Source organism: Mastacembelus armatus, chromosome 3 (assembly GCF_900324485.2).
Source record: "Mastacembelus armatus chromosome 3, fMasArm1.2, whole genome shotgun sequence".
Classification (NCBI taxonomy): Eukaryota; Metazoa; Chordata; class Actinopteri; order Synbranchiformes; family Mastacembelidae; genus Mastacembelus; species Mastacembelus armatus.
The window spans coordinates 9,000,794-9,144,972 of record NC_046635.1 but is presented as its reverse complement, the minus strand read 5'-3'; the positions used below and the strand labels follow the sequence as shown (position 1 = coordinate 9,144,972).

General features: G+C 39.6%; 4 protein-coding genes across 10 annotated transcripts in view; all 4 read left to right on the top strand.

Annotated features, from left to right (window-relative positions):
- The window catches only part of tjp1a (tight junction protein 1a), a 46,703-nt gene extending 2,231 nt beyond the window's left edge, over nucleotides 1-44,472 (top strand). Inside the window, exons 2-30 of one of the 6 annotated variants that reach the window (XM_026319714.2) lie at nucleotides 15,879-15,935; nucleotides 16,993-17,117; nucleotides 17,334-17,436; nucleotides 17,557-17,890; nucleotides 18,033-18,136; nucleotides 18,872-19,040; nucleotides 19,248-19,380; nucleotides 22,537-22,676; nucleotides 23,250-23,355; nucleotides 23,648-23,798; nucleotides 25,648-25,756; nucleotides 25,856-26,075; nucleotides 27,222-27,406; nucleotides 27,729-27,824; nucleotides 28,851-28,877; nucleotides 30,744-30,826; nucleotides 31,840-32,050; nucleotides 33,011-33,111; nucleotides 33,198-33,548; nucleotides 34,486-34,737; nucleotides 35,917-36,741; nucleotides 36,852-36,934; nucleotides 37,087-37,263; nucleotides 37,423-37,529; nucleotides 38,166-38,419; nucleotides 38,758-38,912; nucleotides 38,993-39,213; nucleotides 39,722-39,865; nucleotides 42,705-44,472. In XM_026319714.2, the coding sequence (XP_026175499.1) occupies nucleotides 15,879-15,935; nucleotides 16,993-17,117; nucleotides 17,334-17,436; nucleotides 17,557-17,890; nucleotides 18,033-18,136; nucleotides 18,872-19,040; nucleotides 19,248-19,380; nucleotides 22,537-22,676; nucleotides 23,250-23,355; nucleotides 23,648-23,798; nucleotides 25,648-25,756; nucleotides 25,856-26,075; nucleotides 27,222-27,406; nucleotides 27,729-27,824; nucleotides 28,851-28,877; nucleotides 30,744-30,826; nucleotides 31,840-32,050; nucleotides 33,011-33,111; nucleotides 33,198-33,548; nucleotides 34,486-34,737; nucleotides 35,917-36,741; nucleotides 36,852-36,934; nucleotides 37,087-37,263; nucleotides 37,423-37,529; nucleotides 38,166-38,419; nucleotides 38,758-38,912; nucleotides 38,993-39,213; nucleotides 39,722-39,865; nucleotides 42,705-42,799 (5,118 nt within the window). In that variant the 3' untranslated portion in view covers nucleotides 42,800-44,472. The remainder of the gene's footprint in view (nucleotides 1-15,878; nucleotides 15,936-16,992; nucleotides 17,118-17,333; nucleotides 17,437-17,556; nucleotides 17,891-18,032; nucleotides 18,137-18,871; nucleotides 19,041-19,247; nucleotides 19,381-22,536; nucleotides 22,677-23,249; nucleotides 23,356-23,647; nucleotides 23,799-25,647; nucleotides 25,757-25,855; nucleotides 26,076-27,221; nucleotides 27,407-27,728; nucleotides 27,825-28,850; nucleotides 28,878-30,743; nucleotides 30,827-31,839; nucleotides 32,051-33,010; nucleotides 33,112-33,197; nucleotides 33,549-34,485; nucleotides 34,738-35,916; nucleotides 36,742-36,851; nucleotides 36,935-37,086; nucleotides 37,264-37,422; nucleotides 37,530-38,165; nucleotides 38,420-38,757; nucleotides 38,913-38,992; nucleotides 39,214-39,721; nucleotides 39,866-42,704) is intronic. The other 5 variants (XM_026319718.2, XM_026319717.2, XM_026319716.2 and 2 more) reach the window with 5 other exon arrangements.
- A 2,056-nt stretch (nucleotides 44,473-46,528) lies between these two features.
- On the top strand, nucleotides 46,529-120,429 carry fam189a1 (family with sequence similarity 189 member A1). The gene is made up of 12 exons (XM_026320278.1): nucleotides 46,529-46,777; nucleotides 81,301-81,357; nucleotides 104,051-104,161; nucleotides 107,785-107,949; nucleotides 113,540-113,647; nucleotides 115,243-115,403; nucleotides 116,686-116,821; nucleotides 117,943-118,021; nucleotides 118,122-118,904; nucleotides 119,007-119,078; nucleotides 119,504-119,826; nucleotides 120,175-120,429. The coding sequence occupies exons 1-12, from the start codon at nucleotides 46,529-46,531 to the stop codon at nucleotides 120,376-120,378; spliced, it is 2,448 nt and encodes an 815-aa protein (XP_026176063.1). The 3' UTR covers nucleotides 120,379-120,429.
- Nucleotides 120,430-122,155: 1,726 nt separating this feature from the next.
- On the top strand, nucleotides 122,156-132,194 carry golm2 (golgi membrane protein 2). Of its 2 annotated transcripts, XM_026320403.1 has the most exons (10): nucleotides 122,156-123,205; nucleotides 125,967-126,021; nucleotides 126,177-126,279; nucleotides 126,609-126,699; nucleotides 126,916-127,039; nucleotides 127,307-127,390; nucleotides 127,663-127,941; nucleotides 128,399-128,536; nucleotides 129,898-130,065; nucleotides 131,190-132,194. In XM_026320403.1, exons 1-10 carry the CDS (start codon nucleotides 122,879-122,881, stop codon nucleotides 131,264-131,266), a joined length of 1,446 nt encoding a protein of 481 aa, XP_026176188.1. In that variant the 5' UTR covers nucleotides 122,156-122,878; the 3' UTR covers nucleotides 131,267-132,194. The 2 variants fall into 2 exon arrangements, with proteins under 2 accessions (XP_026176188.1, XP_026176189.1); XM_026320404.2 differs by lacking the exon at nucleotides 129,898-130,065 and having other exon boundaries at nucleotides 122,158-123,205.
- Nucleotides 132,195-132,458: 264 nt separating this feature from the next.
- ctdspl2b (CTD (carboxy-terminal domain, RNA polymerase II, polypeptide A) small phosphatase like 2b) lies at nucleotides 132,459-143,425 on the top strand. Its single transcript, XM_026320402.1, has 13 exons — nucleotides 132,459-132,640; nucleotides 135,779-135,969; nucleotides 136,804-136,942; nucleotides 137,055-137,204; nucleotides 137,555-137,803; nucleotides 137,963-138,059; nucleotides 138,351-138,462; nucleotides 138,997-139,083; nucleotides 139,334-139,396; nucleotides 139,478-139,557; nucleotides 139,788-139,914; nucleotides 140,046-140,141; nucleotides 140,274-143,425. Exons 2-13 carry the CDS (start codon nucleotides 135,802-135,804, stop codon nucleotides 140,337-140,339), a joined length of 1,434 nt encoding a protein of 477 aa, XP_026176187.1. The 5' UTR covers nucleotides 132,459-132,640; nucleotides 135,779-135,801; the 3' UTR covers nucleotides 140,340-143,425.
- The last annotated feature ends 754 nt before the right edge of the window (nucleotides 143,426-144,179 follow it).

Genomic DNA, 144,179 nt, shown 5'->3' with positions numbered 1-144,179 from the left:
CCCACTCTATATCAGTTATAGCTAACCTTTCACACACACATGTTTTTAAGTATTAAAACAGAAGTTCCTCCAAGTTAATCTGTGTTCAATGGCTCATATCACTCAGTATTTTCATAGTGGCTCTCTTTAATAATTTTTCCTGAAAAGCAGAAACATGATGCAATGATTTTCGGAGCAATCCTACTATTGTTAGGGTTACGCAGTAATTCTTTATTATACTTTATTGCATACCAGTAGACTTATAATGTAATGATGAAATTGTATGTTATCATTAAAATTAATTTCTGCTCAAATTAATAACCTCAAGAATAATAAAAACCTATTAACAAAATACTATAAAGATGTTTTAAAAAGAAGCATTAATGAGTACTGTGTTAACATTAAATAACTACAGTACATGTGAGGTTTTCATGGGATATATTATTAAATAAAGAAATATTCTGAAATGTTTCAATATTGGTAGAAAGTCGTTTACATTTTACTTTTGTATTTCTTTGTTGCCCAGCCAAATAAAGCCTAGTAAAGCTGTGACTCCTTAATCACACAAGACACAGAAACTTCTGCGTAGGGGTGACTGCTCTGATTAGCAGCAGTGCAAAGATAGTAAACACATTAAGCATCAAACTCTTTCCGCTGTGTTAGCCTTTTCTGCAGATCATTACTGAATATCCTTATTTATAGCCTCACCTGAGAAACTGGTACAATAAACTGCCATAAAACTAGTGGTAGTAGGTATGTAACATGTAAAGCTACAGTTAATGATAAACTGTAATAAAATGTTGTGGCTCTGTCTTACACAGCAACAATTATGGGTGTGTTGATGTCATGTTTTAGAGGTCAGTAATGCTGTTGTTGCACAATGCTATGTACTAATAGTGTCATTAGGTTAGTATGATGTTTCAGTATTTAGCAATCACTCAGTTGTGGAAACAATTAAGGTGGAATGATGGAAAGCACATTGACTACCCTGAGCTTTGTTAAAGATACCTTTTAGTTTAAGGACACCCAAATATCCATTAACATTAATTACTGTTTAGAGGAGGATGTGTTTCTGTGAATTTAAAAAGGGAAATATCTTTCTCTTTGGTGCTGAAGTTCCTGCCATGACACCGGTAAGAGAGGAAAGGGCTGTTACTGGTTCCAAAGTTATGTGAAAACTAGCCTGGTACCAAATCTATCTGAAAATCACATTATTACACCGAAGAGTTGAAGTCTTTTTCACTAGAGTAAATTCTGTTCTCATTCTTGTTTGGCCTTCAGCCATTCTCACATACTTTGTTAAAAAAGAAATGTAATTTAGAACACTGATGGTCCCTCTAGCCTTTAGACGTTTGTTTAGAGAGGACAGACTGAAATAAGTGGAAAACACATTATAACAGAGCAGTTTGTATTAATTAGAGTTGCACAGCAGGCTCTATTTTGCTTTGATGATTACACATCTCCATTTACATCACTGAAGGAGGGAAATGTAATTAGAGGGCCGAGTGGTCGGGAGAGGAAGAGAGTCCTGGTGGTGTGTTTGTGTGTCCTCAGTTTCCTGCCGTTTTTGGAGACTCAGGGCTGAGGTGACAAGAAATGAGCAGAGGATGGAGCAACTAATGTCTGGTGTCTGTGACAAGTAGTTTCACCAGGAGTTTATAAAGCATTTATCCAAAATTCTGTTGACACGCTTTTAACAGGGGCAGATGACAACATTGACATGACATGGACACTCACAGATCATGCTGCTGTGTGAATGCAGAATGTGAATGCAAATTCTTGTGTGCAGTGGTATTAAATAGAAGAGAAAGGACTGAACGATATAAAGGCTGGGGTCAATATCCAAAAATGTCACAGGGAAGTCATTTTGAGAAAATCCTATGTTCGAGGGCAATGGCTGTCAAGGTACACAGCATCTGCTGTCCATTATTATAAAGGATGAGTTGAGAACCATAAAAGACACAGTCAGTGTCCACATGCAGCCTCAGTCTAGAAAGAAACCAAGATGTAAAACACACTGATACATGTAGCACATAAGCTCTCTCACTTAGACCTGCTGACATATAGGCCCTTGGTTCAGAGTCCTCCCAGCCCTTAAGGAGGGCAGGTATGATTATCTCCTTTACAATATAAGATGCCTGCTACTAGCTGGGGGCTTGATGGTTAAACTGGGCTTTAGTATTTTTGGTTGGTTTGGCTCCGTCTGTGACCTGCCTGAGTCTGAACACAAGTATGTGTTCATGAAACACATACCGAGTAAGTTTAGGTAAGATCATGGCCAGATAACACTAATTTAATACACTTGACTGCTAAAGGTTTCACTTGAAAAAGAGAAATAGGTGTGTGCTGAGAAAGGATATCTCAGCTGCTTATCCACTCATCTTGGGAGAGAAAGCCAGGGCAGAGACACAGCAGGAGGCAGGCAGATAGCAAAGACAGAAAAAGAAGGAAAACAGAAAATGTCTTCTGAGAGAGGAGGTGATGTGGGGAGGGGTTATTAAAGAGGTAAAATGGTGACAGGAAGAAGTGGGAGGTGGCGATGCACTGACTATAATCATAATCACATGGCAGATCATGATCACCTTATGAGCCCACTGCAGTAGCATTAGGTAGCTTTGTGGGACCAGTTGAAAAACAAGAATTAAAAAAAGAAAAAAAAAAAACACGTGATTTGAAACTTTTAAAATAAGCAGCTAGGAGGAGAGTTACTGTATCACACAGGGATATGGAACTGTGGCAGAAAGGCCATACAGCGTCAATAGTTCGGAGGTCTAAAACTGGATAAGTGTCACTGCAATATCCGCTGGAAAAGTGACCTGTGCCAAGGAAAGCAGGAAACACAGCAATCCTTTTCCACCAGTTGAAAAGCCACTATTTGCCCTTCAGATAATCCTATGTCACAAATGAGTGAGCTGTTAAGGCTCAACTCAATAACTTGTTTACACCTTGACATCAGTCCTCGTAGCCTGGTGGATGATCTTTAGAGAAAACCTGTTCCTAGCCTTAATACCTGTTCCCTCTCTCTGAGTGTGTGTTCAACACAGGTCAGAACACTGTGAGCTGCTGCAGAGCATTGTTAAAGCCAGAAGCAGTGTCCCAGACTATAATATAATAATATTTATTGTTTTGCTCATGTGTTCATTTTTGCACTTCTACCAGTGTTTGACAGGGTGCTTAAAACTGAGCCTTTTCAATAATTGGAACAGCCCAGTTGTCACATTTTTCCTATTCATGTATTTACCTTGAGTGAGTCAGTTTTTTATATACTTTTATTTATTTATGTGGCTCACATAATTAAGTACCTTTGCCAGTACAACTGTGCAATATGTTTAGCAAAACATGTTGATCTTTTGTGTGATGTGTTGCTGTTGTGAAAACACAATGGCAACACATTATGGCCATAACAAACTTAATGAGACTAACCAAAACAAATTGTGTGTCCTTCACAGGTAACATACACACACACACACACATACATATAGAATGTGTGTCCTTATAAATGCTATGTATATATTGACATACATTATCTATATTGATATGCATTCATTAATAATCATCAATATTGATTTATGTTAAAAAAAAAACAAAAAAAAAAAAAAACCTTTTGGCCATATCTCTCAGCCCTGTCTTGTCCCTTATCAAACAGCCAGCTTAGCAAAGATGTGCCACTCCAAGCTAGCTCTGCAACCTTTCTAGCACGGCACGGCAGGTCTCTGCAGGGATTTATCATTCCCACTACAGACATAAGGGATTTGACACAGGGTGTTTTGTCTGTGTGAAACAGAGAGACGGTGAAGAGAGGAGAAGCAGAGAGGGACAAGAGAGTGTGAATATGGCAGCTGTGGCTCAGCTGGTTAGGGAAAGGAGGAAGAGGCTGGAACAGATTCATCCCAAGGCTTGTTGCCCTACATGCCTACGCACACAGACGCCACTGTGTGTTCATTTGCTTATCTTCCACGGTTTTGGGAGTCTGTCTGGGTCTCACTGTCTTTCTGTCTGGGAAACCGAGTCATCAGCCTGTGGGAGACAATGTCTTTACTAGCAATATTTAGGTGTGTAAATTTCCCAGATGTCAGACTAAGGGAATCTATATTGCCTGTTTTAGAGACACTTGTGATGATGGAAATTATAATGAGCAAAATGTTTCTTTTGTTTTACACTACATTTTGGCAAAATTATTTTGTTCTCTAACATTTAGAACTGTCCCTCTGCCCATTAAATGTTTTGTTTATCTGTGTGCGCACAAAAGTGAACATGTGGTAAGTGTGACATGCTTAGACGTTAAGCATTTCACTCCCTACACTCTGGTATTGACTAGATTTCTCACCATCCATCGTCATCATTGACCATTTGTGTGTGTTCTCTGTAAACAACTTTGTGGTCATCCTCACGCCCTGTTCCTGCTAATTTGGTGTGCCTGTGTTACAATCATTTCCTCTGTTTTAGTGTAAAAGAAAAGTTCATTGCATTATCCTGTGCAGGACATGATCTTTTTCTAATGTCCTGAAATTTTAAACCTGTAATATTTAGCTTTGTGCTATTAGTGTTCCAAGATGTAAGAGCTTTTCTCTTTCACATAGTCTAGAACAGGGGTCTCAAACTCCTGTCCTCAAGTGCCTGTCCTGCTTCTTTTCCAACTATCCCTGCCCTTGTAGCGTCTGATTGGCTGAACACATCTGTTACAGATAATCTGCAGTGGACAGTTAGAAAACAAGCAGGACAGTGGCCCTTGAGGACTGGAATTTGAGACCCCTGGTCTAGAAAATGCAACATAGAACATCAAACATAGTAGTGCTGTCAAAAAAGGTTCACTCATACAGATATGTATTCCTGTAGTCTTATTCTTTCCTGTTTCTTCTTTCTATAGTGTGGATTAGGGAAGTCCCTGGGATCTGCTCTGAGCCTCCAATGGTGCTGAGACAGGCGTTTTTAAAGTAGCATATTGGCCATGAAAAGCCAAATGTCTGTGCATTGCTGTGTGTGTTTGCTCCACATACATCAGCTGTCAAAATGTCCTGTGCATGTCTTTAGTACTCACACAGTATTTCAAGCAAGTTGCAAGCTGGTGAGCTGCCAAATGCACAAAATAAACATGAGCTAGATGTTTTAGTTACTGATATGACAATAGGGAAACACTGTCTTTTTTCAGATATCAAATATAGGAAGTGATATAAAGGAAGCTTCTATTCTGATTTTATCTTCTTAATGTTGATACATTCAGCTATCAGTCCTTTTTGGAATTGCTTTATATTAAATCTGAACTGCGTATCTGACATAAACAAAACCCTGACATGGTTTTTATTAATCTTTGGATAAGTGATAAAAGAGCGTGATTTTAAAAAACAAAAAACAAAAAAAAAAACCAGGATAATTGTGTTTCCATCATTCCTGTTAGGAAGCTACCACTGCCAGCCTTACTCAAGCAAAGTAACAAGATTATAAGGTTTCATTACAGATTTGCCTCATTTATTCTTTGCACATTGCAATCAGTTCGTTTGGTGCACTGGGGTGGAAGGCTTCCTCTCTAGTAAGGGTGCTAAGGAGTCTTTTTTTTTTTTTTTTAAGATGTCATTAGAAGTCATTTATGTGTTATCTTTCACTGCTAGTACATCTCATTAAAGAATGCATGTACCCCCTCTATCTCTCATCCCATGGGGAAATGGTAATTGTGTTGCCAGTTAAGCGGTGGGAAAATAGCTGTTTCAACAGTAACTCATTAATTCACTATAGATTCTGCCTCACAACATGCCTATTGTAGAAAAATCCTCACAAGCTTGGGAATGCCGTTGAGTAGGCCTGGCCTCTTGTTTTATGGCACCATGTGACTCTGCAGACTGAGTTGTGGCGCTGAGTTTTGTAGTTTGAAACATGTTGTGCAATTTAAAATTTGAAAGGCATTATAATTTGCGTCATTCTGAAATGTTCCAGTTGCTTGCTCCAAGTTTTGTTTAAACATCCAAATGCTGCTCTTATCATAATCATTGTAGTTTCTCCATAGCACATGACACTCTAGAGTTGTCCATGCTGGAAATATCTATGGAAACCATGATTTACAAACTCTGGGAATGCCAATGTTTTGGTTTCTCAATATTCACAAACTCACACTGTTATAACCCTCAAAACTCTGTTCTGCTTGGCTTGTGACCTTTAACAAGCTGCTATCCTTGCTTGTATGTTGCAATGAGAGGTTTGGATTTCCATGGGGAGGTTCATGCAAATGCGTGCCACACCAGGTGTTTCTGTTACATCCATCAGGATAAAGTTCTGCAGAGGTGTAGATGTTTGGGATTGAAATGCCAAACTAAAATTCTACTTGTTGTTTGCCAGAAATGATTAGACAATTATTTGAAGATTAGGACTTTGGTTGCTGAAGCATGTTTCTTCTTTGTATTTGGCGCTGTAATAAAATTATATTCTGACCTCTTTATCATGTTATATCCAGGTGCTGGTGAAAAACAGTGACTTTTTGTTTTTAAAGATAAAACCCTAGTTGTCTAAAATATTCAAGTTTTAAAAACTTGACTCTTTAAATATTTGAAAAACATTTTCTGGTCTTAGATGGACCATTGTTTAAAATTCTTTTAAATTTACTTTGTTTTAATGTAAATGTAGCTTTTATGGGACAGTATGACCTAAAATAAGATTTTAAAAAAGTACTTTTGTTTCTGAATGTCTTGTCTAAGCATCTGCTTAGATGTCTGTAGTTGTGTCTGCAGTTTAATGGACTGGAGTTAGGAAAAAAAGTCAGTAAGCAATCGTGTTTGCTCATTTATCCAGATCAAAGTGTCACCTCCTGTAACAAAATGTATCACAACACAGGGCAATTATACTTCTCACAAACTAAATAAACATGATTGTAATCATTGTTTTTATTGTTACCAAACTAAAAATCTTTTACAGTCACTTGATACTGTATTGTGGTTTCCTGACATCATGTCACATTATGTTATTACATTTCGTTCACTGGTTGTGTTGGCCTTGAGAAAATGCAGGAGACAAAATGAAACATAGAAGGAGATTGAGTAGAAAGATCCTGAGTGTGAGCCAAGGAAAACGTACAGGAATTTGTTTGGAATGAGAGGCAGAGTTGGCCGTTGTTTGCTTATCTGCACATTCCTGGGTGGGGTAGGGTGGGAATACTGATACTTGTGTATGTGGTGATTGGCTGAATCCAAATGTTCCAGTGCTGGATCTGGTTATCGTTCTCAATGCCTTTGCTTACAGCTTGTTTCCACAGACACAAAGGTGTGTGGTGTGTGTTCGTGTGTGTTTTTGTATGCATATAACCAGAACCTGTAAAAACAAGTTTATCACCTTTATCACCCTTACAGCACTCTGTACTTTGCCCTATATCTACTCTAATTCAGTTCACATATGAAAAAATCAATGGTATCAGTAAATGCTGATAACAGTGGCTGTTAAATGTTTGGGTCAATTCTTTACCCATGAAGCAATTTTCTCCCACAACTTTTGAGTCAACAAAGACATCAACCTGACCCTTTTTAAGGTATTGAATTTGACTTCATTATTGTTAATTATTATTAACTGATGGAAGAAAATGTTTGTTGCACATAATAAAGGGTCACAGTAAGTAAAGTAAGACAGTCATGCCTTAAATAGACTCAGCAATTTTCTAACCGATTTCTTGTGAGGATTGACCCTCACATCCCAAATATTTGAAATTTTGACCTTTTGAAATGCATAGCTTGAATTAAACGTACGGAAATAATCATAGTCAGAATCCCACCAGAAGTTAGTGCTCTCCTCTGTGACCTCAACACTCATTCTGTCTCTCCAGGCAGTGAACAGTTATGGTTGAGCTAGGATGACTTTGCTGCTGGATACATTGCATATGAGATGCTAGCCCACCATAACTGTGTGCCTGGGTCAGTGAATAGATGTGAACAGCCCACTGCACATCAACACTGTGGAGCTGCACTGTGGTCAGTGCCTCCACCTCATCCAGAGGCTTCAGTTTTGCCCGTGCTCTATTTAACTAGATTTACATTGCTTTCATATTTCATATTTATTGAATTAAGCATATAAATTGGATATAGACATTAAACATTATATTAGAAGCTACCACAATTAACACTATAGTCACTTATGTACAGTGTTTGCTGCTTGTCATGTATTTAACCAACATGCTCATGAGTCAGTATTATTCAAAAGATAACTCCTGTAATCATATTTGATCTTATTCATTAGAGGTGCATGTAATGTTTTGTAACTTCCTGTAAAAGAGATTTTCTGTCTCAATGAGGCTTATCTGTAGCAACATGACTCTCTCCAGTGGAGAATAACTCTCATTTTAAGTTTTATAAATATTAAGCATAATACATAAAACCGTTGTGAGCAGTTTAGCAGCTATATATTTAGGATATAGTGATTTCTTTTTTGTATCTCTCAGTACTGGTTCTATAACCCACACTTGAGAATATCTGTCATATACCAAAACCATACCAGCAGCCTTTTTTCCTTTTACAAATTAAAAACATGTGTACCTCACTGGGTGTAACTGCTTTGGATCAGCAGTTTTTGCAATCAGCAAGATTTTGACTCACAAAATATCTTCACAGTCAGCTGTACTGGTGTTATATTTTATGGCAGGGGTAAAAATCTGAAGTTGTCAGTGGCAGATTTTTACCACAGCCTAAACCACAGTTTCGACTAGCTCTCTTCAGATGGGTAATCTCTCCATAAAGTGACAAAACATAGATGGGCTAATCATCTGTGAGTTGGCAGGTTGCAACCATATTAAGACAGTGTGTTTATGAATCTTCCCTGCTACTTCAGTATTACCTTCATCTGTCTGTCAAAGTGACCTGCGATGGACTCGCGACCTGTCCAGGGCGCACCCCTGCTTTTCTCCTGATGAGAGCTGGGATAGGATCCAGCAGATCCCTGTGACCCTAAATAAGGTATAACCCTCAGAACTCTGTGCTGCTGCAATAGATGGATGAATGGATGTCTCTACAGTATGCCGTAAGATGCTTGCTTCAGTTCTGCAGCCAAGCATCCATATATCATTCGTCCATTCTTTTATCCATCTCATCCTGTCTGCTTTCATGAGACAGCAGCAGCAGACTTCAGAGGGAAGCAAGGCTCAGATTAACGTTTTAATCCAAAAGCCTGGATTATAGGTTTTGTATTTTATTCCTACCCTCTCTATGCTAGCAGTGGCTCTGTGTCAGATAGTTTTCAGTCAGAGGTGTGTGTGTGAGTGTGTGTGTGTTGAGGACAGTCCTGATAAAGGGGTTTTTAATGGAGCTGTTTGACAGAGGAGAGCTGCTGTTTGAAACTAATTAACTCAAGCATATTCGAGCATGTCAGCACAACAGTACATCATTGCTGACTGAGGTTCTGCATCATCGTCGTCGTCATCTGCCTATTGGCTACTTGCCCTCATCTGCACAACCATGTGTGTGCACACATTTCCAGCTGTCTCCCCTCCCATCACAGTCACAACCTGCCCTAAAAATGGCTACTGCTGAATTCATGTGTTTGAAGGTGACAGCAGTTATTTTTCTGGTCTTGCTGTCATACATGTATTGTACATGTTAATCTAACAGGATGTAAAAGCTTCCATGGTGACTTCCATGCATTTGCACGTGTTCACTGTTGTGTCATTTCCTTCCAGAAAAAGCCTGTGTATACTGTATTTGTCTAATTATGTGCTGCTCGAGGTTACTACTGCCTCACTCTTTCCTTTGGGTCCATTAAAAAGGGAGATATCATTACCATGGATGCAATTGCCCCAGCAATGGGGGAGCTGTAGGAACAGGGTGGTGTTTCTCTGGGAGCTGCCAGTCTAAAGTTGGGCCTACAATGTGTCTTATCTTCTGTTCTTCTTTTCTTATCCATGTGTCTGTAGGTCTGCAAAGCATGCAGCCACACCAGGTGTTTCTGTTGCAGTGTTTTGATCCCACCAATACTCTAGCAGTATTCTAACTGCGTGTATTTGTGTAAGGAAGGAATGGGTTTTTCCCCCTCTCTTTTACCCTCGTAAAAAGCTGTATCTGGATGATGTTGCCCATGTATCTGTGTTTACAGGAGTGCCTAATGGACATGAAGAAAAAACAAAGACCAACTAGTAACAACTATGTGATCTTGGTGTATCTGAATCAAAACAGTGAGATAAACAGCCTTCATAATTTTTTTTTTTTTTTTTTTTTGCACTCCTGGACTTTAATGCAGTGACCATTTGGTCTATACCACCCTCTCCATAGATAGTAAGACTTTTTTTTTTTTTTTTGAGTTGGCGGTTGTAAGATAAGGTGAGTTATACTAGGAGGAATTTTCAGTAATGTGCACATGGAGCTTGCTGGAAGCTGAAGCTATTTCCTGCAAACAGGAAGTAGAGTGTTTTCCTGTGGGTGCTGTGGTTGCTCTTGCTTACATCCTGCCTTGGGCTATCAGAAAAGAGCAGGCACACTGACCTAAAGCTTGTTAGAATTTTACCTCATGCTTGTTGTCATCTAGACAATCACTGGGGTATAGCTTAGTATTTATATCGCAGAATAGCCTGATGTGAATAATGAATTGTTCTCACTCTGTGGCAGAAATGTCAGTCATTTAGTTCTTCAGCCTTTTCTTTCAACTTTTTTCTTTATTCCTCCCACATTTTTCTCCTATTCATTTTCCTTAAAAAGTAGATCTTAGGTCTTGTTTGATACACCCACTGTATGAAACATTCCTGTGGTTCACATGAAGGGAAGTTAGATGAAGGAAGGTCATGAGTAATGTATTACTGGACAATGGTTTCATTGGTGAAGCATCGTTTTGTGCTTCTTCTGAACCTGCTATATGTACTCATTGGGGGGGAACTAGCGATAAATATGACCCAGGTCAGCATGTTTGTGGCTGTTTCTGGTTGAATGACACTATTTCTCAAAAGTCCAATGATGCTCATCAGCTGAATCCCCCCCCCCCTTTAATGGATCAACTTACTGTGTACACATGTTGGTGTAGTGTGTGCTCAATTTCTATAAATGTGAACATGTTTGAAGACGGTAAAGAGAGACATTTATTGAAAATTTGCATGCTTGCCCTATTTATTGTAATATTCTACAGCAGATTAATATTATCTCACAGCAAACTTTTCCACACAGTTCAGCAGTATGCCCCAAAAAACTGCATTTGTCTCTACTTTTAAAGGGCTTGAGCAGAATATATTCCTCAGTACTGAACTGTGTGTTATGGAGGGCCTGTCAGGGCCAAGCCAGGCTGGCTGCTGCATGAACAAAGGGGCCCTGTAGTGCTAGATCATGGCTTGTGTGTGTGTGTGTGTGTGTGTGTGTGTGTGTGTGTGTGTGTGTGTGTGTGTGTGTGTGTGTGTGTGTGTGCGTGCGCGCGCGCGCGTGCGCGCGTGGACGGACGGACGGACTGACAAGTACATGTGTGTGTTTTGATGGTTGCTCTTTGTTTCCCAGCCCTGGGCCTTGCTGGCTAGAGCTCAAGTCTGACTAACATGGATGTATAAATACACTAGGCTGCAGTCAGTTTGTGTAACATCAAGCACACCATTGTTTCACACAACTCTGTGACTCTAGAGATAAACCTCATCCTTTGTTCCCATCAGTGATTTTATTATTGTTTTATTCCAAAAAATGAGACACACTTGTGTTTGTGTTTGTCTTGGCTGTATGTGTTCTGTGATCTTTGCTTTTGTATGGTCTAAAATGTTCCTGTAACAAAATACACCAGATAACCAAATTGGCTTTTGACATTGAGCCATATCTGGTGAAATCTTTTCCATGTGGAAATTCCTCCCTGCAGGTTTTATTTTAGGACAGATCACTTTGGGCTCCTTCATTTATATTGCATATTAATTATTTGCTGTTATTCACAAGGTGAAAGTAAGCAGTTTGTTATTCTTCTGATGTCTCTTAATCAGCCCTTGTGTTGGCATGATCGTCTGTCTTCTCTCCTTATATTTCACACTCAATCAACCAGCCTGTTTATCATCACTTCACATTGCAGTGATTAATTACTATAATAATCTCATCTGAGAGATACAGCTATAGTCCCAGTAGAGTAACTTTTCTAATCAGCCTAAGAGACTGATATGTTCCTGTCTTGCCTTTCAGTTTATAATAAATAGCCTGCTATAAAATGAATGAATGAATATTTGACCTTATGCAGTATTTACACATTTCCATACACTTTGGCACAACAGAAGACACTAATGTGTACAGTATTATTATAATCCATTTAGTGTATTAAGCCCAAGTCAAGAAACAGTGTAAGCAATTAAATCTTTTTTTTTTTTCAGCTATTATAACATGATGGAAAGTACAGCTGGCACACTGCAAGCATGCATCAAGATACGATAAACTGTATTAGTCCCCAAAGGGAAATTCAAGTTTTATCGGACATTAAATTATTCTTCTTTCATACAGCGCGCAAATGTTTTATAGAAATCTAATTGACATCAGACTATTAGTGTACAAGTCTCCTGTCTTGTTGATGACTTACATAGTTGACCAATTGCCTCTGAAGGCGTAATCATGCCTACACCCTTATGGCTAATACACCCTCCCTGTACTGTAAACCTCCCAAGCTTTACTAGGGAGTACAGTGAGAGTGTATTAGCCATAAGGGGGTGTACAGGGAGGCTGTGTGAGGCCTTTCAGTGGGCTGAGGCATGGTGGTGCAAAAAGTGTTCTACACAGAAGGTTTACAGGTCTCTTCTTTTGGGTTGCTTCTGAATATATGGTTATGGTTATCAACACTTTGTGTATGTAGGATGAAAACAGGTCCTTCAATGTGTCATCTGGTGCAGTTTTAGGTACATTGCTCACATTTGCACCTCCCTCTCCCTGTCAGACAGTGGAACCCACAGTTCAAGGACAAGGCCACCTGCTTGCCTGACTAACCTGGTCTCATGACCCCAGCATGCTGCGGTTTCTCATGGTGTAGCCCCTCTCTCTCTGCCTGGACTGTTGGGCAGATGAATGGATGGATGAATATATTACAAAACACTTTAGGAGTGTATATCTTTGGAAATTTTAGGGGGTTGTGGTTAAATGGGTCAGATCCCTTCACACAATAGTAGCATTTCTGTGGAAGTCATAGGGGCAGACAGTGGAGGAAAATAGAGAGGGGGGACACCCAAGCCCTTTGTGACAGTTATGGACATAAATAACATCCTCATGGAGCTGCCATGGAAATTAGGGTCAAAGGGTTAACTGTGTATTCTACAGGCCAACTGAACAATGTCATACAGTTCAGTGGAGAAAAGGGAAGATTGAAGCACAAACCCAGATCAGGAAACCTACAGTAAATGAAGCCAGGGTAGTGTTTACATGGCCATTTGCTCATTTGCCTGTTCAGCTTTACACATTTTTGCCTTGAAACATCACTTATAATAAAAATATGTATTTGAGTGTGTGGTCATCTTGTCTTCTACTTGGCAGGTATCTTTCTAATGACCTACACCATCTCCCCTTTCATACACTGCACTTAAATGAACTGTAATTCCCTGTAGGTTACCTGTTACTAGGTAGATATTTAAATATTGTAACACCATATTTGTATTGTTTGGTCTGAACTCCAAGAACAGATTACATACAGCCAAATTTTTCTTACTTCAGATATTATAGCTCAGATAAGTAATGGTTTTTAGTTCAGCTGTGCAAAATATTGAATTTTATGTTGCATCGCAACAGGTCGATCTCAATGATGAAAGCTGGCCATATTTTATTTGATATGGACAGGTCTTCACTGCCAATCACACAACAGAAATATAAGACTGAGTAGCTAGGCACAAGTTTTGCATGTGTTTACGGTTATCACCCACTTTGTTCTAACATCTCAGTCCATCACTGTTTTGACAGAAAGCAGGAACAGCCGGTGATAATGAAAATAGTGCTGCGCCGAACCAATCATGTAGCTGAAGAGAGTTAGAGCACGTCAGTTAGGTTGACGCACAGAGCGTGGAGGACCAGCCAGCAGCAGCTCACATGCTAATGTTTGGGCTGCTATCGCTGTGTAAGCCAGTACGTCAGGCAGGAGTGGGACCTGATTAAAGAGATGAACAGAACAGAAAATGTTGATGACAAGTCCACTGTCAGTGTTAATGATGAGAACACCCAAACAGACACAGCCCAAGGCTCAAAAGATGAGAGCATTGTTGAGCGAAATCTTATCTTAACATGTCATTTAGGAGTAAAAAGGAACCTTTAAGCTTGACTGAAATAGTGCTTTGGTTTATATTGTGATGTATATCGGATGAGTAAACATGAATGATCCACAGATATTATTGAAAGTACTGTAAATTCATTGTTAATATTATGGACTATTTAGATTTAATATTTATCTTTCATGCTTCATATGTGGCCACATCTTTTTCTCAACAGCCATGCAGTGCAGACCACCAGTAAATTGTATATTTTGAGTATGGGAAGGTGATGACGGTAATAACAGTGATGATGTTGAAGATGATGGGTGCGATGACTTCGGGATTAGGTGATGATTAAGGGGTGAACGAATGAGATTATTACAATGATAGGGTGGACAGATAACTTGGTGTGTTATTTTAAAGGGTTGATTATAGAAGGTGTAGCAAATAAGCACCCTGCCACATGTAGTAGTGTTTGTCTTTTCCCTCTCCTGCAACAATAGGCTGTACGCAGCACTGTGCCACAGACAGCTGTACCGTCACTCCCTGCAGGCAGACAGACTGGACAGCACAGCAGTGTTGCTTCATCAACTGGAGGAAAGCTGTAATTTAAAGATGGGGACAAAAGTGCTCTGGGAATAAAAATAATTGTGGTCTAAGACATAAATTGAAGAGTGTCTCTTTGACCTAATAATAGTAACTTTGTCACCCATAGTTGACAAACATTAACCTCGCTTCATGTGGAGGAGCAATCAGTGGTAAATCAAAATGAACTACCGACATACATAAATGAACTAAAAACAACTATACTAAAAGATGAATATTTCATGAAGAGAAACTCGTATGATGTAAATGAATTAAAGAATGAGTGAAAGCAAAAAGTGCCCTCCTGGTATCAGGTTAATCCAGTGTGACTGTTCATAGGAGCAGCTAAATACCTTCCTTGCTTCGCCTCTTAAATGAATCAGCCTGAAATAATATAGGAATGTTTGCTCAGTTTTTACAGACTCAGTCAGCCCCTGCTGGCTGTTCACTCATGCTGCTGTCATTCATAATCTTTTTTTTTTTTTTTTTTAACACATAGACCTGTGTGACACCAGGACTTAGTCATGCAAATAAGCAAGACTCTACCTTGCTGCTAGCCAAAGGGCAACTCTGTTAACTGAAACTGAACTGGTTATGGAGTCATTAGATGTACATGTAGTTTTGAGACTGGCATGCTTATGTAAGCAGTGTTCAGATTGCAGAATTTCACAAGTGAATGACATTTTTTTTCAGTAATTCTTTGACACTGCATTAAGGCTGAGCAGGTTAAATGTGCCCTCATTGTGTCAGTACCTCACTTTCTTACAGGAACATTAAGTAAGAGTAAGAAAATATATATATAAATACACACACACATAACACATGCATAATGAAAAACCATATACTGTAAAGCCATTGTTTATTGGCTGAATTTTATCAAAAGAAAAAAATAAAACTTCTCTCATGTCATACAAATACATATCATGTATTTTAAAGAGCACTTACTATGTAGTTACTACATTAGTTTAAATGTGTAGTGTTAACTGATCATTTTTGTTAGTGGTTGTGCTGCATTTTACGGCATTACACTGCCGTGCATGTCTAGTATTCTGCTCCCTTGTGTATGCAAAAGGGATCTATACAATGCATTCTAGCAACCACTAACTACTGTACCATAAAGTTGATCTAAAACCTCTCCATCACCAATATCTAATGAAATGGATAATGACTCTTTCCCTCTTGTGCGTTACAGAGTGCAGCGATGGAGGAAACAGTCATATGGGAACAACATACAGTGACCCTTCAAAGGGTAAGAGCATACACCTTGTTAATTCACTCTCCCCTTCCTTCTCTTTAGTGTTTTTCTCTCTCTGCCTGTCTCTGCTATCCTAATCCTTTATGTCTTGTGTTCTCACTATTTCCACCCTGTTTCTCACTGTCCTCTGGCCATCCATCTCTCTTCTCACTCTGAACTGCGAGGGCCAGCTGTAGCAGCAGGATGTGTGGTAGTGAAACAATAGTCAAGGAACCCAGATGGCAGGAAACAAGGCTAAGGAAGAAAAAACTCAGCATCCACTTCCTTACTACTTCATTTTACTTCCTTCCTGTTGGCAACATGCTCTTCTCCTTAACACAGTTGCAGGAAAAGGGGGAGAGGATAGTTTTTGGTGCAATGTTCTTTTTGTCTTACGTATATCCACATCTATGTGGATATACGTAAGACAAAAAAAACCTCAAAAGCAGTTGAAAGGTTGGTGAATATCACTGTGTTCCCATCTGTGGTGTCACATAGTTAGCTTAACTATTAAAACAATTCAAAGCCAAATTCTCCTAGAGAGAGCTGATACGTTAATATACTCATTGTTTTATTCTATGCTAAATTTCTGAATGCGCTGTGCTTTGAGAGAGTAAATTAGTTGTTTGATGCTCTTGTGCCGTGGGATTTTGTAGAGCACCTGTCTAGACTGGCTTGCTCTAATCTAATTAGTAGCGGCTTTATAGAGGCTGAAGGAGCAGCCCAGTGTGCTCTGTGGTTCTTAGCCTTGTAGCTCTCCTGGGCTTGTGGTGGTAGATTAGCTGTTTAAAACACATGGCTTGCTGCCTCTGTGCTGGTTTTTCTGTTGGCAAAAGCACAGCAGTCCTCAAAACCTCCATGGAAACCTCTGGGAAAATTAGCAAAATAATTTGCAAACATGTAACTTTGTTGTTGTCTACAGTAAATGTCCCAGTGTTTGAAAGCCTTCCTTAACTTGCCCTAAACAAATTTCATTTTACAAGTCAAACATTTACAGCACACCCCTTCCCAAGTTTAATAAATGTGTAATTAATGCCATATTAGTCAGTCGTGTGTGTTTCTGTGTGTTTAGGCCCCAGGATTTGGGTTTGGCATTGCCATCTCTGGTGGGCGAGACAACCCTCATTTTCAGAGTGGAGAGACTTCTATTGTAATATCTGATGTGTTAAAAGGAGGTCCTGCAGAGGGGTTGCTACAGTAAGTGCATGACTATACTACTGTAATTTTCATTTGAGAACGGTGTTAAATCTTTTGCTGTAATGTTGAAATATAGCAATTTTTTTATTTTGGACCAGGCACTCTGACATTAGAATGAGTTAAAATAGGGTCCATTATATCTCCACATTTCATTTAATTCTATATGTTTCAAATGTCCTCTGTTTTAATTATTTATTTTTTGCCCTTTTTTTTCAGAGAAAATGATCGAGTGGTGATGGTCAATGCTGTCTCTATGGACAATGTGGAGCATGCCTATGCTGTGCAGCAACTTCGCAAAAGTGGAAAAAATGCAAAGATAGTAAGTTAAACACAGAATGTGTTTCTCAAGCCTGAATTAGCACCAAATACATTCAGTGATCTCTGACGTGACGAAATTGATTGTCCTCTTTAATATTCAAAACTTTGTCTTTTTTCCAAGACCATTCGTAGGAAAAGGAAAGTACAGATCCCTGTTTCCCGGGCAGGGGACAGGGAAACAATGTCAGAACGCGAGGAAGAGGACAGTGATGAAGAAGACGGCTATGAACACCACAGTGGTCGTGCTGGCCAAAGTGCCTATGGAGGAGCAAGCGGAGGCACAGGTACAGGCACTGGCAGGCGTCAAGATCGCGAGCTTGCTAGCAGCGGCAGGCGGGATCGTAGTGCTTCCCGGGAGAAGAGCGCCTCACCACGCTCTGATCGCCGATCACAAGCGTCACCTGCTCCACCCAGGCCTGCCAAAGTCACCCTTGTCAAGTCACGCAAAAATGAAGGTGGGTAACACAATGTTCAAGCATCTGAAAAGTTCACAGTGTATATTATCCAATTTACATAAAACTGAAGTTATTAAAAAATTCTGTAACAAATTATTATTATTTTTTTTTTATTGTATTGTGCTTATCACCTCTGAATCAGAATATGGATTGCGATTGGCCAGCCACATCTTTGTAAAGGACATTTCTCCAGAGAGTCTTGCTGCCAGGGATGGAAACATTCAGGAGGGAGATGTTGTACTGAAGGTGAGAGGAAAGACAGTGAGTGTTAAGTTGATAGAAAGCAATATTGATGAAATGATAAGAAGCCATGTCTGAGCTGCTTAAAGTGCCTCATACAGTGAGGTCATAGTTCATCAGTATGCAGGCTCATCAGTAGGAATGCCACACATGCATTATTCCTTTGAATTTTTGTCTGGTCAGTTTTTTAAGGGGGGAAAATCCCCATTTGTGTTAAAGAGATGCTTTCTAAATCTGCTTTGTTGTATCAGTTGTTCTGAAGAGAGAAATCTTCTAGTTGAACTTGAATTACTAATACTAAGAAAGGCAACTTTATTTATATAGCACATTTTAAAGGGCCTTACTGAGGCAAGAAAAACAATACCAAGCTTTAAAATAAGAATTACTAAACAGAATAAAATTAATTAAGACCAAGTAAAATTCAAAGATAACTTAAAGTCAGAAACACAGTTATAATGCAGTTACAGTGCAGTACTTAGAATGGCAATAGTTTTGACAATATTCTGTATATGTTACAAAGCAACTTATGTGTTTCTGGCTGGACCAAGTATTGCAAACCTGATTATATTACAGTTTGAACTTGAATGTTCCCGTCTCCACTCCCTATTAAAGGCTGTCCACAATTCCTCTTAGCCTTGTGAATGTTTTTAAAGTATGAATGCCATGAATTCTACAGAAATATCATTATGTGACGGTAACCCATTCATTTCTGGTACTGACCCTCTATCCTTCCTTTGGCAGATTAATGGCACAGTTACAGAGAACCTATCACTGATAGATGCAAAGAAGCTGATTGAGAGATCAAAGGGCAAGTTGAAGATGGTGGTGCAGAGAGATGAGCGAGCAACACTGCTCAACATTCCTGACCTTGATGACAGCATCCCATCAGCTAATAACTCTGACAGAGATGGTGAGACAACAGACAAGCCTTGCCTTGTTGAATGCGGTTAGCATTTGATTTGTGACTGTTTTTCTAAAAGACAAAGCTATAATTATTTATACTCTAAGAAAGTATAATTTCCATCATTTGACATATTTTTTACTTTCTCTTAATTTTAAAATGTGTTTTTTGTTACTGATTAAATGCTAATGCACAGATATTTAATTAAAATTACAGACATTTCAGAAATACATTCACTGACATCAGACCATTCAAATCGATCCCATGGGCGTGGTCGATCACGTTCACCTGACAGGCCGGAACCCTCGGACCATCTCCGTCACTCACCTCGGCAGTTTAGCAATGGCAGGTAAGCAAAATAGACATACACACACAATGGACTGCATATCTGATGATCAGTCACAGCTGTCACACATGCCACAGTCATGAAGCCCACTCCCATCACTCCAGCCCCATACGTCATTTTCACAACCACAGTTTAGTGAGCGCTGAGTAAGCACTTCACACCACAAATGCATAAATGCATAAACCAGCAGATAAAGACATAGCATGCATAAACCATCCAACTCCCTCTGGAGCCATCACTGAGTTTCAATAATGCCTGGCTTGAGGAGAAAATTTGGGATGCATCCATCCACTGATAGACTGTGACCTTGTTTTAATAGTGCTGTATACTAGAATCAGGCAATTCTAGTTGTATTAAGTATTTAACATGTTTTACCATTGTCATTATGTATATCAACTCATCATCTGTGCTTGGAATAGGATCCACATTTTACAGTACACGTTGAATGTGACATCATTTGCTAGTTATTATCTTCATATACTCATTTTTTGTAATGTCCATAGTGTCTCCTTGCCTTCCTCTATTCATGCCACCTGTAAGAGCTTCCAATTGAGTTATTTCTCTTGTAGTTTAGTAGTAGCGTAGGTTCTTCTAGCTGACAAACATAAAGATGTAAGGAGGAGATTTACAAATGACTTTATTTTCTCTCAGTTAGCGTAGAGCTTGGGCATTGTAAGCTCATTAAGCAACATACTGGTTATGGTTGAATGGGATAACATGACTGGCTCTTACAGACTGGAGTCCAGTTGATAAAATGAGAACAAACTTGAAAACACACCCATGCTAATTCTGTCATGCGCTACAATGAGAAAAGCCAGTACATGTATCTGCTGGTTTCTGCTGGTGGCATATTGCCCTTGCCCTTTCTTATTACTTATAGATTTTTACATCCAGTGGTGTAGTTGCAGGATACTACTGTAGTTCAGGTTTCTTCCACTGTAAGCAAATGCATCCATCTAATGGTAGGCCAGTGTGTCTTTGTTTTGAGCATGTTTTGTTATAATATTTATGCTTTCACATTTTTTGATCCATCTTTTAACTTCATGAACCTGATTACCTGTACCTGTCCAGAAATAAAATGACCAACTCCCTTTATTTTTGTACCATTGCTCACTTAGAATGAGTGTTAAAACTGGTAAGCACACAAGTTTTGTAAGAGGAGTTAAACATTTTCATGTAGCTGTGGTTTATGAAGTAACTAAGGAAATCATAGCCTCACTGTCACTAGAGTGTGATGTAAAGGAAAGTTTTACTATCTCCCAGTTTCGGAGGGGAGAAGGAATTTGACATACTTCCCACAGTGCTTTGTCCCAAACGACATGTTTAATAACCTAACCTGATTGGCTATAGGGCTTAATGGCATTCTTTTTCCTAGAACGCTGTTCCATGTTTCTGAATACAGCAAATACTCAAACACTCTTAATCCACATTGTCTCTCCGTGAGCTTGAGTATAGGTGGTGCATAGGCCAAAATTTTGTCTATCCAGGAATTAAACTCAGAATCTTCTTAATAAGCATCATGGTTCAACTTACAGATGCATTTGTGTAAGTCTCTCTTTTTTTTTTTTTTTCAGTTTTTGTTCATGATATGCTTAATTATTAGACAGATGGATTGCAATAATCTAGTAAGGGTAAGTGTTTGCTTTTTGGGCATGTTTGTTTTGTAAAAGGATAGTATATCCATTCAGTTGTGTAGATTCGGTTTTGTACTGTAAATATCTTAAAGTGTGTGGATGGGTATGACACTTTGGAGACCTAGACTTTTTCTGGTGTGGCAGTATTTATTTAATGCCTTTGCAGCCACATCTCTCCTGCTCTTTCACTTCTTTCTGTCTCCCACTTATACTTGCTCTCTTTTGTCTGTATCCATACTGTAAGAATGTGTAAGTGAGGGGATTGAACAGAGTCTTCTGTCAAATTGTGTTTGTCAGCATGAAGCCTTTTTTTAGCACCATTCTGCAGCAAGGCACAGCAGATTTAGGCCACAACACACTCTCTCTCACTCCACTCTCTGTCCCTTGTTCTTGCTCACTTTGTCTCCCCCCTCCCCATTCCCACACTTTTTCATTCATCTGTTACACACAAAAGCACATATACACCTTTTCTCTCTACCATTACAGTTCTGTTATTTATTTACGCTGTAGCTCTGATTTACCCGAAGCCTTCCATACGGGTCTCTGTGATGCTGATTCTGCTGATTGAACAGATCACATTCCTGTGTAAAATAAGTTGAAGTGTGAGCACCTGGACCTAGAAAACTGTTCTGTGGTGGAAAATACTGTAAATAGATTCAGCAACCACAGATGTCTTTGTGTGTGAGTAGATGTACACATACGGTCTTTGTATCATTGTTTACGGTGAGTCATTGTGTAAATATAGGTAACTTAACTACACTGTATATTTTCGCAACAAAGCAAAATGAGTAAATGGTCATGGGAGAAGTTGCTTAGTCTGAGCTAGTGGCGCAGCTTGCACCTTCACATTCTTCCTCAAAAGCTTCTGGATGCAGCTCAAGTACTGTGTCAGTATGCGGTCATGTGATCAGACTGGAATTCAGCCATTGTTTTAAGCAACAGAGCCCTTTCTAGTGTATTAAACAAAGTCTACTAGACTGTATCTTGTTTCTCTCTCTCTCTCTCACATACACACATGCAGTTTTACTTTGTTTATTTTATCCAGGTCAAACACGAACTAAGACTGAAAAGTATCTGAACTCAGGAGTTTTATGTTGTGAGATTTGAACTTATTCTTCTTTGCCCTGTATGTTTTTATTGGAAAGGTCCTATATGGTCAACGAAATCCATATTTTTATTATTTAAAGTCTTAAAAATTTGTTTTAAAAAAAACACATCCATCTTTTAATTGCACTATTTTCTGTCCATGTGCTCTTTCATACAATCCATTGTCCAAGTTGTTTCTTTTTGGGCTCATTTTAGTGTCTGTCTTTTTTTTGGCTAGAATTGCACAGAACAAAACTACATATGAAGAATACATGGGGTCATTTTTACACACACTAAAACCAGCAATGATGTTGCAGTCAATTCAGGCTGTAAATGAAAACAAAAAGTATTAAAATGTTATTGACTGATTTCATGTGGTTGTGGTTTATGATGTGACAGTACACTCATACTGAATTGCTCTGTGTCGTTTTTATTTTAGCCATCGAAGTCGAGATGAAGAACGCATATCAAAATCAGGGGCTTTGTCCACACCGGTCAAAAGCTCTGATGATGGTGTCTTGTCACAGGCAAGCGACCAGGCCAGCTCCAGAGATGACAAACTGTTACCTCCACTGCCTGGTACAGAACTTTCCAGCCACTATCTTTATGGATTACTGTAGTTTCTCATGTTTGTCTTAAGTTTCACTACATTTCATTTCATTCTCAGCCTCATAGCCAATAGTACAGGGATGTAGCATTTATGGTAGGACTTAAAGCTTAGCATACTGATATAGTTTGACACTCAAATGCTCTATCCTATAGAGCTGTATCTGTCTGCACCTCTATAGGATAGAGCATTTGGAGGGATGGAGGGCTCAGATAAATTTTTCTCTTTAAAAGCACCTAAATCCACATAGTTGCAGCTGTTGTTTGTTGTGTAATATCTGATCAGCACATCAATGTTAACGTTATTGTTATCTGCAGATTACATTTTCACAAATCCAAAACATCTGAGGAAAAAAGTGTGTTTAACATTCCAAACAAATCTGACATGGAGTAAAATTGATGCTTTCACTTTTACTTTTGGTTTCATTATTATTCAGCATTTGGATAACTATCTTTTATTGTACAAAATAATGAGTCTAATACAGTTTGTCATGCAGGTTAGGAATAAGCATTTATTACTGCTTGCTATGTTTGTATTTGTGGCAGAACCAAAGCCAGTTTATGCACAGCCTGGCCAGCCTGATGTGGACCTGCCTGTCAGCCCCTCTGATGCCCCTGTACCCAGTGCTGCTCATGATGACAGTATTTTCAGGTAAATTAATAAACATTGCAATACTGAGCACACATGCATTGTGCCATATGTTTTAGGTCAGTGTATTAATCATGTTGATACTACAAGTGAATGAGTGAAGAAAATGGGCCTACCTTCCATAGACTTAGGTCAGAAATGGTGGTCAGCTTTTGTTGTGGCTTTGCTGTTACACCAGATTCTACTTGCTTGAATAGCTGGCTGTGTTTTGTGTCTCTTAGAATGATTGTTTTTGAATCCATGATTTGCTGACATTTATGCTTAATTCTGTTTGTCTGCCTATGTTCTCCTGCAGGCCAAGTATGAAGCTGGTCAAGTTCAAGAAGGGAGAGAGTGTCGGTCTGCGGTTAGCAGGAGGGAACGATGTGGGAATTTTTGTGGCAGGAGTTTTGGAAGACAGTCCTGCAGCGAAGGAGGGACTGGAGGAGGGAGACCAGGTTCTCAGGGTATGCTGCTCTCTGTTGTACATCTGCTGTATTTCAAAAACCAAATTTAAGATGCCGAGTTCAAGATTCTACAGAAAGCAAACAGAAGTCTTGTTAATTAAGTAATAACAAGAATCACAGTTACTGTGTTTTACTGGAATAACCTAATATTCTGTCTACACTGTGTTTGCTTTAACAGGTTTTGAATGTGTTCATGTACCTGATGGGTTGAAAGGAAAGATCATTCATCAAGCCTTTTAAGTGAAAATAATTAAGCCAAAGTCTGGCGAAAACTTAATGTGAATTAAGTTGTTTCTTCTAGCGGACTATATAAAATTCTGAAACCACTGTCATTACCTGCAAGTGATGCTCTTCTTTCCTTGCACAGTCAGTCAAAAGAAACACAAATCTTCATGCTACATTGTCATTTATCAAATATGTTGCCCTTGTTTGAAGAAATGGATAGGCCAGAGGAGAAATCTGCTATTTTCAGGTTTTACAGTCACCTGGAATGTCTAAATGTGTTCTGATTTACCCATCTTAGTACCATGCTGATATAATGGCTGTGTACATATTGTCATCTCAATGCCTATACTAGTATTATGTAACTTCTAAGATTATTTTTTCTGTCATAGTTCATTCAAGCTTTTAGAATATTAACCATTACCATGTTTTTCCATGTCACATGTATAACTGTGGGAAGAACATCTGGTGTTATTGTCAAAATAGATGGGCCATAGCTGCCCACATTAACTTGGATAATCAGTGGTGAAACTATGCGATCACATGGAGACAATAGTTTTACTTCTGTGTAAAGAGATCTTGGGAATACAGTACAATGTATCTGTCAGCCTGTGAGTCATTCCCGGGCTCTGCCTTGTGTCAAAACTCCTCTTGTTTCCAATATGAAAACACAATAGAGGTCGTTCTTGCACTATGACCTGGGAACAGTTGAGTGTCTGTTTCACTGAATACTAGAGTAACATTGTTGATGGGATGATGAAAACCCTCTTGATGTCAGTGTTGGATCCATTCTGACATGTTTATACAACAGGCAAGGATTACGCCTGCCGTAACTGTGAAGCTCTGTTGTTGAACCCATGCGACAGAGTTTGGCCACACAAGTCTTTCCTTATCACATTAACATTTACAAACTGCATTAATCCGAAAACAAAAGCTTATCTCTTTCACTTAAGGAATATTTAGTGTCTTACAATTCTTCAAAGAGGTCTACGTCACACTGTAGATCTCTTTTTTGTGTGTCTGTGTGTGTTTGTCCCATTGTACAAACACATTTTTAGAGAGTTTGAGGATATTGTTTGATATCTTTAGGTGGTTTCCCTTTGGCCAGGGTTTGCTAACAGAGATAAAGATGTCAAGCCTTCCTGTTTCTGGGATGGATAAAGGTGTCTTTCTGAGGTTCAGTGACTCAGTCCATATGTTTCTGCTTCCCCTGCTGCCCCTCAAGCAGAGTCAATAAACAGCCTTTATTGTGTTTGGGACAGCAGCAGGAGATGACGAGGAGGCTGCTTGGTTGAAGAGGGAATACATCGCCCTGCTTCTGTTGGGGAACATCTTTTTCTTTGTTCTTCAGTGAAAAATGAAATGAGTAATTGCAGAAGTAGTTTTATTTGATTGTGTTTAGTTGAAGAAAATATAAAGTTGTTTAAAAGTAAAAGAATTAAAGGAGAGTGGCTTTCAAAAACTTTTTAAGGATTTATCAATTATTATAACAAGTTCTTAGGACTATAGTAGCATTTTATAATGTTAGAGTAAATGTTTATAATTTACTGTTTAGTGTGACAGTTGACTAGTCCTTCAGTTGCATAGTAAATGAATCCACTCTACCCTTTATGTTTGGCATCTGTAGGTGAACAATGTGGATTTTGCTAACATCATCCGGGAGGAGGCCGTGCTGTTTTTGCTGGATCTCCCAAAAGGAGAGGAACTTGTAATTCTGGCTCAGAAGAAAAAGGATGGTGAGTAATCTTAACTGTGAAGTACTAGTTCCTGGCATTTAAACCAGTATTTATGACAGGTTGCTATAATCACCTCTGTTATTTTCTGCTTCTATTCAGTGTATCGGAGAATAGTGGAATCAGATGTGGGTGACTCGTTCTACATTCGGACGCATTTCGAGTATGAAAAAGAGTCACCATATGGGTTGAGCTTTAACAAGGGCGAGGTGTTCCGTGTAGTGGACACTCTGTACAATGGCAAATTAGGCTCCTGGCTCGCCATCCGCATTGGCAAGAACCATCAGGAAGTGGAAAGGGGCATCATCCCAAACAAGAACAGGTGAAATATGTTTCATGTCACACCTTAAATACCTGTGTAGCTTGTTTTGGTACCTTATGAATTGGCAAGGGTGGTGTCAAAGTAATAGAACTATTGTGATTGATCAGTAAGGAAAATTTGGGGTGTAGGTAATTTATGTTTACGTAATTTTATTACTCTTTTTCCATATATCATGTTTTTATTGCCTGCAATTTTTGTGTAATAAATATATAGGGCTGTAAATAACAATAAAAACAATAATATAACTTGGATGTGTTTATCAAGCAGAGTATATTTAACACATCAACAAAGTATGTGAAGACTTTCTGAGGACTGTGTCTGAGAGGTGGTATAAAGTACACCATAATGTAGCCAAAAGTGCTGTTATCCAAGCCTTTCTCAACAGACTCCAGCAGGATTAACCCAGACTTCTCAGCATGCAATTTTACATTAACCATTGTAAAATATATCTGACCTCCCTCCCTTGACATCTAAACTAAATATAAAACCATTAAATTACCCTCAAACTTGAAGAATGTTTTTAAAAACACACATCAAAGTAAGCCCACTATTATTCAAAAACACCTGGGGCAAGTTCTTCTCCCTGTAGGTCTAAAAGCTCACTCATCTTACCCCTTACCTGTGTTTGTTTTCCAGTCTTTATATATAACTTTGACCTGTAGTGAGCTGATTACATTTGTAGGAAATAGACATTGCAAAAGATGGCCTTTTTCATAAATCCAAGGCTTGCAAATCTAATGGTGCATACTGTGTCAGTGTTTTATAAAGACAACTTCTGTACTGCAACATCTCAGCTTATTTAGTGTTATATGCTAGTATAAACATAACAATAACCTTTGTAGTTGTCTTATGAAGATAATTCAAACTTATTCAGTTTTTGTGTATATCAACATGCTGGCTACTAATACTAATACTTAACTATAAATGAGATTGTACTAGTCCTCAGTATTTTCAGTTGGCCCAAATATAATGGCTAATAGTCATATACAGTTCAGTACTATACAAGAGTGTTACAGTATTACTACCATGGCTTTTCTCACCAGACCAGTAGTAAGCTGAATGCAGAATACTAGAACTTATTGTCCCTGACTGTAGTTTTGACAGAAGTTCCTTTCATTTAGCTCACTCATACTGTTCTCTGTGCAGGGCTGAGCAGCTATCCAGCGTCCAGTACACTCTACCAAAGACACCAGGGGGTGACAGAGCAGACTTCTGGAGATTCCGGGGATTGCGAAGCTCAAAGAGGAATTTACGGAAGAGCAGGGAGGACCTGTCAGCCCAGCCAGTTCAGACAAAGTTCCCTGCCTATGAGAGGGTGGTGCTGAGGGAAGGTAAGATTACAGAGGGCAAGGCAGTTGATGCAACCATGTATAATACTTTTATACTTCAGTAGAAAACAGATTTCAACCTTAGAGATTAAGAAACACAAGTTTGTCCCTAGTGCTTGTGAAGTTAAGTGAACGTACCAATGGTTAGCCATAAGTTATGCTTTACAAAGAATGTGCATTTGTGCATTTATGAATGATATAATGTTATATAAACCTAAGATTTATTGATTGTAGTATGGCATATATCTGATCTAAGGCAGTATCATCTGTGTTGTATAATGCTGATCTTTGCTAATCTCCGTGACATGGTCTTGCTTTTGTACAGCTGGATTCTTAAGGCCTGTGGTTATCTTTGGGCCGATCGCAGACGTAGCCAGGGAGAAATTGGCCAGGGAGGAGCCAGACGTTTTCGAACTAGCTAGTAAGTAATCAAGTACCCATCTCTGTACTAATATTATGCCTTGTGTTGTATGCTGTTGTGTGTTAGATTGCTAGGGTACCAGACATTTAATTTACTCATGCAGCAGTCAGTATCCAGTAGATGTTAAACTTACTGTTGGATCAGTACCTTTTTGATGGCCACTACATTTTTAAAATCCAAATGTTGCTTTGCACATTGCTGAACAAACCTGCAGAGTCTGGAATTATAAGGTACAAGAAACATAAGGATGTGTAGAGATTATGCTTCTGGGATATTTTAAAGATATTTTTTAACTTCTCTTCATTTTGACTTGTTTAAGCCTGAAATATAACAGATTTTATTAAGTGTTTCAACTCAGAACAACTGTTACAAATTCTATAAAACATATCTATTTCAATATGTATTTGGTGATTATCATATCATGAGAGAATAGCACAGTAATGGGGGATGTATAAGTTCAACATGTAGTTACAAACTACTGAAGATTAGACTCAGTAAATATTGGTATTTTTTTTCCTTTAGTTTTACTGCTTGTGTAGTGCTTTTAACGTCCAGCAAATAGTCATGATTTATTGATACTAAGCCACTTAACATACATAAAATCATTTTTATATTGACTTTATTAATCCACTCCAGAGTCCTGTTACTATTGTAGTTTTTCATAGTTTAAGTAGTAGTTCAGTTAGGTCAGGTTGTATCTTTTTTTTTTTTTTCTCCCCCCCCCGTTCATTCGAAGCTTCTATCTTGCTGATTTCTTTTGTTAATCTTTCACTCTGCCATACTCAAGCAGAGCTGCATCCTCCTTTTCATTTCAGTTTTCATCTACTATCTTTAATGTGGTTTGTTAATGTGTGGTGTGCAATTATTTTAACACTCAGCACTGAATTTCAATTACATGCAAAAACACACACAAACACCAGTGCAACCACATAAACATTCAATACACACGTACACAAAGTGATTCCATTCCTTGATGTTTATTTGCATGACTATAGTGATGTTTGTGTAACTGTATTTTCTTTTCAGAAACACAGAAACAACAAGGAAGGGAAAGTATGTCATTTAGTGCAATTTTTGTTTGTTTTATTTGATTCAGTGAATGTCAGACAATCTTTAAACTAGTGTTTTGTGTTTAGCCGCTTATTCTGTAGATATTTAAAGAATAGCCATGGCCTTGTTAATGCATAAAGGGGAATAGCACTAGAGTGAAGCGTTGCATCACAGTAACAGTCCTCTGAAACTAAAGAAATGTAATATTATACTAACACACAGATAATGCTCCTCACAGTGAATTGGAGATGGTAGTAAACTGAGACATCATGAGACTTTTTGTGGGAAGAAATGCTACTGCTCAAACTGCACTTGATTCTAAACTGGCATAATTATCAATAAAAACCACATAATATTGAAAGAAATTTTTGTTACTTCAGAACAAATTACATTTTGCACATATGAAGCCACTTGAGAAAGATGTCAAGATTCTAAAACCAGTGTGTCTAATATGAACAATGACACTTGTCATTCTTTACTGTTTACACACTTTAATTCATTATAGAGCTGTGTGTCAGTGTGATATCTTCTGTAGTTACACTCAGCGGTATTCCCCTCCTAAATACAGGTTGCAGTATATAAAATGACAACACGAAGGCAGCATGTTAAACTGTGCAGCTTAATACGCATTGGAAACTAAGATTGGCGTTGTGCTCTAATAAACATAACAAATTAAACATTTTTACAGTGGAATGGAAAAGTTGCAAATGAGAAACTATATGTTTAATTGCTTGGCTAGGAATGTTAATTTGTATATCTTACCTTAAATTACACAACAGTACAAACCTGGTAGCACATTAAAGGTCCAAGCCCTACAAGTTTTTTTTTTTTTGTTTGTTTTTTTTGTTTGTTTTTTTTTTTTTATATATATAGAATAAGAATTTGTTATATACTGTTAATAGTTAACAGTTGGCAACGAAGAGAAGTAAGTGCAGGACCAAAATAATATATTATAGTAATCCATGAATTGTTGGCTCAAAGTTCAAACTACATTTCAGAATGAGTTTGCACTACAGCTGTGACATTTACCACAGCTTGGGTGTCAGATGTTATTCAGAGCTGTTAGTGGTGTGTTGTGTGTCTGCAGTAATTGAAGTACAAAGCCATAAGTGCCAAAATCTAATGGATAGACACAGATCTTTCAAATTTCAGAAAAGGGACATTACTGAATCACAACTCTTACTGTTTAAAATATTCTGCTGCACATGCTTGAACCTCTGCATGCATGGCTTTATTTATCTTTTTCAAATAAACTTCTTATTGTTTTTTTAGAGCTATGACCAGTGTTTGTAGAGTATGATCCTATTAGAAATGAAGTCTGGTCCCAGTTTAAGTCATTACTACTGAATATTCTTGTGAAATGACTGTTCACCTTCGAACCTTGTTTTACTAGGCAGGAAACCATCGCTTATCTTTGTTTGAATCATAAGCCCCTCTACACATCTTGGCTTAAATCCCTGAGGCTTACAATGACACTGTATTATTAATCCCAAATGACCCTCCTGCTCTTGTATGTGCATATTTCATGTCAGTGTTCCTAACATAACACATTTCCTGCACCTTCATTTGGTTACATGCAGTTGCACGTACACGTTCATTACACACTGAAATTCATTTCCCTAAACCTACCCAACATACTGTACCTAATGTCTTTTGCATGAATTTGCTGCTGTTTTCATTTTGTAGCTGTTTTCATTAACGTACATTTGTCCTCTCCTGTATGGAGATTACTGTTCTGTATATAACAGCTCTATTTATGGGAGTCGACAACTGCACGTAATAGGGATGTCTAATTAGGGCACATCCTATGTTTATTGTTGTTTATCACTTGTGTTGATGTGATACAGTAACTCTATTTGTCTTCTCTAGAGAGTGAACCCAGAGATGCAGGAACTGACCAGAAAAGCTCTGGCATCATTCGTCTGCACACCATTAAACAGATCATTGACCGAGTGAGTGAAAATAAATATACACACACTTCAATATAAAATTACAACGATGGAGATAAATAGTCTTCGACAAATTTGTTATGGTAATAAAAAGATTGCAGCAGGCCACAATAGAATGCACAGCTCACTGCTGCCCTCTGGTGTACTGCACATTTTAATACAGTCAAATGCCTGAACCTCAGCAAAGTCGAGAATTCAATGGTGTTGGCCAGACAGTGCTTGCTCTATTTTTAATAGCTTAGGGTGTATTCACACCTGTGGCTCATTTGCTTTGTTCCAAATCAGGGGGCTAAGATACATTGTTGCGTTTTTCTTTTGGGTCGTTTGTGTTCACAGGGTAACAGTCCCTAGCGGTCTAAAGTTGAAAAACAAATATCATGTGCGAACCAACTGTGCTCTCCTTGGTCAGAATTCTTACTTGGAAGGAGAAGGAGTTTACCCGGGAATCTATTCAGACCATTTCAGAAGGTGGCGGTAATGCACCATACGTTGTTAATAATAATAATAATAATGATAACAATAATAATAATAAGTTGTTTACCTGGGAAAAATAAACATAGGGCATCAGCAGCATATGTGGCTAGTTTGTTTGTTTGTGTTTATCTGGTTAATGTACCAGTGTTCGCTAAACAAGCAAAACAAAGAAGAAAAAAAAAAAAACTTTCTTTAGTTCTTCTATTTCTGCTTCTTTTGTTTTTGGTTGACGGTTGTCAACGTGGTGCATTACTGTTCTCTCTGTTGGAGTGTGAAGCACAGTTATGAGTCTGTTGTCCCATTTGCTACGTCGATTATGTTCATGTGGCGATCTCGCCCCGCTTGTTTTATTCCACATCCTAGCGCGATTGTTGTGTTCACATATGCCCAAACAAACCCATCTTTGGGGTTAAACACTCCCTGTTTCGGAACAACTGCTCAGGTATGAATACACCCTTAAACTTCAGTAGAGTAAATATTTGACATATGCAAAATAAACACATCAACAACACATTTCTGTCTTTGTTTTTTTGTGTATGAAGGACAAGCATGCAGTGCTGGACATCACCCCTAATGCAGTGGACCGTCTGAACTATGCTCAGTGGTATCCAATTGTTGTGTTCCTCAACCCCGACACCAAGCAGGGCGTCAAGAGCATGAGGACCCGCCTCTGCCCTGAGTCTAGGAAGAGTGCCCGGAAACTCTATGACCGAGCCCTCAAATTAAGGAAGAACAACCAACACCTCTTCACGAGTGAGTCCAGTATAAGCGGGGAGGAATAAACGGGTGTGAGTGATAGAGCTTTCACAGGGGTTGGTCACATGTCACAGACATCTGATGATTGAGTCTCAAGTGTTGAATATTGTGACTACGCTGCACTTGTAGTTACTGGCCTTGTTCTGTCAAACCTCTTACAAAAGCTTGTTCAGCACTGACCATCACACAAGAGCACCCACAGACTGCGTTTTCCAGCATGCACTCCTCCTGTTAATGGACGTAGTGTGCTTTAGGAGTATCTGTTGATATGGATATTTTACATGTCCTCCCAGCTCACATTTAGTTGTTGCCATGCACATACATTTTTCACAAAATCTTCTATATTTCAAAATTAGTCTCAAAATTCTCAAATTGGGATTGAAGCATTTGAACTGGGGGAAAAAAAACGGCATTGAAAAAGGTATTAACACTGAAAAAAAGTTTTTTTTTTTGTTTGTTTTTTTTTTTCTTCAAAGACCAAAGTTTTTTCTTTTTTAAGGGACAGTCATGATTTTCAGACACTATCAGGGTTTGTAAATGGCAAACTTTCACTTTTTTGTCACTATTTTGTCATTGAGGGGAGGGCTCTGAGGGGCAAGTGTTATTTTTCAGTGCTAAAGTTTAAAGTCAGTGTTCTAGCTCCATACATACAAACCTATTCTTAAGAACACTTCAGTCATATGTGTCCCTTTAGTATCAGTGCAGCTACTTTCACATTTCACATTCACATTTGAGCAGCATAGAACATTTTAATTGCAAGAGCAACTTAAGAGTTACTCACAGGGCCCTTGCAGACAGTCGTGTAAGAGTGGAAGGGGATTTATGGATTAGAGTGCATGTCTAAAATAAACATTTAATTATACTCTGATTGTACCTAATAATTATTACTATTGTTGCTACTAATTTGTTTGGAGAGATGTTTTTATTCTGTTTTTCCCTCCCTCTTTGTGTATTCAGCAACCATTAACTTGAACAGCATGAATGATGGTTGGTTTGGAGCACTGAAAGAGCTAATCCAGCAGCAGCAGAACCAGTTGGTGTGGGTTTCAGAGGGCAAGGTAATACACATACCCACGTAGACAGCCAACCAATCACATAGACTGAAATTCTGAAATCTTCTCTCACTTTGTTTGTTCTTTTTTAGGCTGATGGGGCAGCTGAGGATGACCTGGACATCCATGACGACCGTTTGTCCTACTTGTCAGCACCGGGCAGTGAATATTCCATGTATAGCACTGATAGCCGTCACACCTCCGACTATGAAGATACTGACACAGAGGGTGGAGCCTACACCGACCAGGAGCTGGACGAAACACTGAATGATGATGTGGGTCTACCCACAGAGCCTGCCATCACCCGCTCCTCTGAGCCTGTTCGTGAGGATCCGCCTGTCATCCAGGAGCCCCCAGGCTACGCTGGCTACTCACACACAGTGCAGCCAGACACCCTGAACCGCATCAACCCGGCTGGGTTCAAGGCACCAGCGCCACAGCAGGTAGCGTTTCTGAGAGCTGCACATCTTCCGTGTTGTCTGGAGGCCTGGATGTGCGTTAGAAAGGTTTTCGGGAGGCGCTAATGAAGGCTCTTTGTTTTTGCAGCTATTCTGTCTATTTACAGTATCAGTGGCAAAGTGAAAACCTTTGTGGTCAGATATTTATCACAATCTATAAATATTATATATATATATATATATATATACATATAGTATAATATATCATTGTTATTATATATTTATATATTAATTATACTTATTACGTCAATTGCCACTATGCGTTTATTGATGGATGTTTTTGAGTGGTTTTTTTTTTTTTTTTTTTTTTTTTTTTTTTTTTTTTTTTTTTTTTTTTGAAAAGGAGAAGAAAGGAGAAGAACTTGAAGTTTTACTGTTACTCTTGTACTCTGTATTACCAATCTGTCTTATCGGTGTAACGTTGCTGACATTGCTGGGAAAAGAAATGTCTGTACCAGTACTCACCTATGTGCACATCCTACTTTTGTCAATGATACAATGACAATGTGATGCCAGAAAGTATTACATGCATGCTGGAAATATCAGTGTTAATCTAGTGTAACTGTGACATGTAAGTATTCATAACTAATTGGCTGTTGTGATACCCAAATCTAAACATTTCATCCCATGATGTGAACATAAAAAGGGGAACAATTAAATGACTGTGTTGCAATGGTAGAATTAAAATCAAATTAGTATCCTATAATAATCAAAAGTTGTCCTGCTGCTAATTCCTAGCACTCACATGCAATCCGTTGCTACAGCTACTGTTAAATGTGGAAGTAGTGATTGGCTATTTGTCAGTGTAAGTACAAGTGAAGTGCAGGTTGTTGTAGAGGGGCTCTGAAGGTAGTAGAACTTTTTAGTACAGCGCTGTAGTGTCTCAGCGCATGTTATTAAACATTTCTGAACCACTTCACAGAAAGCAGAGGCCGCTGCCATCCCTAGCATCCCTCTGCAGCCTGAGCCCCTGGCTGACACAGTGCCCCCTGCTGTCGACGTTACTGTAAAAACTGTAGGGGGTCTGAGCCCTGACGAGGCTCCTGCAGCTCCCCACAGCCAGCCAAGCCCCAGTCCAGAGGTTGGCTCACTTAGGAGGCCGACCCCTGAGCTAGCCCCTCAGAGCATCACACCAGAACCTCTACAGTCGGGACTGGCCAGTTCCGAACCAAAGGTATCCATCCGACCGTCTCTGGACGCTCCGTGACCCGGCCCAGCTCAGCTCAGCCTGGTCTGGCCTCCTGTGCTGCTGCTGCTTCCTCTCTACCTACCTCCTACTGCCACGCTACTGTCTCTCTATCTCTCTCTCTCTCTTTCTCTCTCTCTGCTTCCACACTGCATGTCTGCTGACCCCAGTGCTGCCCAGAAGAGACAGAAATGTGTGGGTGGGTGTGTGTGTGTGTGGTGGGGGAATGTTAGTGTGAGCGTCAGAGAGAGTATGTATGTGCACGTGTGCACGAGTGTGAACAAATGCTGGTAAACAACAGTGGGCTTGGAGGTGAAGACTGCGCCTATTGTGCCTACACTGAGAAGAGCAGTGGAAACCCTGCAGCTCTCACTGTTGGTTATCCTCTTTGCATGGCTGCAACATGTTTGCCTCATTCTGTTAAATACTAGAAGTACATCTATTTGTGTTGTATTTATCAGTACAGATTCAGTGGATTCCTTGTAAAAGTAGCCATTCATTTTCCAACCATTTTGTTTGAAATGTGACCACGGCTGAGTAACAAAGCTAAACAAGAAATATTTTCAGCTGGATGGATAATTAATGGTTACTTCTTAAATATCAGGATTTTCAATATGTTTTTTGTACAATGTGTCTGTGCTTGTAATGTTTAATATTATGAATGTTGCCTCTATGATTGCATCAAGACAGTGGGTAACATTTCCTCTTGTGAATGCAGCAGTGCATATGTGTCTCGTCACAAAACCGCAAATTTTTTTTGTCACATTTTTTAGATTTTTGTAAATAAATAATTTACCTGTTCACTTTCACATTTTGTCAAGACAAGAAAAATGGATCCTGCTGTTTTGATGTATTTTTAACAAATTTAATTTCACTGTTTAATTTGAAGCTGCGATGGTTCTGTGGTGTTTTTAAGGTGCAATGCTATGTTGCGATTTCTTTTCTGATCTAAAACACTGTAATATCTGACCAGTAACCCCTCCCTCTCAGTTTCTCTATTTCAGGTCTTTCCCTTCTCATTTCCTCTTCTGCAATTCATTTGCAATTCAACTGACTTGTTTTAATATTCTCCTCATCCTTTAACTGATTTTATTGCATATATTTCTATATGCCATTGAATCCTGTGCATTGTTTTGACTTATGCTTGGTTTTTTATTTGTTTGGCAGATGTTTCAGAAGGATCCCTATGGCTCTGACAACACAGGGAGAGTCAGTCACAGCATGAAGCCTGTGACTTACAACCCTCAGCAGGGATATCACCCTGACCAACAGCCATACAGAGATTACGACCACCCACCCAGTCGGTATGATGTCAGCAGCAGTGGAGGTGGTTACCCAGAACCAAAGTATCGTAACTTTGACTCTATCCCACCCTACGACAACAGCGTGCCTCACTATGACCAGCAACAGTGGAACCCTTACAGCCAGCCTCTGCCTACTGCCAATTCCCAGGGCTACAATTCTCGTTTGCCATATGGTGAAGGCCCTGACTCCCAGTATACCCCTCCTGTCCGCTATGACGAACCCCCACCTCAGCAGGCATTTGATGGACGGCCTCGCTATGGTAAACCGACAGGCCCGGCGGCTGTCCGTTATGATGATTTTCCACCTCATGTTCCAGGGCCTGAGGTGCACTATGACCAGGATTCTCACCTGAGCACATACCCCACAGCTTCCCGCTCCCCAGACCCCGCTGCCCAGCGGCCTTCCTATAACCTAGGACCAGCAACGCAACAAAAAGGCTACAAACCTCAGCAGTATGACCCTATTCCTGTGAACTCTGAAACCAACCCCACACCTCCTCCCAAAGCAGAGGCCCCATCACCTTCCCCTGCTGATGCACCAAAACCTGCACCTTCCAGGGACGAGCAACAGGACGATGACCCTGCCATGAAGCCACAGTCAGTCCTGACGAGGGTCAAGATGTTTGAGAACAAACGCTCTGTGTCCATGGACAGAGCCAGAGACATAAATGATTCAACTGGGAACAGGGTAAATGTTTTAGCTTTGTAGATATTTATACTGTACACATGCAGTTTTAGTAGTTACTAGTGTAGTTAAACCACAGATTTCTTACTGAGATTTTGCTTTTGCTCATTTAGGCAGCTGATTTACCTTTGAAAGCAGGTGGAGTAATACCCAAAGCAAATTCTCTGAGCAACCTGGATCAAGAGAAGACCTATAGGTAAGCGTAGTGTTATTCTCACCATGGTTCTTTGGGGTAATACTGCAAAAAAACACTGTGTAATTAGATACTTTAATATTGACCAGCTTGATGAAACATCCTCATTGTCACCTTGTATTTTACCTTTTTTCTGTTTTGTCAAATCAACTCAGAGCCCCAGAGCCTCAGAAGCCACAGTCGAAGGCCGCTGATGATATTGTGCGCTCCAACCATTACGACCCAGATGAGGATGAGGACTACTACAGGAAACAGTTGTCTTACTTTGACAGGCTTCAAGCTGGCCCCAACAAACCCCAGCCTCAAGCACAAACAACCCACAACTACCCCAGGTGATGCCCACATCCATCCACAATTCCAAGCACACGGAATATAAGTTTTCATTTTTCATTTTGGGCTTTTCTATATTTGTGTCCTTGTCATTTCTACTGCGAAACTCAAAATGGTGTTTTTTTTTTTTTTTTTTTTTTTTTTTTTGTATTGTGATACAGGATGGAGTCAGTGGAGAAACCAAGCCCAGCAGAGAAAAAATATGAACCAGTTCCCCAAGTGACACCATCTCTACCACCAGCTACACTGCCCAAACCCTCCACTGAAGGTTACATTTTTTTCTCTCAAAGGAAAAAAAATTGTATTCAGGAACTTAAACATATGTGTATATGACATATTTCACTGCCAAATTCTCTGAAACACCTTTGGAGATGGCTTATGGTAGACACATTCAATTCACGGGCAACAGCTCTGGTGGACATTCGTGCAGTCAGCATGCCAGTTGTGCGCTCCCTCAAAACTTGTGACATCATATGGACATCACTGTGCTGTGTGATAAAACTGCACATTTTAGAATGGCCTTTTATTGTGGCCAGCAATAAGCCTAAGGCACACCTGAGCAATAATCATGCTGTCTAATCAGCATCTTGATATGCTACACCTGTGAGGTGGATGGATTATCTCGGCAAAGGAGAAGTGCTCACTAACAGATTTAGACAGATTTGTGAACAATATTTGAGAGACTTTGTTGTACATAGAAAAAGATCTTTGAGTTCAGCTCATGAAAAATGGGGGCAAAAACAAGTGTTGCGTTTATAATTTTGGACAGTGTATATATGAATCGTGTGTGTGTGTGTGTGTGTGTGTGTGTGTGTGTATATTATACTTAATACACACATGAACACAACAACTCAGAGACCCATGGTATAGACCTCTTTTGCTGATACTCATTGCTCTTCCACAGCCAAGCCTCCTGCCCGAGAGGACACTGTTCAGTCCAACTTCCTGCCTCATAAGAGTTTCCCTGAGAAGTCTCCAGTCAATGGCACTAGTGAACAGCCTCCAAAAACTAGCACTGGTGCTCCACCAGCAACCAACTACAACCGCTATGTGCCCAAGCCCTACACCACCTCTGCGAGGCCTTTTGCACGCATGTTCGATAGTCCAAAATTCAACCACAACCTTCTGCCCAATGACAAGTCTGAGATTGCGCCAAAGGTAGGCACCCTGTGGCCAATGATCGTTTTAACACAGTATACAATGCAAACAGTTGGACAGTGTTCAAACAAATAGATGACATAATTAAGGTAAATAATTAATGAGCCAGAAAATGAAAGAAGTCCAATTTGAAATGTAAATTATTCTATTCAGTAAGCTGTTGCTGGGAAAAAGTTCAGGTTCAGTAATGTACTGATCAATATCACAACCTGAGCTTCTGATTCATTCATGTAAGAGCAGCATATTGCCTTGTGAATAAGTCTATGTGATTGGCTAATTGTCTGTGTATATGTGAATTACTGCGTACAATTCTTGACCCCCCTGTGTGTTTGGAACAGGGTCGGACCTCCAGCCCAGTCAAGCCTCAGATACCTCCGCAGCCCCAGAATACCGACCATGACAGTGGCCTGGACACTTTCACACGCACTGTGGAGCACCACACCAAATACCAGCACAACAACATCAACGCCGTGCCCAAGGCCATCCCTGTGAGGTAGGGGACTCAGTCTCTCTAGAGATTAAATCAAAGGTATTCTGTTCAATGAGAGTGACAGTAAGGTTATCTGTCTCCAGCCCCACTGCCCTGGAGGATGATGACGAGGAAGATGAGGGCCACACAGTTGTTGCAACAGCTCGAGGTATCTTCAACAGTAACGGTGGTGTCCTGAGCTCCATTGAGACCGGCGTCAGTATAATTATCCCACAGGGTGCCATCCCCGATGGTGTGGAGCAGGAGATCTACTTCAAGGTCTGCCGAGACAACAGCATCCTGCCACCACTCGATAAGGAGAAAGGTAACTTATCAAAGATGGAGGCATGAAGACACCACCAAGTTCTCTTTATACATATCTGAATTTTTTTGGATATTTTATTTGGCTAGTAAAAATGTCTTTCTGTTTTGTTGGCATTGTAAGATATATGCTGGATCTAAAGTAGGATTGTGCAGATATTCTACAGTAGCAATGTATCAGATAACAGTATAAAAGCAGTTGCTTGTGATCAGTCTACACAGAATTATTAACTCCAAATGCGACAACTGACACTGCACTATATAGTCACTTTCCATTCCTCTTGTTACGTTTTATAACAGCTGGATCACCAGTGATCCCCTAACACCCAACCATATTGACTACTTTTCTAGCATAGATGCCTGCACAAGGAATCAAACCCCAAGCCTACAAGAACTGTAGAGAAATTGCATTTTAACAAGACCTGCTTGTGTGTGTTTATACTTTAATAATCTGAATAAATGAATAGCTAATATAATTGACTTATAACATTGTTCTGTGTTTGTGTTTACAGGAGAGACTCTGCTCAGCCCTCTGGTGATGTGTGGACCTCATGGCCTCAAGTTTTTGAAGCCTGTGGAGCTACGCTTACCTCACTGTGCGTCAATGACCCCTGATGGTTGGTCTTTTGCTCTAAAATCCTCCGACTCCTCGTCGGGTATGCTGTGCTCTCTCTGTTCTTCTGGGGTCATTTGGGCTGGCTGTGTGACTATTTGGGGATTGTGGGTCACTCTTTAATTTGATTTTACCCCTAGTTAGTTTCCCTTTTTATTCCAAAATCACCTCAAAATGTGATGATTTATGTATTACCACAATGCATGAGAATCAATCTAGGGGGAAAATCTGGCTTCTTCTGTAATTATGACCTTAGGTTGATTTATTTTCATCATTTATATTTGGTAACTCATCCACACAATCTCTCATTTGCTGTATCACTGGTTTTCTTTTTGTGGTCTTTATTCATTTCAAATGCTAAAATTTCAGTAGTTATCTCTTGGTTTGTCTCTTGAGTTACCTTAACAAGCTTCTCTTATTTCATTTAACATGCATGCACCAGATGCTTGGCTGTACCAACATCTAATTCGATCACATAGTATCACAGTGCATGCAGCTCTGCTAAAAGTGATTTTCTCACATAGCCGCCCAAATCCTGACCTGAAGAACAGCTTTTGTAGATCCTCTGGAAACTGGGACGCTGCCATAATCATGACTCCCTGTCATTATGATGCATAAAAATTCAAAGTTACTTGAAAAGACAAATTGGTACCAAGGAAAAGCGTAGACATTTATACTTAGTTTGCTACAGGTTTTTTTTAATTCATTTATCAGACTGGTCTCACTCACAGAAAAGAGAGTGTGATTAGTGATAATGGATCAGGGGGAAAAAAAATATGCAAACATAAACTGTTCACAGCATTTCTTGGCTTGAATACCTTTTGTGAGATCTGTATTTATATTAACATTGAGATTGATCTGCAGTATATTGAGGACAGAAATGAGATAAAGGAAGCTGCAGATTCTAGTAATGGAAATCAAGACAAACTGCTTGAAGTAAGTCACCATTTAATTCATAATATAACATAGCACACAAACTACCATTTATTAAAAAGCTTAGGCATGTACAGATATTGCAAGAAAGTAAAAGACCAGACCAGAATTGAAGAAGGTTAACTCACTTGGACTGTCTGTTTTTTATGTTACCCTTCTCATACCCTGACTTCAAACATAGGAGCAATTTTGGCAGTGGTGAGGATTATCTGCTAATTAGCCTCATTTTAAGGATGAGACGGGGGACTGAATGAGATGTCCACTCACTCTGTTGTCCTGCTGAATTGTGGGAGGATTAACAGGCTGCGTTGTAATCCTCTTATTTTAGAGCAAGGTCTTCCTCTTGCCTTCTCCCATCTTCTTCTGTGGTTTCCTTCTCACTTTGCTTCCTTGCTTCTCTTTTTTCCCTCCTATGCAACTCTCTGCATCTAACTGATTCTCCGCCATGTACAATTTGTTAATCTGTGCATCACTTTCCTAATTTCCAGGTTGAAATCAGAACCAACGTGCTACAGCTTAGTTTACACAGAACTGACTCCTGTTAAGAATTTGATTTGGAAAGAACATGAGACTGTTATTTTGCTCATATCTCCTGCTTTATGTGCACTACATGATGCCAGCAGCGTGATGCCAGCAGCTTTGCAATATTTCACTGGTCATCTTTTAGTGATGATGTCCCTAAAAACCTAAAAACCTAAACTATGCACCAGCAAAAGGCAAAAAAGAGACCATCACATTTACGATTCAAAAAAACTGGTTTAAAAAGTCAGTGACCTTGGAAATAATAGTTTAGCAACGTTCTTGATCTGTTTACTGGAATTTTTCAGGAATTTTCAGACACTTCTTATGGGCTTCACCAGCAGATGGAGCCAACTCACTAGTAAACTTTTTATCAGCTGAAAGCTTTCTCAAATTTACAGTGATTGCACATTGTGCTAAAAATCTTGGGTTAAACAATTTTCTTACACGTTATAGATAAAACAATTAGATAAAAGTTAATCATATAAAACTTTAGTTCCAGGGTACACACGGTTTCTTCTGGTCAAAATAACTAAATGTAAATGTTATTTAAACATCTCCACAGTGTACCTTTATCGTCTTTGTTATAATCATGTTCTGGGAAGAATTGGACTTAGCAACTTGCTGAGTCAGATTCTCCCCAAAATTTATTTCTGAAATATTCAAGATTGCTGAATCTGCTTTGAGAAATTTGAAGGCTGGTTGCATGAACATTTAATACACCTTTGGCTTAGTCTGCATTTATATAGGAATTTTTGCAGTTTGCTGGCAATGAGCTACCATGCACTGAGAACAATTTGGGCTTTGGTCTCTTCCTCGCTCGACCTCCCAAGTCACAGTCGCCCTAGTTCTGTAATAACACCCACCCACAACCAGCCAGGGAAATCAAACACGTAAGCCTAAAAAATGTGAGCCAAGTGGTCCACCTAATGAAGCCATGTGTGACAAAATTAAGACCTTTATCTTCTTTAGCAAAAAATCAGCAGCTAATGTCAATGAGTCGGCTGTCGCACATAAAGTCAGCCTGTACTGTATTGATGGGCTGCTGCCAAGCTGCCTGTGCTTACTCTGATGGATTACTGGAACTTTCCTCTTGGCACAGACCTGTATGTTTATAATTCCAATTACACTGAGACTTCATAGTGACTGATGTGTAATTTGTTGTCAACAAGGGGCCAGAGACATTCAATAAAAGCATGAAATTGCTTTTACTAGTCTCTTGCGTTATTGTGCTTGGATATAGGCCACAAACATGCAATAATCACTTAATGTAGCTTGCAGACAATAGATACAATCAAATTCTGCAGTCAGTGCTGTGGTATAAACAGGATTTTTCCATTCAATGGTGCATATGAATTGCACTGAGGCTTGAATTTTTCCATATAAAGCAGCTGTATCACTACCTGCCCCTCCGATCTGTCTCTCCCCAGGTGACCCAAAAAGCTGGCAGAACAAGTCTCTCCCTGGGGACCCCAACTACCTGGTGGGAGCCAACTGTGTTTCTGTGCTCATTGACCACTTTTAAGGACAGATCAGCAGGTGTGATGTTGCTGAGTGTGAAACCATGGTGGATGAAATGAAGAGTACAGACACACGTGTACACACACATACACACACACACACACACTCACTCACACTCTCCAAGCATACAAACACGCCACATTATGGAGAATGAAGAAGGCCCAGTAAGTGCAGTTTACTGCTCCCGTGGATGAAGACAAGAGAAGTTGGTTACAAGCTGTTCATTAATTTGCCCAATTCCAAGTTTTAATGTGAAATGAGACCATTGATGCAGACCCCATGCCACTGAGGATTGACACTATATATGGGGCAATGATTGATGTAATTTTTACATGAATATAGGTAGGTGGCTTTTGAGGCAGCGTACGTTTCAAAATCTGTGTCAGTATATGTGTGCTATATATGCCTACAGTATATATAGTAGTATAGAGATTTACTAAAAATTTACTCATGAAGTCAGTCGTGTTGTTTTTCAGTTTTGGTGACCAAATACAAGCCTTTCTGTATGTTTTTACACATTGAGGGAATTTTAATGAAGGTTTGAGACAGGCAGACGTACTATTAAACCAGAGATGGTGACATTTGCAAGTATCTGTTGAAGAAGTTGGCAAAACATGAGCTCGACATGAACCCAAGCAGCACACTCTTAAAGATGTTCTTCCTTTATTCTTCTTTTCTTCTACAGTAATACCTTGTAGCTTATTTCTTACAGAGTATCTCGTCTCTCCTTCCAACCTGAGGGAGATCTATGCATGTTCTTTACTCAGGTCCAGTAGCCTCCTCAGTTCCTTCCTTACATCTATTTCTCTCTCTCTCGCTCTCTTTCTTTCTCTCCTTTCTCTCTCTCTGTTTCTCTCTCTCTCACACACCCTCTCTCTCTCTCTCTCTTTCTCTCTGTGCACTTTTGCACTCACAAATAAGCAGTGATGCCTTAACTGCAGATTATTCACTTTTCATTAAAAAAATAAGTTATGATAAATTATGGTATGTCATTTGTTTTGCCATTTTTGAACCCACTGTATAAATGAACTTGGGTTTAGCACACAATAACAGTTGATAAAGGATAACGAAGGTATGCTCTTCTTTTATCAGCTATGCATTACTTAAAGACAACACAACCGAAAAGAAGTGGCTGTAAATAAAGCAAGTATATTGCCTTGTTTCTTTTGTTTGTAAATGAAATTTTTTTATCTTTCTTTTTTGTATAAAACTTAGAGAAAACATCTTTTAAAAAGTGGAAAAAAGTGAACATGGTTATCTTTGTATTCTGGATATACCCTCGAGCCTTGGAACTTATAACCTAAAAATAAGACATCACACCTTTTCTACCAGTATATTCGCACTATGTTACAGTCACAAACTGGTCTTTTATGGGTATTTGAGGATCAGGAAAGAACTTGGGCTAAAATCCATTTAGAACATGTTCTTTTAAAAGGGTGTGCTCTCCAAGTGTCCCCCTCACTTGCTTGTGATACTGGATGCTGTGTTGTGTGCCCTTAAATGTATTTTTGTACTAATAGACAAAATATTATGTATGGCACACCAGTACCATTTTATTTTTAGATATAACACAGCTTTAATTGGGTATTAGCTCTTCACGTGTGGCTGACTTTTTTTCTCCTCTGCAACACAATTTTAAGTATACCAGTGCATTAATAAATAAAGTCATTTTTAAAGTAAAAACTGTATATGGACTTCTTGTTTACCTTTATTGATTTAATCTTTTTCCAAAAGTCCAAAGCTGTACCTGATTGGTTTTTTTTTGTTTTTTTTTTTTTGTTTCTACAAAATTCTTTAATACCTTTGCTTTCTGTTATGATCGATTTTTTTTTTTTTTTGTAGGGTAGAAAAAAGATTTTCATCAGTCAATCACGTTTTTTCTTGACTAAACAGAATTGATTTGTCTGTTAAGGGTGAGAAAATGGTGAAAGAAAGACTAAAGGCATCTTAACATTGCTTGTGTCGCTTGACTGATAGTCCACAGTGAAACAACACAAGAACAGTGACTTCTCAGAATTTAATCAGTTCATTGTGTTTTTGCTTCAGCCCTACTTGAGCCTTTACGCTGTATGTCATCTCATTAATCAAACATCAGAGCACTAGGCGGCGCAGGTGAGCTCTGGATAAATCAGCACAGTGTCAGTTGTATTTTAATGTGACTTTGTCAGTACTGTTCCCCACAGAGAAGTCAAAATGATACTTTTTGGTTTGGGGGATTTTTTATTTTTTTATTTTTTAAACCTCTTCAGGCCTTAAAAAAACCCTAAAAATAGGGACCACTAAACCCAGAGACAAGGGGAAAAAATTCTAATTTGTATAACACCCATGACAGATTTGATGTACAAGCAGAACTTGACTGATTTTTTTTTTTTTTTTTTTTTTTTTTTAATGGATCACAAGACAGAAAGGTTAGGAACCACTGGGATAGACAAAACACTAATGCAACCTCAGCCCTGTCAGGACATTTTCTAATGATCACTCATTGTTTAATAACGTGCAGCCCAGACACTCCAATTTACTGGTGCTCCTTAGGGGAACCCTCAGCAGCTGTGCTGCATTTTCTACCTGCCAGCACCTCTACCTAGAGCCTGCATGACGAAGGCCAGATGGTACAAAGCCAGTGTTCAATGTCAATGCAGCCGTGGTGCTGCGTGTGCAGGAGGCTGCGGCTGGAGTTGAGTCTAATCCATAGTCACCATCGACAAAAAAAGAAGAAAAAAAAATCCAATTTCTGTATCAGGAATCCAGATTACGTGGTGGAAATATGGACTGTGGCCCTTGACGCATCCAAAATGCGCACACTTTCCTTTTTTTTTTCAAGGAATGAATTTAATTTCTTAGAGGTGCTTAAGATGATCTTCGCCTGAGCTCACCACGTTTTCATCCACCATTACATCACCAGCAGTGGTAACAAATCACACGCTGTTTTTTTTCTCTTTTTTGTGGATGGTGCTTGATAGTAAAGAGCCCTCCTCCCCTTTTTCATCGTCATAGTAAAACAGACTCCATGCAGCTCGTCGCCATATAGACGCGCGGGGTGGCACATCTCCAGTGCGCAGTGTGCATCTCCTGCCCAGGCTGTTACATTTGCTGCCGTCTGTGAAAACCGCGGCTCACGCAGAAGAAGCGCTGCTCGGGCTCACGGCTGCGGATATTCAAACAGCAGAAACCCGCAAAATCCCGCACAGTTTCAACTCTTTGAACGCGGGGGTCCCCGTCGATTATTCACGCCTCCTATCCGGGCTTCATCTCTCGCTTTGAGTTGTTCGGGCAAACCTGCAGAGGCGAACATGACAGCATGACAATGGTGCAAAGCTGGTTGACAACAGGACGACGTGTTTGTGGTTTGCCCCTTTTTGCGTTGTGACTTTTGAGGGATGTGCTTTCTTTTTTTTTTTTTGTTTGCCAGATCACTCACTTATTTTGTATATTTCAACTTGAACATATTGGCACTTCGTGTGTGTTATGGTAAATATCCGGCGCCTTTTCCAGTGCGCTCTTTTCTCACCTTTCTCCTCACATCCGCCGCAGCGCGTCTCTAATTGGAGCCACTTCGAGCATCTTAATTGATGGAAATCAGCTTCCTCCGGCACTGACCGCGACTTACAGCGTTTACCAACGCGCTGCAGGCGGAAACACAGCGACTCTGCTGTTGTTGGATGATATTGTCGCCCTCCTGGTGCAGCTGCATTCGCCGTTCGCCCGGTCGGTCGTAGCCAAGCTGTCGGTGACGATGCCGTTGAACGCGCTGCCCCGCGGAGGCAGCAGCGGCATCGGTGGCCCAGGGTCTCTGAGCCCAGCGTCGCTGTCCCGCAGCCTGTCCCGGCTGAGGGAGTACCGGACCCGGACGAGGATCATGCTGGCTCTGGGGGTGTCTCAGATGGTCCTGGGGAGTCTCATCCTGGCCGTGAGCTTCGCGGCTCTGGCTCTCACCACATCACCCAGAGTCCGCCACTCGTGTCCTTTCTGGGCAGGTTTCTCTGTGAGTACACAACTACTACACGATACCTCTGTTTGCTTTGGTCCAACAAACACCATGCACTTTTCCTTCTTCTTCTTCTGAACACCTGATGTATTAACCTGACCCTGTGAAACTAACAGCATGGAAACGTGACAGGAATAATATTTATTTTTTGGATAGTTTAGGGTCAGCAAATGAATTTCTGTCACCTCTCACTGGATGTCTGGTATATTGACTAGGAGAGTAAAGTGTTTATGAACAGCTGCACATGGTCACAGAAACATTAAAACCTGCTTTAGTTATTTGATTTTATTATAATTTTTTGAGTTTGCAGAAACCTCCATTTTTATTCCCAGGTACAGAGCTGAACTGATGTGTCATTGCCAAGAAAAAAGGAAAAGATGTTTTTGAATGAATGTTTGTGGACAAATAGCTGGTCCTGTCCTGATGCAACACACACACACACACACACACACACACATATTAAATACTACCCAGTGCTCCCTCTTCTGTGCAGTGGAATCTGTTGGGGGAGACCTGTCGGTGAAATGTTGTGCTTTTCTACATGTGGACCTTTCATGGTGGTTCCTGTAAATATTTATGAATGCACATTTTCTTGGTTTCCTGCCAAAGACCCGGAGCAGGACTGGTCCATTAATTATAGAGGCAGTGGGGTAGAGTGCAGGGGTGAGGGGAGGTCTGTGGTCCAAGGGCCATCTGTGTGTGTGTGTGGGTGTGGGTGTGGGTTTGTGTGTGTGAATAAGAGAGGACATGTGTCATTGCCCGCCTGTGTGCAAGTTACAGGGGAATAGTACGTGACTACAGGGGTCAGAGGGCAAAGGTCAATGCAGATTCGTGATTGGCGCCTCAGGCTGATTTGACAGACTTTGCTGTAAAATGTGTTTTCGGACCTGTCAGCCTGCTGTGCTGCTTCTTGCCTTCTGTTATCTCTGTGCCCTGTGACACACACACACACACACACAGACCCATTTTGGCAGTGTGTTACTTATTGTGTCAGGCACAAACAAGTCACAATACATTTCACATATGTTACTTTAAAAACCAAGAGTTCGACCTGCCACAGAAAACACAGCTCATCAGACACGAGGGGACGTTTTATTGAAAATCATGGCCCTTCAATTTCCATATAATGAACAACCACACGTGACTTCATCTCTTAAATAAAACCTTCTCTTTTCAAAGAGAGCGGTAAAGCAACTTTTTTTCTTTACTGTTAAAATATCTGGTTAAATTCAGCCTCACATAAGCCTCTACACTGTTCCACCTCACTGATCTAAGGAGGTCTCTGCAAAAAGTCCCTGTTAGTGATAGATGAATTCTATACAGCACAGAGACGATGCTTGAGATGAATTCTTATGAAGAGGCACTTCAGCTGAGGATGATGTGTAAAATAAGGTTTACTTATATGCAGGTGTTCGGGGGCCGTAGCTCAGGCCGAGTCAGGTGCTGAAAACAAAACGGCTGCCGGCAGCAGGGACCATCGGCCTCACTGGCGCCAAAACCCAGATAATGTGGTTGAGACCAGCTTTCCATCTGGAGACTCTGGTGATAGAAGTGATTTGCCCACAAGCAATCAGGCTGTGAAAGTCATTCTTTGTGAAGCTGAGAGCGCTGCACTGCTGACAGCACTGTTAAATAGGTTTCAAAATTTCACAGACATAACAGACGAGGCTTTTATGGAAATCATGGACTTTTCAGTGCTCTGACACATGGCGCCAGGTTTAGCAGTTGATCATAAATATCTGCTTATTAGCGGAAAATGCTGTTTCTTTGCTTATTGGAAAAAGCCTGGGAGCTGATTTTTCTCTATCAACAATTTTGTCTGGGTAAATAAGGCAAATCAGCATCTCAATTAGCTGGGACGGGTCGCTTTCTCAGCTCTGCTCTGTGATTTTAACCTTATAAGAAGAGTTATGTGTACACGTGAACTTGCTGTGCATAGATTTAAGACTAAAGAATTATCTGTTTCTAATTTTGGAGCAGGAAAGTGGTGTTTATGCTTCGACATGTGTGGAGGGTATGTGTAAATCATGAATTGGTCCAGATGGTGGTGGGCCAAATGTGTAGGTTGTCCTGAAAAGCTGGCTCTTAGAAATTAGCTTAATGTAGCGTAATAATGTTCAATTTGACATCTAATTTGGGTTAAGATGAACGTCTCATATTTTGCCGACAGGTGTCCCTGAAACCAGGTGTAAACCGATAACTCAGCTGCTTGATGCTGAGACCATGTAAATATGATTAACATTTAACCTTGAAGCCTTCGTGTCGAGCTTCCTGTCGTATTGCTGATCTGATTTAATAAGAAACGTGACAGCAAACCCTCAGCCTACACTCTGTGTGTGCGCTCTGTGTGTGGTCACTGTGGGGTGTCATTAAAGAGCCCTGTGTGATGATGGGTGTTGTGGGATTTCATCACAATCACAGCAAGAGGAGGTGTAATCTGTACTTCCTACCGCCGAGCTCTGCCTGCACCGACCCCAGGCTTGTAATCATCCCACACCAGTTCAGTAACTTTTTAGCTCGGGCAGAAAAGCCGCTCCCTGTCAAGTGAAGATGACGCAGGGCTGTGGCGATAAGTGGTGCAGGCCCAGGCTGCAGACTGCGCAAAACCATAGCGTTCAGTCACCTCCTCTGTGCTCCAGCCAGATCAGCAGCAGGTTTAGGATACCTGTTGGCTGTGAATCACGCTGCCCTGCCAGGTCTGGCTAATAAATGAGGCATCGTGGCCTAGCAAGCTGTCAGCAGCTGACATGCAGAACAAATTACTGTCCACCTCGCATCTCCATGAATTAAACTCCGAACTGCTCCAAACACACATACACATGAACGCACGAACAGCCTCTCATTTCCTACCATGGAGAATAAGGACACCTTATACAGACTATATAAGTCAATCAGAACCAGTCAGTGCAGGCATCATTTACAAATTCACCTTAGATTTCTATAATCTCACTGGGACTTTTCCTCTAGTCCAGATCTCCAGACAAGGATTTACTTCTTTACCCCCCCCCCCCCCCCAACCACCATCCTCTTGGTTGTGTGAAAGCAATCTATAGACATGTCATAGAAAAGACAGCTTAGGATGGTATTATTGCTGTTTGTTGTTGTGAGGCCTATGCTGCATTTCCAGCATCAACATGCAGCAAATTCTGCACTAATCTGACTGTGTGTGTGTGTGTGTGTGTGTGTGGTGTGTGTGTGTGTGTGTGTGTGTGTGTGTGTGTGTGTGTGTGTGTGTGTGTGTGTGTGTGTGTGTGTGTGTGTGTGTGTGTGTGTGTGTGTGTGTGTGTGTGTGTGTGTGTGTGTGTGTGTGTGTGTGTGCGCGTCTTTATATGGTTGTATGGACACATTTTACTCTACCATTCGTGTGAGGACATTTTTGCTGGGCCTCACAATTTCAAATGGTTTTTTTGAGGGTTAAGACTTGGTTTTAGTGTTGGGGTTAGGCACTTAGTGATGATGGTTAGGGTTATGTTCTGAGGAATTCATTATGTCTATACATTTCCTCACTTCTATAGTGAGACATGACTGAGGGGGCAGGAAGGTAAAGGATCCACACTGAAAAAAATTGTCTTGTTTTTTTTTAGCCTCAGGCCTCCAGGGATGAGGATGGAGTCATGTGAGTTTTTTTGTTCCTCTGACTTTTCTTTCAGTGGCCCCCACAAGTTACTATTAAACCTTTGAACTATCTCAACATCACAATGTGCAATCATTGTTCCCAGATAATATTAAGTTTTATTTTAAGACTAAAAACCTACAAAACTGACATTTCCATAAGCCTCAATGTATTATGTTTAGTGCTAATTAGGGAACATTGGCATGCTAATATAAGCATCAGTTAATCTGCCAAATGTAGCAATTTAGTCATTGTAACTGCGAGCCTACTGAAGCACTCCTGTGCCTACGTACAGCCTCACAGAGCTGCATGTTCTTTGCATTTTTGTTTTGAAGTTCGAATCTGAGTAAAAACTGCTCCAGATTTGTTTTTCTCCGCAAGACTTTGTGTTTTGTGCTGTTTGGACAGTAGAAAGCACAACTACGAAAGATAAAGCGGCAACAAACATCCCTCAAGTTTGCTACAAGGCCTCTCATAGGAATTAATGCTAGTAGAGAGATTTTTAATTTAATCTGCTTGTTGTTGGAAAATCTTGTTTGCCACACTGAATATCTGGATTTACATCTTATTTTCTTGAATGAGGAGCACAGAGCAGCAGTTACGCTGGTGGACGACGACAGAGAGGCAAAATATTTGATTTGGTTGTCTAGTTGCCGGTTTCTGTTGTTTCTGCAGCGAGTGAGTGTGAAGCATCATTAATTAACTGGCTTATTAGGCAGAGGGAGTATCCTGGCAACAGGTTTTAATACACACAGACACACGCTCAGTCTTCGAAGTGTAGTCTGTTGCTCTGGAAATCATCATCATTTTGATGAAAAGGCTGTCAGTTGCATATGAATGAAGTGAGTCCAGTTGGTTTTGCTGTCAGTATTTTCACTCATTTCTTTGGAGATTATTTTTTTTCACCAACAGCTAAATTTACTATGTTCTATTAAAACCCTTATAATAAAAGGGCGATTCATCTAAAATAGAAACTGCCAGGATGCAGGGTTTCAGTAAAGGACTATTCATACAAATTACAAACCATTTTCTAGCTTTAGTTTAATTTAGTTTTAGTTCATTTAGTCTTCAGATATTTATTTTGTTTGCTGTGCTCACAGAATTAAAGGATTATATTTAAAAAAAAAAAAAATCAATACTGCAGATCTCTCCAGATTTTGCCAACAGAATGATTTTCACAGGGACTATTTCTTAATTAGGAAGACATCCAAATGAAAATGTGTTCTGCGGAGCCACAGAGAAAGATGTTGCTGATTCAGTGCTGTGAGCTGCATGAATTAAGTTTTATTCACCTTATGTATGTTGTGATGATCGGAAAGATTTCAGATGTACATGTCAAAACCAAAACAATATGTATGACCATACATCATATATGCTAAAAAAGGGTTATTATTAATAACAATTATTGTTATTATTGTTATCCTTAAGACAATGACTCTTTTTTTTTTTTAAAAAAAAAAACCTCAGGGCGTATTTGCTAACAGGCTTAACATGAAGCTCCACTTTGTTGTTTTGATGCAGCCCGTTTATTCCCAGCTGTCGTTGGGGACATGGCTCTTCAGATGTTTTACTCATTTGGTCAGTTTAGATTAAATAGGGAGTGTGGTCAGCACACATGCTCTCACACCAGACCACTCCAGGCTACACCAGCCTGTCTTAAATCTCATATTGATCAGCTAATTAGATGGATTCCCATCAATCACTGGACTTGTGTGTACTTTTAGGTTTACTCCACCATCATGTGAGTCTGTCTTTTTTCTTTCTTTTTTTTATGTCTCTGCACTGATCTCACTCTTGCGTTCAAAGCAGGCGTGCGGTGTGATGATGTCATGTAGTTTTAATGCTCAGCCTGTCCCGAGGTGTCACTGAGCAGTTGTAATTCACTTTCCCGCTGCAACTTTCCATAATAAGTAAGTAGGCACTCAGCCTGCTGCTACTCATTACTCTGAGGACCCTCCAGTGCAACCAGTGAGCACCATAACGGTGCAGAGAACAGCTCGTCCTTGCTAGCTTTTACACACGCACACACGCACGCACACACACACACACACACACATCTGAGGAAGCCTCTAATATGTTAAGTTGTCATCTTTATTTAATTCCCTTTGCTTTGCCGATGCATCTAGAGTGTATCTTGTTTCTTCGTCCATTTCTACAAATATATTTGGTTTGATCATGTTCATCGTTGGGGATATGATGATCTTATCTGCTTCAGTGAACAACATATTATCATTCAAGTCTATTTGTTACATGGCATGCCCTTTTCTCCGTTTGCTCTACAGCAGGTTACCTAATGAAGCACTGAAGCATCCCAGCTGAGAAACTGACATTGTATTATGCCAACGCTTGGCTGACAAAGCAGTCATCTTTGAAATGCAAAGGAAAAAGATAAATGTTGCATTTCAGGGGAAGAGCTGACGGTATTAATGATATCAGCCGCTGTATTGTGTTCTTCAAGGAGACCAAATAAAGAGAATTTTCTTTGGGACATTGTGAACAAACTTCTCACTGAGACCCAGTGATGTGTCAAAACGCAGCTCTCTCCTTCCTTTCTTTGGGATCGCTACACTGAGACTTCAGGAGGGGTATAAAAACAGCCGCTTTGTTGAACATGGTTTAACTTTTGCAATGCATCATCATCTTGCAGAGTAGTTCTCTGGGCAGGCAAACTGGTGCAGCTTCCTCTAAGATTACTTACTCTTAGACTGCAAGTCAGGGTTGTTTTTTTGACTAATTAAATTGCAGATTTGTTTTCTTGGACGGGTTTGCGAATATAAGAAAAACTCACCTCTAGTGCATAACATGAGATTATCAAATATCTGGGTTTGTCTGACCAAGAGTCCAACACCCCAAAATATTCAATTTGCTGTAAAGTGAGACAAAGAAGAGAGAGAAATTCTCACATTTAAAAACCTTGAGCCAGCGAATGTTTGGGATTTCTGCTTGGAAAGCAACTTTGCAGATCAGTGATTTCTCAATGCCATGATATCTTACCAGAGTTGTAACATCCTATATCTGATGAGCCCACAGACACAACATATCTTGTTTCTCATCAGGCAGCACTTATAGCACACTACTCTAATATAACATTAAGCCTACACAGAATCAGATGTGATGCTTTAGATGAATCAAGCACTTCAAGCATGTTTGACATCAACACACTTTGAAAATTCAAATTTGCTGGAATGATTTAGGTCCACGTCACTTAGCAAGTGTCATCGAAACAATACAAAGTTGTTCTGAGCAATCACCTATGATAAAACATTTCTATCCTAATGGGAGTGGTCTCTCCCAAGATGACTATGCCCCCACCCATAGGGCATGAGGGGGACACTGAATTATTTGATGAGTATGAAAATGATGTGACTCATGTGAAGTGGCCTTCACAGTCACCAGAACCCAACCCAATTTCCTCTTGGGGATTAATAAAGTTTCTCTCTCTCACTTCATGTTAATTTTTACATTGTCACTCGTGTGTATGTTATTAGTCTAAACATGAACGAGAAACAGACTATTGCTATTTGTGACCTTAAAAGTAATGTTAAAGTTCCCCTGTCCTCACAAGTGTTTTTCCTGTTGTTACTTCACTATGTTCTTTGCTTATGTGAGCTTTTGCATTATAAAGTCTTGTATTTAGAGACACTTTCATGTATGTACACACCCAACTGCACCCACAGAGCACAAACAGTCTCCATTAAGTCTCCACAGTTTTGATCTTGGAAGAGTGAAACTGCTTGATGTGTAACGAACGCTCTGCAGTTTCTGTTTTTGTGGGTCTTTTTTATGCTTAAACTGGAAAAGGACAGAGAGAGAAGAGAAACAGAGTGAGATGGGTTGATGTGTCATGAGTAAATTGTTTTATGATGTGAATGCATGATGCGTTATCACAGATCTCTGGTGTAAATCCTCCTTTTCCGTCCTCTGCATGCTCTTGTTTGTAGTGGGCCTGTGTGTTAGTCGGACCTGCAGCCCAGGACGCGCCTGACACATCACTTGATGCTGCACTTCTTTACAAACAGCCCTGACCGGCCGCCAGCAGGTCTGCCTACAGACTGCTGAATAGAACAGGCCATCAGTGTTGAGCTGAGCTGTGAGGGGGGAGCGAAGCCAGAAACAGAGAAATCAGAGCAGTGAGGTGACCAAAGGCAAATGTCTATTCTGAGATTGTTATTCTGGTGCTGCTTTATAAGATAAAGGTGTTGCATTAAGAACAAACCCCTCACAGATGCTGCTACTGTACAGCACCTGTGTTTACATTGATTCTACTTCTGTGCTTGTGCCAAATCCAACAGGAAAGTCGTGCTTTTTGAAGCAGACTCACCTTTCATTTGGACTGAATGGAGCGTTTTAGGTTTCTTGTGAAGCGAAAGACATCCACTTCCTCCTCCTGGCTTTGACCTGGGTGAAGATGTTTACAGAGGTTTTTTTTTTTTTTTTTTCTTTTTTCCAAAAATAAAAGCTTTTCAGTGGCGTGCTGCAACAGGCCATCATCAGTATGACGGTCTCATATGTGTCTCATACCCACAGACACACTGACAGATGGAGCTTTGTTGATTTGTTTCACTTCTAACCTCTACCCTGTAACTTCTTCCTGCTGTAACAAAGCCGACTGTTGTCCCTCCCTCCTGCGGTCTATAGCTGATCAATGGAAAGCCTGCTGACTAGAGCCTCCCTTTGTTCTATGATTAGCAACTGTGTGTTGTGTTGGATAGTGCTTTTGTGAGTGTGGGAGGTGAGGCCATAGGTGTGTGGATGTGTGTATTTATTTGTATATATGGAGCTGGAGACTCATATATGAATATGTGACTTTTCCAAAATGAAGAAAACATTTGTCAAACACTGACATTTGTAAACTTACTAAAAACTTTGCCCTTTAATGCACTTCACAGCACGTCTGGATAATAATGGTATATTGAAAAAAAAGTATGTTGCTGTTTGCTGTTGCTTATTGTTAAAAAAACAAAACAAAACAAAACCATTGTGGTTTAAATGTTACAGATATGCAAATGTATCATCTAGTCTTCCTGGTCCAAACATAGTCGTAACAGCAGCAGAGCAGCGAGGATCAAATAGAGAAGCCTGAGTATTTTTAGACATCAGAGATTAGTTATTATTAGTTAAGATGTGTTAGGCAGCTCTACAAAGATATTTTTGTAACTTTCCAAAACAGACCGATGATGATGATGATGATGATGCTGCTCTTTTTATGTGTCCCATCGAGTGCAGCAGTGCGAATCCCTTTTTGTAGACACTTTCTGTCACAGCTGCGTGATTTATTGAATCTTGTGATAGTTGGCTTTGCACACCACCTTTCCTTTCCTGCGTTTGCCTGAAAATGGTTTGTTTGAAGAATTAATGTTTGAGGAAGAGCAGCAATGATTAGTCAGTTAATCAGTTGGTCCATTGACAGAAAATGAATCCAGAACGTTTTTGATAAATATTTAATCATTTCCATTATTTTTCAAGCAAACCTGCCAAAACTGCACCAGTACTGGCTTTAAAAAGGTGATTGGTATTTTCATAAAAAAAAAAAAAAAAAAAACATTTTTAAAAAAGGGGAGAAGGGGGGCACTTGAGGTAATCAAGAAAATAATTGGTTGTTTTACTGATAATGAATATAATTGTTAGTTGCCGCCCTAGGTCTTAAACAGGACAGAAACATGTCCAAGAAACCTTGAATAAGGGAGAACATTAAGCTACTAGCCATCTCAAATACAGTGAAAATGCCACAATAAAAGAAGAGGAAAAAAGTTCACTGCTTTATTATACAGGAATGTAGATTCTTTTTTATATACTCCTAAATAGGGTCCTAAGAAATTTCTTTGAAAACCCATATATATCAGTCCTTTCACAACCTTTACTTTTCCAAGAGAACAGCAGGTGAGTTAGTGTTCACATCCACAGTTGATTTAAAAACTAAAACACAAATCAGTAACACAGTCTCTGGTAATAAATAAATGATACATAGTCACTGAAAACATGAAACATGTTTTACCTGGAAATTCATCTGGAGGTCAATAAGTTCAACAGCACTGACTGAAATAAAAGTTTCTCTCTGTACCAAACTACATGGTTCTTTCCAGGAACTAGAAAGAAATTGTTAAGAAACAATGGACCCTTAAGATAAAACATTACAAATAATAATAAATAAATAAATATCCAGCATTTTCCTGCTGAAAAGGGGGTAACAAGGCTGAGTCTGAGTCTGTTTCTTTGGAAAAATGAGCCTCAGGGGTAAATTCTCCAGGTCAAATGTTGAACCTTTAACAGCAGTTAATGGTGTACAAAAGGTCATCAGATCAGAGGAAGCATTTGCCTATCAGTCGAACACACACACACTCACATACACACACACACACACACACAGTCACCACTGTGTCTTTGTCAAGTCCAGTAGCATAATCTTAAGGTAATTTTTCAGTCCTAATGGGCTGAAAGATTAATTTCCTTATGGTTTCTCGCTGTTTGTGTTGTTTCATTAATACATATTGCACTGGCAACAGGACGACAGGCCTAACCATTCATCTCTGGATGTTTTCCCAGGGCTCTGTGTGTATATATCTATGTCAGTGTGTCTGTAAAGCAGAGAAAAGAAGATGGAGAAGGAAAGAACAAAGTACAGGACTGACTGATCTGACACTCTAACACATCTGCCTTTTAGGGGGCCTCTGTGAGGTTTTAATAACTGCAAAAGGCTTCAGAAAAGAAGGGAGGTGGTTTTATTTTCTCTCCACAGGTTTCTCTGTAGAAACACCATCCTACTTTTTCCACCTCACTTCTGCTCTGCCCGTCTTGGCACTTTCTTTGCACACTATTAAGAAAATGTGTCTTTGTCCCCACATTAGGTGCCATCCTAGGCACAGTTTGCATTGTTCAGGGTCTGTGGGCTGCGCTGTGATGTAGTAGAATGACATTCATGATTTCCAGAAAAGAAAAATCTTTGTCCTCACTGTTTCTTGTTGAAGGCAGTAGTACTAAACGCTCATTTATTTTAAACTGCTCTGGGGCCGCAGGGGGTTGTGGGAGTTACTGTTTTTTTTTTTCTTTCATAATTCACAAGTTGATTTTTTTCTTTATTTATTTTTGCTTTTTTGGCTTTTAAATGAGGTTTTCAGGAAAGAGTAGGGTGGATTAATGCTGAAACAAAAGAAGAAGGGGGTCACTACTGCAGCTTTTTCTGTTTCGCTGCAGGGGATGATGGGGAATCTGAGGGTGTTGCTGAATGTTAAGGAGACCAGCCAGGCCCCAGGACACGGGCTCCTCCCTCAGGTTGATATTTCACCTCCCTCCTCCTTCGTACCAACTCTGTGTTTCTTTTGGCACCGTTTTAGCTTGGTTAGCATCCCTCATCCCCCACCCCTTCCATAATCGACACTCTTTGATCTGACTCTCTGCCAGTCCCTGAAGGTTACGTCTCTGTAGGATCCGTGTTTCAGCTTGTGACTGTAGGAGTGTGTGCACCTCTGGGATTGCAGAATTTTTAGGAGTGTGTACATCTGTCCTAGAAATATGAAATGTGTGTGTGTTTTTTGAAAATGCAATATTGCAATATGAAGAATCTGTTTCAAGTTCAAACATATATGTGTTGTGTGTATCTTTCATGAACATCATGAGCTGCTTTTCTGTTTCCTAATTTCCTCTGTCTGTGGTTATAGATGCCAGGTTTCATTTTTATATTTGTATTTCACTTACAAATATATTGATGTGAGGGGAAACACTAGATCAGCAAACTATTTCTACTTTATTAACTCTAACTCCTTATTCAGCACAGCTCTCACGACCACAGTACTGCAGTGCAAAAACCTTCAAATGTGCTGTACATGTTTTGTTTTGTTTTTTTTTACAGTAAGTTTATAATTTTTCAAGCAAAAATGCCAAACATTGTCTAGTTCCCACTACTCTTGTTAGTTTTCTCTGTCTTATAATTGGAAACTGAACATGTTTGGATTTGTCAGGCAAAATAAGCTGTTTGAAGACGTCATCTTGTCCTCCAGTGCTATAAATACAAACTATGGCTGCATGGGACAAACAATAAACAAGACACCAGAACAATTAATTCAACATACACACACACACGCACGCACGCACGCACGCACATGCACACGCCCCATCCCCCTCGGACACCATTTCATTTTACCGTTCACCTGTCAATCAAACGAGTTGATGCTGCTGTGGCTTTGGTGCACGTCAGTTGCGTCAGGTGCGCCACGCGCGCCACGCGCCTGCTTTGGGAAAAGGCCGCATGAAATATCGAAAGTCTCATGATATATAACAGGAAGTATAGGTTATGTTCCTTCAATGACGCAGTGGGCTGGAGCTTGAGTCGCGTTACGGAAGATCAAGTAGAACGGATTGGCTATTAGCAGTGTCTTACTTTTACTTTGAAGAAAGAACGCGATGATCTTCGGAGCGTCTTCATTAATGGACACCTGAGATCATAATGTAAGTAACAGTGAACTTGAAATGTATGGCATGTCTGTATGTGAACATTGGATTAGGACTTGGATTAGTTTGGTAATCGGCCACTGAGTTTTATGCTGAACCTGTTGATAAAATGCCCAGACTCCAAAAACAAACCTCCCTGAATGAATTACACAACTGGACACTGATCTGGCCACTGATGGGAGTTAACTATGATTATGGTACAATCTGTGAGTAGTCGATATTCATATCTAATAGCTGGCCACATAAATCAACAGTTATATTTGTGACATTAGGCTGCCCAAATAAAACTGGACTGGACTATCCTAGAGTGTTGTGCTGTTAATAAATAGCATCCTTTTCTATATGTATGTTTATTGTTTGCAGTTTTCAAATTGCCTTTGACTATATTAGAAGAGATTGTGGATATGAAATAATATCCAGCATACAGGATATACAGATGCACTACCAGTGGCTGTTGCAGGCTGTTTGACAAATATAATCTTTGGATTGTGTTATTTCCAGGGCAGGAGACACTGATGCTTATGGGTACTTAGTTTCTGTAATGGCAAAGCCTGACACTCACATCACTGTAGATGGCAATCACAGAACATTTCCAGCCCTGCAGAAACAATGAAACATATTTTACAGGAGTGAAAAACAGTGATCAACAGAATAAAAACAGCGGGTTGGCTAACACCTAGAAAATCACTTGTTGCATTATGAAATTGTGTGAGCCCCCAGCTCCATATAATCCTTTTATGATTCCTCACCACATCTGCTGCGATTCAGTCGCCGGAAAAGCACAACATCCTGTGCTCCTCAAAAAATAAGGCTTCTGATGGAAATGGGAACATCTTGATATGGTGACATGTGATCTGCAACTGTGGAAACAGAAGCACCATTGTTGTTCAGTGTTGACTTTGATTAGACCCTCGTCTTGGATGGTTACTATGACAACCAGAGACAGTTACTATGGCTAGTTGCCAGTCAGCATCATTTGGAGGAGGTGAGGAGAGTGGGGGTCTCTGTCTCTATCTCTGTCTCTCTCTGTCGCCTGTTGAAATTAGCTTTAAGGAGGAGAAGATGTGAGGGTAAGAAAGAGCGAAAGCTTGCAGCACATGAAGATCAGTTTGACGAGAGACTTGTCGTGGGTAAAATGACAGGCTTTGAGAGAGAAAACAAGATAAATGAAAGCAAAGGAACAACAAAGGGTTCAGAGAAAAGTGACTTCTATAAGTGGAACAAGGATGGAGAGTCAAATGTTTTGGTTGAAGTCAATTACAGCTGCAGTTCTGTGGACCAGTGAATCTGCCCATGTCTCATGCCTCTGTATCCCTCTCATTAGCTGGCACTGGAGGACAAAAACACTGGTTTCTACATGTGCATGTGTGCAGCGGCTCAACCCTAACAGCTCACAGGCTTCTCTTGTACTTTCTGCAGCTCCGGCACAGGATGAGGCCATGTCTGTATTCTGCACCATGTTTACACCTGCTATGTCCTTTTCTTTGACTCACTCTCAGTTCCCCGTCTTGTGTCTCATGTCCTTTCTGCTCTGCTCGTGTCCCTCCTATACAGCTCTTTGTCATTAGAGAGAGACTTGTTGGTTGCTCCCAGCAACAAGATCAAGCTGAGTGACATTTTGCTAGAAATCAGACACTGCTTTGGACCAAAACAGATTTCTTTTTTCCATACACCACTGTGCACAATTTTTAGGCCCCTTAAAGTGAGGCTGTTTCACTCTTTGCCATTAAAACAGTATGAGTTATCCTCGGTGAACATGCTCGCAGCATTTCATAGTGTTTGACAGGCAGGTTGTTTCAGCATCTTGGAGAACGTGCCACAGTTCTGGGATATAGTCTGTCTCAGTGTCTTCTGTGTGTGTAGCAGGACTCTTGTCTCCGAAGATCGTTCTTTATGACTGTGGCTGTATGTTTGGGCTCGTTGTTGTATTGCACCTATGGCAGCTCAGAACATATCGCTCCTTCAGGCAAAGAAAGTCTAATATGCAAATATGAAAACAAAAGGAAATGAAGATTGTCGCCGATTTGAAAACACAGACACTGTTTAATACAGTGAAAGGGTGAAAACACAGCCAAATGATGCGAAATTTAACAAGTGAATTACAAAACAGCAGAAGATCAGTCCTGTTGAGCATTCCTTAGAAACTTATATTTTCTTGTAATCAATTTTTGCAGCATTTGCTGCTTTTGGTTGTTGTGCTGTCACATTGGTGAAAAGGTTTTCCATCCATCCATCCATCCATTCATCACCTATACCTGCTTATTCTTATTTTAGTCATCTGCTGGAGTCTATCCCAGCTCTGTCTGGGTGAAAGGCAGGGGTATACCCTGGCCAGGTCACCAGTCCATTGCAGGAAAATGCATGTAAAATTCAGTGGATCTTATTTAGGTAGAAACAATAGTCACACAAGATCACGATGATGCTACTATCAGACTATCAGTAATCATATTTTTCAGCCTTAAAGGTGAGTGGACATTTTTGGACAAGAACAGGAGAAACAGGTGATGCTCACTGAGGAAACATATCAAATCTAAAATACTGTAATGTTTCGGAAAGTTGGGTTCACTGTCAGTGTAGCAGGTGAGCTGTGCTTAAAACTGGCTAATATTGATGAGGCTTAGCTTGAATTTTCATTTGCTCAAGTGAAGTTGATCAGTAGCCTACATTACACTCAAAACCCCCTTTTAGACATTATTTTCCAAAAATGTAACATTTGTGTCTCATATTGTTAATTGTGGATATATGGAGACATGAATTGTTTTCAGCTAGAAAAGTGGGACATGACTAAAGCGGCTGGAGAACCAGTGGCTGAACTGCCCTGACGTTGTCGGATAACGTAGGAATAATTGATAATAAAGCGTTTCTACTGAAAGCTCAGGAATGCCGTCGTTGAATCTGGGGTTTTGGAGATTCCTCTTACATCAGTGACCTACTTGATGAGTGGGATGATCCGAACACATGAAAGAAGATCTTAGTGCTTGTTTGATGAGTCTGTGTATGTGGGGATGACGCAGGCGGTGTCTTTGAACAGCTGGAGTCAAAAAAACACTGAACCTGTGGGCTTCAAACATGGAAGGGCAGCAGTCCTTTGAAACATGAAAAGTGAAGATCTGATCAAAATGTCACTGTCAGGAAAAAGCAGAGCAGAGTTGAACCTTTGAATATAAAAGCATGTATCTGGGGAAGTACCTCACACAGACATAATACATTATGCTTATGGCAAGTGGATTTCTCTCACCATTTGTATCCATGAATAACATGAATGACTAACATGTATGGAAAATGCTGATTAAAATCTTTTTTTTTTTTTGCTCTTGTTTCTTGTTTATCTCTCATTTTATATAGTGTTATCTTCTGGCTGTACTGCAGTGCTTGGTACAGGAAATTCTCACCTCTCCTGTCCTGGACAAGGTGTAAACAGAAGCAGAAAATGTAGACAGACCAACCAGACCAAGAGTCTAGTGGTGCAGGATGGGAAAGACAGAAAAACATGCCATTATTGCAGCTTCAGCATTAAATATGTTTATCCATGTATTATGATGCAAATGTGGCATACATAAATGCTTTTCTGGCATAAAACTCTAGTGCAAAACACACAGCTCATCATGAATGATCTGAGCAAATGGGAGAGGTGGGAGCCTATGAATCAGCCTATAGTGATGACTGCCTCCTCTCCAAGAGTTCAAGCTAAAAACCTTATTCCATACCATCTTTGTGGGATTAGAAAAGCTATATTACAATCAATTGGTCCATTGGCTAATACTAGTTTCATCAGCTTCATCTTTTTTTTTTTTTTTTTTTTTAAGTCTATGTCTCCCATAGACACAGTCTGTATACTGTCAGTAGTCAGATCCCTTAACTGTGTGCGACTGACATACACTGTAAATCTTCATGACACCGTTTATGGGAGTGTTGTCTCTCAGGTTGGCTAATGTACTGTAGCCAATTATCACTGACATAATAACAACGTGACAGAGCACAGATGTGTTTACTGAAAAAAAAAAACAAAGTGCAAATACAAACAGCAATCTTTATCTTTTCTCCCATTATTCTTTGAATGATTTTGATTCATTTCAAATAAAGATTGTGATTAACTGGAGGAAACAAATCCTGCATTTGTAGAAACAGGTTTGAGCACTTCCCACACACACACACACACACACTGTGCTGATTTCTAGGATGAAACAGGGAAACAAAAATTAAACCGTGCTTCACTGCTGGCTACATCATGCTGATGTGTGATGCTGGCTACGTGAGATGAATAACAGGAGTGTAAGAAGTGTTGACAGGACTCCATTATTAGCATCTTCCACTCACAGTGTGTGTCTGATTCTCACACTCCCTGCTGCGTCACTTTCCAAGGTTAGCTGATGTTTATATTCACACAGAAAACACTACAGCCGCTATTTTTTCCCAGTAGCTCTGTTTCTCTTGAAGAACATTTGAATGAAATCTGCTCTCCAGTGACTAACAACAGCTCTGAGGCTAACTTTGTTCCTCCTCCATCTGAGAAGTGTAACTGAACAGCAGCAGGTCTCAAATTTGACTACTCAATTCATCGATTCTCTTCAGGTGACATCGACTTGTGTTTCATCAAAGGCTGCACTGTGGTTTGAGAACTACTACTCCTCTTTGGATTTATTTGAGTTTACTGGAGAGGTGCCCCCCACATAATTCAAGTCTGTGTTGTTTATGTTACTGAATGAAATATCAAAGTGAAAAATATTTGAGGTGTGCATACTCAGAATGATTCATGGTCTTAATGTGATTAAGAGTTTTTTTTTGGTTTTTTTTTTCCTTCACAGGCCACAAAAGGTTGTAAAATCATAATTCACATGAAACACAAAAGAAAAGATCAGTTGAAATGTATTAAAATTTTGCAAAGTAAGAAATATTTTCATTTGCAGTACTGAAGAAAATCTGAGGTGAAAAGAAACATCCTTCTTCAGCCTTTAATCCTTCCTTGCTGTAAACTGCAGACTGTGCAGTTAGAGCAATAGTTTGCCTTTGTGGGAAATATGCTTATTTTGTCAGCCTGGTTTGAAGCTGCAAAGTTCCCTCCTCACTGCAGAGCGTTGCCTGCACCGACATCAGACAAGGTGACACTGACTGCTGCGGTGCAGGTGTTCACCATTTGGATTACAGGGATAATCCCTTTATTATTTGACAATATGTTACCTGAGTCTGGTATGACCTCCAGGGTGATGTGATTGTGTGATCTGGGTCTGTTGTGCGCAGTGCAGAATGTGTGCTCTCCCAGATGTTCTTCTACAGATGTGTGTTTATGGTATTGTACATGCATAGAAGATGGTTTTGCCATTTTCTCTGCATTTGAGTTATTGCCTAAACTAAGACACAATGATGTGATCTTTGCCTGCGATTTGATCAATAGACAAAATTACTGCAGCCTCCCAAAAGGCCAATATTGTCGTGTGGTAATGGAAATGCACTGCCACATGAGCAATGCTTTCTCCCAAAGTAATCCACATTGATTTGTGGGGCCACTTTGATAAATTGAGGGTGTTTTAGGTTTCGTGTTGGTCCGTTGCACAGTGCTTCGTTCCCTCTTTGTTGTGTTTGTGTGGGTGTTTGTATTGGTGTCTGTGGATCGGTCTACAGTACAAACCACTTTGAGCCAACGTGACAAAGTACCTGAATTGTGCAAAGTTTATGTTAGAAGCTTTTTCCAATCTGTTCGTAACCTCAGAAGAAGAGAGCCTCACTTAAATCTCACAATTATTTTTGTATGCTAATGATTAGTGTGTGGGTGACAGCCCTATTAATATTTATGAAATTATGGGGGCTCATTTTTGCATTCATTTGCTACAGGGAGTGACAGTTAGCTACATGCACTTCTTAATTTGAAGCAAAGTAAAAAAAAAAAAAAAAAAAATGTTATGTAGAAGTGTTTTTGTTTTGGGGGTGGGTGTATTGCATCACCAGTCCAGTTGGTGCCCACTGCTTTTTCTTTCGCAGGAATGTGTTTACAGAGATGAAGAGATTATAATAATCTTGAATGCAGAGCGTGTGTGTGTGAGGCAGCTGACATTTACCTTATGCGTTTGCTAATGCTTTATTCAGGTGTTGGGACAGAATTTAATTGGGGCAGAAATGCCCTTGAAAGTTAATCACACAGCCGTGAAATTAAAAAATGAGGCGGCAAACAAAGCACAACTGCACAGTAGAAGAGTAATGCTGAGTCCACAATCCAAAACACCACACTGCATCAACGACAACAAAACTACTAATCTCACTAACTAATACCTTTGGTGATGGAAGGTGGGCTGTTGTTGGACAGAGAGAGAGAGAGAGAGGGAAAAATGAACTAGTCCTTCAGGAGTTGTACTAAAAGTAAAGGCAAATAACTCTGACTGAAAATTACAGTGGATATATTCTGTGCATGAATGGAACCAATTAAAAATTGGATGTGTTTTTACCAGTGAGGGAACTCAATAAAGGGTTAACAAACAACTTTGCATAACCCCAAAATACACTTTAATTACATTACATGGACTTGACAAGAAACAATTTTAATAACATATTCAGGACTTAATGAATGAACAGACCAATCAATCAATCAATTAGTCAGTATTTACCACTTCCCCATCAGTTGTTCCTTATTTAATAGTAATTTTACTCTAGATACTCTAGACACTCCTTATGTCTTTTTTCATCTTTCACTATACTAACTGTGCACATTTGTCCTGTTCTAAATACTGTATTGTACTGGCACCCCAAATAAATACACCTTAATTGGCAGGCAGTGATCTGAAGTGTTACCAGGCACACAAATGTATGCAGTCCAAGAATAGAGTTTGCCAAAATGATTTTTTTATTTCCTACATCTCTGGAAAAACTGCTGCTAGAAGAAACCATAAATCATATTTCTTGAGGAAAGATTATGCCTTCAGGGCATTCTCGAAGCAATATGCTGTAGCAGATTTTTCTAAGAATGTATCTCTTTGTCAAATGGAGACCTTTGTAAAAGGCTAAAAGAGACGTTATTCCAGTTATCCTCAAACAGTTCGCGCTCTTCTACTTCTCTCACATGCATTCAGACATGATCTCACAACTTAGCAAATGGACACACGCATATTTTAGATCCCATTCGGTTAAGTATTGAAATAATTAAGAGTCGGCGATCTTGCAGGAAGTAACATGACCCGACGCTGAGGTTACGTCATAAATCTGCTCATCTGGTCTGAGCAGCGTTCTTTGTTTTTTGTTTCTGATCTTGTTTTGAGAGGTGGTTGAAGGCCAGGGAAACATCTCATAACCCCCACAGTCAGAGCTGACTTTTAAAGTCTGTTTCCTTCTGCTCTGTGGTCTCTAGTCTAGTCTCAAGTGTTAATGTGAAGCTTTTTACACTTAAACAGTTCTTCATCATAAATGACCATTAATAAATAAAATGTTAAGAGGGAAATAAAAGTTAATAACATGTCAGAGTTTTGTGAGATTAAAATAAAGGTTATTGTGGGTGGGCAGCGTTCTTAAATGTTTTGGTTGGTTTTATTGATAGTTTCAAATGTTCGTCCTCAGTGAGTTCTGTGGTTTTATGTCTTGTTTTTGTCTTGGAACTGGGCTTTTCAGTATATTTGAAATCATAAAAAGAAACTGCATGAGGTCTCTCACCATTTCAGGATTTGTCTGTTATGTGCATAAATAATTAAGCTGAGTTGTAGCATGTCCCCACTAACAAAGTCAAACATGGCCACAACTGGCTACTGTGACTGTGGCAGTTTTTTTTACATCGCTTTTTAAAAAGAGATGAGTGTTTCGGGGGTTGAGCTTTCTGTGAAATACAAGTTTATTTATTTAGCAGACTGACGTGCACAGTGTCTATCGTCTTTTAAGTTGATACAACCAGTTGGCTATCAAACAGTTAGGTCTGAGTCTTAATCTTAAATCAGTGTTCAGTATGCACTCTCTTTTAGCTGTGAGTTTGGTCTCTACCAGCTCCGGAGGGAAATATCTGCCTTTAGCTGCTAAATGTTCCACTATGTTTACCAGCTACTCTGTCGGTCTGTTGTCTGTCTGTCGGTTGGTCGGTCGGTTGGTCGGTCGGTCAGATCACAGCAGTAAACTGACTTCACCACTAAACAATGAACTGAAACTCCCTTTAAAGCTGCAGATTGAGGTGATCATTCTCATAATGGTCTTATAAGTTTATAAGGAGTAACCTTTTCATTATTTGATGCATTATTATTATTATAAAATATCACTTTAAAGGTAAATGTCACTAAATGTTGGTTACTTTCCTCAATTAATTTGGTTCCTCAGTTGACTCATGCTGCAATTCTGAATTCTTTTCCATCCAATTTACAGGCCTACAGCGTTTGATTCTCCAAAGATTTGAAGTGGTAGCAGCTTTAAATCACTTTGCTTTGTTCTTGAAGAGGAGAGGAGGTTTTGCAGCTTGTAAAGGTCTTGTGGATGCTGCTGCCTGTCTCTTCGCCTCTCTGCAAACCAAGAGTAAGGAATTATGAAATATGAAATTGCTCTAACCCCGGGGCACTGCGCCCAGCTGACATGTAAGTGAGAACATTACCTGCTGCTTTGCGGTTTGTCTGGGGAGACAAAACCTCCAGGAGACATATACAAATTATAAAATCAGCAGCCTCAGATACAGCATCAGCAGAATTAGTCAGGTTGATAATAAAAGCAAGTGTAGTCTTCCTTTACCTAGAGTTTGAACTTGTGTGCTCATAAAGGCCTGGTTAACTGATTACAGCACAGTCACAGTGGCAGCAAAGCCTTTAGCTTTAATCATGGTTGTAGAAACCAGCAGATGCCAGCTGCCTCAGTTGACTGCAGTAATCACACTTTAGATGTTTTGACTCTGTAGTGGGACTATTAGAAACAGAGACGCACCAGCCATCTTTGTGTCACCCAGATTGATTTCTTTGAAAATCTCTGGCTGGTGTCACTGGTGACAGTTAACCTGGTTTTGTAGGGTCTGAGACGAGTCATGGAGTGCTCATCTCTGTCTTTAGGGAGATCTGTTGTCTTGTGTGTCTGTCTGTGTGGTTGAGAAATTAGAGAGCACTCAATGAAGCTTGAGGCCATAATCATTCGCAGAGGCCTTTCTCAGCGATAATTGCTTCTGAGCTTGAAAGTGTCACTCAGCTGCTTCTCTCTCTGAGTGACGGTTTGTGTGTTTTAATGACTTGCAGAGTTTGTGGCTGTAGAGTGAGCAGGCTTTCACCCCAGCACGGAGAAAAGAACTTACAGACTCGTTAGAGAATAAAGAGCTCAAGGCAGATGGAGAACTCTTAGATCTGATAGAACATGGTTCTCATTACTCATTACTTAGTTTTTATTTGTTAAACCCATACAAACATATGTGCGTGACGTTTTAGTTTTAATGGTCAGTATGAAAATGCAGGTGGAACACAGGGATCAGATCGACGATACAAAAATCAAGCTGAAAATCAATTTTAAAAACAATTTGCTCAGTCTCTTAGTTTTTCTAGTTGCATATGATCAGCAGCTTATTCATCTTATATCCCACTTATGCCCTAATTCTCTCTTTACTAGAAACACTTCTAAGATGCACTTGTTCCTGCAGTCAATACTGGTTTCTTGCAGTAGGAATAGATCTACATTTGGGTGAGATAAAATCTATTTCTAATCACACCTTTTCTTGTCATTTATTTATTTATTTATTTGTGAAAATAATTAAATCCCTGAAACACCCTGTTTGAGGTTTTGAAGCAGGCAGAATTGGCATCCTTTTTTTAAACCTTCCTTATATATACATATTGAAATATAAATGACATTTTCCAAGGTCTGATTCCTTCTGCATTTGTTGTCTGTTCAGTGATTCAGTGATTTCTTATTCATCTACAAATCTATTTTAAAAAATTCATTTTGATTCTTTTTCAATACCCCATCTCTTGGTGACTCATCTGAATAAATTTAGTCCAGACATAGATTTAAACTCCTACTATGATTAACAGCAACATCGGTGTGAAATATTTAGGAATAAATTGCAGGGAATTTTGATCAGATTGTAATGCAGGTGAGGGGATAGCCTGCAACTGATGCATTCCTCAAAAACCACAACTCACCAAGCCTGTCGCTCTTGCACAAACACAAAAACACATGCACTATCTTTCTATCTCTCTCTGTTTACCACTCTCTCTTGTCAAATCTGGTTGGCTGCGGGGTGAAATTATCCTGACAGCAAAGGACTGAAAACCTGATTCAGCTTTTGGTGTCACTGCAGCCGTATCCAGGATGGATGTGTGGCTGCTTGCTGCTGCTTTGCTTTTGAATTATGACCCCTGAGGCCCAAAAGTGTCTGTCAGAACTTTGAGCAGAAGTTTTAAGGTTGAAGTTTGGTAATTGAGTTTCATACTCATGTAAACTCACACGTGCATCTGTCTTTACTTTACTTTGTTATTTTTCATTCAGTTACAGCCGTGCACTAAATGAAAACAGTGTGTCAGGTCATTTCCAGCATGTCACAGGATATTTACTTTAAGAAACTACCAAATAGAAAGCTACTGGAAAGAAAACTGCAATGCAGCATGACTCTGATTACTCTAATTAAATGTAGCTCTTTTATATCAATGCATGGCAAACATATACAGTGTTATGTGGCCCTTAAACTGTGATTGTCTCACAAGTGGCAGTCAAGGTGAAGTTTGCAAACAATCAGTTGTCCAACAAGAAGTTGTATTTTGTTGTAATGGTGTAGTCTCTACACCTTCTCTGTGTAAATTGATTGTCTTTGCTGTGAGGATTTAACAACTGATCATAACACAGATTCTGTCTTGCTCTGAATTTCATTCCAGTGATTCAGCTAGTGGGGTCCCACAGAGCAAACATAGCTGGATGAATGAAAGGAAACATTTGGGTTTTCTCTGTTTTTTTTTTTTTGTTTTTTTTTCCTGTTCAGTCATACTTGCCAACTTAGAATACAGGGAGGATTTCAAATCAAAAGCGGTCAGCCTGGGGGCCTCCCCTAAAATAATTTGAATCCTTTAGCAATACCGCTGATGTAAAAATAAAAACGTTGTCATTTGTTCAGGGGGTGTCGGGGTCATTTTATATCATGGCCCCATATATAACCCAATTTAATCTCAAGTTGACCAGTAAAACTATTGCATAGTCAATCAACCAATCAAAAGTCTATTTATATAGCACTTTAAAACGGCATCTTGCTGGCCAAAGCAGTTTACATACAAAAAGACACAATAAAAACTAAAACATAGTAAATAGTAAAACAATCACAAAACAGTATAAGGATTAAGATACAGAACAGCCACAACAGAGAATATCAAAATCCACTGTGGATTGAAAGAGTTCCAGAGTTTGGGGGCTGCAATTACAAACACATGCTCACCCCAGCATTTGTATTTAGTTTTCACAACCTCAGGCACAAACTGATTGGTTGACCTAAGAGATCTTGATGGGTTGTACAATCTTAGTAATTCACTAGGAGCTTGAAAACAAATTGAGCCTGCAGAGGAAGCCTATGTAGAGAGGCCAGGGTTGGAGACAGATTGGCAAATTGACTATATATCATCAAATACTAAAATAATAGCCCATAAATAACAGCAAAGAACAAATAACTAACAAAGATGTAAAGAACACAGTCCATTTATAGAACAGATGAAGAACAGCCTGGGATACCTTACAAAAATAAGTACAGTTTGAACTATATCAGTCTAATGAGCTAATTTAACTAATCTTTCTGTGACTTGTTTGTATGAGTAGTATTTTTTTTTCTTTTGCTCTCCATTTTTAACTCAACACAGGAGGAGGTACAGTACAAGCAGTCTTTGTGAATGCCAAGTAGGTGTCGCTGTATTGGTGTCCAGCTGGACATACTCTTATGATGCAGATTTCAGTACACCTTTATGCTTTATTTATTGTTTATTTTTTGTTTATTAAAGATGCAACAATAAATAATACAGAGCTATGTCAGCCTGACCACACATAATGTGAGTTGCAGCCAAGAATGATTATTTCTTCCGCTCAAGGCCTGAGGAGGTATAAGATAGATAGTATTTCAAAAGATACCATAGAAAAATAAACCCTAACCATCAAAACAAACTTTTCATTAAAACGTTTTGAGTGACAGAATTTTTAATTCATTTGTAATCATCTGGTGACCTAACTTACAGGTTGGGAACCTCTGGACAGAGATGTAAGACAATGGCTATGTGCAGTAATTCCAAGTTTGTTATTTGTTGGGTTGCTGAAACATTCACGTGGTTAATTGCACCCTCTGTACTTATAATGCCTGTTTCCCAGGTCATACACAGGAAGTGTCACTAAATGCAGAATATGCCAGTCTGACAATATCCAAGCAGTAAAAACAAATGCACCAAGTTTTACTCCTGTAAGATAATATCCTCATTTTTATGATGATGGATATGGCCCTTAAACACAGGGCCTCAGTATTTAAAACACTGCGGCATTGTCACTCCACCCAGGCATGTGTATCACTTAGCAACTAGGAACTTGTTTCTACTGACCAAACAAAAATAATAACGTAAAACTTAATGTTTCTAATTGACTGTAATGGAGCCTTGTGTATGTTGTATGGGAGCATTATCATACTGCAGTTCACGCCATGTTGACCTGTTGCCTTGTCGCTATGGCTGCAGCACAGGGATGCTGGTGCGTACAATACAGTTCTCCCTCTGGTATGTTGTTGTTTAGTTGTAATACCGACCGATTCACATTCTGAGGGTTTTCCTGTCTTGATTCATGGATTCAGCAGAGGAACTAGAGACCTCCATGAGTGGAGGGAGAGGAGCAAAGGGTATCTGACATGCCACGCCCCCAGGCAGCAGCAATAGCCAACCTGCTGTTGTCCCACTGTTTCCATGGCAATGGCGGCGAGGTGCTGCTCAGCTGCAAAGTGGAGTGGTGATATACAAGATGGGGGAGGGGTTAGGAAGCAGAAGCAGGTGGTGGGTGGAGAGAAAAGGGAATGTTAGGGAAGAAAAGGGGACCCGGGAGGAGGACTGCTGCTGCTGTTGGAACAGCGTGAACACAAGGAGGCCAAACGTGCACGTCTGTTAGCTTTGTCAGCATGAGCTTTAGTTAGACAGGCTGCAGTGTAGACACTCTGTAGAGCTACACATCAGACACGTCATGATCCCTCTACCATGCTTCACATGCTTTCTGTATAAATTATTCTTACTGGGTGACAAAGGCCATATATATTAACACATAGACACGCATTTGTATATGTCTAGTAGACCTAGACACACATTTTACGCTACTCATTTATGGCCAGTAAAGGTTACGTGAAGGTTACAGCCAAAATTGTCACACAAGCGTTAGGAGTTCAGCTCCCCTGATGCTACAGCTCACTTTCATTTGTCTTTCATTTGGGGACATGCACATCCACATACACACACACACACACACACACACACACACATACAAAGAAATGTGCTTCAAGGTGAAATGCAAGGTGATTTCTTTCAAGTTCCTATCTTATCCACATTTAGAGCTTCATTCTTTTCCATCTGTGAGCTTGTCTGTGGCAATAAGGTTACAGTAGCATTGGGTTTTATATTTGCTTTTATAGAAGTGGAATGAATCCTGAGTAAACCAATATAGGAATCTAATTAAAATAGTCCTTATTAAAACAGTCCTTCCTGCTCAAAAGCAAAACATAGCTGTCTTGATTGACATTCTTAATCATTATCATGTATTTTAAAAATATTCAAGTTCTTTTGGATGCTATTATATTTGAGGATATGGGGACATTTATAACATACAAAATGCTACTTTATTCAGGTGCTCCTCCATGTATCTAGAAACAGTATAGCAACAGTCACCAGAGGTTTATATGGTGTAGCAACCAAACCATAACCAGCAGCACATGTATCTTATGAGACTATAACGTCTGAAAATATCCATCTAGCTTATGAGATACAGTGGTGTGAAAAAGTCTTGGCCCCCTTCCTGATTTCTTATTTTTTTGCGTGTTTGTCACACTTTAATGTTTCAGATCATCAAACAAATTTAAATATTAGTCAAAGATAACACAAGGAAACACATCATGCAGTTTTTAAATGAAGGTTTTTATTATTAAGGGAAAACAAAATCCAAAACTACATGGCCCTGTGTGAAAAAGTGTTTGCCCCCCCTGTTAAAACATAACTGTGGTTTATCACACCTGAGTTCAATTCCTCTAGCCACACCCAGGCCTGATTACTGCCACACCTGTTCACAATCAAGAAATCACTTAAATAGGACCTGCCTGACAAAGTGAAGTAGACCAAAAGATCCTCAAAAGCTAGACATCATGCTGAGATCCAAAGAAATTCAAAAACAAATGCGAAAGAAAGTAATTGAGATCTATCAGTCTGGAAAAGGTTATAAAGCCATTTCTAAACCTTTGGGACTGCAGCGAACCACAGAGAGAGCCTTTATCTACAAATGGTGAAAACATGGAACAGTGGAGAACCTTCCCAGGAGTGGCCGGCCGACCAAAATTACCCCAGTGACGATTCATCCAAGAGGTCACAAAAGACCCCACAACAACATCCAAAGAACTGCAGGCCTCACTTGCCTCAGTTAAGGTCACTGTTCATGACTCCACCATAAGAAAGAGACTGGGCAAAAATGGTCTGCATGGGAGAGTTCCAAAATGAAAACCGCTGCTGAGCAAAAACAACATAAAGGCTGGTCTCGGTTTTTCCACAAAACATCTTGATGATCCCCAAGACTTTTGGGAAAATACTCTGTGGACTGATGAGACAAAAGTTGAACTTTTTGGAAGGTGTGTCTCCCATTATGTCTGGAGTAAAAGTAACACTGCATTTCAGAAAAAGAACATCATACCAACAGTAAAATATGGTGGTGGTAGTGTGATGGTCTGGGGCTGTTTTGCTGCTTCAGGACCTATTTCAGTCTGTACAAAAAAGGTGATCCAGAAACCAACCAAAGAAAAAAAATCACACCAGTGATTATCAGAGACAGCTGATTTTTTTTTTTTGGTGTTCACAGTATTTAAGAAACATTAATGTGATGTTTCAGTTTTTTTTTTTTTTTTGAAATTTAAGTAAAAAAAAGCTGAGTTCAGGAAGTAAAATATGCGATCAATACAGAGCACTCACATGTATTGAACTCTTTTTTAAAAGACAGGTCTGTTATTTAATTAGTAGCTCTTCATTTCATTAAAGGCCAGGACAGTGAGTGTCCCAGGACGCTGGCTTATTCTGCAGATTTACAAATCTGCACTTAAAGCAGAATCGCTCACATGCACTTACATAAAGTCAAACCACATACATATAGAAGTAAACACACACTTTCACACAAGTAGTCTGCTTCTGCAGAGCAAAAAGACCTCTGTAGAAAGACACTCTTCTCTTGACCAGTGTAAAGTAAAAGAAAATAAATAGGTCAGTTTCACTTGAACGAGTCCAGCAGGACAGTTTGTGGTTTATGTGTCAGGTGTCTGTCCACAATTCTTAACACGTGAGACAGGGTTTCAGCAATATATGACTGTGTCACATATTTGTCATGTGTGTTTGTGTACATTGTGTGACAAGATTTACTGAACCAGCGACGGTCCCTGTTCCTCTCAGCTGATGGGAAATCATTATGGATCCTGGCAAAGGACCAGTTCGTGGTTACCACAGCAACCACACTGGCTCCATCCATCTTGGCTGCGATGATGTTTGAGAAACGGCCTGCTTTCTAAACCCTCACTCTCCCAAATGGCTTCTTTGATTGGCGCCATGCATAAATGAATAAGAATAGGTCAAGACTGTGATTTAGGTGGAATCCATAACAGTTTCAGCACTCGCATATCTTTTTCTAATCAGTAGTATGGACTCATAAACATCTTCACTGCTGCCTGCAGGAAGTCTTCACTGTGGATATTAGTATTAAGAGGTTTTATAATCAGAAAAAAGGCTTTTCCATGAGAAAACAGAAAAAGGGTAGAAATACAAAATAATACAACGTTAAAGTTTAAATTATGTTGTTTTTCAGGTAAATAAGTCAGCAATTTGGACATGTCAATGCTCATGATGGATTATGCTGCCAGCAGATGAACTGTAGAATTGCCTAAATGAAAACTATGGAAACAGTGTAAGGCAATTTCTAGAAACTAAGAGGGGAATTAGAAGTTGGGAAAGAAATCCCAAACTAATCACTTTCTCAAGTTTTCATCAAAAGTAATTGAAAATGCCATTAGTTTTGAGCTACCTGGCTGAGGTACAAATAAATAAAAAAACAAGCATAATTCTATTTTCTAATTCTTTCTTCATAATCACATATAAATAGGCTGATATTTAGCTGTTAGCTGTTCTGTGAAAAAACGTTGCACTTTGGTAGCAATCAGAAAAAAAAGAAACGTAAGGTGTTAGCTGTTAAAATTATTGTATCTGTGTTTTTTAAAAAAAAAAAAAAAACACCTGGGATTTTATGTTATAGGTAAGCAAAACATACTTAATAAACAGATGTCTCAATTCATTGGAATTTCCTGGAAAGGCTAAAAAATGTTTTATTCTTGATAGAAAATATGTCACATCAAACAACTTTGACAGATTTGGTCAGCATGGTAAGTAGAAATATAACAGTTCCATTTGTCCATCAGCTATACCTACTTATTCCTATTTAGGGTCATAGGGACCTGCTGGAGTCTATCCCAGCTCTCTTTGGGTGAAAGGCAGGGGTACACCCTGGACAGGTCACCTGTCCATCACAGGGCAATATAACAGTTAAGTTAGTAAAAATTTTACAGCATGGAGTGTATTTATTTTGTTTATCAGATTAGTTTGAAATGCAAAACTAAGGAATTTCACCCAGTAATTAAGTTCACTGATGACCAAGTCCCCTAGTCATTAATAAGATCAGACTTACTAACAGAGCTGAAATTAGAGAAGCCCAGACATCATTTTTCTCAGAAGCTCCTCCTGGAAACCCTCCAGTGTCCAGAGTCTGCCCCAGGGTCTCCTCCCAGTCAGTAGTGACTCCTCTGAGTGAAGTGGCTTGATGTCAAGGCCCTATTAAATCACGTGCTCCTCACTCTGCCATATAAACTAAGACCAGACATGCACACAACTGCTTTTATCTCCACTTCACCTCTATCAGTCATTGCTGCAAATGTCGGGGGTTAGCACAGAGATGACATTGAAGGTTCAACAAAAGATCTTTGTTTTACAGCGTATCTGTCTCCTTACATTTTAGTGGGTGGTCATTCTCACAACCTTTTAACAGTTGCTTGTTAATAAGACGCCTAAACCTTTTCTTAACTTGAAGCTACTAATTCTCCTTCTGATCATGACAGCTTTGCTATATAAACCCCTGCAGTGCACTGAACATCACAGGTACCCAAATGACACTATGTATCTCAAAACCTAATGTATAGGAGAGAAATCTGTATATATATTTTTTTATTTGATATAACCACTATTTTTTGCACTACTGTGCAAATGTTTCTATATTATTTGTTTTCTTCTGCAGCAAAATGCTGGTTTTATTACACTGCAGTTGTGCGGTGGGTTTCGAATGTGATCTCTGTGTTTTGTGTACGGCTGGAATCTGCTGCAGCAGCTACGCAGGCTTATCGCTCACTGTGCTTCTCCTATCCAGGGATCCAGCAAAGCTCATGTGCCTTTTGTCTGTCATAAAGCACTCTGAGTTCAACCTTTTCACACTGACTTTGCAACAAGTCACTGATCTGTAAAAGGGAATTTTAAGTTGTATTTTTAAATGTTTCCTTTGTGATGGGCCTCAAATGACTTGTCACCTCTGCAAGTCATCGTGTGTGTGTGTGTGTGTGTGTGTGTGTGTGTGTGTGTGCATGTGTAGGTGTTAGCTTTCTTTAGAGCATCAGGGTAATGCATTCTTTTATGGCTGCAACACTGGCTCTTCTGATCCAGTCGTGTGAAAAGCCAAAGCCTTGCTTTTATCTCTCCTTTCCTGTTGCTCAGTGTACTGTGGATGTGTGTTTTTATTTCTGTGTGTGACAGAGAATAACTCACATTTTCATATTGAACCTGAAGAACTGCAGTTTTAATTAATTCACTCTTCTACGCTCATTTGATCATCTCATCAGTCATTTTAAAGTTGTTTCCCACCAGTTGTATGTCACTTGGGCTGATGCCTCTTATTGATTTGAACATCCAGCTCTGCTAACTAACTGCTCTCAAAGATTAGGTCTTAAAACGTTTTCCAGCCCAAAAATTCAGACTCTGGTTGTTGAGACTGAACAAATTTCTTAGTGTTGTCTTTTTTTACCTTTTACCTTTGGTTAATTAGTTCAAGGTTGGTTAAAAATATATTTGATCCAATTTTTGATCCAACTTTCATTCGAAGAGGTTTGTTTATCTGCATGTGTCACAACTTGGCATCACCATCTAAAATGCAAATAGACTAATACGTTATGTAGAGAGCGTTCAGCATAGACTTCTAATATCCTTTATTAACAGTGTCACTGAAACCCATATACTGTGCTGCACCAACACGTTTCACGGTGGCTAATTTTTATAATCAGGGTCAGTGTCGGGTCAGTAGTCTTTTAAAAAAGTAATTTGTACAGATGTCTAATTTCATAATGTGTGGCCCTGCTACTCCAGCTTCTGTTTTGTTTGTTTTTGCTGTTACTGACCTTTTAAGATGGCCTTTGTCTCTACTAAACAGTTTATAAGTTGAGCTATAAAACCAGGAAGTATGCAAATATATTCAACGCTTATTGAAAACTTCAGCTTTTTTCAGTCTGTGAGTGGGTAGTGCAGAAGTTTCACTGTCTAATGCTGCTAAGTAATGCCTGTTAATCCTGTTGTGGGAGCAGCCAAGGGGAAAAGCCTACAGTGACTGACAACCAGCAAAAAGGTCACATGGTTCCCGCTCTCACATCATTCCTTCCCTTAACCCACAGACACCCAAAGACACACACATCGCCTTCACACCTGTGCATGGCATGAGAGAAAGTGTTAGAACGAGAGAGAAAGAGCTTCCCACGTTTGCAGTGCTAGTGATCACTGAACCATGCGTGTGCCTTTGTGTGCCTGTTTGGTTGCACCCTTGATATCCACAACAATTTGACATTGACTGAAGGATAGGTACTCTTCAGTGTTATGATGTACAATATATACAGGCTACTGTAAAACAAGTCTGAGTGCAGCCCTGTGGAATATCACTCAAATGGTAAATGATTGTATAATTAAAATCAAACAAGTTAGATTGATTACACTGAAACTTCAGGCCCAAAAGTAAAATCTCAATGCAACAAAAGTCAGTTTAGCTGTGCAACAACACTGATTACACTTCCAATTAAAGCTTCCTGCATGACCAACGTTATAGAAGAGCCTGTGAAAATGACAGGTTTCTAAATTTTGGCCTTTGTTGTATCTAATACAGCATGGCTCCACATGGCTGGGACTTGTCTGAACAGGCACAAGAGCATCAGTAGCTGAACATAAGGCGTAACACAGTTGCAGCAGTGGTTAGAAGATATAAGCAGAGCCATAGTATCTATAACAGAAAGATTGGTTTCTTTTCCTCAAAAAATGACACTGCACCGTTTTGCTAATTCATTACACCAAAAAGCGCATAGATAAAAACTTCTGACTCTGTGGAAACTTTAGGGGAAAAAACTTTACACATTGTGATGATTTGGCATATCTAATGTCATCCATCATCCCTTATCTGTGAGCTAGATAGATCTGCCCGTGGAGCTCCCGTTCCTCTTCGAAAGAACAGCATGAGTTGAGCTACCTTAAGTTGCATAATTATGAAACTTAAATCAACCTTGACTGTGTATTGTGCAGTACATTTGCTCACTGCTGCCAGGCACAGCACAGAGAAGAGAGAAGGAGATAACAGCATATCTTGTAGACTCATCGTCGCAGTGCCTGACACCAGTATGGAAAGGGTAAATGTTGCATTGCAGTGACACAAGCAAAACGTGAGCCGGTGTCTGCTGCACCCAGATGTAGTTTATCTTAGCAATAGGCAGAGCAGACACAGTAGAGACATAATTAGTACAGAGTGTGGAGACACAGTCCGTCTGATATAATGTCCACTCTTTGTGGTTGCAGGTTTCAGTTTCAGTGTTGTTTGGAAAAACAGAGCATATTCAAGTTGCCTGTTCTCAGGAGGCCAGAGGTGATGAATGCATTCTAATGAATTAACAGTAAATACAGCCTTTAATATACATTCAGAAATAATTTCATACTTCTGTTGGCACACTGGCTAGAATGGCTGCAGATTGTCTCTGGCAGTCAAAACAGAGCTGGATAGCAACATAACTGGGCATTATAAGCTTTAGTCTGGTACAGTCTGAGTATATCCACAGAGTTGTCTGCAAGTGTAAACTTATTAGAATCATGAAATTAAGTGAAAAAAACCAACATGGTTGGCTTCACAGCATTACTGAGGAACATAGAGATTTATCTTTTTCATTCATTTTTGTAATTAAAAGATTATTATAAGTAAGATTATTATAAATTATTATACCTTTATGATCACTAAGAAGTTAGTGTTATAGTGCGACATTTCAGAGAAAGATATACTAAATATGTATTCAGAGTTATATGTTTTGTGTGTGTGTGTTTTATAGTGTGTGGATGATAATAGTGTTCCTTGGCACAGCAGTACAAGTTAGTTTGATAAATTTATTGTTGATGAAAATATCACCAGCCTTATCCTTCAGTCCTGGTTTCTGTTTAGCTGGCTTCCTAATCCATTCTTGTGTGTATGTTTATACGTGTGTGTGTGCGTGTGTGTTCAAATGAAATATTCACATCCCATTTGCTGGGTCCTGTGGGTATCAAGGTGAGCGAAGAAGTGGAAGATTGACTGGAGAATGGAACAAGATGGAGAGGGAAATAGAAATGAACAAGGCTGGATAGATTGAAGCAAAAGTGAGTGTGTATGTGCTGAAATATGCTGTGACTGTGTGGGTGCAGAGCAGGAGCAAGAAATACAGAGATGGAGAGTGATACGGGGGAAGACGACAGATCTCAAAAAGAGAGAAGGTGGATCAAGGGAAGAAGGAGGAGAGCAAGGTGGGGAAAAGAGGGAGAGCATGTTGGTGTTTAATGGAGGGTGAAGAAAGGTGAAAGGCAGGGTGACCGTGGAGGAACAGAGCGCTGGAGGCAATGAGTGCTCTTTGTTCACACACATTACAATGATATGAATTCTTACCCACTGTAACAGGCACTGAAAAAATGCAACCAATAGGTGTTTCTTCAAATATCAATTTAATTTAGTCTGGCATCTCATTTAAAAAAAAAACATCTGAGATAGATTTGCAGCCTTACAAAACACAAACATACAGTGTTACATGTGTTACAGAGGCAGAATGACTTGGATTTTATTCAAACAGACAGATTGATAACAGATGGTAGTAATAAATATTAGAGGGAGGCACAGACCTCACAACAAGGTGGATCTAGATAGCTTGAATTGTTTCCTTTCAGCCAAAGCATTGAGCTTCAGGGTAACTGGTTCCAGGTAGATGGAGCACAAAACTCTAAAAGCAAATTAGTGCTAATGGAGAAACCTGGAGCAGCTATAAGATAAACTGATGAAATCAGTGGGGTAGTAACAGAAAATGTTACAACAAGTTTCTGTCACAATAGCATCAGTCCGTTACATTTTTAGTGCATTTTCCCTCATCACCTTTGCCTTGTGTGTACAGTAAGAGTAAAAAGCTTTAATCAGCCTACTATGATCTATGGTAATCTTAAATAAACGCTTATACCTAAAACCATCTTAGCCAAACCCGCCCTACAAAACATATCTGTCGATAATTTGAAGTAAATAAACAAAACCAGAATGTCTGTGATGCTCACACTGGACTCAATCTGTCTACTTTCACCAGCCTTTGCTGGCAGCAGCCAAGTGAAAGAGAAGTGAGTGCACAGTTTCCTGTATGGGGGATCAGGTTGTGTAAGGAATGAATCACACTTATAAGAAGTTGGGAACACATTAAAATATCTTTTTTAAATCCTAACCATCTGTGGGAAAAAAAAATTTGCACATTACAGTCCTAGAAAAGCTTGGTAATTTTCTGTCATTAACCGTCTCAAAATCCAGGATCACGTCGCTTCTTTGCTCCCAGCTTTGCTCCCAGCTATGGAGAAAGAATCTGTGGAAGAGCGAACAACAAGAGATTCACATCCACACTGTAACACGGGTGACAAATCAGATGACAGATGGGCACAGAATTGACAAACAAAAGCAACAACTCCCACCTGGTGTGCGTATTGCTCAAGTCACCATGTTTCAGATACAGTGTATTTACCAGAGAAAGGTAGTTTAGGTAGTTTTGGTCATCGTTTCCATTGATATTGATGACTCCAAAATAACTGCTTGAATCTGAAAACATGGCAGAGTTAAACAGATTTTAAAAAGACGACGGTGTAGTTTCCATACTCACAGATAGATCATCTATAGGAATGCACTCACATCTGTGTTTTTTTAGTATCATTCACCTCATAAAGCATCTGTTTTTGGTTTTCCCTGCCAGGTGCTCCTCTCTGGACTGATCGGAGTGGTGTCATGGAAGAGGCCGCTCTCTCTTGTGGTGAGTGTCCTCTGAGCATCCACACTCAGCTGCAGTTCTGATAACCCAAGAGGCAGACACATACAAGTACTCACATACAGGAGCAGATCCTTTGTTTCTTCCCTGATGGGATTGGCACATTTAGTATACTATACATACCACACAAGGGTACAAATGATTAAATTATGATAAATCTTAAGGCATCATATATGCCTATATATGAGATGCTCTATCCATAACAAACCATCAAACAACATGCAACTCAATTACTGCTAAGTTACCAATTAAAATATGAATTGCTTTTGAATATATGCTGCATCTCTAAACCCAAACAGTCCTCAAACTGTCACCTCAGCGTATTAACACAAAGTGACAAGGGTGCTGAAAATCCAAACCTTGTTTCTGATCACACTTGTGGTTTAGCAGCAGCAACTGTAACTGCCTGGGAATGTGGTTTCTAGGGCATGTTCAGGTTATGTTAAAATCTCTGGATCACAGCTCTAGTGTTGTACATTTTCACAGCTGACGACCTGGAAACTACAGGCTCAAAGTCAGAAGTCTTTGCAGTTCTACCTTTTCTTGTCTCTGCACAGATGAAAAATCATTCAAACACACATCCAGTAGCTTTACATTCTGGGTGTCATATACACAGCACTTCACAGTCTGAGATCGCAGGATCTCGGACGCATTTGTCAACGAGACACTTCGGACTTTAGGGGAAATCTGATTTTAGATAGAGGCAGCACAGAAACAGAGGTGGATACACACCATCTAACACGTGGCTTGGAGTGATTGTATAAAATACATGTGGTTGTAAAATTATTCTCTTAAGAGAAAAAAATCTCCCAAGAGACTACTTACCTTTACTTACTGTACCAATCAATAAACAAACGTAATCACCTGCATGCATCTTAGCAATAAATGGCTTTTGGAGGCAAGCCTTTATCTTACTTGCAATTTACCATGTTGCTGTTATTTTGCAAATATATATACTTCCATATATCTATCTGTGAATATTTTTCATTTATAAAGTCTTTGTGTAAATTCCTTAAGGTATCCAGGAACATCAAGATTGATTAACCCATCATTTAAATAATATAGTAATATGTAAACAGGGATAAAAATCTCAGAAATTAAAAGAACAGGAAAGTCTTTTGTAAATAATATGCCAGCAACGAGGAGATGCTGCACTGATGATTCACATGGTACAGTTGCATGAAAAGTGACTGTAAACAAAATCAGTAATTTATCATTTATGCTTTATTTTCATTTTTAATAAAACAACAATCACAACAAACATCATCATTTAGTTTAGAGGGTGTGTGCTCTCCTCTTTTTCTTAACTGCAGACATGCAAGGTCTACTTGAACATCTTTTAATGTTGAGAGCATGTTTAAGGTGTAAGAAATTTAATAAATATAAGTAAATGTGAAGGACTTTTGATAACTAACTGGGCAACATTTTCGATCAGTTCTGCTCCTGGTGTTTTTGCTTCACATGTGAATCGTAACATCATTCTCTGTTTTCAAAGTGTTCCAGGAAGCCATTTGTCTTCCACAATAGAGCCAAAAGGTCTTTATCAGGCTGTCACATTTTACATGTTGGAGCCCAAACTTCCATTACCTGCAGGTGTGATGATACATTGCATAACATAAATCCTCCTTTTTCGACTCCTTTGTACTTCAAAAAGACGCACAGATGCATTATGGTTTTCTTATGTCTGAGAATTATCTTTATCTACACAGCTTTCAGTCTTTCTGTCCTTTAAAGTAGTGATCTGGATTCCGGGCACAGCACAAACGACAAGCCTCTACCCGATTCTATTTCATGGTCTCTTAATGCCATAAATGATCTCATTTCATTTCTGCTGCTGTACCACATTATGTGTACCCCTCCTTTACCACTGTATATCACTTGCCTCGCTCCCTTTAGTTTTATCACCTTACTTCCCTACCACACATTCTCTCAGTAGCAGCATCCTCTCCCTTTACATTTCTCTTTTTCTTCACCTTTCCTCTTCCTTTGTGCAATGTTAGAGTTGAGAAATAGATGTGAAGCATTTTGGATCTTGAGGATAAAAGGAAATATCCCATCACTGAGGTGTGAGCAGAAATTGGTCACACATTGTACAGTGTAATGTCGTTAAATCCTCTTACCTATCTTTCCTTAAAAAGCATGACTAATTTACTGGGATAGTATGTGCCTGGTAGGATACAGGTATCAGGCTGTAGTGCCTGCTTCCTGTCATCGGAGGGTCTAAAAGGTAATATCTGATATGGTTTTTGTGACTGTTAAAGTAGCAGCTAATGTTCTGTCCTGACAGGCAAGCTTTTTCATTTCTGGCATGTACCCAGCGCTGACTGGCAGGTGACTAATACGCCGGCTGGATGCTTTAAGGCCTGGCAATGCTGCACCAACCCATCTGCCAACTGTGGGTGGTCATGCTCTGAATCGTGATTTGTGATAACTGGAGTTTCTCCAAAACGTTGAAGTGCATGTGTTAAAGACTTGGTTGTCTTTGCTGAATTGTTTGAGATTGGTCTGTTACTGTATACTGTACAATAGACAATACAAGGTCCAGGTGCTAATCATGTGATCTGCACAGGTTGGGATTTTACTCAGGGAAACAGTTTAGTGTTGAAAACTGTATCAAATGTATAATGGCAGGTTGTATTGTTATGGTGGGTCATGTGCAGGACTATTTCTGGCTGGGGGCAGTGACTTCCTGCAGTCTCTGCTGATTCATCAACTACCTCTAGACTCCAGCCCTTATGCCAAGTTAAGCCTGCACCCTGTCACGGGTTGGAAAGCCTGGTATAAGAGTATAAATCTTATCATTTAACTCTAGTAAAGACAACAACTAAGCATATTTCTATTTTGTGTCTTTCTGGTTCAGTGAAATTGTGATGGACATGTTTTGTAACTGATTTACCAGACTATGGGAAAGAAAAAAACAATTGTAACTACAACCCTAAAGCAAACACTATAAAAATAAACCCTGCCTTTAATTGCAATGATTCTTCAGTATTTTAAGACACTGTAAAATGTTGAGTCAGTCTGTATTGTAAGATCTTTGTACTGATGTAAGATCTTATACTGAAGTATTGGAGAGACGGATATGAGTTACAAATAGAAAAGGCATCACAGGGTATAGAGAGGAAGGCTTGTGCTACCTGTTTGGCTCTGACACATTACAGTCAAGTCAGTGCATGATGCTGACTTCACTGTAATGGAAGGTTGGAGACGGGGTGTTTTTTTTTTTGCCAGATTGTAAAAGCAGGTGCAGGATTGTGGAGATTGAAGATCTATGAAATATGAAATTCTGTCACCCCAATTTTGTCGTTGAAACTCCACATTACTTATTGACTTATTGATATGTTTTGGGCAGTGGAATGAGAAAACAAACGCTGTTCATGTCTTCCACCTTATTAGAGCAGAGGAAGATGCGACTACCTGCAGTCTGCTGCTGCCTGTGACTGTGATGGATTGTGTGTATAGAGAGAAAGAAAGACAGAGATGGAGTTAGAGAGCATTGTAGGAAACCAACAGTGTGATAGTCTGCACTATATGGTTTGTCTAAGGAAGCCTCAACTTTTGTTGTGTTTTTTTTTTTTTTTACTAGTTTATTTAAATAAAGTATATGCAGTACATACAGTGTACACACACACACACACACACATACACACACACAATGTCTGGACATAATTCTCTCTATATATTTAATGTACAATTAATTACATTCATATCTATGTAATTTATTCCAGTACTTACCAGAGCATCATCTCCATCACTTGTTGTACTGTTGTACAGTGTATTGAGTTGAATGAAAAGATCGATGCCACTTCAATGTCTGTGTGTTTAGAAGCTAAATTCAAGAGCAATTAGCTTAACTGAGCATTAAGACTGGATGTAGGGGAAGTGCCAAGCCTGGTTCTGTCTGCAGGTGAAAGAAACACTCACTAACACCTGTAAATTAGCTTAGAACATGTAACTCATTTAAGCAGAAATGTCAAAACTAAAGGTTGTGGGTTTTATGGGAGTTACATGTTTTTGTGCTATGAAATGTTAAACGTGGGATTGTCAGCAGCATCTTCCTATTCAATTGTGAGAATTTTAAAGGCACTATAGTACATACACTTTACTTTCAAATTAAACCGCTGTTAATGTAGTGCACTGTACAGTATAATATAATACAGCATTATCGAGTAGCTCTTGGCAAGGAGTACACATAAACCTAATTTTTGTATGGCTGATTCATTCATAAAAAGAAAGCATTGTTTATTTTGTACTGACCTGTTACTCGCACAGACAGATTTAAATAATAGAAAGGCAGAGCAGTTCTGAGGTGAAACAGTCACTGCACTTGTGAGGTGTCAGGCAGTAAGAGCATCTAACACGTGCAGCTACTTCATATGCATGTTTCCACAGAGAGAAAGTGCAAGCTGTCTTTAGTGAAAGAGTACAGGGCTGGTGCAGGGCTGTGTATCTGAATGACACACACTTCTTCCCTGTATCACTGATGCTGTTTGCATAGACTGAACGCTGGCAGAATTTCTGACTAGACAAATTCCTGGATGTTGTGGATTCTGTTGCTGTCACATTGCTGCTGTGCTTCACTCTTCCTGCAAATATAACAAAAATGCATTTTAAGCAGAACAGTTTATCCATGTTAGCAGTGCGAGACTGACGGTCATCCAACACTTTGGTAGTAAGCGACCACTGGATGGTTTGCTGTGATATTTGATAGTCATTCACGGTTTCCCGGGGATGAATCCAACATACTTTTATGATCCCCTGAGCTTTACTCCAGTGGTCTTGTCATTGTGCGCGTTCCAGGAGTTAGCATTGTCACAGCCACAGATTACAGTTAGAGGATGAGAGCAAAAAGATTGTTATACGGATATGTTATTCAATGCTATGAAACATTAAATAGGCCAGCTCACTAGAAATATATTTAGAAATATCTATTTTACTAGAGTTTTATTATCTAAATCTTCTTACTTTTGCAGTGAATTAAGATCAGACTTCAAATTAATGGCTCCTCTTGCTATCTGTTATAAATGCATTAATCAGCAGAGCTGCAAGGGTTTATCTCAAGGCCAGCAAGGATAAAGGCATCTCTGCCTTTCCTCATTGTTTTCAATGGAAATTAGCTGTTGTACATTCCTAAGAGTGCTTCAAGCTAAGCATATTTTCAGCTCCCTCACAACCCTTGACTCCTTGAGAATACTTCAATTATTGAAAACAGCCATGACCAACACTTCTTGAACAGACAACAGCTATAGTTACAACAGAGGCATCCTGTGGTCAGAGAGGGCAAACATTTCATCTCCACCTTAGTGGTGACTCTCTGACGCATGCATTAACCTTTAGAGTGACAGGTTAGACAAGGAGCATGTTTCTGGCCTGATCCAAGGGATATACTCATCCCACTGCTTCCTGCCTGTACAGGACTGAGCGACTAAAAACAATCATTCATGTCTGATCTGTAAAGATTAAGGCTTGCCATGTTCTGCCACTAACATATTTCTTCTGAAATCATGTTGTCTGTTTTTATTCTGTGGGATTTTTTAACACCCTGGGGCCAGTAAAAAAAAGTTAGTGTATAAAAATTCTAATACTTTAAGCAAATAAATAAGTAAATGGGCTAGACCTTAGCGCTTTAGTGTATGTGTGTGCCAATACTTTGAGCTATTAATATATATATAATGTAAATAAATGAAGGAAGAAGTAAGGAGAGAGATATAACCAGCCACTTCCTTGTTAATAACATGGCTATTTGAAAGTATATTATCTTTCACTATAATGATAACTAAATCTCTGAAATGTTTGCTGAAGCACAGTCATTTGAATAATATGTTTCTCCCATAATTCACAGCTAAGTCTGTCGCCGCCCTAATACCTCTGGGGTGTTTATCAGCTAACAGCTTATAGTCAACCCTGAGGCAAAGAGTTATACACACAGGCTAACAGGTTTGATTCAAGTGTGGGGCATCCCAAAATAGTGCCTGAACCTTTGAGCGGCACTAAAAGCTTGAGAATGAAACAGTGGTTTTGCAGAAACCAGTGGTGGATATAATTATGTTCTCAAGTACAATCTGAAATCCTGTATTTCAGGCACCTATTTGTGTCAGTTTTTTCATTTTGCATAGAAATGCAGAAAATGAATTAGTAATGTAATAATTGTAGCATTTATTTTATCCTAAAATAAACCCAATTGTCTGCATAGTGTTATGCCAAATAATGATTAAACCTGGGAAGATAAACTGGGACTTATTTGAAATACTCAACAGCAAGGTTTATGTTTTGCTTGGGAGTGTCTGTCATAAAATGACAGAAAAAAAATGTATTAAAATGAATTTAAAAATGGAGCCTACATATGGACTGAGATGGATGTGCATCAACTTGTACTGGATTAAATTCTAGATGATAATGGAGATAACTGACTGGCAGTGGAGACATATTTGGCATGTGTGAGCACTGCCAGGACATGCCGTCCACAACTTCCAGTATGGCTGAATTTGACAAATGTGTGTGTGTGTGCCTGTTGATTTTTAAATTGTACACAGAACAGAGTGTGTGTGATCTACAGCACAATTTCAGTGACTGATGGCTAAAGACTTCCTGTGGGATAAATCTATGTCCTGAGGAAATTTTCTAAGCACACCACCCTGCATCTATTTGTAACACACACACACACACACACACACACACACACACACACACACACACACACACTCAAAAAAAGTTTGGACACATCTTATTCAGTGTTTTTTAAGGTGTTTTTTTTTTCTCTTTTGGTTAATATAGTTTTCTACATTGTAGATCAATACTGAAGACAACAAAAACACTAAAACCTTAAAATGTTACATAGAAAGCCAGAAAGTACCAAAACAATACATTTCATATTTTAGATTCTCCTGTAACCACTGTTTGTCCTGATGGCAGCTTTTCACATTATTGGCGATATCTTTAGTTATGATGTTGTGTGTGGTGCTTTGCTGGTGACACTGTTGATGAATCCACAGCACACAGTAGTTTCGGTTGATACTTTTTTTTCTTACTAAATAAATTCCTATGTGTATTTTTCATTTTGATGTGCTCAGTATGTTCTACAGTGTTGAAAACAAAGAGAAAAAAGACCTTTTGACTAATACTGTGTATACCTTGTGTGCACTGCATGGTTGTGAGGGCAGCAGGTTCCCCTTTTTCAGACACCTAAACACCCATTGTCTCCCCATCTCCAAATATCTATCTAACGATGCACACAAATCACTAACAGCACAGACACATCATAACTGTACACTTTCCATTATGATCACATAACTACAGTAGGGCCAGAAGGACATTGGTGAAAGGTTTTATGAGGTGCTCTTTGTAGCAGCCTATGACCCTGACAGCCCATAAATATTATTGTAGTGCATGGAAGCACGAGGGGGGAGAGAAAGAGAAAGAGAAGAGGGAAGAGAGAGAACACTGACTGATTGCAAGAAGAAAACACATCTCTATGCTGGTGGAATGAAGATTTATAACCAAACACCACAATAACAACAAAAAAATCAGAAGTACACGGTTTATGGACAATATTTTTTAGTTAATGAAATGATTAAAAGGTTTCAGACCAATATAGGTGGAGACAGTGTGTCTGTCCAGCCCAGCCCAGTTTCGCCCTACAATAGTGGAAAATTTTTCATACAGACCTAAATGGACAAATTAATCCTCTAATTAGGAGTGAAATTAGTCCATTAGCAGCCTCTGTTCCTTGTTTATTTGTGTGTGTGTGTGTGTGTGTGTGTGTGTGTGTGTGTGTGTGTGTGTGTGTGAGGGTGTGTGTGTGTGTGTGTGTTTTCTGATTCTGCCTCAGCTATAAGTGGCCTAACTTATTGCTTTGGGCCCCTAGTTTATGAACCCACAATGACAGTGTTGGACTCCTCCTTAATCCTAAATCATTTCCGTCTCCTTTTTCTCTTTAATATAATATTTCAGTACTTGTCAAAATCTCCCAAACAAAATAATTGATGTAATAATAATAATAATTGATGTAAACAATCTATACACAAGGTAATGCCAGGAAGTTTTTTTATTTTTATTATTATTTTTTTTTTCAAAAAATGACTGAGGCTTGGATGTTTGTGATCATGAACATGGGACAGAAAGTGGTTTATGCGCCCACCACTATCACACCTTCTGATGTTAAGCCTTTATTCATGAATAGCTAATAAGAAATACAGAGCACAAGAGAAAGCTCAGGTTTTTGGTCTTTATTGGTTTGATTGTCTTTTGATCATAATGATCACACAGCAGATTCTTTCTAGTAGTGCTGCTGATTGTATGCTTTAAACATAAATGCAGAGGAGAATGAGCTGACTATACAGCTGTGTGAATCAGTTTGACGCTGCATGTCTATTTTTGGCACATGTAGAAGTGTGAATATCATATAAAGGTGATCATTAATGTGGTTGTTTTTTTTTTTTTCTTCTTTTTATTGTTCTCTCAACCTAAAACACTATGGTTCATGTCCAAACATTGCCCTTGAACAGTAGTAAATACTAAATCGCCTAAAATGCTAAGCTTCCTGTCAACACAGTACAGAAAGCAGCACCATCTGGCACACACACACACACACACACACACACACACACACACACACACACACACACACACACAAACAGTTAACAGTTTTCTGCCATACACATAAAAACAAGCAAACAAACAAGCTATTGTTTTCATACAGAACTGATTGTTTTGATTGTATTAATGTCATTATGTGTTTACCGATCTTCTGCACACAAGTTTTATATGTCAGGCTGATGAGCTGAGTTTTTGCAGAGCTTCAACACAGAACAAGACAATTACCAAACAGAGAGAATATGTTTCTGAAGAACAGCAGTGAAAAAGCACCATAAATCTGCCCCTGCACTCTCTTCTACTGCATTTACGGCCATTCCAGGCTTTATTTGTCTGTATAAATTAAAGTTTCAAGCTTGTTGTGTATTTCGTTTAAAATTTGCACTTCATTTTATTTATCCCTTGTCTTGAATAATTTCTGTTACAATTCTGTGTAAGCTGTGGCTCTTCGGGTCAAAATCTATATCAAATTGGGAGTAAAAGCAGCCCTTAAACAAGTTAGATAATGAGTCAGAGCATTAAGTTTTTTATGAGTAGCCTACAGAGAGGAAGAGAAATGAAAATATCCAGCTCCAGCAATAAGATAAACAGTTTTAAAATCCTGATGAAACTCTATTCTAATTATTAAAAATACAGACATAAAACAGAGCCTCTCAGAAAAATATATAATTTTGTTTAGATAAGGAAGATATTGTTTATTCAGTAGTGACTAGAACCAGGTGGGACATACTGTAGAAGATACTGAAAACAGACATAAGTACCATGCTTCTGCTCTTGAAGTGTTTCTCATGGAAGTGATAGATTTGTGCTTACACAGAGATCACTGCTTAACTTATACAACAAGATTGACTTTGTGGACTTTAACTTTGGCATAGTTTTGTTTATCTTTTGAAAAATAAAATATGCTGTATGAGCAGCAGTATTGAAGATTCAGTTGTACTGTACTACTACTGTAGTACTATGTACTACTAGATGTACAGTCAACTGCCACTGAATTACATTGATACTGGAGCAAACAAGATGATTCTCAGACAAGTATGAAAGATTTCCAATTCCTGCACCATTAATTGAACATTAGCTTAGTAATTCTCAAATCTTCCCTCATATTTTTATAACTATGCATATTACTCTCCACAGACTCGACAAACAGGCGTCTATTGGATAGAGAAGAAAAAAGAAGAAAGCTTTTTTTTCCTGTGTATTTTTATCCTTTTCAAAGTAAAACTCCCCCAAATGTTCAGATGTCACATTGGCAGTATACTATAGTAATAAAATCATAGCTGATGACAAGTTCACTAGAGTCACTCTGACCACAAGCACACACACAAAGGTGCTTTCAGCTACTGTTGAGCAGCACAAATTGGCTCCTCTCTACTCTTCCTCCTGTCACATTGGTGCCGATCTCTTTCTGCAGCAAATGGATAGAACTGTGTGTGACATTGCAGTGATTGTGTTTTGGGCAAATAGAAGCATTAGAGGCAGGGTCCACCAGTATATTCCACAGTTGACCGAACATCTAGTGCTCTGCGGTCACTTGTCAGGGACTCGAGATGTAATTGTGGTTTGCACACATTCATGTCAGCCATATTTCACAGCTGAGTGAGTTGATACTGCAGCATGACTATAGCCACCTCTCCACAGCCCTGGCAGGCCTGGCTTAAAGGTGCTGAAGACTGATCCAGTACCTGCCTGCCTGGCAGGGGAAACCACTGTGAACATACTTTTGACCTTTGATGTTTAGAGGAAGCACATGAATCAAGCGAGGGCTGGGACAATGGATTACTATTACAGAGGATGTGCATATCTTGCACACAGTTATGTGCAGTAGATGTCAATACTGACATCAGAAATAGCAGAAGAAAATATCAAACATCAGCAGATGCAGTATAATGCAGCCCCTCCACTACCAAAACCATTTTTCGCATGTGTGTAATTTAGTTTATGAAGCGGGGTTTTAGGGGTATTTTCATTGCTCCATGAAATTTTTTTTTAAGAGCTCCCTTCTCCGCTCAATAGAGTTGTAAAATGTCAACTAAATACAATTTTAAGACACTGAAGTAGCAGTTCTATTTTGAATAAGACAATTATACTGTAAATATTCTCATTCTGGCACATTCAGAGGAAACTGCAAAAGGTTCTGCTAATATATGTATATATATATATATATGTAAGGAGGTGAAGACTGCAAATGATCTTGTGTGGTGTTAAATATCTTCACTTTTGTGCACATAAACGTGTGCATGCACGATTCAAGCATGCAAGTCTGCATAAATTGTTGTGGATGTATGGTTGGCTGAGTCAGTGTTCAGGAGCACAAGCTACATTACACTGCAATTTTAGCAGGCTCAGTGGAACAATTAGTGTCAGGGCGTGGGCTTTCTCTCAAGGTGGATACATACATGAAGGAACATACTACATTTCTGCAACTCCGGGAAGGCAGCACACTGTGATTAGCATCAACGGTCTCTTTATCATTGACAGGAGAAAATGAAATCTGAAAGCTCAGAATGTGAATAAACATTAGAGCTGAGCTTTGTTTTTAATCTGCTGTGAATTGATTGCTTATGATGAATAAAGAAGAGCTCCCATAAGTAAAGTAGTCCAGCAAACCTATAAATAGTTCTGAAGAAATTGATTCTTTTGACAAGACAAGATGTACATTCATATCAGAGCAACTTCTCCTAAAATAGGAGAGGTCTTTTTTTTTTACTCTCTAAAACACGTTCTTATCCACAAAATATGTGGTCATATTGCTTAATTTATGAAGCCACTATCCAAACTTTTCTGATAAAGAACAATGTTTGGTTCCTTTATAGTCAACATCTTGAATTCTTTGAGAGTGCTGCAGCTAGGAGCAAAAACCCAGGGAATTCATGCAAGCACATCATTATTATTATTTTTTCCTTTTGAATTTCTCTTTTTTATTACTTTTTACTGATACTATTCAACAGTCTTCATTACGGTGCATCGGTGTTGCTCTTTTAATTCCAACTGGCTTCAAACTGCAGCATAGGAAGGAAGGCAAGGCTGTGTGCATCATTTTAGGGGCTCATTTGGTGCAGGGAAACAGCCTAAATGCTTCCGCTGCCGCCTGCCGCCCTGTGTAATTAGGGAGCTGTGCAAATGTAGACCCACAAAAACACAACACATACTGAGATTGTACATTGAGAGGCATAACACTAAGACTCACAGACACATGGCATGATGCACACAAAGAATTCATGCATACTGATATCAGATCAGCCTCTGTATTTGCAATTGTGTGTGTGTGCATCTTTTGCCTTCCTCTTCCTTAGAGGCCTGTTATTCTCTGACTTGACCCAGATGGAGAGGCTTTAAATGTGAGATGTAGCCTACTGCCAACTGAGATGGGCCCCACAGGACCACCTGTCAGGGGCTGCTAAAAGAAAACAGAGACAGGAAGTGTCTGTGTGTCTGTCAAACACACAGAAATATGAAAACAAAATGCATACATGTGCAAATCTGTGAGCTAAGGAAGCGTGATGAAGGTGGTGTTTTGGGGTGAAGAAGCGGTCTATAAAAAAAACAAATTTGCACAAATAATTGCACTACAAACAGAAGGAAAGCACTCAGACCACAGCTACATTCTCTGTAGGATTTAATGATTTTCTTGTTAAGAGTTTCTTTTGTGCTCTTTCAATTTTTTTTTTTTTTTTTTACAGGGCTTGCTGGGGACTGTAAGCAGGAGAAGCTGCTGAAATGAGAGATAGCCTGGTGCACTATATTATGATATGCTGTCTTTTTTTAACAAGCACTCATTGGATTCCAAGCACACCTGTAGACAGGAGCCTGTTTCTTTCATTTAAGGTGCACATCAACTAAATTAATATCAAAAAGTTAAGAAAGTAAACCTCTCTTTATCTCTTCAGCAATGTCGATCTTCTCATTATTTAGCCCTTAAAAGAGTCTCTTGTGTGGCTTTACAAATATTATTTTTATATACTGTTACATATGGGGCAGGGGCAGTCGTGGCCTAATGAACCCGAAAGTTGCGGGTTCGAGTCTCAGGACCGGCAGAAGTTGTCGGTGGGGCGGAGTGTACAGACAGCGCTCTATCCACTTTCAATACCACGGCTGAGGTGAGACCCTTGAGCAAGGCACCAGACCCCCAGTTGCTCCCCGGGCGCCGCAGCGATGGCTGCCCACTGTGCCGGGTGTGTGTTCACGGTGTGTGTGTTCACTACTGTGTGTGTGCACTTTGGGATGGGTTAAATGCAGAGCACAAATTCCGAGTATGGGTCACCATACTTGGCTACACAAGTCACTTTCACTTTCATATACCCCATGAGATTGTTGATAAATATCTTTTTAGAAAGTTAATTCCAGCCACAGATATGCAGTTGATGTGAAAATGCTGCATCTATGGAAGATGCAGTAAATATGGAACATTAAAAATGAACTCAACATGCAAATAGCAAGTTCCTATCCTCAAGTTTTACCAGCAAACTACCCCAGAACTGTCTGATTTGTATTTCAGGTAATTCCATTTATCCCCACCCATATCGCATTTTAAATCCTTCTTGGAAAATTAATAGTAACATGAGAAGGAGATTTATACTGAAATGCTGCTGCCCTGCTGTGATGTGGCTGTAAGTGCAGAGATAGTAGCTTTGGGTTTGTTTTGATAAATTTTCTTTGGTCCTCAGCCAAGAAAAAATATTTTCCCGTTGCTAGGCAACATGCTTTTGCATCTTTCCAGCATCCTTTGTTAAATCTTAAAGTTAATTTTGGCTCAGTGTGCATGTTTAGCTAAATGTGAGTTTATCTAACACCAATTCTGATTCCAAAAATGTAGCAGCCTAGTGAATTATTACCAGAAACGCACAGTTCAAATGAAAAACCATTTTGTCTGCAGAATGAAATGGGCCATTTTGTTTGTGTCTTTGTTGCAATGAAAGCTGTTCAGCGAGTGCCATTGCTATGAATTTGGTTAAATGTAACAAAGGCAGATAGACCTATCTCATGTGGCAGGTAGAAGTACTATTTTGTAATTGGAAACTCTTACAAAATATCTCCATTTAATCACAATGCAAGATCAGCTGTAAATATTAATCTTAAAGATCAGATGTTAATATGAGCTGGGTTAATCTGCTGCACTGAGCTGAAGTGTGTTGCTCAGGGACACTTGAGTTGCATCTGACAACACACAGAGGCTTCACACCACGTACTCCTGTTGAAGAGTGGCCTCTCTTAAGCTTCCTCACTGCCACCCTGAATAAAGAGTGTGTGTTGTTTCTTTGTACACCAGGCAAGGTGAAGGATATGAGTGTTGCGTGTGTGCTTCAGGACTGTTTTCCCTCTGGTCAGTTCACATTAGCACTACTGGTCTCTGAGGAACAGTCTCCCACTGGTCCTCACTTCACCTGCTCTCTTCTCACATATTGTGTATCTGCCAGGATTGCATCCAGAACAGGACTGCATTTTTTTGGAGCTGTCTCTGTAGTGTTTTTGTTTGCCTCCGTCTAGGCAGTTTAGGGATTCTACACTGTGATTACATATGTTCACTTTGGGGTTTGTTTCACAGCTCTGTATTCCTTTCTAAATTTGCATTACTTAGTTTCCTCAGCTCACTTTGATGTATCTTGTTTGGTATATTATTTAGATTTGTAACATTTACTGCTCTGATATCACAAGTCACATTGGTGCTTATATTTATGCATATTTTTTCCTCTCAACTCTATCCCAAATTTCTGTTCATATTTGCACATATCTATTAAAGACCACATCCCAGAAATCTACATTCTTACTTTTAGCATTATATTTTCTAGAAATAAGATTCTTTAGATTAGTGGGTGAAGGTTTAACTACAGGGAGGCACAGCACGCTATAGCTTCAAATCAACCCTAAACCTGTCCACTCCCCCTGTGAATTGTCTCCAGACACACAAGGAAGACTATTTTCATTCCTAACGCCTAAAGATCATGCAGATGGTTGTAAATAATAAGTGGAAATGGAAAAATAACTCTTTATATCTTGTATGGTAAAACCTCATTTAAAAGATAGGATTGATGATTTTCTGGTTCTGACTTTTTTCACAAATGCTTTACAGAATTTAAACTTAACAATGAATTTCATGTACTCATCTTAATGTCTATAAATCCAGACCCTGTTTTAGCTTATTCAGCATTGCCGTAGGCCTCCATTATTACCTAAAAACTATTCTATTCTATCTGGGTTCTCATTTTAACAAAAGACAACCAAAAAAAAAAAAAACACTCCAAAGCAAAGACTGTACTGTATGTACACCTACATTCTGGTATGTTGTAAAGCTTTATTCAACATTTATACAAATTCTTAATAAGATAAACATGGCCTGTTTATAAATGCTGCAGTTAGCTTTGAAAATCGATCGATAATCTCAGCCTGTCAGTTGGGTTCTACTAAACTCGGCCTGCTGAAAACCTCATTTCGTTCTACTCTTACAATGACATAAAAGGAAATGAACTGAATGAAAAGGACACATATGTGAGATATTAGTACCACACCATGAAGAAAACCAGTGCCAGTAGATTCCCACGTAGATTAAAATTTATCTACCTTCAGGCCATTTGGGAAGCTTTTTGAATCCTTCTCCCTTTTTTTCTTCTTGATTCCTCTGAATTTTATTTATATCACATTGTTTGAGTATAAAAAATCCACACACATATAGTACAAACAGACACAACTACAGTAACCATCCTTGGTCATTAATTTCCCTCCACATGTTCATTTTAGGTGTAAAAATGTCAGGAAGGGAGAAGTTGGGACAAAGGGATGGGCAAAGTGTTAGAGAAAGCCAGAGCAGTGTGTGCAACAGCATGGCTAGCTGGATGAACAGGAACCTTTTGGCTCTAGATAATGCCTGATGAATGATGTCCTCCCCTGAGGCCCCGAGAAGCAGGAAGTGTGGCTCCATATTAATTACAATATGAATTAGATAGACCCCCTTATCTGATGGCTTGTAGTAGGACAGCAGCATGATCCAGGAAGCAGCGGCAAAGGTTTTAGCAAATATTTAGAGCTCAGGTCACGCTGCTCTCCTTCAGTTATTGTGACCATTTTTAGCCTGAAGTATAAAAAGCAAAAGGGTTTTTGGATATTGCTTAATAACTCTGTTTATTAGCTCATTATTTTTTATCATATTTATAGGGAAAGTGTAGCTGAAAAAACCCTGCTTTAGGACTAGTATCTCAGTGTGATAGCCACAAATGACAAAACAGAAATTTCACTGAAAAAAATCAAAACAGTGTACAAGATACAGAGTGTCTTGGGGGTCACAATGCTGGGATGTTTATCTGCATGTTAAAATACTGAAAGGTTAGGAGCAGAACAAGAAATGCCACTGACAGAGAGCAGACAGCTAGTCTATATTTTACTGGTACTGCAGCTGCTGGAATAGATCTAACAACCCTGGCTCTGACAGTTTCTGCTTTGTTAAAGCCTGTATGACTAAACTAGACTATTGGCTAGTGGCTCTGAGAAGATTAACATTGGCAAAAGGGCAGGCCTTTAATGTTTACCACGTTCACCAGCTTAATTTAGAGTGTTAGAATGTTTATGTTATGTTATGTTATGTTTCTCTTATGGAGATGTCACCCTTGTCTTTCAGTGAACCGCCATATGCAAACAGCATCATTTACAAAGTTCCTACTGTACTTCTGCGCTGTGTGAGTGTCTGCTGGGACTAGGTTCATTATAGGACTGTCTCATTACAACAGCCCCCCTACCAAGAGCCCAGGGGAGAGCAGAGAAGGCAGAGCTTCCTTGTTTTAGCTCTTTAGAGGTCAGTGGTTGATTAAAATGTTGAGAAGTGAAGGTTAATCAGCTACTGACCCTCAGGGCGACACTGTCTTTTATGGTCTGTTTTAATCAATAAGTGTGGGCACTAGCACTGAGCTGAATTCCTCTGTCTCCCTATACAGCGCAGCCTTACTCCCCTTATGCGGCCAAGTACTACCTCATACCTATCCAGCCTCATGTGCATGCGCATGATTAAAATGTCAGAGGATGAAATTCAAGCACTGCAACAAGTATGATGTAGGATAGCATGGCTAAAGTCCAGGCTTCATGTCTCAGTGGCCCATGAAAGGTGCTAGACTGCAACTTACACACGATGTCTCAAACCACAGGAACTAATCCATTACATTTTGCTGAGATGCATTTTGGCATGCTGTCAACATGACTACATATCAAAGACTAGAGAGGCAAGGTACTTGTTTTTTAAACTCCTCTAGTCATTAAGAGAAAATTCCAAAATCACATCTGGTGTTCTTATATAACTACCTACAACAATTAGATGCAGCCAGCAGCCACATCAAAAACAATCATCGCTGTGATAATACGTTATGTATTGATTTGTATGTTTGACAAAAGTCTGTGTTTAAATGTAACCTATTAGTTTTCACAGTGAGCAGGAATTTACTATCTTACTTTCATTGTCTTCGTGTAAAGATATCTGGGTGACTTTACTTTCCCCTCCATATGCCCTTTTTCTGATTAATGAGATACACATCAACTCATCAACTTACAAGATGCTCTTAAAATGCCACTCTTTGACGCTTTCTAAGGGTATACATGATTTTTTTTTTTTTTTTGGTATCTCTAAACACATATCTGCACTAGAACGAGGGTTTAAAGTGATCTGTGTTCCTGTGCTGAAGTTGTTCTTCAGCAGGATTAGGGGTCTGTGGAAGTCGTTACATCTGGTTTAGTGGCATGTCCCCTGGGTTCTGCTGCTGAGAGTTACTATCAACACCTCCACTGTTTATTTGGACCAGCACTGAACCCGGGGTTGCTCAACTCCTATCACAACTAATCCTGGTGATGAGATCTGCACACACCCACTAACACACATAAGCTACATATAAAAATATACACCATGGCCCTTGGAGGGGGAAGGGAGCCGAAAGGAGGAGAATTATACCTCATTTATCAGTGGGAACCAGTGAGAACCAACTGTTGCAGCACTGGTATTTTTTTACTTCTCTGTTTATAAAGTCAGGAGGAGGGCCAGTAGGAGAAACACAGTGTTGTTTTTACTGATGTGGCCTGACCCCCAGGTTATGTGTATTTTAACCTATTTCTACATCACTTTAAGTAGCAGAACAATTTACCAGATCTGCATGCTTCTAATGACAATATACAATATTTTTTCACTATTTATTGTCACTATCTTCCCCAGTTCTTTAAAGTGTTTTTTTTCCCCCCAGATGTTTCTGAGCTCTGCAGGGGCTTGAGGATTGATATTGACAATCACAGGGAGAGTGAATCAGAGGGTGTATGATCTGCTGAGCAGGGGCAAAAACAAAACAATTGCTTCCATCTCTTGTGGCTCAGGGATAATTGAAAATAAATAGTGTTGTGTCGCAGTGCTGCTACAGACTAAATAATAATTTGTGCTGCATTCAGAGGATGCTGACAGTATCTCATATTCTCCTTTTATGCAATTCCCATCTGATCAAAACTATCTGATATGTAGTTATGTTGCCCAGAGGGTTTAAACCCCAGCTGTGATGTCTTTACAGAGGCTTATTTAAATGCTGTCAAATTCCATAATGCGGACACTGCTTACCACTTGGGAACTGGACTGTATGAGTCCACAATATATACACATTAGCATTATCTGCTGCCGTGAAAGATCGGTCCCAAAGGGGCAATGGTGAGCTGATTTTGTTCATCACTGGCAGTTATTCAGCCACAATAGGCTGACACCACTATTAGCAGACAAGGAACAAAATCACTGCAGGTTGATTAATCTGCAGATTGTTTTCTAGATTCTCTGGAGTCTGTGTATTCATAGATTAATATGCTAAGTTTTTTTTTTTTTTTTTTTTTTTAGAGAAATTTAGAGATTTGTTTTTCTTTGTAAATTTTTGTTGAAGAAATGAAAATGACAGAACTACTTGAAAATGTTGAAGTAGGACTAACAGATTAAACTTTTAAATATATTTTCAAAATCTTCTAAAAAGGCTGTTTTTGTTTATTGAGTATAGATTGATATGGAAAAAATATATTTATTCATTTGTACTGACACACTATACAAGCTATGCCACAAGAAAGAAAGCTAAAAGTGAAGGCTCTGAATACTTCCTGAAGCCACTTATTACAATATATGTTATTGTAATAAAGTGTATATATAATATAATTTACATGACAAGCTTTAGTTCTAGTTCCTAGTATTACATTGATACATTTCTGCTCAAAATATTGCTGACACATATATGGCCCCCTGGGTCATCTGCTGTATTTTCTATTAAATATTTTTTTTCTTATTAATTGGCTTACACTGAACCAATGAAAGGCGTGTTACTGTTTGCCGCTGCTGCAGTCTAGTTTCCCCACTGAGCACTGAGATGCTTTTCTTATCTCTGACTTGTGCTTCTTCAAATAAACCGAGGTGATGAGTGAGCATAGTTTTTGGGTGTTGATGTTGATGGCAGCCTAAACAGATGGAGGGAGCCTTAGAACGAAAAGACGTGGTGTGTTTGAAACACAGGCACGCCAACATCTGTTATTGCCTGGAACTCGTGATGTGTTTGTTTAGACAACTTTATTGCAGTGCAAGTAAAATGTTGTGTAAATGTGTAAATGTTGATGTTTAGAGTTAGTCCAACAGTTGAACTCACATTTTTACAGATATTTTCCTACTACATTGAAACACCAAGTTAAAGATTTTACACTTTTTTAAATAAACAGTTATTGATTGATTAATTAGATAGATATCGCTGTCATGTCAGTTAAATATAAGGCGACAGTCAGTTTGTGGTTAGTTTACCTTAGCACAAAGACTGGAAACAGGGTAAAAGAGCTCATCTGGGTCTGACCCAATGTTAGCACAGCCAGGTAACTGGCTGCAGCTTTATATTTAACAGATAAGGTAGTATCAATCTTATTATCTTACTTTCAGGCCTGAGAGCCAATAAAATGTGATGTCAAACCCATGTATAAGGTATAAGGTTCTATGGTAATCACCATGTTGTCTCTGTATACTAACTTATAGCCTTTTTCTTCCCTGCCTGTATTGACATGATGCTGTGTTTCTTGGCTTATAACAATAAATTGCATGTGTGCATGAAACAAAACAGGGACCCACTCATAACAATATTGCCCCATAGCACTACCAGTGGTCAAAAACTCTACAGGGTATTTATTTAGCTCATAGCCCTGTATATATTCATGCTGCCCACCAAACTATACATCTCAAGTGTATACAAAAAAAAAAAAAAAAACTCTCCAGACTCATTTTTTACATATGGGCCATCCTCACATCATCCCTTATCTCTGCAGTTGAAAGAACTAATGCAGCTGACTGAAGGATGGGAAAAGGCAAAGCTAAAGCCAAATTATTTGTACCTCAGCAAGAATTATGGAGAATTACTCTGATACACCTGAACCCTGGGTCTTATATTCTTTGAGTGTGTGTCATGGAGATGAATGGTGATTGTGTTATGGTGTATTGTCCTCGGCAGTGAGTGCTAAACGATGTGATGATGACATGCAGTGTAAATTTGTCTCGGCTGCTACAGCGACATTGTGCCACGTGCGTGTTTTTCCTGTGCGTGTTTGCCTCTTTGGCATGCTGAGGGCAGCGCAGCAGTAACTAATGACTAACTGCTAAATGGTGCTATGTGATCCTAAATAATAATGAGGAGGCATTGGTGTGGGGCCAGGCATGACAATCGGCTCAGCATAGACACAGAGCGTGGGAGACACACAGGTGACACTCAGGTCACATAGGCCTGGAGAAGACAAATCAAGAGGGTTTATTGTTGAACTTTTTCACTCTTGTTGAAAACACAATTTGTTCAATGTGATTCTAAACCAATAAGGTCAGTGGCAGCTGTTTTTTTTTTTCTTTCATAGTTGTAGTCCTTTGACTGTAGCTGCAGATTACAATCAATCTGATACAGATAGATAAAAAAACAGTTATGTAAATGCACGGAATCAAAAATTAAATATCCTTTTCAAATTGTGTGATATTATTGCTGCAAACTTATACAGTCACTGGAGTGAGATTGTTTTCTCCTCAGATAGAACTGCAGCTGGTTATTATTTAAGACACATCACTGTATCTGACTGGCTCAAATAGCAACAGGGCAAATCCAAAGATATTTCACTACAATAAAACTTATGGCCTGTGTCTCAGCGAAGGAGCTTTTACTGTCACAGGTTTGTACATTTCAGTATCCCCATCATGTAAGTTATTGTTATGGCATCATTCAAAGAGTGGCTGCAGATAAAGTTTGCAAGTAAACATTTTTAAAAGGAAAGCAAGATGTAAAAAGGTCAATTTTAACACCTCAACATACAATTTCCCCCTTGTATTTTGCAACTTAAGCTTAAGTTAAGTACTGTAAGTTCTCACAGCGGAATATTAAGAGATCATTTGTGACAATACATTCGTCATGATTTAGTAGAAACACAGAATGAACTTTAACAATAATGAATCCAGGTTTTGGGGAAATAAAGGCTGCTCACTGGACTTTGCTGGTCAGTTAGTTCATTAATTAGATTGCTAAATTTTAGTTTGGGGAAAACACCATTGTGCCATTTGCTATAGTTTTTTTTTTTTTTTCTAGATGGCTCATCATCCATCACTGGGCACTGGATGCATATGACGCTTTTGCATTTTTGACTAATAGTACATTAGTATTCCTCTAGCTATGCAGGCCAGCTGGCCAGAAACAACAATGGCACAAAAGGAATTTGCTTATAGAGATCTTGGTAGGTCATACAGTAAATATACACGTATGATCCTGAGTAAATGTATTTGTTTTAGGGATATTAATTTCCTTAATAATGTGTATAATAAGATGTCTGTTAGGACATTATGTGGCCTGTAGTTTTGACTATATCAGATTATTGCAGAGTTTGGGACCATTCCTGGAGGGTTGATTTTATTCTAATGCAGCTGGTCAACCAGAGAACCAGACAGCTGATATCACATTCAAATGAAATTCTAATTAATCAGATCTACAAATCTTCACCACCATGGCACTACATAGTCTTCTTCTGTCTGTCTCCACTCTTCCAGATCACTGTCCCTTGGCTGTTCTCATTTTTTTTTTTTTTTTCATTTTTTAAAATTTCATTTGTTTTGATTTTCTTACTAGTTGCAATTTCTTTTACTCTTTTCTGTTTTTCTGATTTCCTCTTTGCCACCCACAGAGGCGCTCCCCAGGCTCGCTCATTGGCTTCTCGATCTTTCAATTTTCTGTGATGGTGAAAAGCACTTAAACTTATCACTCCATCTGTTTATTACACACTATGTCCAGTTCCTTCCCTACCCCCTTGCCCCACTCCCCTCCTCTCCATCTGTGTATGTGTCTTCTCAACAACCTTTATACTCCTGTTTTATATATTTTCCGCACAATTTGTAAATATCACGTCAGTGTCTTGTGTCATTGTGATTTGTGATCAAATTGATCAATCACAAGCTTGTGAAAAGTTTATTGCAGTCATGATGTTTCCACAAAACCACTAGTCATGGAGTCTATTTAGATTATGTTCTCAATTGAAAAACTCTTTCCATTACACTTGACATGAAATTTAAAGTACATTGCCATATTTCTGCTAAATGGATTGATATTCATGGGCCTGTCAGCTAGGAAAAACAGAAGCATTTACCCTGAGGAGAAGGGGCCCAAGGGGATGTTTGATGTAAAAGTACATCCTGACTGGTCCACATTAACAGCTACACAACTGTTCAGATGTCTAGGAAGATAAAAAGAGTTCACTGTGCATTGAGAGTTTCTGTCTGTCAATAAGTTGTTTCTTGTGTCACTGGGTGAAAGGCTTTCCTGTAATTATGATTTCTCTCTCCTCCGGACTCTGGAGGTCTGTGGATAAACTGGTTATTGATTTCACTTGACATCAGTGCCAATTTCCTTTTTGGTGATCAGTTGAAATGCCTGTGAGCGACGATTGATTAGCAAAATACACTGTTCCTCTGGTGTTACAGACGCTTTCAGACATAATATCAGAAAGATCTAAGTGCAGAACTAGTGTTAGTCAGCAGAAAAAAAGTCACATTGTCCTTGTTTTATTCGTTTTTCTTATCTTTCACTCTCCTCTTTCTCCGCCACAGATCACATTCTTCATGCTGCTGTCAGCAGTGTGTGTGATGCTCAACCTGGCAGGCTCAATCCTCTCCTGCCAGAACGCTCAACTGGTCAACTCTCTGGAAGACTGTCAACTGGTGAGAGACCAACTGGACCTTAACCCCACTTTATACTCTCCACATGTGGATGAAAAGTCGTTTCTGTTTTAAGTCATTTAATCTGACTGTCAGTCAGGGTGGGACTAGTTGTGTCACACTTTACATAATTAACTATGATGAAAAATATAGGAAACTCCTGCACATGACTGATACTTATACAGAGACTATCGTAATTTTATTCAGAAATACTTTTTTATATTATAGTCCACAACTACAACAATAAAATAGCTTGAGTCTCTAAAATACTGTTCAGATTGCATCGTAAAACATTGTACTTCTGTTTTTCACTTCCTAAGTTAGTATGCTATAGAGTGTCCATCCATTCAGCCATTGCTAATCCTGGCATTTCCAGGGTCACGGGGGGCTGGAACCAATCCCAGCTGACACTGGGTGAGAGGCGGGGTACACTCTAGACCGATCACCAGTCTATCATAGGGCTAATCCATAGAGACAGACAAACACTCACATTTACACCTGTGGGCAATTTAGAGTTACCATTTAACCTAATCCCAATCTGTATTTCTTTGGACTGTGGGAGGAAACTGGAGTACTGAGAGGAAACCCACACAGACATAGGAAGAACATGCAACGTTCACATAAAAAGACCTCAGGTTAAAAGAGGATTCAAACTCAGAACCTTCTTGCAGTGAGCCTTGTTAACCACTGTGCTTCTGTGCTACCCACCATAGTGTGAGATTAGAATTTAAATTGGACGGTAGAGCAGCAAATGCAGCAATATTTTCATTTTTATGGCATTTCTTCCTCCATTTGATCTTTCTTTAATAAAACTTTGTAGGTCTGAGCTAATCACAAACTTTGAGGATTTTAATTAGCGTATTAGAATTTCTAATGAAACCATCAGGGCCTGAATAGAAAAGCAGCGCAGAAAACAAAACTACACATCATTATCCTGCTAAATGAATGTCATAAACTTGGACGATACCCATTTGGGGCTGTGGTCCTGAATCCTCTCTGCTGCTTTTCTCTTTAATGCCTGCACAGTTACTGCAGGTAAATACACAACAGTTTTTTCATGCATTTTTCTGCATCTGGTCTTCTTTTCTGTTCTTTTCAGCCACAGCTTTACGTTCTCAAAAGTTGTCATTGAAGTAAAGCAACTCAGCAACAGTGCACTGCTGGCTGTCTCTGTTTAAAAAATGATAATGCAAACACATAAATTGTGACCAGCTGGACTGAACCATCCGTAGTTTACTGTAGAGGGAGATAAATGTGAGTCACTGGTCGTTTACCCAGGGGGGAAAAGTCCTGGTTCTCGTCATGACCGCTTCTTTTGGAGGATCGCTGCAATTTATGGCCAAAATTACACCCCTCTTCTCAGTAATTAGTAAGTGTAATCAAAGTGCACATACTCGTGCCTTTTTTAGCTCTATCAGTATGTCCTATCTGACACCAATCCATTAAGATTAGCTCTGTTTCTGTATCTTCCATTATTACATTTCTTTGACATGATGAAGGCTCAGAGTGCATCATAAACGTGCGCCTTGTACTTCTGAAATGCTGGCAGCCCCATTTTCTATTCAAATACAAATATTTGTTGTATGTTTAAAACCTTTACCAAACTATTTCAAATTGCTTTTTTGCATTCAAAGTCTTGTCCTTTTAACTTGACAAATGATGGCATTCCCTGAAAATAACAATATATGTCTGTGTATCATATTTTTTAAATGTCATCACTAACACGTGTAATGATTACCTGTTTTCAGCCCTCTATTGATTACGGAGCTCAGAATGCCTCTTTTCCTGACTTTGTTCTGGAGATTATTGAAGATGCAGTGATTGTACCATAAGTCACATCACAAGCTGTAAAATGTCACTTGAAAGTGTGAGACTTGTGTTGTGTGTGTTATGCTGTTATGAGTCCACATTTGTGATTGTCAGCACACGGCAGGCTGACAGGCAGCTCTTCTGTTCTGAGCAGGCTGTAGAACTGAGTCAGATTCGCCAAAGTGAACTGAACTGTGTGTCTGTTAGTGACTAATGGCTCATGATGATCTTGGCTGTCTTTGCAAGAGAAAATAATAACTAAAATACAGATAAACACATTTTTCAAAAGAGCAAAAGAGTACTGCACTGAATTGGAACTGGACTTCCATAAAATTGGAGAATAAAAGAGATCATTCAGGATAGCGGTTAAAATCAAAGCAATGGAGGCTGAGATGTCTTGAATACAGACAAATTTACAGATGCATTAAAAGGACCATTATACTCCTTCAGAAGTGTTTGCTTGATGGACAAACAGCTTCTGACTGCCTCACCCCCACACCGTTCCAGTGTTGTAATTTGGGCATCTTTGTAACTTTCCAAACCTGACACTCAGACATCAAACACTCACTTCATGCAGTGCGTCTACTTTCTAAAATTTTTATACAGCTATTTCTGTCACTTTTCATTTGTACAGCCAAGTACAGTTCTTTGAGAAAAGGGCTTAAAAGCATGCACTGTTGTTTATGAACAGCATCTTTCTGATAGATCCTTGTCAGTACTTATGTTCAAAACTCCGTGCAGCTCGTTTGAAGCATAGATTTTCTGTTTAATTTGTTTTTGTTTTTTTTTTGTTTTACTCTCATTGAGACTGAGAGCTTATTTTCAAGGGAAATCTAAGACACATTGATAAGAATGTCCATCCAACGTTTTGACCCAGTAAGTTGTGATGAATTTATGACATGACATGACATGACAATGTAGATACATGTTAAGTTGGGATAAGCCCTGGTCATCTGGCTTATTGTCTAAGACTCTAGAAAGTTCCTGCAGCTGTTTTCACATTTGGAACAGCACTCCCTGTGATTACTGAGCTGAGGGTCGACACCCTGCTATTTTCAACAGAGGTGTTAACGCCACAGAAAGCAGGGGAATTCATTGTACTTCGAAACTGGATTTTTAAGCTTTCTCTCCTGCAGCTAGTGATCACAAGTAGTGAACACTGAACACTTCACATTTTCATAATGAGATGCAAAGCTGATTTTTTAAGATGAATTTATAGTTCCTGTCTATTCCATGAAATGAAGAACTATCAAGTCTCTTGTGATTCAGCCAGCACCCAACCCACTAACCCAACCACTTCCATATTAAAAGCAGCTTTTCTCCTTATACAAGTGAGACCAGCCGAGAAGACCAACTTTGCTGCTTTATGTGGCTCCCCAGAGATCCTCCCCAGTCGTGACTGAAATATTAACGTTCCTAATCTCCTCTCCCCAATGTAATTAACCCATACTTGTTGGGTTCATGTCCTGCTTTCTCTCAATCTGGGACACATAGCAGAGGTATGCTCTACCTCGATCCCTCCCTGGGTAGTTCCTCATATATTACTGTCTTTGTCTTTTTGTACGTTTCATGTGCAGCTGTATTGCAACAATGATATATCATTATTCTGTATTCTATATATGTATCTTTAATCTTTATGAGTACATACGTTCATTTAAAATAGTCAGGTTTTCCACAAATGTATGTTTCAGGACAAATTACAGAAGAACACCAAGCTCAGGTCTGATTTGTGCATGTGTGTGTGTGTGTGTGTGTGTGTGTGTGTGTGCGTGCGTATGTCTGTGTGCATTTTTGCGTATGTGGCGTGCATGCATGAGTGTGGATGTGTGTTTCCCCCATCTCGCCCCCAGCTCAAGTTTGACAGCGATGGAGTGTGTGTATGCTGCGAGCTACAGCAGCAGAGTTCGAGCTGCAACAACCTGGGAGAGACACTGAAACTAAATCCGCTGAGGGACTGCAACACCATACGCCTACGCCTCAAGGTGAGTGGGAGCCAGCATGTGTTTGTAAAGTGTTGAATGTGAGAGCTGTGGTTTTTTTCACACACACAAAAAACACATTAAATTACTTTTCAGTATGTTTAAATGGCAGCTGAACTGGATGAAATTCTCAAAGCAGGTTTTTGACAGTTTTGCAAATCGAACTGCATGTTGGATTTGTGTTGTGGGCTTTAACCTATCTGCCCTTGTGGCTATGGTAACAACACTGTGTACACTAGTATTATGTTGTTTTCATGCCACAGAAAACAATGGAGATGTTGCATGTCACACTCTAGCAATGTCTCACTGTACAAACTCCTCTGGTGCACCCACCACGAGTGAGAGATATTGATTTGCATGGCCATGTTTCCTTCTGCGTTCAGGGTTGGTGTCACCAGTGTGGACTGAAATTCATCTGTGTGGCCAGATTAAGATTCAACTCCGGAAACAGCATCAAATCTCACAAATATGATCTGTAAAAGTAAAAGTACATATTTATGTATTTTCTTAGGAAAGAGTTGAAATTTTAAAGAAGTCTTGATAAAATAGATTTAGGCCTACACAGTCCCTTAAGCTACTTGATTTTTATCTGCAGCCACTACATAACAAGATTTTAATCCTGCTAGCAGATTGACTCTCTATGGATCACAATGTCAGTCCCCACAGCATGAATTTAGTGAATCCTTTATTTTTCCTCAAGTGGTGTTTTAGTAGTGTTTTAAATAAATACCTCAGTTACTGTGAGCATGAACTTGGGTTGAGACATTTATGTTTTCCTCAGAATGAGGAATGTCCCCAATTATTTGTTCCCTCAGCCTCAGCTGTACTTGGTGCTGAGTGCTAATTAGCAAATGTTATCATGCTGACACGTTAAACTAAGATGACTAACAAGGTGAGCCGTATACCTGCCTAACATCAGCATGTTAGCTCTGTCATAGTGAGCGTGTAAGCATGCTGACAACAGCATTTAGCTCAAAGCACTGACGAAGTACATCTTCACGCAGCCACTAACATGTTTTTACCAGATCTGTCTTATTATACCTGACTAGAATAATACCGTCAACTGAATAACAGGCAGTAGTTGTTAGAAAATAATTCTTACATTGCTAATCAAGTATAAAGTGATGTCTTTAAGTTTTATTTCGTATTGTGTAACATATCCCATGTGAGAACAATCAGATGCCATAAAATACAAAACAGTGTATATGTTCAATCTCAGATTAATTGGACAGGAAGCGGAGAATGGCAACAGCATTTGTCTTTTGCCAAAAGGCAGACCTCTTTGTATGCAGAGGGTATATAGCCTGGGCTGGCTGTAGTTTGCAAGTGCATGCTCTTGGTAGATTATCTTGACTCGGAGTGTCTGCAGGAATGATATACAATATGTGCCACTGTGCCTTTATTGGATAATGACAATCATATCCATTTATTTTATGTCCCTGATTGATTATAAAACATTGATAACCAAATAAAACACTTCTCAAGATGAAGCATGCTTATGGAAAGAGGAAAGATCAAGTACATTTGTCATTGTGGTCATAGCTCATTAAAAGAGATATGGGAATTGGTGCTATAAACCTTTATTAAGTGCGAAAGTAGTCAGATGTATTGAATTATGTTTCAAAGGAAACTGCCGTGCCCCAGTCCCCCGAGTCCTCGACCATTTCAGATGGCTCTTAGGCCGTCGTTGATCCAAATGAACTCATGATGCAGCTGCCAAATAGTTCATTAGCCAATAAAATACACTGTGTATTCGGAGTACCAAATTATCTCAGTAGGTAAACTAAATAGTGGCACCACCTTTGTTTACTTAGTAACAGCTCTTTTACATTTAAAAGTTTTATTCATCAAGAAGCAGTCAGTACAGGCTGACAAGTGCCATTGACTTTAGCAGCACATTTAATTTCTCCATTCCTCTTCTTTTTGTTACACTGCCTGAAGGTGTAAATCATCAGGGGGAGGAGTATTGAGATAAACTATGATTTCCTGTAAGGAATGTGTGTGTGTATGAATATGTAATGTGAATGTGTAACCTCTCTGAGAAACTCACCAACCAGTTTGGCTTGGGGCAAGGTATCTTCCAGAGGTTAAAAATCTGGTGAGCAGGCATGTTAAACAGTTTCTCTAGAGGTATTATTACCTTTCTTTGCCTGGAAGGATTTATTATGTCATTATGTACATTATGGACACAGGGGAAATCACAGAAATGCACCATCTCACATCTGCATGGCAGATGCAGAACAATAACAAAAATGAGCTCAGATGAAATCATCATAAATATTTCTTGTTTTAAGATTGTTTGGTGTGAACAAAACAGACTGCTGAGATTTTTAGTTTGGATTGAAAACTGTAACATCATACTTGTCAGGAATAGAATAATAAATTTATAGATTTACTGCATTTCCATCCTTGGCCCTGATGTTTATCTGTAGGATTAATTGCAATATTTCATCCCATGCAGCTACAGATCACACATGCATGTCAGCAGCCAGCTCATAATCAGCTGTGGCATATTCAAAACCTTTTTACCAAAGAATTTGAGGTGGGTGTTGAATTGTGTGGCTTGGTGGTTAGCACTGTTTAAAACATTATTCAGACCTATAGTTCCTTCACAAATCCTCCATACTTTCTTCCAACACAAAATATGTTCCAAAAATGTTAGCTTTCAAAATAAATATGAGTTAGTTGTATTTTATAGTTGGCACTACACAACTTAAAACTCACTGGTTCCAGCTGGCATCATGTCTGCTTTAACTTCCAGCTCATGCAGACTTGGCCTTTAGGATCTAGTTACTGGCTACCAGACATGTTTGAAAAACAGTTGCAGGGCCAACTTGATCCATTTAACATCTAATACTTCAAAGGGAAGGATTAATGAATCATGGGAAATAATTGGAACAAGTTTGAGGTACCTGCACCATGAAAATAAACGACTACCTCACACATTTCAGCAGGGGAGGCACCTGTCCTTGGTGCAAAAAGTCTAATACGAGTTGGTTTCTACTGCCACAGGTAATTACACAACCAGTCAAAGGTTTGGACACATTTCCGCATTGAACTCAATGAGAAAGTGTGTCCAAACCTGTAAATGGTAGTGTATTTGACTGCTGAATCTGGTCAGTAATGCGTTCAACAAGCTGGAAAAACACTTCATGTGATAACCAGGGAGCTTCATTAATGAGCCTCTGCCCATGATAAAAATGTCATTGCTAGGAGTCTGTGTTGTTTGAGTCACATGCTTAGAATTGACAGTACTTCCAGTACACACAGACTTTATCTTTGGCAACAGGTTCCTGGATTTGATTGAAAAACAGAGCTGGCAAATCGGAACGCTACATTTGACATTTCCCAACTTAATCCGTTTATTGTCAAACACTTTTAACCCCTTACCAGACACCACTCATTTCTGTAGACAAGCTGAAATTTAAATAATTATTTTATTTTTCACATTTATTACATTAAATGCATTCATAACCTTGGTCTCTTTTGAGAGGTAAGTCCAAATTTTACAGCTAAAAGGGAAAAATGAGTATAAGCCATATTGTGCCAAGGTTACAGAGCTATAAACATGGTACAAATGTAAGTACTCATAGTGAAGAGAAAATAAGCCCGGTAGTAGTAGTACATTTTATTTCACCATATCAATCAGGCACTAAAAATTAGCTTTTAGATTTCTGCATTGTTTAGAGAAATAAATAAAATAAAGATTTATAGTCCAGTGCAAACTAAAAGACATCTAAAGTACTGTTACTATGGCCAAAGAGTCCCACAGATGGAACTGTGTCTTTAATGGTACAGAGGAAGTAAAATGAATCAAGGAAAATAATTGGAACCTCCTTTTAAAAGTCAAAGTCCCTGCACCTCAAAAACTAACCACTATCTCATAGATCTCAGCAGGGGAGGTGACTGTCCTTTGTACAAATTTTCAGAAGTTTAATTGGAGTAGTTTTTTTAATGTCACTGGTAATTATGTGCCTCCTGAATCTGGTGAATAATCTGTGCAACAAGCTGGAAAACATTTTTTTGTGATAACTGGGGAGCTTCTTTCAAGAGGCTGTGCCCACAAAAAAAAAAGTAGTGATTCAGTTCTGTTTGAGTTGTGCTGATTCATTTACAGCAGATAAATCAGTGTTGCATGAATCCCAGAATTTATCCTAGAGAGATACGTTCCTTCTACAAACTGAATGTAGTATCCATTCACTGTTCATACGACTTCCACAGCTTCATGTCTCATAGTCAGAGACAAACACAATCTGAGACCTCAAATCAGTGTCTTTTTTTCCAGTCTATCCTTCTCCTAGATGCAATTTCTAGGAGCTAATCATTGAAATTATTTTCTTATCCAGCCTGTCTTGGTGTAGACTGTAGCTGTAGTACATATAGCTGGATAAGTTCTAGGGTGACTGATTCACTTCTTCTCGCTTTGCTGGTAGATATTTAAATTAAAACATCCAAAATCAAAGTCTCCACCACACATTCACTCCTGTTTCTGCCTTTTCTCTCCTCCTCCCTGTCTTCATTTTTTGGCAGGTGGTAATAATAGTTGTGATAATGGTATCACCCTAGATGTCATGTGAATTGAATTTATTGTGACAGATGAACTCTGAGAAGTTTATAAAAAAGTGTCTATTTTGTGATTGTGCTGAAGCGTCTAAGGGAAACGTGGATCACATAGACATATTTAAGTACATATTTAAATGATATTTAGTTTTTCTCATTTTGGACTAGCAATAAAAGCTGTTATCGTCCTTTCTCCTCTCACTTTGTGTGCTAGACAGTTGCTATTCCCAGAGCCAATTTCCAGGCAGGTGGTATTACTGTTCCTGCGCTCTTCTGAAATTAATTCACATAGCATAGTTATTATAGGTTCATTTGTTAAGACATGGTTAAAAATGGAACCACTTAAAGATACTTATTTTCTACCTTTTTTGATGCATAGCACAAACAGCAGTATAATGGGAGTGCAGTCATAAGTCTTTTTTTCAGATTCAGAGTGCTCGGCTAGTATTTCACCAGCATGCACATTTATTTTTGCTGACAGATTCAGTACCCCTTTGTCCCCTTGCTGTTCACTGCATTGCCAGAGTGTTAATGTGTATGTGCCTGTGCTTAACCTTGGAGGTTCATGAGTTCTTCCACTAGCATTAAATTTGTTTCCATGCACACAAACCTCATATCTCTTTTCATCAGTATTTTTACTTTAGCAGTACTTTTATTCTAGAAATGTTGGAAATGCAGCTTAGACTCTTATTGTGTGCTTGTCTTACTAAACCACATATCTGTAGAAGTGTTGTCTTCCTGCGGTGCCACACTGCTGTGTTTTCTAAACCTAGTTACCTTACTGATGACATCAACACTCTTTGCGTCACTTTCAGTTCTTTTTTTTTCGCCTTTTGCTCCACATGCACCTCTCTTTGTTCTTATATTCCTCATCTTTAAGAAGTTCATAATGTTTATTGCTTCCTCTTCCTCTCTTCTCTCTTCGCCTGTTCTCCTAAGTTTTTGTACGTTATTTTGTTTTTCACACTCTTCCTCTTCTTGTTTTGTTCCCTCTTCCTCTAACACTCTCCTCATCTTCTCACTTTTCCTTTAGGAGCTGCTGTTTAGCGTATGCGCCCTTAATGTCATCTCCACCATTGTGTGCGCCCTAGCCACTGCCATGTGCTGTATGCAGATGGTGTCAACTGATGTGCTGCAGATGGTGAGTGTGGTGAAAGGCTGACAGCAACGACAGCAGACTTTATTTTCTTTTCATTGACCACCCTGAAGTCTGAAGATCACTATCATCAGGTTAGGTAAACACATACAGTACATCTCAGAAATGATGTGCTGACCTTCCTCCAGTTATGGAGAGTGCGAGTTTTTGGTTGAATCATCCAGTTTGGTAAATACAGCTTAGTGTAAACACACACAGGGAGGATCAGTTGCCACAGGACCTCTCTCAGCGTTCAACTGCACTGAAAAAATATTTTGGATTTGAAAAAAACAGCTGCTCACTGGAAGACCACTGGTACGCCATCCTCAGTATGACCCCCTTTTGTCATTTTGTGTTGAACAATTAAACTATTACCAACAGCTAAATGCTCTCGGTAATGAGGAAAAATTAGTACGGTCAAGCTCCCTTTGTGTTTCAACAATAGCTATTTCATGCCTCTAAACACATCAGCAGAAGAGAAGAAAAAGCTACACAGCTAATATGATACCAAAAATAAAATACCTTTGCAATAATATCAGATTGTGAAACATTTGACATGTTTTATGGAATATGCTGTAAATTATGTGCATGCTGAAATGATTTTGGATAATAAAAGTTGGCCGGCAGTCAGTTTGATAAGAGGTTGAAAAGGTAGGAAATCACAGTGAAGGATGGAGAACTACACAGAATTTGCATACAATTATTATGGATTATTTGAAGAATATAAGCTTTAATACAGACTACAAAAGCTGCATAATAAATCAACTGTGATACTCTATGATGGTAACACAAGGTGAGTTAGACAGCAGTTAAAAATGTAAATGGGGAAATACATTCTTATCGTGACATAAGGTTTTAATTTGCTTCAGTCCCTGCTTCAGTGGCCAGTATATAAACAGTAGATGATAGTTCTTAGAGCGTCTCTACTGGGTCAATTAATATATTGACTTTTGTTGATACTTTTTAATGACCAGTCAATTAGGGGCATTTATTCATATTATTTTCAGTTTAGGCAGAAAAATATGTCATGCAGATACTAGAGAATAGTATTTCATGAACATCATGAACATGCACACTGTAAGGAAAATCTCGATAAACTCGAACGGCTGCAACACAGTGGCACCTATTGATTCAGAGGGAGGTAAAAGACAAAATCACTGTTTTCTAAAAGTCTTGCAGAGTTTCCAGGAGTGCCTAGTTTCCCATTTACCACAAGAAGTGTTAACCTTTTATTTATCTCAGTAAATTTAGCAAAGTCAATAGCAGCAGTGGCAGCCTAAAGATTAGAAAAACAGGGTGGCTGTGTCTGGAAGGTTGTCCCATTTAGGCATTTCTGAGTGAGGATATTCAATGTGTAGTGCTTTAAAAACTTCTTTTGATCTGCCTCTAAGCAAGGAGCCTGACTTATAGTTACTGCATTAGAGCTTGTTCAATGGCCAGCAACAGCAAATACATGTAACCTCTTGCCATAGCAGCATAAAGGTGCATATTACATTTGTGCAGACATTTGTTGGGCAAATTATAGTTTAAAATCATGATTACAATAATTGCTAAGTGTATTAAAGACCTGATAATGATTCTTTTTTTATGCTATGTTTTAGTTTATGCCACACAGAGCGCGAGCACTAAATGCTGACTGTATGACCCCCCATGGCACCATCCTCCATCAAACACTGGACTTTGATGAGTTTATTCCTCCCATCCCCCCTCCACCATACTACCCCCCAGAGTACACCTGCACCCCCTCAATGGATGGCCAGAGGTGAGAAAATAAATATTACTCATCAGCAGCACATCAGATGAACTCAGGTCTAACAATTCTCTACCTTGGTATTTATCATTGTGTTGTTTGATTTACTAAAAAATTGTGTTGTACTGTACTGTACTGTTCATAAAGGTTCATTTTGGTTAGGTACTTAATTGTAGTCACAATAAATTACTAGATGCAAATGTTACTTTTGCCAAAGGAAAAATATACCACATCCCACAGGCCAGCAATTCAAATTAGGTAACAGAGTGCTGCATATTCCCCATAAAAATACCTTGGGTCAGTGGCACTGGGAGTATATTTTTTATTAAATGCATTTGGGGGGAAAAAAATTTGCATAGCATTACTAAAGAGTATCAAAACTTTTTTGTGATATGTTCTGAAAGTAGAATTTTACTGGTTGCTGCAGGGGCTTGGTAATTTAGTCTACTGTACCCAGCAGTATCACATACTGCATATTAAAAATTCTTCAGAATTCATTTGTTTGCCGTATTGTGTGACTCTGTTATTGAACAACTACATGTGATATACTGTGAGGAGGCAGCAGCAATGATTGCAAAGTTTTTAGAAGAAATTATCAAAGGTGATATTTGTACCCAAAGACTATTCCAAATTCATCACATTAAGCACCGATGGCATATGTCTGTTTACTGTATGACTGTGACCATCACTTGTGATATTAACATCCATGGCCACACAGATCATCTCCCATCATTAAGCAGCTGTGACATCTGTGATTCTCAGCTGTGGTGATAGATTGGGTGACCCCTCCCTCATCACACTGTCTATTTTCTCAGTCTTGCCAGAGAGGCTGATCCGGATCTAACCATTTGGCACGAAGCCACATCTGTTTGTCAATTATGCCATAAATATAAACAAAGCAGAGGGAGCATTTATAGTGTCCCTGCCCAGGGCCAGGGATGTGGCATGACATCATCATGACTTGGATGATTGGTGGAAACTCTCATGTTGTAATTAATGCTCTGCCATTTTAGACGAAAATGGGATTGTAATTAAAAGATATGACTACACGCATGGCTGCTTTTTCTTAATTGGCACCATATGAAATGGAGGTGGTGCTCATAGGACACTACAGTTCTACTAAATATAGTTTTCATCCATTTTTCCTTAATATTTGAATAGATTATATAGATGATATTATATTGGATTTATGCACTGTGTGACTAGTGTAGAGGTAGAATTGCCATTCTTTGTGTTCCTGTTATTTGAGATATCATTTGGATTGGATAAAACTCTGCATTTATGCCCCTGATAGAGGCCTGCATCTGGACTTCCCTCATTCTCCCTTCAGTGCCATCTATGGGGTGCCCATTAACAGCCCAGGGACCTTGTACCCAACTGACCTGCCGCCTCCATATGAGTCTGTTGTGGGGCAGACCCCTGCCAGCCAGGTGAGGCAAAAACAGCAAGGTCTGTCCTCAGAACAACTGTCTGCAAGGCCATCTGTAAATCAGTGTGATTTGTCATATGTTTTGCTCTAAATAGTTGGTGTATTATTTTAAGTTCTGCATCAAAATGGTATTGCTACTATGTATATAAAATCATATATGTAGAAAAGAAGTTTTCATCTAGTCTCTGTCAGTTTGTGACGTTGCCTGTCCAGTCAAATCAAAAACCACAGCAAATTTAAGAATTTATTAACATTTATTGTTTCAGACTCTTATGGTCCCCCTTGACCGCCACAATGAACTAATCACAGCTTTGTTCACCCTCATTTTAAAGTTAAAATTAACTGTCTAATGTACAAGTAAATCCTTTTATGTTTTGTTATATTCTCAGCATCAATTAACACCTTAAGCTTTTAATCCATTATTTCCATTATACATGTTAATCCCATAGTTCTTCTTCAACGTCTGTTTTTCCCCTGATGAAGACCCTTTGAGGTCGAAACCAGTCAGTGTGTTTTACTATGATGCTCAAAGGCTTTCAAGATACTACTTGTTTCGTTTAAGAATGCCTGGAGAACATACTTCCCTCTTTCTAATTGTTATTGCCCATCTCTGAGAGCACCTTCATTTTTTCTGTATTCATTGGAAGTCTTATACTGTGAGTATGAGGCCCATTTTCTTTTATTTCTTCAAATCCATTTAAAAAGAACGTGCAGTTTTCTCACCTGCAATAAATGAGCAGTTGTAAATGCTGTAAATAACTGATGGAAGCAGCAGTGATTGAAGACACTCAGCTGATGATTTATATATATAGCCTATACTTACACACACACATAAACATATATCGTTAGTTGATCTAATTAAGGGTTCTTATTCAACTTTTCATAATGCAGTAGTTTCCTATGCCAGGGCAACTGGCCCTTGAAACTGAGAAATGCATGTTAAGTATGGTATGGTCTTACGGAGCCCTCTACAGACCAAAGAATGATACTGAATGTTTGCTGCTGCACAGTGGGAATATTGAACAGTACGTAATAATGAATGTCTTCATTTTCTGGTCAAAACATTGTATTTAAACAGTGCTGTTATGTTCACCACTGTCACTAAAATTCACTTATTTACAGGTTACCACCAGCATAGAGCAACAGGCCACTGAGTCCAGTCTGTGTGAGAGAAACACTACAGCAGGACTCAGTACTCAGGGTAAAAACAGCTCCAATGCTGCAGTGAACATTACAGAGTATTGTTAAATGTCATTGTCAACTAACAGCCATGCTGGTGATGTGTTTTCCTCTATTTTCAGCTTCAGTTGACAGCGCCTCACTAATGGTGTCAGAAGTGGCTGATCAGGACCAGACTTGCTCCTCAGAGGACTTGTGCTCCCTGGAGGTCCAAGGATCTGACTCCTCTCCCTATGGCATGATGCACATTGCCCGCACCAATGGGAGCTGCACCAGTCTAGAACTTTGCACACGTGACTCCTCACATTGCCATCGTGGCCTGCCTACCACTGATGCCCGCCCCAGTGATACTGGATACAGTGAGTCTTCACACACCCAGGAGTCTCTGGAACGCTCTCCAGACTGGTCCTCAGAAAACTTTAGCAATCTGGACCAGGAGGATTCGGGTGACAACACACATCCATGTGAGGAACTCAGGGCTGCAATGCACATATGTGACGAGCTTGCATCAGCCAAGCATTTACCAGAGGAACCTCCGAAAGCAACAACACACTCCCTTATTAAAGCACGAATGGTGAGCCGGAAGCTCACGCTCCCCGTCAGCATCCCCCCACCACCTCAGCCTTGTTCCCCCACCTCTGTGGCCTCCTCTGGTGGAACTTCAGCCATCAGCCCTATGGTTCCTTCTCCTTCCCCTTCACCTCCCAGCAGGCCACGTGGCCCCAGACTGTGTTTCAGTGTTTGGTCACCCTCGTCAACATCACAGCCAGCCTCTACCTCAGCTCAAAGTGGCTCCTCACCCTCAGAGAAGCCTCGGGTCCTCCGAGCAGCCAGGAGGTACCGCAAGCTGGCACGCATTGTCCGCTCCACCAGTGACCCCATCTCCTGTTCCTCTACAGTAGGAAGTATGTTTGGCAAGAATGTTACACAGGTTTTACTCCATCAAAATATTACTTTAGAAATTAACATTTTTGAGCCTGCTTTATTGGTTTTGTCTCCCTCTACAGGAGAAAATGGCAACTGCGCCTCTGTAAATAACCCTGCAGCTGAAGATTCCATTCATACATCACCAGAGCAAGGTACAATTATACAGATTAGGAATTCGTGTGATAGTAGGTGGGGGTTATCACACATGACATTCATATCTGCTGCAAAACATCATTCACATTCCATTTTGCCAAAAAGTAAAAGCTGAATGGAAACTCATTCATCTTACTATGTAAACTAATTTATCAAACTGTACTGAAATATATATTTAAGTGATAACAATGCAGTGACTCCATATTAGTTGTTGTTTATGAATTTCTGATAAAGGATTCATGGGTTTAAGGAAATTCAGAGTTTTTAAAATAAGTAAAAGCTAATTATGCCCATTGGGTTATCTTAAAAAATTCTATTATACTATATCATAATGGTTCCATGATAATATTGCCTGATCATTTCTTGCCTCATACCCCCCCTCCTCCTCCCCCAATCAATGAAGCTGACAATGTTTTGTTTTCAGAGCTAAGAGATGTTTCGACAGAGGCCGTCGGAGCTAAACCCAGTCACATATGTGTCAGGAGACAACAGAAAGAGGACAGGAAAGTGGAAATTCACCTTAAACCCCGATCCCTGCAGACACACTCCTCCCATGAGCGCCCACACTCCCTGGCTGACCTTAAGATGTACAAAGACACCAAAATATTGGTGGCCAAATTTCTGGAGCACTCAAGCTGCAGCCTGCCTCCTGAAGTCCAGCAGGTTGTCAACAACATCAAATGTGTCATCAAGTTGGATGAGAAACACATGGAGGAGGCCATCTTTAGTGCCAATGTTATAGATCAGGTAACTGGACTAGACACCATCCATGATAACTGAATTAACCTAAAGGCCTTCCTTTGGTTTGGATAGTTATTGCTCAGTAATGATTAATGTACAAAATTAAAAGTTAGCATGTTGTAAAATCAGCAACTTCAAAACTACACCACCAGTAGGACTACAGAGTTGTAGTACAATGATACATATGATACATAGTACAATGAATTTAGCTGTAATATTGCATTGTCGTGCTGATATTCACGGGGAGTTGCATTGACTCAAAAAGAGTTATTTCAGTTCATGAGTGCTATGCAAATAATGAATACCTGGCAACATTTCTCTCTCTTTGATTTTTGTTGATTTCATTATTTCCAGGTGATGGCCCAGCGTATCATAGGCAGTCCTAGAAAGCGTGGCCATGAGGATCTTCACCTGCAGAGCTGTGGTGCTTTGAGTTCGTCCCCTTCGCCTTCAATGCGCCGTCCCAAACATCTCCCACAAACAACCAGCACTTCCACTAACCCACTAGACTCCCCCTCCTCTGAACAAAGCCTTGAATGCAAAGAAACTATTCTCTGACCACTCTCACGACAAGGACTTGGGTCAGAACTCTTGAGTGCATTACATGGTGCTGGTATTGCAGACACACTGCGCTGTGCAGTGTTTGTTGAGTAACTAGTAACACTTCTTAAGGCATTATGAGAGAATTTATATGCACAGTGTGTCTGCAGTACAGGCACTGTACTATAATGCCCTCATAATGTATCTCCTAGTGCCCTGTGAGACAGTGCCAAGTCATCAGCAGAAATGGTAGCAAATTTAGCCTGATCCTGCCATTGTCTGTAGTGGCTTCTTTCTCATCAGAAGAACAAAGAATGTCTCTCCCTCAGGGGATCTTTTCTACTGAAATTCATCTCTTAAACAAGAAAAAAATACAGAACTGGCAAATTTGGATCTGTGACTGAAAGACAAAGATTGCGTTTCAGTATTCCTCTCCTCCTCATACGAAGCAGAGAAATATGTTTGTTATTTAACTGTGAACTGAACAGACTGGGTATTACTGGCCATTGTTTGCAGACTTTGTGCAACTGTTACTGATTGGGTTGTGAATATTTTGTGGTGTCGCTGGTTCAAGAACATCACAGATGTGGATTATTTAACTTACCTCATTGTGTTACTGTTCTTTTCAGTGTTACAATAAAATCTGGGTTTGTATGTTGTGGGTTTTGTTTCTTTTTTCAGTTAATGTTCTGAGTTCATGTATGTCATTGTGCAGGTGTTAGCATTTTGAACTGGTTGCCTCAGCCAGTGCTGCATGGTCAAAATAATACTGGACAGTTTAGTGAATATGTGTTAGCAATGTTGTTTACCCATTGATCATTTCTTTTAATTTGTGTTGGTAAGCGTCTTATCCCAGTGCTGCTTTCAGGTGATCAGGATTTTTCAGAGCTACTAAAATTTGCAGTGCTTGTGACTGATGCAAAGTAGTTTAATTCAGCTAGTCCAACCTTACAAAGGCAGAATGAGTCATATTAAATGAGTTAACATAAGATAAATACAAATTATATATGAGAGTTGGAATTTTTGTCAACAATTCACACACAGGCAACTTCCCTGATTTTCTTGGTGTATACTTAGCATTGGCATGGAGCACTAGTTATTTAATGTGCAGAATTTGGATAGGTATTAATATTAATAATAATTCAAAATAAAATCAATAAAATCTTTACATCTTTACATAAAACGCCTAATACTACATGAAGTTTTAGAATTAGATTATAGGCTAGGGCCAGGTTGCCCCAGTCCTGCTTATCACTTTAAAATGCCCCTGTTGTCTTTTTTGCTACAGAAACATGAAACTATTTTCACTAACTAAAAACAAAGTGTTTTAATTCATACACTTTATTTTTTTTCTGCTACTGGTAAGATGTCAATGAGAAATCAAGTAGGCGAATCTAGTTTGATTTCATTATTTTTGTAATAACGCATTTGTACGCTTTTGTTGTGAGTATAAAATTCAACGCTTGCCTGCGAAATTATGAACAAATAATAAAATAGTACATTATAACTGTAAAGTGCTCTTACAGTCAGCCATGTGCTTCCGGTCTTTGCACACTATTTACGATTAATTGGGCCTATGTTTTCTATAAATAGATTAGGTTTGCTTTTACCCTGTGGTCAATGATTTTCACCTGTTAAGTAAAGACGGTACAAGCTACAAGTTAGAATTCGGCCAAAGTTTATATAAATAAAACCGAGGACCCAAACGCACATTTACATTGTATTGCAAAACGCTTAACCTTTATTTTGAAACGCACGCGCCTCGCTAGCGGAAATGGCACGGCCGTATTGCAGCCAGCTTCACGCAGCGCAGAAATCATGTTGGCAGGCTGAGAGTCGTGAGCCCTGATACAAAAGCTGCGTCCGTCCTCTGTGTTTGTTGTGATGTGGTTAGTTACATTACACGGATCCCACCTGTGCTTTGCATGAAAACACGACAGTGTTGTCTGACAGCAGCTAGTTTCGCTGTCGTCGCTAGCTAGTGTGAAGCGGTTAGCTGCGCGCCCTTAACGTCGGGATGAGCTAACGTTAACGTCGACAGTCATCGGTGGTTTTGTTTGATAGAGTCTGTGATTGAAGCGGCTCCGGGGGTCTGTGTGTTCGTTGCTCCGCTGCGCCCTTTAGAGAGGCAGCTGAAGGCTAACTTCATGCACCTAGCTGACGCTGTGCGGTTTGTGTTTGCACCCCTCGGTGCCGTGTAGCTGTCCACGTCTATCTCGTCGACGCTCTCTGCCGCTGCCAGCTGAGCTAGGCCACGTCCCTGCGGGCGTATTTCATCTGCTCGCATTGGACGGATTGCAGGGAAGATGCCTGGTGTGCGGAAGAAGGAAGGGGAGTAAAGATCAGCGATAGAAATGTGAAAAGTCTTGAACCTTCAGACCGTGTGTCCGTGTAGTGTTTGCATTTAGCAGCGGTTGCCGCATACTGACGGCATGTCACGTAGACGGATGCGTTGCACACCGGGGGAATACTCTCACTGAGCTCTGTGGTAACTTAACGCTGCACTTTGTTCTTTGAAATGGTTGGGTTTGGTGCAAACCGACGGGGAGGCCGACTCCCGTCCTTCATCCTCATCTTCTTAACGCTGATCATCGCCATACTCTCTTTCAACTACTGGACGATGTCCAACAAGCACGGCCGACTGCTGGATGAGCTGGCGGAGGTTCAGACGCAGGTGAAGCGCAACGAGGCGGCGCGGAGCCGGCTGGAGAAGCGGAACTCGGAGCTGATGGTGCAGGTGGACACGCACAGGAAGCAGATCGACCAGAAAGATGGGGACTATAAAGTCCTGGAGGGCAAGCTGCAGACGCGAGAGGCTCTCATTAAAAAGTGCACAGATGAAAAGGTACAGTAGCAATGGCTCTGGTGGAGTTAGGTTTTATTTCTCTTTACTGAAATTTGTCAGAAAGGAGCTACAGCTTCCACTCTTTGGAAAAGTGGTATCATCACAAACTGGGAAGAGACCTCTGACAAGACCACTCTCTAGTAAAGCAAGCTCACAAGTCATGAACCAATAGTTTTCAGGTCATTGTATAAAACTGGATGGCAAAGCTGGATTGTGGTTCACTAGACCGGTCGGGTAAATTTAGATAACTATCACTTTGATGTGAAGCAACAAAGAAGAGATAATATTTCCATTAAATAACATTATTACATTCTAAATCTTCAGATCCTGTCCTGTCACATTATTATAGATAACAGTCTTCCAGCTGTACAGCAGGCAGAGAAGGTATTTGAGAAACTTCTGTAACATTTGATGGAGGCAGGGTTTTGCCTCATACCTTAAAAGACATACTGACCACTAAGCAAAGGTTTGTCTTGTGTGGTCTATGATACATGTGACTCATTGTTGACTGGGAAGTTCATTTACTTCAGCCAATTTGTACTACACATATTTTTTTCAAGAAGGTTGTGGCTCACAGCTCTCTTTTTAGTTTTATTATCCCTTTAGGTGTTTTTGAAGAAAAAGGTTTTATGGTGTTTCACTGGGCACTTAAGCCAATTATAATGTATATAAATGTGGTTGAGATTTTGAGTAATGGGTTTTGGGGTGCATTTATCTGTGTGTGTGCGTGTGTGCGTGACATGATTCCACAGCAAAGAAAAACTACATAATTGAAATCCACTTTGTTACTTTTGATGTATTTTTGTGATTTCATGCATTCACTGTGAGTGGCCTGTCTATATGCTGCACACGGCTATCACCTTTGTCCTGTCCAGTATCCCAACCAGCAGTTCACTGTCTTTTGTGTCCCAGCACCCTTTGAACGTTGGTGTGCGTTCATATTTGGACAATATATTAGGATAATGTTTTCCTGTAATTTACATGCACCCTGAATGGCCTATTCTTCATCATCAGGCAAATATTCGCTTGGCTTATGTTTATTGATTATGCTTGGCATCTTAGTCAAACCACTGCTGGTCTGAGTTATGCAGCTAGTATAACTCAACAAGAACACATTAGGACATCAGTTGTGAGACGGTATTTTAACTAGAACATGCACCGTCACAGGTAGTCGTGCTTTGAGGAGAGTTTGATGAGAGTTAGTTATCACTGACTGTTGGTAATGAATGACTTGTACTAAAAGCAATACTGTATTTGAAAAGTATTCTACAGAAATCAGGAAACCAGGTTGGAGAAAGACAATGTGGAACTTGTTGTTTGCTCAACATTTGATGAGAAGCCATCAGCCCATCAATTTACTCATTAAGAGGAACTGCAGAGTAACACTGCTCATGACTGGATATACATACACACAGAAACGGGTAAACATGCTCAGCAAACAAGTCTGTAATTAAAACCAGCTAGTGTTACCCGCTTGTATAAATATCACCTCTGATGGAGATATGAGTCACCGGTCAGTTGAATGAGGTAGTTTTCGCATCCTGAATTTTGCATCCTGAAACTTTTCTCCTGCTTACTGTCAAACACTGTGTGACCCAAACTCCTAATCATAGTGGAACAATGGTCCTGTAACAGTTTTCCTTCTGTTTAGTTGTTTGCTCTGCTGGCACTGACAATGTTTTTATTTCAAATCCATATTCATTTTTGACAGTAAAATCCCTTTTGGCAGCTGACTTTTTTTGTCTCGGTGTAAGAGATGAAATGTAGATTTAGATGAAGCTTACTTTTTTTTTTTTTTTTCATGATATTCAGACCTTCCTAGATGGTGATGTATGTAACAAAGAGTACATACTCTCAAGTTTCCTGGTAGCAATTTCAATATCCGGCTTTCTTTCCATGATCAAGATAAGGATACGTGTTAGTTGCACCACTGCTTTTCCTTTATAAGCAGCCCAGCCCTGTTTCAACACAGATGCGTGCTCAATAGCATGGGAGTCCTGCAATGCAGAGAAAATAGTGACAGTCGAGCCTTAAATGGCTAACACACATTCATTAGGGGCAACAATGAATCGTGCAAACTTATAGTTCTTATACAGTCTGTAAACACTGTGGCTGTGTTGTCATCAGTAAAGCCAATATCAGCATGCTGCAGATAGAAGCCGTTAATCACACCTGATGGTGGTTGCACTATGTTGTTCTTGTCTACAGCAGCACTATTTTCCTGTCCACTCTTTTCTTACTGCCTTCTCAATCAGTAATAGCGTCTTCAAAAACTTCAAAGACACATGAAGCCTAAAACTGGTTTTGCAGGAAACAAGTTTTCAGTAAAAGAAAAAAAGCGTATTTATCAAAATCTCTCAATTTGTAACCTTCAAGTGTGGACGCCATTCATTTGCTGCTACTTTTTGTAAAGGATGAAACTACAACTTTTTGACTGCTGTGTTTCAAACCTCCAGGGATTGTTTGATAGTCAAAGGATAAGAAGAGTAGTCCCTTCTACCTTGTTCTGCTTGTTTTAATACAAAGTGTTGTCTTTTAGCTTTAACTGACTGAAATACCACACTAGTGCATTTGGTTGTGAACCTTCAAGACAACCCGGTTCTTCCAGATTTTCCATTTGTAATAATTAGAGAACTTGTGGCATGGTTTAGTCATGAGTGACCTAGCATGGCAACTTTCCAATACTATTGCGATAAAGGAATGTCAAAAATATGTATACGTTCTCCCTCAGCTCAAACACTTTTTCCTCTTTTCTGTACAGATGAAAATGCAGGGTGATGTCACAGCCCACATGACAGAAATTCAGAAGCTGAAAGGTGAGACTTCAGTCAGTGCAGCAGAGGATACACTCAAAAAATCTATTTATAAAGGATTTCTAGGAATTTCAGGAAAAGTTGTATTTGTAGCTTCGTTTAACAGACAAGTGCTTAACCCTGTTTTTGTGTGTGGTTGTATGTGTTGTTGTGAACAGAGCAGCTAAATGAGCTGAAGCAGGAGTTCATGAAACAAGAAGAGCAGATAAGAGAAGTGAAAAAAAATAGCACCACTTTGGAAAGAAAACTGGAGTACGAGAGGTATGTGAGATCGGTGTTAATGGCTGCCCTTGAGGTTTTCTCCACTTGAGCTGTGTCATGATGTCCAAAGCACTTCTGAATATCTTTAATTACCCATTATGACATTTTTTTTTTTTAATGAATATTCACAATAATCACATAATAATAGGCCATTGGTTATTTTTATTTCCTACTTTTCCATCTGACCTCATCTCAGTGATAATTCATTTTTGTTGGGTGGTTGACAATTTCTACAGTGGATTTTTAACTAGCTCAGTTTAGCAATTTTATATAGTATTAAAAAAATCAAACGGTGTGGTTGAAACTTATGAGGAATATGTATTAACCAGTTTACAGTGTGGACGTCAGATTGCACAACTTAAAGACGAATATGAAGAATCCAAAAAGGCCCTGATGGAAGAAGCATCAAAGCTGAGACTGGTTAGTATCAATTAAATTTTGACAAGGTGTCGGACGGTTGTGCCACCTGCTGCCACGTTGCACTCATTCAGCACTGCACCATTCATTTCTTTTTGATGGTAGCAGCTAAACATAATTAATTTTGCTGCGCATCTATTTCTGTTAAAGCACCAATACTTCATCAGTCTCTTCTCCCCATTTGCTTCTTTTCCTGATTCACCTTTGGTATTTCCTCAGAGTGTAATGGATGGCCAAAAGGGTGTAAAGGCAAGCAGACGTGCAGATGGAGCGCCAGGTGTTGAGATGGTTGGAGAGCGCCATACAGTGGCTACTCACCGGCGTGACAGCCCAGATTTAAAAGGTACAGTGGATGTGATGGTGATAACCAAACTTTGTACTGGCTGTGTTCTGCCTTCCGTTGTTGTGTACTTACACACTAAATGTGTAAGTACACAAGACTCATGTGTTTGACTGAAAATATTAATTAGCAGAAATGTATTTAATTACGTTCTGTATTTCCAGCATTTGTTACTCTTGTTTACTTACCTGCATAAGATGGGAGTAGCTAAATGTTTTAACGTCAGCCTCTCTCCACCACTTATGTCACATCCCTTCTGTTCTCTTACAGAAGAGATGGGTAAGCCTGGCAGTGATGCTGGCATGCCTGGTATCGAAGACAGTGAAGTTGGAAAAATCGATGACGTGCAATTTGGTAAGCAATGGACCTCAACTTTCAAGAGCAGTTTTTAGGTTGCCATAGTAATTGATCACTGGAATATAATTGAGACTCTCCATCTGTGCATAGTAATATGTTAGGCTCAGGAAATCACACTCCCTTATATGACACTGAATTTGATATTTAAAAAAAACTTTTTCAGGGATCATAATTCCATATCCCTACTGTATTTCAGTCCTTGAGACGAGTAAAACGCAAAAAATCAAATTCACTTAAATTTCTCACTTTGCCATTTCATTTATTTACAGGCTTGAAGAAACCAGCTATTACTCAGAAGCATGATGAGGCCCCTGATGTGGTTGTGGGAGCTGGTGCTGGACCTGGAGTTGAGGCAGCTGATGGTCCAGGAGGCCAGGGACTTTCCCTGGACCAGCCCAGGCTTCAGCAGGACAGAGCAGAGGGCCAAGGAGCAGTGATTGCCCCTCCGGGCCTCAACAAGCAAGAAGACAAACCGGTAGTGTTTGAAGAAGACAATAAGGGAGGTATCAAGGCAGATGAGCTCGGAGAAGAGCAAAGACAGCCTCGAGGTACATTACGCAGCACCGTTGTAGCACTCAGTCTTTCGGGCATTTGGGTGTGTGATCATTTGTTCTCAGGTTTCACTGAAAAATAGCTTTACAGATTTCATACTTTCAGTTATGTCTTTATTCTTTCATTAGTTGAGTGAAGACAAGAGCAGAATGCCTTTTTTAGTTTTTTGTAGTCTTGTGTAACATGTTTTAAAACTTAATATGCCACATTATGTAACAGTATTATAGCAGGTTTAACACTGTGCTTTAGGGACATAGTCAAAATTAAGAATATTTAAAGGGCATTCATTTGCTTGATTTGTGAAATCCTTGTAGCAGGTGAGGAAGGGATTTGCACTGTCATTGTACTGAGATAGAGCACTAAACGTTTTAGGCCTTAAGGTTTGATTTGATTTTGAAATACATACATCAACTTTCATGTATATATTTTTCTTATATTCTTTCTTATTGTCAGCGCCTGATAATGTCAAGGGTGACAGTGAACGCTTGAAAGGAGTTGCTCTGCCGCCGAATCCTGTCCAGGTGCCCAACCCCATCCAACCACACCATGCCAAAGATCAAGTTCCAGCAGAGCCAGTACACCACCGGCAAAGTGAGTTTCTCCATGACCCCTTAAAAAGTGGTTGAGATGTTGTCTTCCAGCTTTCTTTGTGTCAATACTGACCGTAATACACAATTTGGTGTGAACATTGCCCACTGCCAATTGGTTGCAACCCTATTTCTGCAGAACACGTTTTTTTATGAAAGTTGGAACTTGCAGACGAATATCTATCCAAATATGGATAAGGAGCACTGTTAGGGAGTAGCGAGAGGGTTCAGTTGAAGAGGAGAGCAGACAAATGACATACATCTGGCTTCCAGATTACCCTTTCCTGCTCCCTGCTTCTGCTCTGCTGCTTTTGCTCCCTCTGTTTTCAAATGTTCTGTTCTTTTGTCTCATTTACGCATCCTTCTCACCCTCTGCAGCACTTCTGCTGCTCAGTTCACATCTTTATTTTGTTTAGCTTGTAATCTCCCACCTTTTATCTCTTTAAACTTGCATTTTGTTGTGGCAAATTAACACCCAAGACATACGAGATGTCTTGTTTTTGGCAGTGGTGCTTACTAGATATGAATCTACCGCCTGGCTCAGTGCATTTCAAGTCCTGTTCAGTCCTGCCAATGGGACAAATCTTGAAATTTGCCTTTGGCTCGATAGGAACATACACCGCCTCAGATGCTTGTGTGATAGAGGCAAAAAAGTGACACAGTGGAAGGAATACGATGGGATAAAAGATCATCTTCAGCACAAATGACCAATCCCCTAACATCATCTTGCTTCTTCTTACATTTAAACACACATCAACTATTGGTTTACAGCATAGAGAAAAGCCCTTCTGAACAGGCTTTAAAATGAGGTGTCTGTACTGTTCTCTCTTTTCACATATGTTAATGGAGGTGGACAACGTGTTGGAAACATTACATTTTACATGTATGTACATTTATTTACCGTGTTTATGGCCATAAAAATGACCTTTTGAGGTGAGTCAACAGTTCTCACAATACCAACAAAAGCTAAACATAAGATTAGACTTACTGCAGGGCTGCACTGTATTTGATAGATTGATTGATTGATTGTAAAATCAAGACCGTACAGATGATTACACCGGTAGCCCAATTAGTGTTCAGTGCTTTCCAGACCATAAACAGTCCCTCATTGCCAGGGAACTTCATTTGTTTCCACTTGGCTCTCTGCTTTTAAGTCCTTTGCTCTTTAGAATGACCTGTCTTCTAATTAAATCTGCCATGGGGTATCTTTTCACCTCATCTTCCTTATGTTTTCTCATCGTCTCCATGTGATCACTTATTCCTTCATGCATTCATTATGCAGTATTTCACACATTCCTCCCTGTCTTCCTACAACTGCATCCGCTTCCCTCCCTTCCTGATGAGGCCCTTCTCTGCCTCCTGCAGGCCGGTTCTTTGATGAGAACGAGTCCCCAGTAGATCCGCAACACGGCTCTAAGCTAGCGGACTACAATGGGGATGATGGGAACGTGGGTGAGTATGAGGCCGACAAGCAGGCCGAGCTGGCCTACAATGAGGAAGAGGATGGTGATGGTGGGGAGGAAGACGTTCAAGGTGAGCCAGGCCGGGGGACTGGACTGTCTGTCCAGATGTGTATTCCACCATTCCTCCCTTGCTCCTTCCCCCCACCCCTGTCCTGCTGCCAACCCCTGCATTGTCCCAGCATTTAGCTCACAGTACCTTGAGTTTGGGCCTTGAAAAGAAACTACAGATATTCAGGAATTATCACAAGCACCTTCATGGTCAAAGCAGGACTGTCATATATGCAGTTCAGGAAGAGTAACTAAACTGTGAAACCCCATAGCCTCATTCATAAAGAAAACTTGACCCAGGAACTTACGGTTCTGTGAGAGTAATTCTGTTTCCATCTAGTATTTTCAATGCTGCTTATGCTCCTTTTTAGCTGTACCACCTGTCTGTGCCCACCAAACATCTGACCCACATCTAGACTAGTAGATAAATATAGCTCACTGTGTTTGTGAATGTGTCTGTGTTCTCCTTGAAATATTGAAATGCATGTTCATGTTTTTTTTTTTTCTTTGCTGTGATTGTTTCCTACCTATAAGATTATAAATTTTAATATTGGTGTGACTGCATTTTGAAGAAATTCGTTTTTTATTAATTTAAATAACTATTTGCCATGTTTGCCTCGTTATTAGAGTATTGATTATGATTTGTCATCTATTGTCTGTTAAATGCTTCATTTGTATAGTCTCTTTCAGTAAAAGTCTAGGACGTTATGATCAAAAAGAAAGCTAGCAATATACTAGATAGACATAAATAGACACAAAATGTTTCCCTTCTTTTTTTCATACTTTGGTTAGATCAGGGGCACTATGTACCAAAAGAGCAGCGACTGTGCTGTCCTATGCTGTTGACACAAGATGGACATGAACACCCTCAAACACCTTTAAAGCTCAAAGTCAGCATTTGAACCTAGAGTCACTGTTTCATTTCAAATCCAGTTGAATTGTATCCAAAACCATGAAAAGCATAAATCCTCATACTTTGTGATTGGACTATATGTGATGATTTCTTTTATGGACGTACACTGTAACAGATTAGGACCAAGCCATAGATGCGATTGGATTGATGGAGAGACAGAGCTAAGATAATACATGTCTATTAACATCTGTTAACTGATCTCTGATCTTTGTGCTGCATTCTTTTTTTTCCAGATGACGACGATCGAGACATGCAGGGAGATCGGGCTGTGGATTATGGAAAAAGGCATCAATCCATTGACATTCTTTGAACGGGAACGCATTCAGACCTTTCCTCTACAATTGAGGTCTCTCTTGACAAAATAGTTTGAAAACCAGTAGGTTTATAGGATGTATCCTCAATGTCCTGGACTACTTTGAAAAAACAAAAATTGCAACTTATGAATTCTGAATAATATAATACAAAGAAAACGTAATGGCATTGTTCTGAGTTACTGTCAGATTGCTAATGGTCCCAAGTTAGGATAGTAGGGATAAAATCTTGTACATTGACTGTTGAGTTTTATTTGATAACCGCCTCAGTTGATAATGCAGTGGTCTAAAAAGAGCCCTCCTGAATCACACCTGAACAAGGGTCAAACTGTGTTTTGTTTTTGCTACATTTCTTTTCAGATTGCTGTGGCTTGATATACACAAATACTGAGATGTATTTCAAAGAGACTGATTGAACATTCTGCCTTTCTACCATAATTTTGGGGCTCTTACATGGATGGATTTTTTTTTCATTTATATGAATGGGGGATACATTACAAATGCCAAGGACTCTTCTCATGGCCTATTAAATCAATTTTTTTTTTTTTTTTTGTGACACTCAAATGTGTCGCTAATTGAGTTTTTTAATGATGCCATTGCATGCATTTGAAATCTTTGATTAATTATCAAACTGAGAAAAATACTGATGCTTAAGCAATACTTAGAGTGATGTTAGATCCTCTGCAGTGTGCAAAGATTAACCAAGCACATGAAGTTGACATACTGTACACATGCTTCCATTAATAAGGTCTCTTGTACATAATGTAGTCAAACTGTTAACATTTGTACTGAGGAAATACAGTTCCTCACCTTTAGGGAAATCCGTTAACATGACATCAGATCTGTTTGTGCAGCCAGGAAATTGATTTCTCATGGAAAGGCACATTGAATGTAATTTAATTTTATTAAAGGTGATGCTTCATGTCAGTTGTCAGTTGTGATGACGCTTTAGCATCAATGTAAATGTAGAAATGATGGTTTGTTATCAGTGGTGAGTGCATTATGATGCTGCTTGATAAGAACTATTGAGCTGATTTCTAACTCATAAGCTGTCTAGTCCCTGAAGACCTTGAACAGTTACAAAGCTGGAAAGAGCAAAAGGCAAGTGATAGTCTTTGCTGCGGACCGTGTGCTGGTGTTTATGAGAGGTAAGGGGGTGTGTCTGTGTCCCATACGGGTATCTGCCTTGGAGAGACTGAGCAGAGGCGGGAAATGGCGCCTGGTAACACAACGGTGTGTCATTTCGGAGACAGCCCTTGAGTATCCAGATAAACGCACAAAAGTCGGATTGGATCCCAGAAACAGCCACGGCCTATGCGGTGATGGTTATTCGGGTTTGAGCCGATATCTCGCTATCTGCAGATCACTGTAGGGTAAGTCGGTAACGTTGCCAGCCCTGTTCGTGCGTTTGTCTTTGCGGTTTCTGTAACGCTGGATAACGACATGATAAACATTTTCCGTCCATGCCTATGCACATCTGGTAGCCCTAAGCAGATTTTCAAGGCTAGGCAGAGTTAACGCCAAGCTAGCTGCTAAGCTAGGTTAGATAGCTAATGTTAAAGGACAGCTAAAACACGGCCTACCATGAACCTGGCTAATTTCTGGTCGATTCGATAGCTAATTTTAGCCCCCTTCTAGTCTGTGTAACTAAGCCGATGTGTGATTGCCACTAGAATATTACTAATACAACACACAGCTTATCCTGTTGTGTTAAACAATGAGCAGCTAACGCCAACCAGTGGAAGTCTTTTGCCTGGACGTTAAACAGCATTCAGCTGAACTAAATTTAGCGAGGTTAGCATTAGCCAGCTAACACATTATTCTCAATTTAATGTCTTTACAGTGGGTGTAGACACGTCTCACAACTCCAAAATGAAATCCCGTCATGGGCATTGTGGGCTGAAGATAAGTCCGACCGCATCAACAGATCGTTTGAATAACGTTACGTGCTAGCTAACTGTTAGCATTAACGCCGTCTGACCAGGTTTACTGTCAAATACAGCAAACGTTAACGATGCACTGAATATAGCATCGTGCAGTGTTAAATGGAGACGACAGTCGAGTGAAACCGATCAGCTAACTTGGTATTAGTTTTCTAAGTGATAATTCTGACCGCGGTTCATGATTTCAGTCTTATTTCGCTCAGCTTATGATGCCGCACTGGCTGCTAACGATGAGCTAGCCTGTTCTGAGCGTTTGGCGTGCCGGCTTGTGCTAGCATGTTACTAAGGTTAATTACATTTGCACTATTTAGCAGCGTCAAAAGACGCTGTATTTCTACAAAACTATGTTTCACACCTTCATAACCCCTTGCGCTCAACACACGGCCCTTGTGTTTCGTTTGAGTGGGATAAGTTAGCTGTTAAACCAGCTGCAGAGCTTTGGTAGTTCTGATTTTTTTTTTTTTTTTTTTTTTTTTTTTTGGTCCTGTTTTTCAAAGGTAGACTGGCATGACTGGGGCAATTGCACCAGGTGTGTCTAATAACTTTACAATTATTATTTTCTATTTGATGTGCTTTTGCCACTGTGTGTTCTCGGGGGTGTCTTTGCACGGTGGTCGGACTGTGAAGGGCCTCGCTGGTCTCCAGTGTGTCCCTGACTAGCCTGTGCTAGCTCGCTCCTACGGTCTCAGTGCTTGTTCTTATTTCCCGCTCACTTGCTCGTACCTAGCTATGTGCGTGATCCTCGTTTAGTGCGGGGCTGCCCACAAAGCTGGAGGTTCCGCAGCTTTAGTGCCTCTCCGGTCATACTAATAAAAGGCAGAATTTAATATCTATAGGAATAACGCCCCTGTGAAAATGTCTATAAGTGATAGGTTTAAGTTAATCACGTTGCAGTGGGAGTTTAATACAGTAGAGTCTGGATGAATGGCACTTTGCAACATGTCAGTTTTTACTCATGAGCTGCATGAGGCGTTTATTGGCACTAGAGGGCAAATTGTTACACCTTGATCTGTTTGTGAAGTAGTTACAAGTAATCTGGTGATGGGGAAGTGTTAGAAGTTATGTGGATGAATATTGCACAAAAACTTTAACAAACTCAAACCCTGCAGTGCTGATTTGAGCATCCTGTGCATTATTGGGATTTGTTCAACATGTTTGTTCAACATGTATGTGTGTGTGTGTGTGTGTGTGTGTGTGTGTGTGACACACACACACAGGTGATCTAAGGTAACAGGATGACCTGATGCATTGGCAAAAGTTCTACTGAAGGCAGAATATTGACAGGAAAAGAGAAAACTATTTTCCCTCCCCATTTACTGTCAACACAATCAAGTAAAATTAAATATGCAGTGTTACCTAAAAAGCCATATTAGCCTGTAGTTGTATTATAGACCAGCACATTAATACAAATGATGTATGAACTATTTTTTTAACATTCTTTTTATGGAGACAGTCTGTTAATCTAAAAAAAAAAAAAAAATAGCAAAAGCATCTTTAGGTGGATCGAAGGTCAGTTTGCACACTGTGGGATAGGAATATTTTTGACTGAGAATTTTAAAGTCTTCGATGTTCAATGTTAAGAAGATGAATTATAAACTCACTGTGGGGTGAGAACTGTGATTATGCAGTGTAGCTGATATTTTTCAGTAGTGACAATAGTTCAGAAATTGATTTGAGTGCTGTCATTAATGCTGTAATAAAACCTGTGTGTACCCTTCTCAATATCATGATCTGTTAATCACAACTTCCAGACTTGTTCTACTTTGCCTTTGTGCCTGTTGCTTTAACAGAGTCAGAGTACATGGTAATGCAGAAGTGCTTGTGTTCTTGTGTGCTTGCAATTGAACCAACAGTGTGTACAATTCTGCTGTGCTCATGGAGAGACCTCTGTGTAATGTAAAGCAGATGTAGTGAAGGACATTTACAGTGTGTGATGTGTACAGTATGTATTGAGAAGGTGCTGTTGTGTGTTCGGGGTTCCTGACAGCTTGCGGATATGTCCGGACACATTTTCAGCTGCTATTATGTAAGCGCAAGTGGCTGGCATACTTGACAGTTTGTCTTCCCTGTGAATAGTTTTTAGTGCATAGTCCAGGACAACGCTGACCAATTACATCGCTCTATTCTGGAATAAGGAGTGTATTTCTTTCAGATTAAGTTTATAAATGTGGCTAACCTGAAACATAATTTATCATTGCTTATAAGTATATACGTTATATGCATGTTGTATCAAACAGTCATCTTGCATGCACATAGTAATAGGGGGTGTTCTGCAGAAAGCGTATAGAAAGATCCTGGATAATGTTATTTTTTTCACTGTGCGGATGAAAGTAAAGCCAGCTGTAGCTGCCGTGATTCACTGTGATGTAAGTGAAATGGGATCTTGAATGCATCCAGATGTTGGCCGAAAATGCACCAGTACACACAGATACACACCAGAGACATATCTGTTTTAAAAGTTAAAATAGTTGAGACTGTTGGAACAACCTGACTGCACACTTGTACGGACTTTGTCCTTCTCTCTTCTTATGTATGCCATCTTTCCCTGTGTCTTATTTTCTAAAACAGCCTTACATGTGACTGCTAAAACAATGAGGCTGAGAATGCGCAAGGCGTCTCAGCAGCCGAACCCCAGTCTGGCAAGCCGCCCGTCCCGGTCGAAGCGAAGACATTCAGAAGTTGAAGAGGACACTCCCACTAGTGGAGGGAGGGGCTTGTTCTCGACCATCAAGAAGTTCATCAGAGGAAACACGGTTAAGGTAACTACCTATGTTAGCACATCAAATGAGCCTGCTTTTCATTTGAGTTCAGTGCGAATATGAATGTGGTGCCCTTTCTGGAAGCAGTGAAATATTGTAATTGAAGAAAAAGTTCCCTTTTCCCATGGTTTAACAGTGCTACTGAAACTTTTTTTTTGGCACTTCTCTCTTTTGAAACTGTTTAACACTATGCTCTCTAGGTCTCTGAGTTAAATACAGTGTTTCTTGGTGCACAGTGTCATGTTTCCTGAGAAATGTCTGGTGGAATGCAGCAGCTTGTCTGAGCACTCGGATTCGGGTCTAATTTTAGCTTCTGGCTCACAGAGTTGGTGTGCAGGGACAGGAGGTAGTAACAAGTGGAAAAGTCAGTTCCACAAAAAGGAGTTCTTCCTCTAGAAAGACATGGGAGCTTTCTGATGCTTTTACATATTGTCATTTTATGGTCCTCCTAATTCAAGATTTTTAACATACTTTTCCTTCCTTCATACCTGTCTGTGTTTTAACTTCTAAACAGACAAAAACATCCTTTTTTTTTTTTTTTTTTTTTTTTTAAAACAGAGTGGGTGTGTTCTGTGCAATTTCTTGTTTTGATTGATTAATTTATAGGCATGACAGCTGTTACACTATGAGACCTGGGTCCTTTACAATGAAAATGTCTGTAACTAACATAAATTTGACACACGCTGTCTTTAGGCACTCAAGTTTTTAATTAGGTGGATGTGCCTCATAGTCAAATCTTAGACCACTGTTTGGTATTAACCAATTTAAGGGGTTTTGTCTGACTGTATTAGGTGTTAATTAGGTGTTCACTGTATGATGTCTTGTTTCCTTTAGGTGCAGCATGAAAATCCAGCCAAGAAGACCCGCCTCCACTGTGATGTGGACAATAACCTGATCACCTCTACACCCCCAAACACCAACACCCCACGCAAGACTATTAGCAGGGTTGGCAGGAGAAGCTCTGTAAATGGACGTGAGTGGCACTCAAAAAACTAGTCTTATTAATTAATTTTTTTTAATATCACAAATGTTTGTCTTGTGCTTGTCCTTGTTAACGCTCTTAACCTGATTCTTCTCCTCTGCAGAGGCAACCAATCATGACAGGAGGAAAGAGAAGCCCAATGGCAGCCTGGAGACGACGACGGCCGTTGAGGTGACCACCAGCCCTCCCAGGACCACCCTTCTTGGGACCATCTTCTCCCCTGTCTTTAATTTCTTCTCACCAGCTAAAAATGGTAAACATAGGCTCTTTTGATTCATTGCTTGAATCTGAATTTGAAAATGTATTTGAAACTGTAGATTAGGTGTGCATCTTAAAAGATGAAATACCATGTGATTTTAGCAAGAGTGATTTCATGCTGCACTCTCACTTTTTTGGACATAATTGAGACTTTAACTACAATATTATTGCTGGTGTCATAAAATGTCTTTTCTTAATGTTTGATCATATTCCTAGTAATGTTACGATGTTCCATCACTGTATTACATTGTATGCTATGCATCTTTTAATCATCATTTTGTGTTTCTCTTTTATGTCTATGTCAGGATAGTATACAGCTGAAATGCCTCTTCTTTGTTTTTCCAGCCTCTTCTGGCTCAGATTCCCCAGATCAGGCATTAGAAGCTGAGGAGATAGTCAAGCAACTTGACATGGAACAAGCTGTGGAGACAGCCACCAGCACAGCCACATCCACACAGGAACTGTGCACCACCACTAACTTCTACTCTAGTGTGTCACAGCTGCCACCTTTGCGACCTCCCCACATCCTTGAGGTCTCTCCCACAGCAGAGGAAGGAGATCCTGATGCTGATGCTGACCTTCCACCCCTCACAGGTAAATACTACTGCAAAGAAAAGATGCTTGAGACATTCAGTTTCCAAATTTTACTTCATTATGTCAGGTAGCGGTGACCTATGTGAAAGTAGTGGGTTCTTGCTTATCTTATTATTTTGTGTTCTTTTTTTTGTCATCTTGTTCTTGTTATGGTCCAAGCTCCAGGCTCCAGTCCAGACCTTGCATATGTTGACTCTCCTCCCACCACAGTACCACCAGAAGCATCCTATGAGGAAGATTGGGAAGTCTTTGACCCGTGAGTAAAACATTGCATCATCATGTAAATCTTTCATATGACAAGACCTCAACAGACTAAGAAACCAGAATGCTGAATTCAAGGTGTTTTTTAAAAAAAAAAAAAACCAACCAACGAAATATGACTTGTATGTTAGTGTTTTTAGTTTGACAAAATATAAACTGGACATTAGCCATTGGCTGCAGCCCTTTAAATGTAAGTGCAATTAAATGGCACCAATTATTACTTAGAAAACTGGTTTCAACTGATATTTGTATTTGCTCAAAGTATGTCTGATGTTCTGATTTGTAGGTATTTCTTCATCAAGCACGTCCCTCCACTGACAGAAGAGCAACTCACCCGTAAACCAGCCTTGCCACTAAAGACACGCAGCACACCTGAATTCTCTCTAGTCTTAGACCTGGTCAGTTATAATACAATAAATAAATACTTATGCACTGATTTATTTGTTTTTGTTTTTTAACTTTTGCAGACCTGCCAACCTCTATGCATTTTGATATCAATGTAGACTGGTACAATTTCTCCAAGTGAGTTATGCAGAAAGCTGGTTTTGAGTTTGACTGATTATGCAGGACTCAAGTCTATGCCATGTTAAATCATAGGCAAAACATTAGTTCATTACAGTGGCCTATGTCTATGGTCTAGCCTGCTAAAATGAAAAAGAGGTTGGGCCAGTCCCTGTGCCAGATTTGTTCCCCTTGCCATCACCAACCTAAGATTACACAAAAAGTATTCACAAGCAAGAATAATGGAAATTTAACACGGTGGTCATTCTCATTGTAAATGCCTTCCACATATTCTGCAGCGCTGATACTGCCACAAGTAATCAGGCTTAATAATTGAACATAAGCAGGACATAAAGAGTTTTGTCATGGTCTGCTGTAGACATGCCAAAAGGTTATATGAAATTAAGATGTATTTCCTCTGTGTTCTTTAGGATGAAACACTGGTCCACTGTAGTTTAAATGAGCTGGAGGATGCAGCACTTACCTTCCCCGTCCTCTTCCAGGATGTCATTTACCAGGTAGCTACTGCCTTACAGTAAAGTTTCCCTCAGTTTTCTCCAAGATATAATTTTAAATGTCTTCACACTGAGAAAGGTGTATTTCAAATGAACTTGGCATACAGTTGGGAAACTAGCCTGTTATATAACAGACATACTACTACAAATACATAATCATCTATGTTAATTAATTTCCCGTCTGCCACAGTGGAGATCAGCATTTGTCAAATGTGGATCATTGTTTTCTTATCACTGGTCTTGTCATGTGCAGGTGTATGTGCGCCTGAGGCCATTCTTTAGAGAGTTTCTGGAACGCATGTCTCAGATCTATGAGGTAAATACAGCCTGACTCCTGTTGTCGATTTAGCCTAATTGCATCTGATTTTCTAAAAAAAAAAAATTCTCCCTTTTCTAGATCATCCTTTTTACAGCGTCTAAGAAGGTGTATGCAGACAAACTGCTCAACATCTTGGATCCTAAAAAGCAGCTAGTGAGGTACGATGTGTTTGTGGTGGTTTGTTTTAATTGCACATCAAAGACCAAAAGCTCATACAAGCCTGAATGAAAAGAGGTGGAGCTCAAAAAGCACCATGTGAAGCATTGGCTTGTGCTGCTGTTGAGGTGTCAGTGTTGTGGTTATTCTGAATTATTGATTACTCTGACCCTGATTGAGTTTGTTCTCCCCCCCCCCCATTCTTTCCTTTCATTCCCTATTGAAACTGTAGACACAGGTTGTTTCGTGAGCATTGTGTCTGTGTCCAGGGAAACTACATCAAGGACCTCAACATCTTAGGCAGAGATCTGTCAAAGACGATCATCATTGATAATTCACCACAAGCCTTTGCATATCAGGTGAACACTTAATATTACACTGGAGGAAAAATTCCTTTTCCTGTTATTATTTGCGCTTAGCATATTGTTCCTAAAACTTTGGTTTCAGACTTGATTTTTTTTTTTTCTTCTCCCCAAAAATTTCTCCTCAGTTGTCCAATGGGATTCCCATAGAGAGCTGGTTCATGGACAAGAATGACAATGAGCTGCTGAAGCTGGTGCCCTTCCTGGAGAAGTTGGTTGAAATGGTAAGGTGTTCGTAAACTTTTTAAGATGATTACTGTTCACTAGAGCTATTGCAAAATGAATTTTCAGTAAAAGTGCTCTAATTTGTCTTTAATCTCTTGCTGTATTGCTGTCCTGCCTACTGAACTCATCAGAATGAGGATGTGCGGCCGCACGTTCGGGAGCGGTTCCGACTTCATGACCTGTTGCCTCCGGATTGAACTTGAACAGTGTCTGAAACGGGACAACATGGAAAGACTGAAAACAACATGCGTGTAAAAAAAAAAAAAGAAAAAAAGAAAAGGCCCTCTTGGGATTAAAAACTACAACATTGCCATTACTGTTTAAAATTTTAGCCTTTTTTCTCGTTTTATTTTTTCCTTTAATTTTTAAATCCTCCATTGCTTTTTAAAAAACTTCAAAAGAGAAACATTTTTAAAGATCTGCGTGAAATTTTCTAAATATCAAAATTTATGGAAGAAAATACGCACTCTGAACAAGCCCAGGTAGACTCCTCTTTTTGACAGACTCTACAGCTGTGGGACGGGGTATCATCTCCACACTAAATTCTGAAGTCTTGGTGCTGGTTTAGTGGATATAAAAATGCTACCCGGTAAAGAGGAACTCCACCCCGACTGAGTCCCGAAGCCCAAACCATCCCTGGTGCTCACGCTGTTGACATTGATGAATAAGAACACTTTGTGGCTATGAACCATTTTCAGCAGGAATGACTGGCCTGAAAATCAATCTGTGCATGTGTGTATGTTTACTCCTAGCCAGACACACACACTCACTGATTTGATGTTTGGCAAATCTGTAGCCTTTAAAATCATATGCATTCCTCTGTAGCTGAGTCAAGTTTTTGTTGTTGGTTGCAGTTTTTTCTGGTAAAACTGGTGTTACATTTTTTTTTTTTTTCCTCTCCTGCTCTAAAGTAACGTTTCAAAAATGTTATACTTTGGTTTGTAAGATATGATATTTTAAAGGGGTCATTTACATTTTATTGTATGCATTTTTCCTATTAGGAGAACAAGGGTGCATATTAATGAGCCCACTGCATAGTCAAATGAAAAGGAATTAATCCAGGAGTTAAAGTACAGTTCTCGTTCTAACAAAACGATTTAAATCATTGTTTGCTTCACTGTGGGACACAACATGGCTCCCTAATTAAATGTTAGGATTATGATTTTTTTTTTTTTTTTTTTTTTTTTACTTGTAAATCTGACATTGTAAAGGTTTGAGGGCATTCAGTTTGAAAGTGATGTCACTGTTAACCTTTCTTTAATAATAATACTTGGTTTGTCATTTGTCTATCAGTATTGTCTGACTTAATCAGAGCTCTGTTTCTTTTAGTTGTAATGTGTAATTCGATGGCTGTATCAGTAGCATTATGACTAATGTAGCACATCTCTGCCAGAGTGAGTCTACCCATGGTAAAGATCTATGGCCAGACCCTGTACAGGCCATTTCTGGCACCAGCAGCATACTATCGTAACATTTAATTTCACCGACTGCCCCTCGACCTCTCTCTTCTATATGTTTCAATTTGTACTTTTTTTAAATTTTTTTTTATTTTTTATTTTTAAATGTTTAGCACAGTTCAAAGTATTGTGTTTAAGAATGGTAACTATATGAATGTGTTTTTGCCCATCTTAGCCTGGACACTCAAGCCAAACTAACATTCTGCTCCTCCTGTTGTGGCTTAATTTATTAAATAGTGAGACAAACAGCAGGCAGAAATGTAGATGTGTTGGCATCCTTATAGGCCTAAACCTAGGAGGTAAAGACAGAAAAATGTGTGCCAGTAATACGAGGCTGTCCTCTGTCATTGGTTAAACCCTCAAAGGTTAACTCAAATATCCGTGACAATTTGACATGCATTGTTGAGCTCTCATTTCTTGTTTCAGTTGAACTGAAGTGCTTTTTATGTTAAAGCAAACGTGAGTGGATTCATCTGGGATAATTGTACAGTGCCATACAATTCCTCGTCCCACAAGTACCCCCTCCAACCCTCTCAGTTCCTGTGCTCTCACTCCCACAATGCTTACTGTAGATGGAAAGAGACAATCAGACCCTAGAACTTGGCAAATGTTGAGTCCTGGAGAGACAGACCCTTCCTCTGTTGAATCAGCGTGCAGTATGTGCTGTGTACTGTGATTCCATTGAGTTGTAACCACCTTTGAGTAAATTTGGCAGGTGATTTCCCACTGTGACCTGCCCAAACAATCCCTGATACTCACTCGACAGAAGTGACAGAAATGATTTCCATCTGCTCAGCCCCTACCTGCCTTTGCCTTTCCTCCCCAGGTGTTAGTGGCTCTTTGGAAATTAGAATTTGTCTTGAAGTAAAATTCTTATAGGGCACAGCAGTGTTTACTTTCACATGTCCAGACTATGAATGTAAGCTGTACAGGGGGTGAGGTCTCAAGTTGTCTTTCTGAATTCCTTGACACGTTCTCTCCACATCAACCAGAACAAATTGATGAGGAGGGATGGCATCACATATCCTTCATATGTTGCGGAGGAGAAAGAACGATGTGCATGGAAGAAGAAACATGTCTTGAGGTCCCACCATGTTTGCCCCCTCCCTATCTGCATGACCTCTCACCATCCTAACTGCCATCTTTTATATGCAAGCCTCACCTTGAGTGTGTGATGTGGCCCAGGCGTGCTCATCTCCTCAGCGGGCTGTGTGATCATAACTCAGTCATGGCTTGTTTCTGAAGGATTGGTGGGAGGCATTTGATTCTTTTCATCCAGCTCATTTTTATGTGCATTAAAAGTTTATTGTACACTAAGTGTTGTACAATACATGCAGCTTCATGTTTAAAAAAAAAAAAAAAATCCTTAAAGTAAGGAAAATCTTTTGTATTTTTGATTTCAAAAGGCATGTCATATCTACTTTTTAAATGTATCAATGAAGATTTAACTTTACATCAGATGGAGTGTTTTTTTTTGTTTGTTTTTTTTTCCTTACCAATATCTGTATGTTTAGTTTAGCAATGTCACTAAACTGTTAAACTTAGCATGTAGAGAATACAGCTTGCTTTGTGGGAAAGTCCTGAATTAAATTTTAATCCTGGCACTTTTTCTGCAGAAAGACCAATTGTGTTAATGATTTTTTTTTGTTTTTGTTTTTTTGTTTTCAGTATCCGTTAAGCCATTTTACTTGCAAGAATTGCTATTTGTGCTGAAGATGTATTTAAAAATGTTTTAAGACATCTTTGTTAGCCGTTAGGCTATATGCTATTGTAAAGTGTAAATACAGTTACAATGAATTTCTGAAACAAAGTTTTAAAGTTAAAAACCTCCTGCATGCCCTTTGTTTTTATTTCTCTACACTGTGTGAGCTTGTGCTGAAGATGTGGGGCAGTTTATGGCATAAAGGAGACATGGGACGGTTACTTTACACTTATGTTTATGCTTTTGAATGAAATATATATATTTCCACGCATTAACTCGTGCCCACTATTATTGTATTCCCAGGTCTTATTAGCCCTTTCCCAGCAACAACTGTTTTGTGGGCACAGGATATTTAAAAAGTTGTTTTTTTTTTTTAAAGCCAACATCGCCTATTTACCCTTCTAATTCCCTCTTAGACACTATCAGGTTGGGAGTTATAAGTTGTCTGTCAGTCTATCCACAGCAGATGTCGTGTAAATCCCCCAGCAGCCATTCTGGTGTCGTCTTGTTGCTCTGACAGGACTCGGGTTTCAGGCGGAGGAGATAATCAACCCTCTTGGTTAATAATTCATCACCGATGGCCCTGCCTGTTGCCCAAATCCCTTCTTGTTTCACAGCCTTCGTTTCACACCTACTTTTTGCCCCTTTACCGATGCCTGTAACTAGACTGGGCTGCTTCGGGATCAGGTGTAGAGTTGCAGGTAGAGCCTACAGCCTCAGTCAGCACCGTGGCATCCAACAGGATCATCACCTTGGCCTGATGGGCAAAGATAAAGGATTAGCGGCACCTTTTTAAATGCGCTGTTGTGTAAAGACTGATTCTGTACGGATATACAGTATGAAGCCTGTTCTCAGTGTGGTTCTTCTGCCTCTGCTGA

What these genes read in the sequence shown, in the direction of transcription:
- fam189a1 (XM_026320278.1), top strand. Translation starts at nt 46,529, where the DNA reads ATGCCGTTGAACGCGCTGCCCCGCGGAGGCAGCAGCGGCATCGGTGGC. An exon ending in CAACTGATGTGCTGCAGATG is followed by an intron (nt 113,648 to 115,242) that starts GTGAGTGTGGTG and finishes GCTATGTTTTAG; the next exon opens with TTTATGCCACACAGAGCGCG. An exon ending in CTGTTCCTCTACAGTAGGAA is followed by an intron (nt 118,905 to 119,006) that starts GTATGTTTGGCA and finishes CTCCCTCTACAG; the next exon opens with GAGAAAATGGCAACTGCGCC.
- golm2 (XM_026320403.1), top strand. Translation starts at nt 122,879, where the DNA reads ATGGTTGGGTTTGGTGCAAACCGACGGGGAGGCCGACTCCCGTCCTTC. An exon ending in AGAAAACTGGAGTACGAGAG is followed by an intron (nt 126,280 to 126,608) that starts GTATGTGAGATC and finishes TGTATTAACCAG; the next exon opens with TTTACAGTGTGGACGTCAGA. An exon ending in AGAGCAAAGACAGCCTCGAG is followed by an intron (nt 127,942 to 128,398) that starts GTACATTACGCA and finishes TCTTATTGTCAG; the next exon opens with CGCCTGATAATGTCAAGGGT.
- ctdspl2b (XM_026320402.1), top strand. Translation starts at nt 135,802, where the DNA reads ATGAGGCTGAGAATGCGCAAGGCGTCTCAGCAGCCGAACCCCAGTCTG. An exon ending in TCTCTCTAGTCTTAGACCTG is followed by an intron (nt 138,463 to 138,996) that starts GTCAGTTATAAT and finishes TGTGTTCTTTAG; the next exon opens with GATGAAACACTGGTCCACTG. An exon ending in TCCAGGATGTCATTTACCAG is followed by an intron (nt 139,084 to 139,333) that starts GTAGCTACTGCC and finishes TGTCATGTGCAG; the next exon opens with GTGTATGTGCGCCTGAGGCC.